The following is a 121,896-nucleotide window of genomic DNA, read 5'->3' on the forward strand; positions in this document are numbered from 1 at the left end:
TCCACGCATGCGTCAAATCATTACAACGCGTGCGGGGAATCCCTTTGGACGGATGGATCCGGTGAGTCTGTACAGACGAGCGGATCCATCCGTTGGAATGGATTCCAGCAGATGGATTTGTTGTGCATGTCAGCAAATATCCGATCTGCTGGAATCCATCCCAGAGGAGATTTCTCCGCGGAAACAGATCCGCTGGCGTGTACACACCATAGGATCTATCCGCAGAAACCCATTTGCTGGGATTTATCTGCGGATGGATTCTATCGTGTGTATGGGGCCTTACTCTTTTCTGAGTGGTAGTGCTGGCGGGGAGTTTTGTTCAGCCAACTTAGGTGCTTTTGATCAAGGTCATCTGCTGATCTGAGAACTGTAGTGGGGACTTTTAATGGCAACTATAATCACAGGTAGTGTTACTCAATGTGTCTCCGACTTTGTGGTGTCTCGTAGCAGTGACACATATGCCGAAATCAGTATATGGGGTCTTCCTCCAGCCCCTCCCACTTCACACTCCTTCAGGAACAGCCCAGGATTTGGTGACCCCTGAAAAATCATAATTTGACCCCCAGGTTGAGAACCACTGCTATAGAGAGTCACAAATGACAGCCCACTCCCTCCCCCCTCTTCCATGCCCACTAACTAGCTAAACACAATGGGGGTGGGCTATAACATTTAGATTGATGGAGGCTTCACCTCCCTCTTATTCTAAGACACAGGTTGTGACTGGCAGAAATTTGCCCACATCATGTTATTGCCAAAAATAATAAAGATTTAATTTTAAATATATATTTGTACGACACTGTAAACGTTTATTGTTCTTATTTATTTTTTACTCTTTATTCCAAAGGCTGTTTTTTTTATTTTATTTGGAACAGGTGACCAGCAGCAGAGCACTAAAAGCTCCTGCTGCTTGTTTCCCTGAGGACAGGCTGTGAAAGATCTGGGTCATGTGACAGCTGTATATATATATATATATATCGATTAATTAAAATATTTACAGTGCCATCATCCACATACAGGAAGAGAAGGAGACAATGTAGATTAAAACAGTGTGGGGCAGATCCACAAATAGAGTACGCCGGCGTATCTACCGATACGCCGGCGTACTTTCAAATTTCCCGCGTCGTATCTTTGTTTTGAATCCTCAAAACAAGATACGACGGCATCTGGGTTAGATCCGACAGGCGTACGTCTTCGTACGCCTTCGGATCTTAGATGCAATTCTTCGGCGTCCGCTGGGTGGCGTTCCCGTCGTTTTCCGCGTTGAGTATGCAAATTAGCTATTTCCGACGATCCACGTACGTACGAGCGGCCGTCAAATTCTTTTACGTCGTCTCTAGTCGGCTTTTTTCGGCGTATAGTTAAAGTTGCTATCTGGTGGCGTACGCAATGTTAAGTATGGCCGTCGTTCCCGCGTATCATTTTAAAAATTTTATTTCGTTTGCGTAAGTCGTCCGTGAATCGGGCTGGACGTAATTTACGTCCACGTCAAAACAATGACGTCCTTGTGACGTCATTTAGCGCAATGCACGGTGGGAATTTTAGGGACGGCGCATGCGCCGTTCGTTCGGCGCGGGGACACGCTAAATTTAAATGAAACGCCCCCTACTCGCCGCATTTGAATTGCACGCCATTACGCCGCGAGAGATACACTACGCCGCCGTAACTTACGGCGCAAATTCTTTTGTGGATTCGAAGCTGGGAAAAGTAAGTTACAGCGGCGTAGCGTATCTCACATACGCTGTGCCCATGCAATTGTTTGTGAATCTGCCCCAGTGTGTTTAGTATCACTTTAATGGGGTCAAATAAATGTTCGCTTTTGACTGTAGTGATCAAACCAGAGCTCCTCTTTCTAGAGATGGAAAACATCTTTTGGAATTGCCTGGTAAAGCTTATTTGGAGTTTACACATTTAAAAGCAAAACAGTTAAAGCTAGTTTAAGGGCAAATATTGCCCCCCACCCTCAAACCCATGTTGCACATTCGTTTTTCTTTCCTACCTTGTGAAGGAAGATATAATCGCCTACACCACTGTTTGGGTCTTTTGTTGGAACCATTTTCAGGCGCAGGGCCACTAATCCATTGCTCCATGTAAGCCGGTCCCCTCGCAATGTCGTCACTGCTGTAGACATCTCTTCTGGATCCTGAGTACCCCACCATTGGACAGCCAATAGGCAGTTTCTATATCAAGCAGACAAAGACATGGGACACCAGAAAAGGAGACTGGCTTGTCGCTTGATCGTAGCTTTGGGAGTGTAAAATTGGCTTTTCTTAAATGTATCTGTAATGCCAGCATACAGTTAGAAAGGGGTAGGGGGATGGAGATCATCTTTACAATGGACCTTTCTCATGTACCGAAATGGAAAGCATGTCTCAGCACAGCAAGGATCTATTCCAAAGCTATATTCAGCGATTACATCAGTTACAAGAGCAATGTTTTGGAGGCCTGCAGGATCCCTTCATCAGGCATGTGACATCACAAGCCTCATGAAGGGCTCTGAAACGTCGCTCTTGTAACTATGATGCGATCGCTGAATAAAGCTTTGGACCAGTTCTTGAGATCCTTCGTATTCTGGGGACATACTTTCCGATATGAATGTTTTCCGTTTCCAGCCAGTGGTTGCTGCAGCCCCCACTTACATTTACAGCCATTTTCCGGGAATGTGCGTGTTGCGGATATTGCGTTTGTTTCTCATGTACCAGTTGCCCCAAAGATGCCCCATTCTCAAAATAAAGACAAAAACACAGTTTGTAATGTATCGATTGACTTTTTACTCAAGTACAAAATGTGAACTTAAAAGCAGAATAAAATTATGTGAGGTGACAGAGAGGGAGAGGAATTCATAAAAAGATCATCAAAAACATCAGCGGATACAGAAATGTCCAAAATACAACATGGAAATTACAACAATTGAGTGCAAAACCTCAAGGCTGACTGCATGACCGCCGAAAACAGCATTACGAGGTGTCATAGCTTACAGACGTTTCAATTTCAGGTCATGTCAAGCAGCAAGTCACACTGCCGACTCATTTCCTGTCAGCTGACTGGATTAACAGGAAGTGATGCTTCTTGTATGTCAGCCACAAAAAAAATGACAACAGCCCTTCAAATGTTGAAGAACAAATTCTGCAGTGCCTGACAGGAGTTGGCATGGCATTATGAGCCTTGTAGTTCCTCAAAAGTTAGAAGGTCATGGGTTGCCCAAAAAACACCATTTGTAATTATACATACAGTAAAAGCATAACATAAGGCATGGATAAACATTCTCACAAAAAAACAGAGCAAACAACTGCAAAAAGGAAACAAAAAGCAAATATACAAGCACACATCTCAGTCTCGCTGCTGAAATGTATTTCCCTGTGCACAATTTCATCTCAAATATATTCTAATAAAAGCGCAGCACCTTGTTGAGAAGCCACAGATGGTAGCCATGATTTCCTACTACCAGGCTGCATGCCATCATTCCTAGTGAAGCCAAAGCTAAGACCCCTTGGCACACGATACTCCTGTTTGAGCATCTATTTTTTCAGCTGTTTTATGCATGTATTTGCGTGTATTTTCGTGCATATGCATTCGCGCAATCCCACGCACATGCGCGCAAACTTATTCTTCTCAAGGCCACAATATGTCAATGAATATTTGCTCGGTTGCACACAAATGTGCAAATCTGTGAGCATGAGGCGTAAATTACTGACCAAAAAAGCTTTTTCTATATTTTTTCCTTAAAGCGGGGGTTCACCCTAAAAAAAATTTCTAACATTACATTGAGCTGACTTGAGCTGACACCGACAGTACGCTGATCTTTTTTTTTTTTTTTCTCGTACATACCGTTTTATCGCTATTTTACCCCCCGGCTTCCGGGTAGTGAATCCCGCGGGAGTAGGCGTTCCTATTCACAGGCTAAGTGATTGACGTATGACAAAAGCTTCCCACCGGCGCATCAGGAGTTGCGGAAAGAAGCCGAACGTCGGTGCGCAGGCGCCGTATAGCGCCGACTCGCAGTCCGGCTTCTATCGGCAACTCATGACGCGCCGGTGGGAAGCTTTTGTCATACGTCAATCACTTAGCCTGTGAATAGGAACGCCCACTCCCGCGGGATTCACTACCCGGAAGGGGGTAAAATAGCGATAAAACGGTATGTACGAAAAAAAAAAAAAGATCAGCGTACTGTCAGTGTCAGCTCAATGTAATGTTAGAATTTTTTTTTTAGGGTGAACCCCCGCTTTAACTGAAGAATACACAGCGCTTGTTTATGTGCCTAGGCACATTACAATTAATGGGCTGTATTTTAGCTCAGTAAAAAAATAAGCTGTACTGAGCTTTTTCAAGCTGCAGTGTGCAAGAGGCCTTACTGTTGCACAACAAATTTGCTTCCTGGAAGACAGCGAATGGCAGCAACTATCTGACTCTTCTCACACAGGTGCTCTGCTTGGTGACCTATTTTAGTGTCCCTTCTGACTACGGTAGGTAGATTTGTAAATGGCTGCGGAGATTGGCACAAGTGTGGTAATAGGCCTAACCTATCAGAACGGAAGGAAGTAATAAAAGTGTTGCTCTCATAACCATCTAACAGTCAATCAATCGGTCGTTTTTTTTTTCCAAGCAGAAAGCAAAATCTTAAAGAGAACCTGTTACTTAGCCCACTTACAAGAAGAAACCCCTCCCTCTCTGTTGGTTGCTTACCCTCACTGAAGTCCCTGCTGCTCCGTTAGAGCCCTTGGTAGGTACCTGGTCCTACCAGAGACAATATACAGTGCTTGGTTTTTCTCTTCATATGATCGAACAGAAGAGTTGCTTCCGATTAAAAAAAATAAAAAAGTTTAAATTATTTTCTGAGGGAGATAATAAACCAACAGGGAAACAGATCCCCAGTTTAAAACCAGTAAAGCTAGGTTAAACCTTATAAAGCTCAGCACAGCATACGACAATTCTACTCTCAACTTCGAAAATGGTGGAGTGTGCGTTTGCCAATATACACATTGGCGGATCGTCAACTATGAAATCTGGCAATAATGAATGAAGAAATCATTCACTCACCTTTCAAAAACACATACATTCTGTGAAATTCTAGTTAAAAACAAAAACTTTGGCAGTCACAATATCTCTGTTGAAATAATAAAATTAACAAACATGAAAAACCTTTTCAGGGCCTGGAAAGTGCAATAAGACTGGATTCAGAAGCCTCAAAATAGTTCTGGAAATAATGTTCTACTTTAAAGTACCAAAGCAGAGCACATAGTTCACATTCATTACATGTTACTTGCACCATACTCTATACTGGCATGTATGGCACGCAGGAAGCACCTTGTGTTTCCATAAAGATTACACAGAGGTGGCACCAACGAGGTGGCTGCTCGTTGGGAATTGTAACGGGTTCTACAAGCTTACCTTGCTGCCAGGTAAGTGCCTCCTTGACAATGGGCAAAGTGAGGGGTCTCCATACTGTGGCCCGAGGGCCAGATGTGGCCATTTGTTAGCCTTTATCCGGCCCTTCGGTACACTATTGCTCCCACTGAGACCAACAATGGTGGACTATTTCTTCCACTGATACCAATCATGGGATACCATTCCTCCTCCTAATAGGGGCACTACTACTCCTCCTATTGACCACCAACCCTGGGGCCAAAATTTATTGTCCGTGATGCCCGGCCCAGGACATTTTCTGTCCACGCTGGCCACAATCCGGCCCTCCTAAAGTCTGAAGGACAATAAACTGGACCTTCGTTTTAAAAGTTTGGAGACCCTTGGTCTAAGTCATGCTTTGTTTCTATTGTGCAGCTGCTACTTGCTAACTGCACCACAAGAAGAGTTACAAAGAGACAACATACGCCTGTTTCCAGGAACAATACCAATTAAAAGCAGTGGTGTACAACAAAATAAAGCCACGAAGGGAGCATTTCAACTGTATATAAACTAGAGAAACCTGGTTTTAAATATGCAGCCACTCCAGTCATTAACATAGCCAATATGAGCACAGTTCACATAAAAGGGAAAGCTCTCAATGAGCCGTTGGAGCCAAGACTGCTCTTGTACCGCTTCAGACCTGCTCAGCTATGGCACGCTGAGGAGAAAGAGTGGCTACATACAGAGGCTATTTTCCAATGCCTTCACATGTGCCTGTTAGGCTGGCCACAGAAGAGGGATTTTTCCTGCAACCATGGATTGCAGGAAAGAAAAATCGCTCGATTCCCCCAGCAACACAGTCTGTGTTGCCGGGCAATCCCTCCCGTTGAGCTACTGTGTTCTCCAGGTGGGGTGGGGGGGCTGTCACGGCAGAGAGAACGCACATTGAATATTGCCAGCGGCTATAAATCGCATGTAAAAATCTGACATGCTGGTTGTTGCCTATACATGGTTCAGATCTCGGCCAGTCCCTGCCTACGGCTGGCTTAAGAAATATAGGCAAAATTCATTTTAGCTGCAAACAAGGTTACAAATTCCACAGCCCAACCATATGAACTGTTTCACAGAGTTTCATACAAATTCATGGTTGCATGGTTATTGCATGCTACCATGCGTAGGGGCATGCGTAGGGGCCCCTCTACTAAACTCACAGAAGCAGCTCTCACACTTGAACCAATATTAGAAAAACCCTTTAAAACATATACAATGTAGTCTGCGCCAAAGAGACCCCATTGCTAATATTAATTAAAATGAAAAACTTCTAAATTATAGTTTTGCTTTTGTACCATATACAAGGAGGTTTGAAACAAAGTGTATTTTGAGGTCCTAAAAAAGGCAGGTTTCATCTGAATTTGTTTTGGCCTAAACCTTTAAAAACGTCACACACACTCACACTTAAGGTGGGAGATGGTGATGGAAGGCAGATGTGTGAATGTACGTGACCTCCATGTTCATAGTTATACAGTACGGTGATCTACATGTTGGGGGCATGTATTTACCCCCCTCTGTAGTCTCAGGACCGATGTTGTAAGTTGATTACCCTTAAGTGAAAATCCATGCAAAAACTAAAACCCCTGCATCTATAGACACCATCGATCTAACACTAACCTGGCAAGCCTTGTAAAGAAAATAAATAAATAAGTATACATACCTTTTTTTAACCCAATCCGACCTGATCTCCAGCGGCGTAAGCTCTGCAAAGGACACAGGTGGGGTCACCCATGGACTTACTATGGGGCTTCCGTTGTCGTTCGTGTCCTCTGCACCCGCTGTCAGCTCAGCATGGCATCTGGTCAGAGCGGTTTAAAAAAAAAAGGTATGCATACTAGTTTTTTCATTATGGGGCTAGAGAAGTAAGCGTTAAGGCCCATACACACGGTCAGACTTTTTGACAACAAACTTCAAAATGAGCAGGTTTTCAAAAAAATCTGACTGTGTGTACACACCATCGGTCAAATTTTTTTGGTTTTCATCGGACAAATGTTCACTCTGCAAACGGACAAAATCATATCGCGTGTACAGACCACGTGTCCATCAGAGTTTAGTTCACAGTACAAACAGGCATGCAAAGACCAATGTTAAAATCAAACAAATAATAGCAGAAATTGACCAAAGGGTGGCGGTAAAGAGCAGAAAAACATGAGATTTTGGGAAGGTTTGTTGAAAAAGTCCTGCCGTGTGTATGCATACCAAGTTCACGGCCAACGCCCTTCGAACGAAAAACCACGGAAAAGTTTGCTTGAAGTCCAATCGTGTGTCTGAGGCTTTAGAATGCTGGTGGCTATAGGGACAGGGATATTAGTTTTTGCATGGACTTCCACTTTAACTATCTCCAGACAAAAAGCATTAAGGAGGTGTCTGTACAAGAACTAGAAGAGTAAGGGCTCAGAGGCAGAAAGTAGAAAACCTTTCCACAAATCGTCACCTCCACCACTGCTGGCTGGTAGGGGTTCCACTTTCAGAACACTCAACCACCAACTGGAAAAAAATGTGCTTCTTATCAAATCTGAAGCAATCAAAGACTGAATATGCTTGGGTTCTTATGTACAAAGTAGCCCATCCTTTAAACCCACTCCTTTTCCATAGCTAAGTGCCACCAGTCCTACGAATGCAAAGCTGCATTGGTGGAGGTAATATTCCCAAATATCTGCAACAGCAGGCATTAAACATCTGATTGGTGGAGGTTCCAAGTGCGAATGACTCCTCACCTCAGTCACTCAGAAGCAAGTGGGAAAAGTAGATATGCTCTTCACAGCGAACAACTCCTCTTGTAGCTCAAAAGTAAAAGTGAATTTTAAAACCCAAAAGCTGGCCCATACATGGGTCGAATTCCGAAATAAATTTGTAACTAAGAATGTGTTTGAATTTCGCACCATTAGTGGGCCGCAGCAATGTACGATTTTTGTGCGGCCATCGAATTTAAGTGATCGGGCAAGTTGGAATTTTTTTTGAAAAACAAATTTCTAAGCAATGATGTGGGAATCGTTGTGAGAAATAAAATAAATGATCATGAGCTGTGAACGGGAAAGAAAAGAAGATTCTCGGTGACAATATTTATTTTCTGTAGCAACATGAGGTTAAATTGAAGGCTTGGTCAAATTTCTAAATCCATGGTGGCACCAACGGATTACAAAACACACAAACTTTTTGATTTTCAAAAGGAAAATTTGTTTGGAATTCGAATCATGTATGGCCTCCATTACTTTTAGTTGAAATCAACCAAATACATTCCCAGGTGCATCAAAACAATAGAGCTTTTTTAAGTCTTACAATTTATTTTCTTTAGAAAGTAGCCAGCATGTTGCCGATAAGGACTTCTGCTCTGTGTGGAAGCTATGATCTCTCTGCAAAGGTCCAACATGCCCCCTGCTGAAACAGAGGGCCAGAGTCCTCCAATCAACAGAGACCATGAGCTTTTGACGAATGCAGAGCTTTAGGCCTGGCTCAACAGGCTCTGAACAATCCAAAAAGACCAAGCATATTAGATGGTACCCTTGCTCAATGTGGGTAATCCGTAGTTTCTCTGCAGAGGTCCCACACATTCCTGCGGAATCAAAACTAGAGCTCTCAAATCAGCAGGATACACAAGCTTTGATTATTGCAGCGCTATACTTTTAAACTTAGTAGGAGGTATAGACAAAAATAAAACCAATCCCCTCAATAGAAGTGCACTAGCAAAAATCAGACATCTTCAGCTTATCCAATATTTGCACCGGCTTTGCTGCCTCCCTCCAGGCTGGAGAATCCCAGAAGAAATACTGAAAAAAACGACAAGGAACAGAGGAGAAATGTGTAGGGGGTGTGTCAGACCTTTGCAAAGAGACCACTGATTCCACACAAAGGGCAAAAGTTCCTATCTGCAGCACGTTGAGAGACGATAGGCTTTTCTATTCAGACTGCATCCAAAAGAAAGCAAACTGACTGCACACCTTTCACTCTGATGCACCTGGAATGTATTTAGCCAATTTAGCCTGCTTTAAAGACTTACACCAGATTACTTTTTCCCAACTTTCCGGGGGAAAAAACCCACATAAAATGCACATGCATTATTGTGTTTTTACAATGTACACGTTGGGCGTTATACATACAAATCGCTGCAACAGCAGTGCAGAGACGGGTCATAACTTAACCCTGACTTTCAGCATTGTGATCCAAACTAAGCAGTTGGGAGGTGTTCTCTAGACAGTCCAGCAACCACAGTTTAGCATTAATCTCCTAATGTGAATTCAAAAGTGGACACTAGAATGGAATTGGCTGCTATGACAAATCTGGAGTTCCTGAAAAGAAAAAAAAAGGAAGAAGAAAAACACAAGATAAACTGTCAAAATACATGTATTCCAACTAAGGGCAGAGGAGTATTATGGGATAGAAGGTTTCCCTTCAACAATCATATGAGGTCTTTACACCACAACACACCAACTCACACCCAACATGCCATTGAACATCACAACAATCACAAACACAAAAGTGCTTAGCCTGCCAGAGGCATCAGCTGTCACCAAACGCCATACACCGACTAGACACATGGGCGGCTTCAATTAGAAGGGTCTTTGTGCTGCAATTGAAGTTGGAGATGCCAGCTCCAACACGTCACACATAGGTGTTTACATACAAAACACACATGAGAATGGAAAGGAGAAGTGCTGTGGGACAGGTGGCTGTATGGTGTCAGATTGGCAGTGGCGGAGTGTTGCAGTGACAACATACTGGTTTACAAAGAAGGTTCTTCAAACAGCTCCTTCTGGTTCTCCAGCATGAACTTGGTGAAGGTGTTGATGGGATTAATGGCTTTTAAGGTCATGGCCACGTCTTTGGCCCACATGAAGTTTGGCCCGAATACCACGGCCAGATTAGTGTTGGTCATCTTATTCTCAGAGTTCCGAGCAGATACCTGCAATAAAGAGATAAGGTTAGATGGACACTTCCCAATCTTCTTTCTTTAAAGGTAATTCATCTGTCCCTGCAGAATGGAAAATATCCAATTAACGCAGCTTCATAATAATTCCGTTAATACACCATTACATTTATTTTTTTCATTTACTGAAATTATATTGAAATTTTCAGTAGGACAAAGAGGTAGGAACGGTACAGAAACAAGATATAAACATTAATAACATCAATACACTTTGCACGTATACTGCTCCCCAAATACAAAATGAGAGCGGCAACCATCGTATACCACAATAGGTCATGGATAAGACAGGTATAAAACAGGGAGGAGATAAGGGCGCTCTGGTGGAGGTGGATAGCTGGTCAGAGGGGTGATAGTGATGAGATAGCACTTCTGGCAGCACTTTGGTTAGAGGAGAAGCAACTCTGAAGATATAAAAAAGGGAAAAGAAAGGCGCCTCCAAGTGCAGTATGCAAAATTTTATAAAGTTCACAAAGGACTAAAAGAACTTACAAGATTGTTCAGTATTAAAAGACATAATAATTTCCGGAGTCCTCATCTGTGGCATGTGTCCATCCTCGGCACGGTGGTAGAGAACAGTGTAGAGCCGTCCAGCAGCTTTAAAGCGTCTCGTACATGTTGGAGAAATGAGGCAGCAGGGAAGCCTTCCGGGTTCCTTGTGGGACACACAAGGCTGATGGTGTCAGTGGGGAGAAGGGGGTGGTAACGTGTTTCAGAGCATGTGTGGCCCCTTTGTCAGACCCCACCGACGAAGGGGCCACACATGCTCTGAAACGTGTTACCGCCCCCTTCTCCCCACTGACACCATCAGCCTTGTGTGTCCCGCAGTGAACCTGGAACACAGGCTCCCCTGCTGCCTCCTTTCTCCAACATGTACGAGACGCTTTACAGCTGCTGGACGGCTCTACACTGCTCTCTACCACCGTGCAGAGGATGGACACATGCCACAGATGAGGACTGTTTTTATCAGGTCTTTTAACACTTAACGATCTTGTAAGCGCTTTTAACCCTTTGCACACTTTATTAAATTCTGCATACTGTACACACACACAGATAAAACTTAAGTTTGAAATGTAGAAATTAAAAACAAGGAGACAAAATGAAAGCATGTCCAAACCCTGACAATCCTGCCAGTAACACATTTCCATTTTTTCTTCACTCATTACTCCACTGTATCTGTGGAGGCAGCCATGCTTGTCAAACAAAACTGGACCTCAGATAAGTCTGCCTTTGTTCAACTCCATTACACGGTGGATTGATGGGACTAGTATTTTACACAGGATAGAAAAGGATGCTTTCTCTTCAGCTCACTGGAAAGGACACTGCATTTCTGGTAGGATAAACGGGTGTTTTCTGTAATTACTGAAAAAGATCTAAAAAATGTAAACTATTGCAGCCACCCCCATCTATGGACTGCAATATAAAAAAAAGAAATGTTTTAGGTTCAGTACACTATTAAACAAAATTGAATTAAACCATTACCGTATACTTTTCCTTTAAATCAGCCTGTCCGTATTGAAGGTGACCAAGAGAACCCAACACACAGGCCCTTATGGTTCACATCAGCAGGTGTTCTAGTCAAATAATGCCAATGACAATAATGCAGCATATGACAAGACGCTGCTTTTGTCCCACTTTACTCCCTAATACAATATCCAACAAACTGCAGCACAATGAAATGCATGTCAAATGCAGCCTTACTTGTGACAAGCACAGAACACAAACGGGCTCAGTGACAGCATCTTTTCAAGCCTTTATACTGATGAAATATAAGTCTTACCTCCACAAGAAATGCTGTGAGGAACCGCAGGACCTCATAATTTTCCTCAGGCAAAGACTTCAGAACTTCCCGAGTGGATTCCACTTGCTTCTCTGGCTCTATACCTGCACACAGAGGTTGGGTTAACAATTCAGGTAATCAAAAAAAGCAGTAAGTGAAACAAAACTGTTTTTATAAATCAAGGTAGGTCATAACTGGTGGCCAAAGCAAGCTAATCCACTTGTCATTAGAACATTGTATGTATGGCGTCATTAGAAATGCATTTGTTATAGCTAGGACTATGCATGGTGTCATTAAGGAAATTATGATTTTTTTTTTTTATAAACTCTCCAATCAGATATCTGGAATAGTTTAACATCAGCAACAAAAGTGGGCTTAATTTAAAAAGTACACTGTCTCATCTCTGAATGTTGTGTAAAACAAGATCAATAAAGCTCCACCCAGTATTGTCTTCCAAAGCTGGCATGGAGAGGTTGTAAAAGTGGGGAAAACGTTACCGACGGGCAGGGCCCTCTTTAAGGTGGGAAAAGGGGGAAGATGTTCTGGGCCCCATCACTGTTGTGGGGCCCAAAGCAGCTGCCTCATACTTGCCAACTATCAGAGTTTAAATTTCCTTGTCCCTTGAAGTTGTAGTCCCGTGCGGTGTCCCGATATCTCAGTGTTATATCTCTGTTAACTAACTGCCCTATTGCCATGTTCAGATAACTCACCAGCAGACCCTGTTTTTACATGTAAATAACCTGCATTGATATGCAAATAGCAGCAGCATTAATATGTAAATTGCAGTGGAACGGCCACATTGATATGTAAATAGAGGCAACATTAATATGTATATCATGCCCCCCGAGGTCATATCTACCATCACTTCTGCTAAATGCTGCCCACTGGGGAGGTAAAGGTACATGCTTGAAAGCCCTGCCAACAACTGTGGTCACTAAACCTAAGAGTCGAATGTTCTGCAAATGATCAAATAATCAGTGAGCCATAATGTGTGCTGTAACCTCTAGCAGCCAGTCAGTGAGCGGTAATGATACACTGCAACCTCTGGTAACCAATCGCAATCACTGCCTGATCGTACTTGCTATTTATTGTAAGCTTCAGAGCAGATGAACGAAATGACATAGAATGGGGGGCCCAAGAAAATGTTTGCCCAGGGTCCAATCAATATTAAAGACAGCCCTGCTGACAGGGCCAAAAGAAAGTGCTGAACTCCAAAATTAAAAATCAAACCTTTCTCTTCTGCACCCCAAACAGTAAATACAATTACTGGGGTAACTTAAACAAGCCCTCAATCATATCCTTCAGGATCCTACAACTAGGAGAGCATGAGGGGAGACTATAGACCAGGGGTCTCAAAACTGGTGGACCTCAGGCTGTTGCAAAACTACAAGTACCATGGTGCATCGCAAGGCTGACAGTTACAAGCATGACTCCCACAGGCAGAGGCATGATGGGATTAGTAGTTTTGCAACAGCTGGAGGTCCGCCAGTTGAGACCCCTGCTATAGACTAATCAATAAAAGGCAAGGCAGCAATATACTCGATATACTGAACAGGCCTGGTCAAGTAAGGCATCTAAACTGTAGTTACAGAGGTCACTGCCTCGGGGGCCCACACAGGATAAAGGCTACAGTTTTCATCACCCTGCCCATATTCTTAGTACTGGAAACTAAAAAAAAAAAACTTACTGGAGAAGCTCACAACATAGTTGTAAAGGTGAAAGGTCAGCAGTGGCTCTGGAAGCTCTCGGAGGAATGTCTTGAGAATCACTGCCGTCAGGTGAACATCATTGTACTCCAGAAAACTAATGGGAGTTCCTGAGTCACAAAACAAAGAAAGTAATTTTAGAAGTTAAGACATATTTTAAAATGTGATTTTTGTAACATGATAAAATAACTTTTTGCAAGCTGTTTATTTTTATTAGACACCACCCAAAACCAAAAAACACCAATCTGAGTGACATGTCCTCTACAGATCTTGGAGAATTGTGGACTAAAGCTGGCTACAGATGGATCAAAATTTGGCAAGTACAGCAGGAATCGGCTGAATTTTGATCCATGTGTGGCGGCTTCTGGGTAATGTTGGAGGACTTCCGCTGTCCGAATACAATATCACAGTGGGGAGGATTCCTCTATCCAACTTGATTGTGTAGAAGGTAGAATCCGTTTTTTTTTTGTTCAGCTTACTGGCTGAACAAAAACACACACACACACACACACACACACACACACCTATCTACAGCTAAAGCCCTTTTATATTTCTGTGCGGATTCAAGCCAAACACAGGTATCATTACCCAATCTCTGAATCCTTCTCAAGGCTTGTTCACACCAGATGCTTTCCTGAACATATACACAGTAAAATAAATGTTTTCCAATCTCCCTAGCACTGTGTTTAGTTCCAGTGCTTTCAAAAAGTACAGCAGTTAGTATTTTTTTTTTTGTACTGAAACGCATGTAACCGTACCCATAAGTTAATACCATAGAAATAGCTCCCATGCCCCCTTCCATTTCACAATAGCGGGACGCAGTTAATTTGAACCCAAGAAGGGAAGAAATGAACTATACACATAGGGGTTGCCCCAAGAGATATCACAAGATGTGGTCTCTATGGCTGTCCTCTACTGAGTCGACCTATGCCTCCTCACTTGTAGCTGTTGATCTATTCTAGAGGGATAGATAGTCACTCTGCCTGTACTGTAAAATACGCAGACCTTACAAATTGTATTTCTATCTGTATTTTGATAATTAATAACCTGTATGTGCAATGTTTTCTTAGTGGAGGGTCTTGGAATTGTTCTTGCTTTGATGGGATTCTATACTGTAATATTTTTTCAATCTGTCCAATGATGAGAAAGACAGGGGCTGGACCCACTGGGCTCGTGCCCATTGCTGGAACGGATCCGGCGCAGGTTAGGAAAGGGGGGCTCTGGGGGGTGTGGCAGCAAAAAATGTTTTTCACCTGAATGCATAAAATGTATTGAAGTGAAAAACCTTGAGACTTTACAACCAAAAAGTTCTACCCAGACAGTCTGTAGAATGTTCCACTGCACTGTCCTTTGCTGAAGGAACATTTTTTTTATGTCACAATGTAGAGTATAAGATTTCCTATCATCTGTGCCCAGTCTTGCCACAAAGAGTTAATCCAGCTCTGAGCAATCCTCTTTTATTGTTCAGTGAAATACAACAGACTTCCAGATAAAAACCAAAGACCTTGCTTCTGAAAAAAGTGCACAATTCACATCCCCTCCCCTGTGTTTTGATTAAATGTTTTCGAAATATGGGGTGAGTTACAGTTCAGTGCCATGAGAAAATGCAACAGCCATCAGAATATACATAGAGCTGGAGGGAAGAGGGGAGGGGGGATGTGAATTGAGCACTTTTTACAGAAGCTGTGTATGTCTGCAAGCAGTGCACGAAATATGTAAATAACCTGTCACTCAAGCAATGACTTTGTTTTTTATCTGGAAGTCGGTTTTATTTCCCTGAACGATAAAAAGAGGATTGCTCAGAGCTGGATTAACTCTGTGTGGCAAGACTGGGCACAGATGATGGGAAATCTTATTCTCTACATTGTGACATAAAAAAAAAATTTGGGTTTACATCCACTTTAAACCTGGCATTTACTGACCACTTTTGCTCACACAACAATTATGAACCAATGAAAAGGGTCCTCGAATAGGGGATTTCTATATCAGCTTGGCATTGTGATCACATGCAGGCTGGAAGCTACATTTTAAAAAAGGTTTTTAGCTGCAAATGGTACAGCAGCCTAAAGATGACAGTGTGCATTTGCTCAATACGATAATTGCCAGATACATTTACAGTATTAAAAAAATTTAACATAATATATTAGGCTTATCGAGTTTCCTTCTCTGAAACTCCTGGCATCTACGGTCACAGCTCTAGGAAACTTGCCTGCATCTTTGATCTCTTAGAATACAGAAACATACAATAATTTGTTTCAATAAAACAAATCATATATTTGGACCTACCTTTTGCCCTTTCACTGTATTTTTTACTGCTGTACATGCATTGCTATTCAGTGTTTTTTTTTTTTAACTGTCTTTATAGCATCTAAGGAGCAGGATTTGTTTTTGTTATCCTTTTGCATACAATCTATCAACTCTCTTCTGTATAGCATGGGCCCTTTTTAAAGTATTCTACTAAACTCGGGAAACAAAAAACAAACCTTATATTATTCTCACCTGTGTTATATTTTTGCTGAATTTCTCGCACCACTTGAGTGCTGGCCGACCTCCGAAATATCCCCTCAGTTTCAAGGGCTGCAAGATTACAGGGAGAAAGGTTAAAACATGCAAACAAGCTGGTTCCTCTATTTTCTGACATTGTATGTGGTAGAGGCAGATGTCAGCAAAAAAGGATAATTGCAACATCTACCGATGGGAATAATGTTTATCAATGGATTTATCATACCAAACACAATATAATTATATTACTTTCAGTGTCACAACAAAATCAACATGTTAGAACAAAAAGAAGATCAGAAAAAAAGTACAAGATGTTTTCACCTGGTAGAAATTGGGTCCCTTTTCGCACTTGTGCGACTTGGGACTGCAAAGTCACATGACAACTCGTACCCCATGATTTCCAATGAGAACCGTTCATATCTGTGCGGCAACTTCAGAGTAGTCCCTGCACCACTTTGGTCTGACTTTGATGCAATATAAAAGCCATAGACCTCAAGATTACACAGGCATTGCTTGAAGTTGTGTCAAAGTCGCGCAACTTTCAGGTCGTACAAGTGTGAAAGGGGCATTAGAGAACATTTGAACACAAGATAAGGTGGCAGCCTTACAAATCTGGGAGACAGTTGCCCGATGCTGAAAAGCCCAAGAGGTGCTGGCAGATCTGGTAGCGTGAGTTTTAACATGAGGGGGGAAACCCAATGCCAAAAAAAAAGGGGGAAATCAATCTTTCTGAAAACAGTGGCATCCTTGATGATATTTAAAATCCTTAGAAAACAAGGAATAATGGTGCCCAGCAACTAACAAAAATAAGGAGCTTCTGGTGCTCGGCCCAACTAGGCGATTCTTCAGAGACAAGGCAAGCAGAGGCAAAGCCAATGGCTCTGGGCAGTGCTTCACAGCTAACCAGAACTGGGCGACTTCTATGCTAGCCTTACAATGCTCAGTCCAGAGGGATCTGGATGCTGCCAATCGGAGGGAAGGCCTCCAGCAGAATTTCAGAAAGGAGTCTTGATTAAAGAGAAGTGGGAGAAGAGCATCAATGTCGTTTTTACAAGAGCAAAAAGATTTTTAGCTTCCTAGAACAGTAGAATACAACTATGACATACTGATAGGGGTAGTAGGAGGGGGTTCTGGCCTAAAAAGAGGTAGGTAGGTGTGTGTTTAATATATATTATACACACACACACACACACACACACACACACACACACACACACACACACTAGCCATTTTCCTTCCCCGGTGTCATGTGACTTGTTAGTGTTACAAGGTCTCAGGTGTGAATGGGGAGCAGGTGTGTTAAATTTGGTGTTATCGCTCTCACTCTCACACTAGTCACTGGAAGTTCAACATGGCACCTCGTGGCAAAGAACTCTGAGGATCTAAAAAATAAAAAGAATTGTTGCTCTACATCAGTGTTTCTCAATTCCAGTCCTCAGGCCCCCCAACAGGTCAGGTTTTCCGTTATTTTGCACAGGTGATTTGATCAGTTTCACTGCCTTAGTAATCGTCACAGCCTTTTCATCTGAGGGAAATCCTGAAAACCTGACCTGTTGGGGGGGCCTGAGGATTGGAATTGAGAAACACTGCTCTACATAAAGATGGCCTAGGCTATAAGAAGATTGCCAAGACCCTGAAACTGAGCTGCAGCATGGTGGCCAAGACCATACAGCGGTTTAACAGGACAGGTTCCACTCAGAACTGTAGAAAAGTGTAATTTCTTCAGTGTCGTCACATGAAAAGATATAATAAAATATTTTAAAACATTTGAGGGGTGTACTCACTTTTGTGAGATACTGTATATACACACACTATATATATATATACACACCATTTGTGAATATAATATATATATATATGCCTCCTTGTACATCCTGTGCTCAGAAGCATACACGTCACAAGTTGGATATTGTGGCCCTTGGAAAATACTCTGGTGCACCTCTTACGGAGTCCCCCACCTGGTTGTGGGAATTCTGGTTTGTGTATTGCTTCTGATGGCAGTCTATTGGAGAAAACATGGTTTATGCATGCCCAGCATAGTGCACTACTGTGATGCTCCTGTAGGGTCCCTGAGGAAGCGTTTTTTTCTGCATTGGACTAGATCTACAGGAACACACTAGCAGTGTTGCATATTGTTGCGAAACCCTCTTCTTTAAGCTGTGTACCTTAAATGTGGTCAAATCGGTTGTAACCCTGGCAATGTTTCAGTGCATAAAGTGTCTGCACTAACACAAAATGTAAGATATTGGAATTTACCGGATACTGAAGACAATGCTATGAGTTTGAATGGCATGTTTTCAAGATTTGAAAGGAAATTGCAACTTAACCCTGAAGAGTGATAAGGACCTATTTCCTGCCATTTGGCTGGACAGACACAGAACAATGTTTGCAACACGCTCACAGAAATAGAGCAACAACTTATTCTACCCATCCTGAAGAAAAAGTAGTTAACCCCTTCCCGCAATCAGGTTTATTAATGTTCCCCAGGAAAATACAAATACTGGGATATGTTAAATAAAGATCCTTCCCTTTTATAGCCAGCAGCCAACCGTTTGCAGAGTTGAGTTGCTGGCTCTCAATTCACAGACAGCTCAGGCCCTACTGACAATCGGAACCAATCTGAGCCATTACTGATCATGCAATCACTATGTCATCTATGACAAATGCAGGCTGGAGGCTTCATTGACAAAACAAGTCCTCAGCCTGAAGATACACAGCCACGTTCAGGCTGTAGTGAGATCCACAGTTCCATTTATATAACAGTGCAACTGTAAGATACCAATACAATTTTATAAATACAATAGTCAAAAATATCTAATAAAAAAAAAAGTTACACATTTTTGTGTGTTTGCTAGTCTATAAAAAAAGAAAAATGCAGAGCAGGATTTTTTTATTAAACAAACAGCAAACAAAAGCCATATATTCCCTTAAAGCAGTGATGGGGAACCTTGACACCCCAGATGTTTTGGAACTACATTTCCCATGATGCTCGACTACACTGCAGAGGGCATGAGCATCATGGGAAATGTAGTTCCAAAACATCTGGGGTGCCAAGGTTCCCCACCACTGCCTTAAAGAACAAATAGGTAAAATAAAAAATATTTGGGTATGCAAAGTAGACCGAATTACTGTCAAGTCAGCCGACAATGCAAAATTTGGCAATGACCCCCGATTGGGGCTGATGGGCTTTTACCATTAGTCAAGAACTCTTTGGTGTTAGAGGTGTCAATGTATCACATGTGAAAGCAAGAAGGAATGTTGTGCACGACATACACAATGCAAATTTCTTTCCTGCAACCACAAGTTGCAGGAAAGAAATATGCTTGATTCCCCCATCAGCAAAGATGGTGTTGACATGGCAATCCCTTCCCGTAGAGTCATTGTATTCTCCAGGCACCGGGACAGGGAAAATGATTTATACTGGGAGGAAACAAGTGATTATTCCTAGCAGCCAAACCAGCCACTAGTGAAAAATCGCATGCAAGACCTGGCAGGCTGTTTGTACCCAAGTTGATCAATCGAATAACTTGGTACATTCAGTCTGCCCATACATAGTTCAAAATTCCTGCTAAACCGTCGGAGATTTGAACCGTCTATGGCCAGCCTTGGATTTGTACAAGAGCATCAGCAATACAGACTGAGCCTGAGAAGAGCATCTTATATCAGAATGAAGTATAAGGATTTTAGGACTCACTTAGGAATTCAGTGATAATATAAATGAACAAGGCCAGAGGCCTAATGCATTTATAGGAGTCATACATCCGTCAGTAAAATGTATTATGGGTAGCATATGTACCTGAATTTGTCCTCCTGTTCTCACTTGCACAAAGGACAGCAGACTGCTAGAGGAAGGGGCTGCACTGTAAGCCATACAGGAGTCTTTGCACAGTGCGGTCAAGCAAACAAGCTTACCAGGAAGGAGAGCACAGGCAGGACATACTTCAACATCCATGGTCAACTGAAAAGTGCTTATTATTCTGGCTGATCATGGTCTTGCGTATTCGTGATGGCTGTAAGCAGGCATCACCTGGGACACTACCACTGCATAGAAAAGAAGGGCATCTAGCCAATGGAAGGTAAGAAATCACTTAAGGTGATTGAAAAATAAGCATGGGACAATGAAACAACTACAGTATTTAAAGCGGGAGTTCACCCGAAATTTTTTTTTTAACATTAGATTGAGGCTCGTTTTGTCAAGGGGAATCGGATGTTTTTTTTTAAATCGAAGCAGTACTTACCGTTTTAGAGATAGATCTTCTCCGCCGCTTCCGGGTATGGTCTTCGGGACTGGGCGTTCCTATTTGATTGACAGGCTTCAGACGGTCGCATACAGCGCGTCACGAGTAGCCGAAAGTCGGTGCGGCTCTATACGGCGCCTGCGCACCGACGTTCGGCTACTTTCGGAAAATCGTGACGCGATGTATGCGACCGTCGGAAGCCTGTCAATCAAGTAGGAACGCCCAGTCCCGCAGCCCATACTCGGAAGCGGCGGAGAAGATGCATCTCTAAAACGGTAAGTACTGCTTCGATTGTAAAAAAAAACACCCGATTCCCCTTGACAAAACCTTTTTTTCCCCCTATAAAAATAACAAACATGTTACACTTACCTGCTCTATTGCAGTGAATTTGGGTCTTTTTGGGTCCCTCTTGTGGGACCATGGCCCCTCCCTCCTGTTCAGTGCCCCCACAGCAAGCTGCTTGCTATGGGGGCACCCGATCCAAGTCACAGTTCCCTGTGTCCATTCAGACACAGAGCCCCTCACTTGATTGGCTAGCTGACTTTGACTGCAGCGGCAGCCAATGGTGCCGCTGCTGTGTCTCAGCCAATCAGGAGGGAGAATCTCAGATGGCTGAGACACTCTTGGACATTGCTGGACAGAGAGAGACCTCAGGCAAGTTTTAGGGGGGCTGCTGCACCTAGAATGCATCAAGATAAAAAACCTTCTGCCTTTACAACCACTTTAAAAAGGAACCAGGTCTGATGAACACAGCAAACAATCAGATGACAGATTTTATACAAAATCCAATAGGGGTTTAAACATCACTTTTGTATAATGTGAAGGAATAAGTTGTAAAAAGGCTAAAGCCATGAGAGATACAGGATTTCAGACTGCTTACCATTCTGCCGAAGATACCTCACAGTTTCCTGTACAACCTGGGGAATCATCTCATTGTCTGGGCGCTTCTCCCTCAGCCTGCATGGAAAAATGGGGGTGGGTAAGAGTGGGGATTCGAGGACAGCAGAGGCAGAGCAATTGCAAAATACTTACTGCTGCAGAGAGATACCAAACTGCTGGTTAGGCAGGGGCGGCCGAGGGGGAGCAGCCTTCTGGTTGGCCGATGGGGGTTTCATTGTAGAGCGGATAACCTTGTCATACCTTGAGTAAAAAGAAAAAAGTTCCATTAAAATACATTCTCTTGAAAACCAAGCTTAGGGACCAATGGCCCAAAAATATTTGCCATCCAATAGGTCAGTTGACTTAAAACTGATATTTAAATTTTCGGAAGATGCTGAAAAGTTAGAGAATCTTTTTGCCCATTTGGGGCTATGTTCTCTTGACAGGCCACACATCTCACCCACTGACACTACATGGTTTATCACCTTCTCCCCGCCACCTTGTGGAACTGTTCTAGCTTGGTGATTGGCCCAAGCTCTGCATATTAGGAGTAAGGGGAGAAAGTCATTATGTTTCTCCCTTCCTGAAGTACCAAGTATCTCTGAGGGCTTTGACAAAGAGAAAGGCAGGGAAGCGCAGCGAAAATTATCAATGGGTAGGGGGGTAAAATGATCTGTCAGCAGAACCTGCCACTTTGCACTGAATAGGCAAAGTAATAATAGAAATGTTCCTTGAAGCCACATGTTCATTTTTCTTTATCTCTCAGGGACAAGTTCCGGTGTCTACACACCTGCCATGGCCCTTGTAAGAAGTTCCCTCTCTCACTGTTAGATTTTTCCCAATTACTCCATATTAGAAAGCAACAGGAGGTTCTGAAACACACAGGGCTGGCTAACCACCCTAACACCACCTTAATGGACAGCATCAGGAATATGGCAGGAATCACACCACTGGATTATCCAAGACATATAAAAACCAGGGGCTTATTTAGACCACCGGGTTCAACTATTTTTGACTAGACAGACCCTATAAAGCAAAGCTACAGGAAAACCAAAAAAAAAAAGTTTTAACTCATTCCTACGATTTACATCCTACTGCCACCCTGACCTCACCATTACCTGCTCAGCTCTACAGTGTCCTATGTTACTGTCTACATGTGAGAAAATGGACTGGCTCACATGTGGCCTCTAAAAGCTACAGCCTAATACCATCTGTAAAGCCTGGTACACACCACTAGTTTTTTTTTTCTTTCAACTAGCTGACAGTTCCAGTCGGAGCCGCTGTACCAACGATCCGACGTTAGTACAGTGACCTCTCCCCTGCTGTTCTTTTGTGTTCCGATAGGGGGACGCCCCCCCCCCCCCCCCCCGCCAGAACACTCCGGTCAGCGCTTTCAGACACTGGCTGAGAGCGCTGATCAGGAGTCGGTCAGTTGCTGGTTTTCCAGCATGCTCATCCGACAGAAGCCAGACAAACGGCTGGCTGCCTTACGCACGGGCAAAAAGTTATTGAATCGCCCGTTATTTGATTGAACCTACTGATATCGCCCAACATTAGGCTCATGTGTACTAGGCTTAAGGCTCCCTCAGTTAGGCATCCTTAACTAGGGAAAGTGTGGAATACCAACACTGGGATTTTTTAACAGTAGCTAGCTGCAATTGTGAAAAAAAAAAAATATTAGTTCTCAACTTATAAGGTATAGGAAATAGACAGAGACTGTTCTACAGGAGTGGCCGAAGACAAACGTCTTGGTGTAGCAGACAGATACTAGGGACATGTTGCATTAAAACTGATATAGGTTACGGTTTTTAAAGGCATTCTTTACTCAAGGGCCGAACTTCAAACACCAAAGGGTCACACATGGCCCTCGGGACATAGGTTGGGCACCAGGAATCTATTTTGTTGTTGAACCTACATCCAAAAGAAGCCTACACAAAGGAGGTAGCAGAAAACAAGCATATAAAAAAAAACAAAAAAAACTGCTCAATCCAGTTATGCATTCTTAAAAAAAATAACTATATGTATTTTTTTCATTCAACTGGCAATAGCACCTGCTGAATCTCACTTTCTAGCATTTACCTAAAATCCCATTCACAGCAGCACTCAGGCTGGGAAAGAGAAGGGTAGCATTTTAAGCTAGTCTCGACTATTTCATTGCACAGCCTTCCCCACCTAACACTACAGGGTACCTGATCAGAGGTATATTGTGTACTGCTAACTTCTTCCTTGTTCATTCACAGACTGGGGAGAGTCCTGAATCAGGTTGCACTACTCAGCTACACTACAGTCTGCAGCGACCTCTCAAGGTTAGGACCCGTGTATGCTGCAGAAGTAATGTCTGAATCACAGATCTAGCTGAACAGGATTCAAAATCCTTTGGTATGCAACATAGTTCTAATTCATATACCTCAGTTTTCATTTCAGCCATTTGCCTGGAGTTCAAGTCCTTAAAATTGGCAATGCTTTTAAAAATTTTTTTTTAAATAACTATGCAACCTACAGCCAGTCATGATCTATTACTGCCAAAAAAAATGTACACAAGAAGTATGGGAATTTTTTTTTTGGGGGGGAACCATACTTACGTAGGTGGATGCAGCATCGGTCCGATGCTGCATCTGTCCCCCGCAGTCTCAAACACTGAGAACCGAGCTGATGACTGTCAGTCACCGGCTCTCTGCTCTGCCCCCCCTGCTCACTGGAGCACTGGGCTGTGGAGGGGGTGGGAGTGGCCAACTCCAGCTCTCAGCAGCTCAGTGAGAGGCTGAGCCAGGTGCCGGTCCAGGCATGTGGACAGATCCCGACCATGTGGTTTGCGATCTTTCCAGAGCCTGGACCGGCTCTGTGGCGTCAGCCGACAGCGGGCTTCAGCCCCATTTGCCAAAAATGGGTTACAGGAGTGCAGATTGAACAAGCTTTGGCTGTACTACTACTTTACATTCTATTCCTGGAAACCATAGCAAAACGCCATCTATAGTTTATATTTTTCATTTTCCCCTGCTCCTGTAACAGCCGGTCTTTCCCAATAACCTGCACAGAGATTGGTACTCAGCCTGTTGTATTGAACTGGAATAAAAATACTTTGCAAATTTATATGCACCCTTATAGGGATGCTGTGGGAGCAATATTTCCTACTGTAACCATAGGCCTGATCATGCAGTTATAAGAAAGCAGTCTTCAACAAGAACAATGTTGACAAGTGTGACAAAAATGCCTTATATCAAAATATACAGGACAGAAGTTGGCAAAGTCTGCATGAAAACATTTCCTAAATCTTCTCAATGTATTTAGCTCACTGTTTTCAGATATGTCCAAAATTCTTACTCTAGTACGGATTTTGGAATCCCCAACTGCTCCAACTTGACAATCTCATCCAATTCACTCAGATAATTTGCATAAAATATCTTTCGACCAAACTTGAAGCTGGAAGACAAAATGAAAAATCTCATATCAACATTATTGTTTACCATTTCCTATTTTGTTAATGAAGCTTTGTGGCCTAGAGTATATGGAGGAAGTTCCGTATTCTACTCTAGTTTGAATAGTCTATATTATGATTTCACACACCAGGAAACTCACTAAAATGTCCATCTCTGTAAGAACCAAGTACATACATAGCCCATCTCTCCTACTTTCCTTTAACAGCATTACTCATGCAATACAATGGTGTGTAGCCCTTACTTCCTACAAGCATTAAAGTTCTGAACAACACGGGGGACATTTACCATTCAAATTAGCTATACAATGAGGTGCATCAGGTGGTCCCTCATTTTGCTAAGCCTATGCAGAATTTGGGATCCCTTCTTTTAATCCTTGGAAGCCAACTGCAACAGTATTTGCCAAATTATCAGACAAATTTATCACCAATGGTGACACAAATATTCACTCTAAACAGAAGCACAATTAGAAGTGGTCAGGGTCAGGTTTAATTTGGTCACAAAGCTACTTTACAGCAGCTGAGGTAAGAGTTTAAAAATTCAGTGCAAACCTTGTAGTAAAACTATTGTACAATCTGTCTCACTGTTTAGTATTGCCTTTCTGTGTGGCAAAACTAATGTTCCTCTTTATGTCCATATTTATTTACAGTTACTAATGTATCATGGTTCACCATACTGAGACGCTGTCACTTTGCTCATCTAACAGGTCAACTGCTTACACTTACATTACAAGTCATCCCTCACTTTTTTTTTCATTCTGCAGACGGAAAAGGTAGCAAGATGGGAAAAATGACAGTGTCTGTTTAAAACTCTTGTTTCTTGTTATTAGGCCCGGTTCCCTAATAAGAGGATTACTCTCACTTCCTGTCCTGGGGACTACAGTCATTGGGGAGGGAAGCCAATAAAAACCTGTTCTAATCCTGTAACCACTCTGTTCGAAATAAAAAATAAATAAGAATAAAAAGTTGCTAAAATGTTGTACCTTCATTAAATGTAGCTATATTGCTACACTTAGAGGTGCCTCTTCTGTTTTATACATACACACATACATTTTTTTGGCTGATGTTTCAATTGCCCGTCAAATACTGTAAACAGCTGCCTCTTTACTGGTGAAATTTGGGTAAATGGAGTATATAGTATAGAATAAACTATAAGAGTTAATGTGAGTCACGTAGCATTATTCCCATAAAATCATGACATTTCCTTGTAAGTTTTTAACCAACTTTTACATTATTTACAACTTTAACCACTACCTAAACTGCCATCATAAAAGTGCTATGTGCTTGGTATATATAAAATTGGCTGGTCAGTGCAGAATATCAAAAATCTTTCCTTTGCTATATCAATGTGTTAGGACCTAATGTGCTGGTGGGGAATAGCCAGCAAATTATTCTGGTTACTGGTTTAGGGGATCAGCCACTTTCTATATTCAAGGTGTTCAGTGTACTCCGTCTTGTTGATTAAAGAATGAATGGAAGACTAGTACTTTTTTTTCCCCCCACAGCAACCAACAAGAGGGTGCCTCTTTCATTCATCTGGACAAACTAGATAAAATGAGAAAAGCTGGTGGTATGGCAAAGTGGACCAGATATGATAGATAAGGGCCACCATAATCTGTATAAAAATGTCAGCTGTTCATGGAGATGGCCTCAGTGTATTTTTGGTCTTTATAAGACACAACATTTAGAAGCCTCACCTGATTAGTGGTTTAAACAGAACCAGTAAGGTCTTGATGAACATGGTGGGGTGGACAATGTACAAAGCCTTGATGTTCTTCTTGTACCTGCGAAGACAAGAATAAACAAAGTTAACATTTTAGTTACCATCAGTTAGATCATCTTGCACAGTCCCCTTCAACTTCAGGTGTTCCTTCCATGTCTTGTGGTTTTGCCTCAATAGGATTACATTTTTTAATCATGCAGCAAAAAACTGTCTGATGCATTTTGCTAAGTCTATGCAGCATTTTTCCGGGTGTACAGTAAAACCTTGGTTTGCAAGCATAATTCGTTCCAGAAACATGCTTGTAATCCAAAGCACTTGTATATCAAAGCATTTTTTTTACAGGGTATAAAAGAGAAGAGAGGCACCTCTAAGTGTAGCAATAAGTTGCTAAATGTTGTACCTTCATTAAATGTAATCATATTGTTACACTTAGAGGCTCCTCTCTCCTTTTTTATACTCAGTTGTGACATGACGCTACTCTTATATTAAGACATCGCTTGTATATCAAGGCAAAATGTATTAAAACATTTTGCTCATCTTGCAAAACGCTCTCAAATCAAGGTTTTACTGTACACTGAAAAGAAACCAGGTGCTTTGAAGACCATCAATAGATTAAAGAGTTAGAAAGAGAAACAATGTAAAATGTTCACCCTTGCAAGTGGTCAGGAAAACACAATACTGTATCACAGCAAATCATATTTTATTCATTGTCTGTAGCTCCTGAGGTACTCTCTAAACTTGGACTCCTATTCTATGAAGCCTGGTAGCAATGACATCCTCTGGTTTGCGCCTCGTGGAAACACACCAATAATTTGGGCTTGATCCGAGTGATATTATTCTCAGCTTTAAAACCTGGTGAGCACTTTCCTGTAGGTACATCGTTGCTGCCAAATGAAGCTACCTCTAGACATTATATTATTTTATCTATTAGGGATTGAAGAGCATTGTAAATACATTTTGGAATACATACAAGGTGAATTAATATCCAGGTCTGTTTGTATTTTCCCAACCACCTGCAAAAGGTAAGAATTTTACATTGATTCATTTTCTAAATCTGGAATTGTAGTCAGAGTCCTCACAGAAGAATGCGACAGGCCTGAGGTGTGCCATTGGCCTTGCTGGTCAGTATGCTTAAAAGTTGGCATACCTGAAGTGATAGTGAAGAAATAAATGATGAAAAAAGACAAAATTGAAAAAAGGGGTAACGGGTGGGTACCCAGAAACCCCACTGACGCCGGAGATTAGAGGGGAGGAGGGATAAATAGCCCTCTGACTCCTCCTACAAATACAGGCTAGCCTGCGGCTAGCCTTCCCACCTATTAATATTCCTAAAGGGGTTGTAAAGGTAAAAAAAAAAATTCCCTAAATAGCTTCCTTTACCTTAGTGCAGTCCTCCTTCACTTACCTCATCCTTCCATTTTGCTTTTAAATGTCCTTATTTCTTCTGAGAAATCCTCACTTCCTGTTCTTCTGTCTGTAACTACACACAGTAATGCGAGTCTTTCTCCCTGGTGTGGAAAAAGCCTCTTGAGGGGGCGAGCAGGAGGGTCAGGACGCTCTCTACTTTGCAGATAGAGAAAAGTGCTGTGTGTTAGTGGGCGTCTTGACACTCCTGCTCGCCCCCTCCCCCTCAAGAGGCTTTCTCCACACCAGGGAGAAAGCCTTGCATTACTGTGTGGAGTTACAGACAGAAGAAGAACAGGAAGTGAGGATTTCTCAGAAGAAATAAGGACATTTAAAAGCAAAATGGAAGGATGAGGTAAGTGAAGGAGGACTGCAGTAAGGTAAAGGAAGCTATTTAGGTAATTTTTTTTTTACCTTTACAACCCCTTTAAGCCTCATACACACGATCAGACTTTTATCTGACTTTTCCATGGATTTTGCTCCGAATGGGCTTTGGCCGTGAACTTGTTCTGCATACACACGGCAGAAAATTTTCAGCCAACATTCACCAAATCACGTGTTTCTTCAGCTCTTTACCGCCACCCTTTGGGCAACTTCTGCTATTGTTGTCTGATGTTTAGCATTGGATTATCCTCCATCTGACATTTGTTGGTCGGAAAGTTTGAGAGCATGCATGGCGAACATTTGTCCATTGTAAAACCAATAACAATTGTCCGATGGAGCATACAGACGGTCGGATTGTCCTATAAAATACATCCATCGGACTGTTGTCAAAAAGTCAGATCATGTGTATAGGCTTTTAGAAGCACTCTTTTTCTTTTCAGTGTACAATCCACTGCAAGTGTCACAGCTGCTCAAGGAGTCTTACTTATAAAACAAGATATTTTGTGTTTAATTTCCAGGCCTCCCAATTTGTAAGCTGTTTTTGCAAAAACAAAGGAACAGCCTAGCAATGATTTAGCCGAGGTTAAAATGTGTATGAATACATTACTTGTTAATGAAAACCTGGTCTAACATTCCTACTGATTCTCAACCAAATTCCCTTAAAGTTTGGGCACCCTGGCTCTGTTCTATTTTAACTACCCTGGATCCAGCTACCCTTACTACCTTATAGACACACTCGTATAGTGTTCAGATCTGAGTCCCAGATGGAAACCCCATCCCCACTTTACCCTTTTTGCTTGTCATCTTCTACTTCTCGCTTTGCCCCCTTCTTTTTAACCTTGTTTCTAGCTTTAAGTGGTTGTTAGGGCTGAACTATTTTTTTTTTTTTTTTTTTAACCTTAATGCATTCAGTTCTCTGCAGCTCCCCCAGTATGAGGAGGGGCCTCATACTTACCTGAGCCCGATCTCAATCCAGCGATGTACACAAAAGCAGCGGCTCGCTCACTCCTGATTAGCCCCGACACAGCAGCGGGCGCCAGTTAAATAACAGCAAGTGAGGAGACAGCGGGGGGAGCCATGCTCTGTGTGTGTCTATGCACACAGAGCGGGCTCAGGAGCGAGCCTACATGAGTGCCCCTATAGCAAGCAGATTGTTATAGTAGGCATTCAGCAGGGGAGCCAGGAGCCTTGGTGGGGGACCCTAGATCAGGGCTGATCCGTGCAAAAACCATTACACCAAGCTAGTAAACCTGGCTACACTTTTTCATCTTCAACTCTGTAGTGCAAGGGCTTGCCTGATTGCATACAAATTGAATGGGTTCTGGTTTGACCCCATATTATATGGTTTTGGTAAATCTAAAAAGGAAAGAAAAAAAATATAATGTGTAGCCAACTTTAGTATGACATTTTTTTCGTTTTTTTTTTTTTTAAAACATGTGTGTTTACAACCACTTTAATTTTGGAAGCTTGAGACTTGGCAAGTCACAGTTTAGGGCACTCTAACTGGGAGGTTCGACTAGCTGCTCACTTAGACCTGGAATATGTCAGAGCTTCCCCTCCTTGCCTGGTACTATGACGAAAAATGATGCATGTTTATGTTGCGGTGTAGCCCCTGCATGGGCAACATTCCTGTTGTCCCCTCTCTAAAAAGGAAAATAAATATTGCAATAGAACTAGCATTAAAGTGGATGTAAACACACTGTCATCATTCTAATTTAATAATAACATAGGGCATGTCTATAAGGATAACTACAGTCCCCTGGCCGGCCAGCGTTGTGAGGACGAGCCTCACGCCAGGGGACACTAAAGTGCATGCACAGGAGTGGCAGAGTGCATTATGTGAAGCAGAGCGGGTTCATAGCCCCCATGTCACTCCTGAGCATGTGCACATACTCTGCAGTCTTCATAGAACGATTCTACAGAGCTCTGTGTGGGAGCTGTGAGAGGCAGAGCCTCTCTAATGCTTGAGTTGCATGACATATGTAAAATCACCTGTCACTCACAGCAGGGGGAAGAACTGACTGCTATTTCTCTGTCTGTCCATTTTTATCTCACTGAAAAAATAAAAAAAAGAGGATTGCTCAGAGCTGGATTAACTCTTTGTTGCAAGACTGGGCACAGATGACATGAAATCCTATACTGTACAATTTATAAGCCTTAATTTAAAAATAAAAATAAAATTGGGTTTACATCCACTTTAAATATCTGCCAACATCCTATAATCACCTACACATCAGCAGTCAGACTGGGAGAGGAAGGGTCAGCACTCTGAACCAGTCAAGGCCCTACAGCTTTGTTGTGTGGTTTTAAAGGATGGAGAGCACAATGATGAGACATCAGCAGCTGCTGCTTCATCATCTAGTCACAGGCTGTGCCAGGTCAAGAACCAGGCTCTACCATTTGTAACAACAAAAGAGGGTGGGGCAAGAGGGAAAAACGGAAAGGTGGCTGAGGTTGACCCAATAGTATTCCCTCCTCCTAAAATCTATGGACTGTCTTGGTACGATAAAATTAACATGTAGTGTAAAAGGGAAATTTATTACATATAAAAAAATTATACAATCAATACATAATTAAAATTGAAAAAAAAAAAAAAAAAAAAAAAAAAGACAGAAGCCTGGGATGACTCCAGGCAATTTCTGTAATTACAAACATATGGAATGATCTGAGTCTCGACTAGTTTCGTGGTATAACCACTTCTTCAGGAGAACCATTCCCATTTATGGTGGTCATGCGCGGCAACAACCCGCCAGAACCATAGACCCCATGCGGTGGACAGGGGGGAATATACGAGGATCTCAGTGGGTAAGTCTGGAATTACCAAATCATGTGATGGTACTGCGCGGGCAGAGGTATAATGGAGGTAGGGTACGTCCGCTTGTACTGCTAGACAAACATACAGTGGGTAGACAGTATGTATAGGTATAGATATGACAGACCAACTAACTGTATGAAACAGATTGGTAAGAATCTATAAGTAAAAGGGAGGGTTAAGTGGTAGTTGCAGTGAGAGCATAAGGGACAAGGTAATGTCCCCTAAGGACCAGGAACCGTACCTATGGGGATCTGCTAACAGGTAATTGATAGAGAACACATCCATGGAGAGATCCTGACGTGACAGTCCTTAATTTTTAGGGGGAGGGAATACTATTGGCTCAACCTCAGCCACTGTCCCTTTTTCCCTCTTGCCCCACCCTCTTTTGTTGTTACATACTTCCCCGGAAGATGGTACACCTTTATTGTTTATTAATCTGTTTACAGGAGGCTATACTCAAAATTCTTGCTCTCTACCATTTGTAGGCAATGTAGTCTGCAGTGGAGATTGAGGATCCCACTGTGCTGTCTGCATCACAAAACTGGCTGAACACTACTATAAATCCTTTGGCAGGTAAAACAGCTCCTATACATGTATTCAGCCAATTGTTCTCAGTACAGCTTCAAAGCAGCTCGGCTACTGCTTTTAAAACATAACAAGTAAAAAGGGTCACCCAGCAAGGAAACGCATTACCATTTATCCCTGCTGTACCATTAAACGCTGTTGTTCTCCAGCTTGCTGAAAAATCTTCTGCATCCAACACTTTCAGGAGTTCCAGGTGCTTGTGGTTCTTCCAGGCAGCCCCTATGTAGGAACCACAGAGTGCAGAACCTGAAACATCCAGAAGTGCGCTTGATGCTAAAGATTCTCCAGAAAGCGAATGTCTTGAACACAGAGCGTACTTCTAACTACTAATGCGTTTCTTTGCAGGGAGGACTTTTTTTTTTGTATACAACAGAGTTGCATTAACATTCCAGCATTCACCAAAAGCAAATATTTTTTTTTAGCTGAATTGATTCTAGTAGGACTATGCTGGCAGCCATTTCCAGTGCAGCCCATAGTCAAGGCAAAATGCCTTGCCTTCTATGGAGTCAGTACACACCACAACATGCAGTCCACTCATTTTGTCTGGTCAATGGGTTCCTAAGTGAAATCACCACAACTTAGCGCCTCTGCAATGAATAGAACGACACTGAAAGAAGAAAGGAAAATTGTATACTGTATGATTAAAGTGGTTCTAAAGTCTTGGTGTTTTTTACCTTAAAGTAATTGTAAAATCTCTCTCTTTTTTTTTTTAAATCACAAACATGTTACACTTAACTACTCCGTGTAATGGTTTTGAACAGAGCAGCCCTGATCCTCCTCTAAATCGGGTTCCTCTTTGCTGCTCCTGGCCCCTCCCTCCTCTTTAGTGCCCCCACAGCTAGCAGCTTGCTATGGGGGGCACCCGAGCCAAGCTGCAGCTCTGTGTATCCATTTAGACATGGAGCTGTGGTTCGGCCTGCCCCTCTCTCTCCTGATTGGCTAACTGACTGATTGACAGCAGCTGGAGCCAATGGTGCCGCTGTGTCTCAGTTAAATCAGCAGGGAGAGTCCCAGACGGCCGAGGGACTGGTGGACATTGCTGGATAACAATGGGGCACAGTCAAGTATTAGGGGGGCTGCTGCACACAGAAGGCTTTTAATCTTAATACAACCTTTACAACCAACAAAAATGTAATTGTCTGTAACTCACTATCATGCGAAAGCTGCAACTCAGATTACAGAGATAGACACAGCGATCCCCTAATTGCGGACTCACCAATTAGGGTGTAAAGGGCAAAACCACTTTAAGGCTGGGCCAAAGATGCTGCAACACCCCGGTGCTCAGGAGCGCACTTGCATGAGTGCCCTACAGCAGCCAGCTTGCTATGGGGGTACTCGGAAGAGAGGAGAAGAAAAAAACGCAGGTGGGGGGCCCCAGAAGAAGAGGCAAGAGACCTTTCTGTGCAATACCATTGCACAGAGCAGCTACAGCAGGTATAGAAAATAATGACCCCCTTTAAAATTATCTAATTTTGTTGCTTTGCAGCCAAAATGAAGACAGACATAAAATATTGTTTTATCCAACTGTATTTACTTCCCAGTGAAAGATATGAAAGTGAAACAGCAACATGTCAGAAATAAAGAGATTTTTAATACAGCTTACCTGTAAAATCTTTTTCTTGGAGTACATCACGGGACACAGAGCGGCATTCATTACTATATGGGTTATATGGAGTACCTTCAGGTGTAGACACTGGCAATCTCAAACAGGAAATGCCCCTCCCTATATAACCCCCTCCCATAGGAGGAGTACCTCAGTTTTGTAGCAAGCAGTATGCCTCCCAAAATGGTCCTCAAAAAAGAGGGGTGGGAGCTCTGTGTCCCGTGATGTACTCCAAGAAAAAGATTTTACAGGTAAGCTGTATTAAAAATCTCTTTTTCTTTATCGTACATCACGGGACACAGAGCGGCATTCATTACTATATGGGATGTCCCAAAGCAATGCTTACAATGAGGGGAGGGAGAACATCTCCAAGACAAAAGGATTTAATTTAGAGATATACTCAAATCATAATAAATCCAACTTAGTTGAGAAAAATAATCTTAAATTTTTAAATTTAACTCAAACAAGAGGAGCCCCCGGAATCCGAGGGTCTCAAACTGCAGCCTGCAGCACTGCCTGCCCGAAGGCAGTATCAGTATTCCTTCTTACGTCCAACTTGTAGAATTTTGTAAACGTGTGGACAGAAGACCAGGTTGCCGCCTTGCAAACTTGAGCCATAGAGATCTGGTGGTGTGCTGCCCAGGATGCGCCCATGGCTCTAGTAGAATGAGCCTTTAATGATACTGGAGGAGGCAACCCTTTCAAGCCGTAGGCCTGAGTGATTAATTGCTTAATCCACCTAGAAATGGTGGACTTTGCAGCTGCCTGCCCCTTCTTGGGCCCATCCGGTAGAATGAACAGCACATCTGTTTTCCGGATCTTCTTTGTAGCTTTAAGATAGGCCTTCATGGCCCTGACAATATCCAAGGTATGCAGCAACCCTTCCTTTCTGGAAGTAGGTTTAGGGAAGAAGGATGGTAATACCAAATCCTGGTTCAAATGAAAACTGGATATGACCTTCGGTAGGAAGGAAGGATGAAGGCGGAGAACGACCCTGTCCTTATGAAAAACAAGATATGGTTCCTTACAGGATAAGGCTGCCAGCTCCGAAACTCTTCTTGCGGAAACTATGGCAACCAAAAATACTAACTTCCTTGTCAGTAGAACCAAAGGAATATCAGCCAACGGCTCAAACGGTTGTTTCTGTAAACTTGACAGAACAACATTTAAATCCCACGGACCAAGCGGGGATTTAACTGGAGGTCTAATACGTAAGACCCCTTGAAGGAAGGTCTTAACCAGCGAGTGGGTGGCCAGCGGCCGCTGAAACCACACTGACAGAGCAGAAATCTGTCCTTTGATTGTGCTTAATGCCAATCCTTTATCCACTCCTAGCTGGAGAAAACTTAATACTCTATCGATGGTAAATTTGCGAGAAAGCCATCGCTTGGACTCACACCAGCCTACATAGGCCTTCCAGACCCTGTAATAAATCACCCTAGAGACCGGTTTCCTGGCTCTGATTAGGGTAGAGATTACTTTCTGAGACAGACCTCTACCCCTGAGAATCAGGGATTCAGCTTCCGGCCGTCAAATTTAGATGCCGTAAGGCAGGGTGGAGGATCGGACCTTGCGCTAGCAGGTCTGGCCGTAGAGGAAGAGTCCACGGGTCTCCCACTACCATCCTTAAGATTAGTGAGTACCATGCCCTTCTGGGCCATGCTGGAGCTACCAGGATGACTGGTATGTGCTCCACCCGGATCCTGCGCAGCAGGCGGGGTAGTAACTGGAGCGGGGAAAACGCATAAAGAAGTTTGAACTGATGCCAAGGGCAAACCAACGCATCGGTTCCGCAGGCCATCGGATCCCTTGAGCGGGATATGAACCTGTCTAGTTTCTTGTTGAGTCTCGATGCCATGATATCCACGTCCGGCACTCCCCATCTTTGGCAGAGTGCTTGAAAGACTTGTGGATGCAGAGACCATTCCCCCGGCCATAGAGTCTGGCGGCTTAAGAAGTCCGCCTGAAAGTTGTCCACTCCTGGAATGAATATTGCCGATATGCAGGGCACATGAGCCTCTGCCCATAGGAGAATCAAGCTCACCTCTCTCTGAGCGGCTTGACTGCTGGTTCCCCCTTGGTGATTTATGTATGCCACGGCCGTGGCATTGTCTGATTGAATTCTCACCGGGAACCCCTGCAATTTTGACGTCCAAGCCCTGAGGGCTAGTCGAGCAGCTCTGAGCTCCAAGATGTTGATGGGCAACTGCTTCTCTGGCTTTGCCCAAGTACCTTGGCGAGTGCAACCATCCAAAATTGCTCCCCAGCCCGTCAGGCTGGCGTCTGTGGTCACTATCTTCCAAGCCACTGGGCTGAAAGACTTCCCCTTCAGTAGATTCTGAGGGTCTAACCACCAACACAGACTTTGTCGGACTCTTGATGAGAGCGGCAACGGGATATCCAAGGCCTGTGGCCTTCTGCTCCATGCTGACAGGATGGCTGCCTGTAGGATGCGAGTGTGGCTCTGGGCGTATGGTACCGCCTCGAATGTGGCCACCATCTTGCCTAGTAACCTCATACATAGGCGAATAGTCGGTTCTTTCTTGCTTAGAACCAGTAGGATTAATTCCTTGATGGCTTTTACCTTCCTCAGAGGTAGGAACACTCCTTGTTGTTCTGTGTCTAATCTCATGCCGAGATATTCCAACTGCCTTGTGGGCTGGAAAGCTGACTTTTCTCGATTTAGGACCCAGCCGAACCTCTCGAGGTATTGGACCGTGAGGGCCACTGCTCGCTCCAAGCCGGGAGACGAGTGGTCTATGACTAGGAGGTCGTCCAGGTATGCTAGGATCGTGACCCCTTGGATCCTTAGCTTGGCTAGGATCGGAGCTAGGACCTTCGTGAACACCCGGGGGGCCGTAGCCAACCCGAAGGGAAGCGCCACGAATTGGAAGTGACGCGAAGCCACCATGAAGCGTAGATATCTTTGATGTGGCTGATAAATTGGAACATGAAGGTAGGCATCCTTTATGTCTATGGACGCCATGAAGTCGTCCTTCTGGAGTGTGGCAGCTGCTGACCGCACGGATTCCATCCGAAATGAGCGGATCTTTAGATATGCATTTACCATCTTTAGGTCCAAAATTGGCCTGACATCTCCCTTGGATTTTGGGATGATGAATAGGTTGGAGTAGAAACCCAGCCCCTGTTTTTCCAGGACTGGTACCTCTACTATTACTTCCTGGGAAAGTAGATGATCTAATGCCGATCTTAATGCGGCTCCCTTTTCCGGATCGTTTGGAATCCTCGACTTCTGGAAATGAGGAGGAGGAAACCTTAGGAAATCTAATTTGTAGCCTGTGGCCACGGAAGACCGTACCCACTCGTCGGGAATGCTGGCTTCCCAAATCTCTGAAAAGAGTCGCAGCCTTCCCCCCACCTTCGTGGGTGGGGGCGCCCCTTCATAAGGTTGGCTTGGGGGCTGGTTTTGCTGGTTTGCGAAACCACTGCCTTTTGCCTCTAACAGCCTGTCCTTGTGATTTGCTGTTGAAGCCGAAGTTTGCTTTTGCAGGAGGCCGTCGATACTGCTTGGCATTAGAGGGCCCCTGCCCAGGGGAATACTGTCGTTTAAACGCAGGTCCCTGAACCTTCTTCTTAGTTGGCAAGAGAGTACTCTTGCCGTTTGAAATGGTCTGAATGTATTTATCTAGGTCTTCTCTGAAGAGTCGTCCTCCATGGAAGGGGAACCCTACCAGGAGCTTCTTGCATGGGGGCTCAGCCTCCCAGCTTTTTAACCATAAGAGTCTTCTCATATGGATAAGGGATAACGATAAACGTGACGCTTGCTGGATAGAATCCTTGATTGCGTCTACCGTAAAACATATGGCCTTAGGGACATCCGAAAATTTTTCTGCCTGCTGGGCCGGAATAAGTTTAAGCATCTGCTTAAATTGATCCGATAATGCTTGAGCGACCCCAATCGCAGCCACAGCTGGCTGTACTACTGCCCCTGCAGTAGTGAAGGAGTTCTTAAGTAGTGCTTCCAAGCGCTTATCAACTGGATCCTTGAACACCTGTATGTTTTCTACAGGGCATGTTAACGATCTGTTAACACATGAGATGGCTGCGTCCACTGCAGGAGTAGCCCATCTTTTGGAAAAATTTTCTTCCATAGGATATAGGACAGAGAACCCTTTAGGTGGTAAGAAGATCTTATCTGGCTTGTTCCAATCTTGGAACAAAATTCCCTCTAATAGAGGATGGATCGGAAACACAGCATTGCTTTGAGGCGCCCTCAGTGAGCCCAAAGCTGAAACCGTCGATACCTGGAGATCTGGTACTGGCAAGTTGAACTGCCCCAGACTCCTCTGTATCCGGATCTTCGATCCCTGAACCTACTTGGTCCTTGTCCAAGAGGTCGTCCAATTCCCCTGAGGAAAGGACCTCCTCTTCTGAGGGTCCGCGCTCGGGCGACGGAGATCTATTCCGCTTACTGCCCCGCATAGCTGCGGCTACCCATGCCTTTCTGCATCTCTTTTAAAGAGGTGAGTAATACCTCCTCCGTGACCATCTTAGGGTTGGACTGCAGCGTCAGCTCCAGCCCCAGATCCCGATGGCCCCAAGGCTCCCTGTGGGGAAAGCAGCGGCATAGCTTTGTCCGAGACCTCAGACTCTCTGGGGGAATCCCCACCTCTTGTACCCTCTGACCCGGATGCCATGGTACAATACCGAGGTACACCTGCTACCTATTGGTATTTGGAACTATAAAAGTTAATTGCCCAAACACCTGTTTGGGGGATAAAAAATGCTTCCTCTCCCCTAGATGACTTTTTTTTTTTTTTTTTTTTCAAATCCAGGAAAGAAAAAACATTCTGTCCCCCTGAGTAGTATTGCAAAGAAAAACTATGAGATGGAAAGAAACAGCCTATTTCTAGGCTTGAAAAACAGTCCTCTGAAGACTGCAATATCCTTTCTGGCCACTGTGTGTCCTCGGCGCCCCCGTGCTGCCGCTCTGGTCTTTCTCCTCAGTTCCAAAGTATTGAATGGAACAAACAAGGAAGGGCCGCCCCTTCCTTTAAGCCACTGACCCGCCCTTCCCCCCCAGCAATCTCAAACAGGAAATGCCCCTCCCGACAGGGGGGGGGGGGGTTTGGGAGGAAGGGACCTCTCTGTTCCAGCAAACTGCAGCCTGCAGCCTGGAACCATGAGGAGGTCAGCGTTTTGCCTGCTTTGCAGGCCTTGAGGAGGAAGACTGAATGGAGCATCGCCTGGAGGCTTGCAGGTAAGCACAGCTCTCTGACACACACATATATTTTTATATAACACAGGCCCCACTCAATGCTTTTCCAACACTACAAGGGAGGTCACATCTTATGGGGAATAATACATAGAGAGCCATCCTATCTTTATGATATGTGACTAGTTTGCCAGATGCAGTGCATAACTTTAGGCATGTCCCCTGTGACCCCCCAGAAAAAACCTGCTAAGAACCAAGTTCCGCAAGTTTTCCCCTCACTTACCTGCTCCATGCCGCAGGACTTTGCCAAGCAAGAGGCCCAATCTTCCCCCATCTCCGTGGGGATGTCTAGACCTTCAGGCCCTGGGTTCCTATGAAGGATCCACTGTCCTGGGCCCATATAGCACCCTGGCAACAGAAAACATTAGGCACCCAAAGGTTTCTAAGTTCTGGGCCCAGGGTCCAGCTCTCTAAAAAGAAAAGCATTATGGGCTATACCCCAAGGGTTTGGGGTCCGGTTACTGACCACTTTAGCGCTGAGGCTTTTTTGGACAGAACCGGTAGCTCACCTAATCCCAAGGATGCGGAGGCAAGCTAAACCATGACTAACACCTAAGACACTGGCGTAAAAACTGAGGTACTCCTCCTATGGGAGGGGGTTATATAGGGAGGGGCATTTCCTGTTTGAGATTGCCAGTGTCTACACCTGAAGGTACTCCATATAACCCATATAGTAATGAATGCCGCTCTGTGTCCCGTGATGTACGATAAAGAAAAATAAATACATTCAAAAACACAATCACTGAGTTGGAAAAAGGATCACCCCCTCCTAAAAATGGCTTGTGAATTCAATCAGGTGTAGCTATTCACCTTCTCAATGTGCAATTTGACATTCAACTGATTAGCTGTGATTATTTTGATTAGCTCAGCATGAAAATAGCTTTCCTGGAGCATTTCAGTCCCTGCTAGTGCAACTGAAGCAAACAATCAACTATGGGTGGCATGGCTCTGTCAAAAGATCTCCAGGATAAAGTTGTGAACAGGCACAAGTCAGGAGATGGATACAAAAAAAAAAAAGTCAAAAGGCTTCATCAATGCCTAGAAGCACAGTGAAGTACATTATTAGGAAGTGGAGGGTATTTGGTACAACACAGACCCTCCCTGCATCAGGACGTCGCTCAAAACTGTATGAAAGAGCCAGGAGGAAACTGATCAATAAGGCTACCAAGAGGCCTACAGCAACTCTGATACAATTGCAGGAATTGATGACAGAGTTGTCATTGTGTGCATGTGACAACAGTATCACAAATTCTCCAATGTGGCTTGTATGGGAGGGTTGGAATAAAAAAGCCACATGCAGTCATGACTGAGCTTTGCCAAAACGCACTTGAAGATTCACATGGGAAAAGGTGTTCTGGTCAGATGAGACTAAAATTGTATTATTTGGCTTCAACACCAAACGATATGTCTGACGGAAATTCAATACAGCTCACCATCCAAATAACACCATTCCTACAGTAAAGTATGGAGGTGGTAATATCCTGTTATGGGGGTGGTTTTCTGCAGCAGGGACTGGAACACTTGTCAGGATAGAAGGAACACTATATGGGGCAAAATACTGTACCATCAAATTCTTGAGGAAAATCTGCTACCCTCTGCCAGAAAGTTGTCAATGGGAAAAAGGTTTACCTTCCAACATGACAATGACACAAAGCATACAGCAAAAATGATCACACAGTAGTTGAAGGAGAAAAGGGTGAACGTCCTTGCATTGCCTAGTCAGAGCCCAGACTTAAGCCCCATTGAAAATCTGTGGAATGACTTGAAGACTGAAGTCCACAAACGGTCACCATCAAATTTAACTGACCTTGAGCAGTTCTGCAAAGAGTGGCAAATATTGCAAAGTCTAGAAGTGCAAAGTTAGTAGAGACATCCCAACAGACTAAAGGCTGCAAAAGATGGTTCAACAAAATACTGACATTAGGGGGTGGGCCTTTTTCCAACTCCTTGATTTTGTTCTTTTTTTTTATTTATTTTTTTCTAACATGTTGGTGTTATATCTTTCACTTAGATGTTAGAAGTTGCTGGATAAAACAAAAACTGCGTGACTTGATTTCAGGCAGCAACGCAACAAAATTTGATAATTTTAATACCCACCAAGTATAAACCTCTTTCATTTTAAAAAGGGACAACATTAAGCCTTTAGAACCATTTTAAACCCAGGCCTACGAGGTAAAACTGAAGAACCAAAAACAATCAGCCTGGATGTATTTTTCCCCATCTGAGCCCTACCAGTTTCCCCGGCCTCCTGCCTGGAAAGATGTGCATGTTTATGAAAAAATCATTTATCAAAAAATGTTTATATATATATATATATATAAATAAATAAATAAAATAATAATAAACAAAAAATAATACAATTGTAGGTCAGATCTTCCTATAGTAATCCCAGATCTATAACCAGCTGTGCGGTTCAGCCTGCAAGAAACAATACTGCTAAACAAGAAAATAGAGAAAACACACTTCACAGCACCGTTCCTTCCACATAGTTTCCTCTCTCCTGATGTCACAGGATAGAAACAAATGGCTTCTTAATAGCTGTTATGGAGCACTTGTGTTTCCTGTACAAGACCTTCTCCATGGACACAGCACAGATGAAAGGCAGAGCTGGCAGCTGTATTCATTTCATTTGTATACTGCTCTGTGCCAGCTCTGCTGGATTCTTCACTTACCACAGCACAGCAGGGTAACAAAGGTGAATAAACACTGAAAATTAGTTTCCTGTTAATATCAGGAATTTTCCTAAAAGCAGGCCAATTAGTAAAATTCACACTTCATATCAGAACAGCTGAGCATTCTCAAATACCACTATTATCTTGCGAAAAAATTAAAAACTCTACAAAAAAAAGAAAAAATGATCACGTATGATATCTCAGCTGAATGATCACACTCCAAAGACACGCTGGTAGGTTCATTAGCTCCTGTCTAAATTGGCCCTAGTATATGTATATATGTATGAATGTGTGAATGTGTTTAGAGACATTAGATTAGAAGCCTCTTGAGGGCAGGGACTGATGTGAATAATTGAGATAAATAAATAAATAAATAAAAATATATATATATATATATATATATATATATTTTTTTATTTATTACACACACACACACACACACACATATATATATGTATACATACATACATACATACACACACACACACAGGGTACGGAAAGTATTCAGACGCCCTTAAATTTTTCACTCCGTTATATTGCAGCCATTTTCTAAAATCATTTACGTTCATTTTTTCCCCTCATTAATGTACACACAGAACCCCAATATTGACAGAATTGACATTTTTGCAGATTTATTAACCACTTCCCATCCGGCCAACGACAATTGACGGCCACAAGGTGGCTCTACAATGCCGGGAGGCCGTCAATATACGGTCTCTGGCCTCCCGCCACTAGGGGGCCCACGCGCGCCACTCAGGTGCCGATGTGCGTGCCTGGCGGCCGCAATTTTTCCCGGGCTGCCGCGATCGGTAGTCACAGAGCCAGGGACGTGGATTTTGTATCCAGTTATATTCTATGCATCTAGGAAAGAATTCAGGCCTTTTTGAAAATAATCGACTCAGCGAGCAGAACCAGTTTTTGAGGGGAGTTTACTCCACATTTTCACAGCTCTTACTGGGAAGAAGCCTTTCTGTATTTGGAGATTAATTCTCTTTTCCGCTAGGCTAGATGTAGAGTGCCCACTTGTCTTCTTTGATGACCTTAAAGAGAATATCTCACCATCAAGATTACTATATGGACCACTTCTGTATCCCATCCCCTTTATCTCCTCTTCAAAAGAGAATAAAATTCAGTTCCGCTGATCTTTCCTCATAGCCGAGCTCCTCCATGCCTCTCATCAGTTTGGTTGCCCGATATCCTATTTAAATATTGGTGCCCAAAACTGAACTGCATATTCCAGATGAAGTCTTACTAATGATTTGTAGAGGGGTAAAATGATCCCACTTTCTCTCTCTGCAGTCCATACTGATCTTAATACAAGAAAGAATCTTGCTTCCTAAAAACTGCCACTTGGCATTGCATACCAGTATTAAGCTTATGATCTACCAGAACACCCAGATCCTTCACCATCGCTTCCCCCAGCTGTTCTCCTCTTAGTATGTATGATGCATTTGGCCATTTCTCTCCATTGAGCACCACTGCAGCAGTGCACTTTTCCCATCAGTGGACAGATACTAAATTCTGCAAGGAGCAGGGCCACATAATGACTTAAAAGGGCAAAACTCTGACACTTCTATTAACTTGTCCAGCTACTGACATTTACATTTTTTCATCACAACGATAGGCTGCTTCATTGGCCAATAGGAATGTTAGAAAGGAGAGGGCAAGCAAGGTTTTTCACTACCTGGAACCTTTTTATTCCCTTATACCTGGGGAATAAAATGGAGAATTTGATGATTTGCTAAAGACGGCTCTTTATTTTGATACAAAGAACAATGGTATGTTCTTACTTGCGGTCAAACTCTCGGTACGCATCTCTAAGCCAACCCAGAGAGGGCTTGTTCTCACTAGTCAGGCCATGGTGCAGATAGATCAAAGTGTAATCACTTTCCACATACTGGTCCAATGTGTGCTTCAGATACCTGCAGGGAAACAGAAAAACAAATCAGTCAGTAAGGACTTGAGGGGCATTGGGATAGGAGGATCATAAAGAGCAACGATACTAAAAAGGAAATTTGATATTTGACACGCCCTACTGCCTGCACACCTTGCAAAAGTGTACCAGTAGCCTGCATATACTGCAAGATTTTCCAGAATTAATTTACAGGAAGAGCAGATGGATTCCAGAAATGAAATGCTGCATGAATCATCTTCCCTTACCCAAGATGATCATTTCAAAGTGATGACACAAAATTACATTACAACATGGATGAATGGATGGTTGGTTGAGTTTGTTTTGAATTTAAAAAGATGAATTTATTCACCTTAATGCATCCTATGTGTCTATGGATGCCGAGTGTATGACATGGGAGTGCGCCCGCAAGGTAACCCCCCCCTCGGGTGAGAACTTCCTAGAGGGTGTTGGCTATTGCTGGGAGGAGCCGAGAGAGCCATCGTGGGACCCCAGAACAGGAGGATCAGGGCCACTCTGTGCAAGACTAACTGCACAGTAGAGGCAGGTATGACATGTTTGATATTTAAAAAAAAAATGTACCTTTACAACCACTTTAAGTTCCACTTAATGTTCCCATGAATGTATTACCAGCCACAACTTGGTGTTTTCACTTCCCTTTGTGTATTTTACATTGATATTCTGGAGAACTCAGTAGTTTAATCACCATCATTATCTTGTTTGCAATGCGTCCCTAAGTTCATTACGTTGTTGCTTGTAATATGGTCTACCGTACATTGATGTAAGGTTATCTTCATATATGAACAATGGTTGCATATAAAAAGGTGTGGAACCTGAGAATGCAAGATTACTGTAAAACGCGTCGATCCACTATGCACTTTTGGACATTTTTTCATGCAGCTATCTAATAGGACCATATATGGCAACCATGTTTCTGTGACGTTTTTATGAGCTATGTAAAAGAATATGATGGTGGTGTTCTATTGATATTAGTTTACTTTATGGCAAATGCAAGTCTGACTTTCTCTTCCTTCATTGGATGGAGACAGGAGGAAATATATTGGAATATTAAAACTCAATAAGAGTAGCAGGAAGGTGGGCTAACTATAGCTCAAAACTATAGCAGGGAGCTCTTACTACTACAGCATCTAACAGATAGTGGAAATCACTAGGAGAACTGACCCTTTCATGCTTCCTACATGCACGTGCCAACAAACTATTCTAAAATTTAAAACAGAACCCCAAATAAAATTCTTAATCTCAGGACTTCACTTGTATGCTCCAATTTACAGTCGGAGCTGCAAGCATCCTTATGTGCATGGATACCACCACCCACACCCAGAAGAGGCAGCACATTGATGACGTCATCAATGTTCTCTCCCCCGTAAGCATCTTCACAGTTTAAAGCTTGGTTCACACCGCCGCAACTTGGGGTCTGACGTGAGAACCCAAGTTGCGTGACACGTGAAATCCTATGTCAGTCAATGAGAGCCATCTTAATTAGCACTACTGAAGTCGCTCCGACTTTAGAAAAGGTTCATGTACTACTTCAAGGTGACTTCTATCCAACTTGTGCCGATAGACTAAAGAAAGTTGCCTCCAAGTCGGATTCTCATCTTTATTGATGTATTTTGGGCCTGACATTACAGGAAGATTACCCAAGCATTCCATGAACGTTGCTTTGAAGTCGCATCAAGCAGTACTCAAATTGCCAGGAAGTCACCTGGCAAAGTCGCACAGCAGGTCGCAGCAGTGTAAACCAAACCTTAGGCCAACACAAGTGTGCAAACCAATACATACTGACAGGGCCACAGTGCTGGCCTTTCCTCTCCTAGTTTTGGAGATTGCAGAAAGCAAACCAAGTAAAAATGTAGGCATTTATATTAGCTGTATTTAAACAAAGATAAAGTTTCAATGAATATAGTCCTAGATAAATGATTATATAACTACAAAGAGTTTAGCATGAAGTGCAAATTGTCTATACTTCCTCCAACTTTTGCTTTGTCAGTGCCTGAAAGGCTATGTTGTGCGTTTTGTTGTGCAATTTCCTTCCACATTCTTCCTCTTTCCATTTTTCTTTATGTTGATCAAAGGGCAAGGCAACCCACTAACATCTCTGTCAATTGAGTGGAACATATTACCAGGAAACAGAGAAAAAAAGATGGGGGTGCTGGGTAGGAAGGCCAGATAGCAGTGTGGTGTACATTTTGTGTAAATAAATTGCAAATTCATCTGTTAGAAATAGCATTAAGGGCAGGGCTTGAAAAATTTACTTTGAACCTAGGAGCCAGATATACAAGTTAGGAGACCGTTTTTGTCTTTTTTACCAAGCTTTATTTTCAAGGACAAAACCCTCTCTCTTATGTAGGCCTATAACACCATAGAGCCGCCTTTTTCAACCAGGGTGCCTAGGCATGTATACAAGCCAGCGGGTGGATCAAGCCTGCCTTTTAGTTACATAAAGCCACAGGTTTTCATTGTGCACCACTTCAACCTTGTTGGCGCTAGTGTCCCAACAACCAATGACATCTGTTGATAAGGAGGACATTGGGCACCTCCAACAGCATCCTTGTTTGCCCCTCCCCTCTTCATCAGCACTGGGGTCACATTAGCCGAGTGAGGGAGAAGAGAAAAATTGGCATACTAGTCGGTACCAGCGTGCAAAGGTGTTTGCTTTGGAAGAATAAAATCACTACTAATGTTGGGTGTTCTACGCATATGGATGTTGCTGCATTAACAAGAGGCGCCCCTCTTCTCTTTTATACGCAGTTGTAACAACGATACTCTTATATAAAGTCAACATTTATTAAAAAAATGTTGCTTGTCTTGCAAATTGCTCTCAAACCAAGGTTTTACTGTATCAGTATTTGCTGTAATATGTTGCAGGGTGTATACTTCTATGGGTATCCTTTAAAGCTTTTTTTTTTTTTTTTTTCCACTAAAGCTTTTTTGTAAGCAAAGTTTTGGAGAAAAAAAAAAAAAAAGTTAAAAACTGCACTATACACAAAAGTCCATGAGCAATCCTACAAAGCCACAGTTTGGATTAGTCTGGCATTTAAGCCAACACAGAAGGGTTTCTTTTTACAGCTGGAAATAGTAATAAAACCATATGGAATGCAGAGGGCCAAGCACCAAATATGGTGTGAGCTCTTACCACTAGGCGGAAAACAGATTATAAGTGGGCCAGCTGCCTGTCTGCTGTCAGGCTCTACAGCTGACCTTTATGTTTGCACTGCGAAGGCTGATTAATGGGCCTAGCTGGAAACATGGCAGGGCCAGCTGGCAACATAGCATCTAGAGACTACTATAGCCACTTACTGTAGAAGTTTGACATGATCGAGCTGATGACACGGAGGCAGGCGGCAGGCACTGAACATGACGATCTTGCGCCCGAATTTGTCATCGCCTGTAAAAAGGAAACAGAAGATAAATGTTACAAAAACAGAGGAGTATTCCGCACAAGCTAACAAATATCCAGTGCTATCAGACACTTATTCTGTGGGCTGATCAAACATTTATCAATATCAGGGGGCTACAGATATGACATAATGATTAGTACTGAGCAAATGATAGTTATTTTTTCCCTGAAAATTTCTGAAAAAAATAAAAATAAAAAAAAATAAGAGAAACTGAGGAAATACATTGAAGTTAACAGGGAGACAACATTGAGGTGGTCTCTAGGGGTGCAATAGGCTTTAAATTAGGGCTGTGGAAATTAAAGATTAAATTCCTCGAATAATCGTTAATTTTTTTGATCGATCAAAATTTTTTTGATCAGTACTAGTGGTGCAACGGATCGTAAATGATCCGTGATCCGAACGGGTCACCACGTGATCCGCGGAGCTCTGCTGCTGCCTCTGCCATAGGAAAAGCCGCCGCTTCGGCCTAGCTCCCGGGGCAGCAGCCATCTTGGTCCACCCAGCCGCAGCCTAGGGGAGCCTAGAGCGGCGCGCTGACGTCACCCGGTCTCTGGTAAGACTAAGCAAGCACTAATCTTCCTATACAGTGGGGGAGATGTGGACCATATTACAGTGGGGGAGACGTCTGTGGACCATATTACAGTGGGCGAGACGTCTGTGGACCATATTACAGTGGGCGAGACGTCTGTGGACCACATTACAGTGGGCGAGACGCCTGTGGATATTACAGTGGGGACTATATATGGTGGGGATTCGAAAAATGTATGTGCGTTATAATTAATCTAAATAAAAAAAAAAAAAAACACGATTACATCAAACACGAAAATTTTAATCAGTAACAGCTCTACTTTAAATGCACCCTGAAAGTTAGAGAAGGTTTTATTTAAAATTTCCTGGACCTGTTCTTGTGGCAAAAAAAAAAAAAAAATTAGCCTCATTATTTCAGAAAAACTGGCATAGTAAACGGAAAAAAAAAAGCAACAGTACAGATTAAGGAAAAAATAAATAACAAATTTTGCCTAATTAATCCACCCATCTCCAATAACGGTCAGTCTTTAAACCTGCAATCATTTTACTAGAAAATATTTAGACAGATTTAGGATTTAAATTGGCAAAAGAATTGGACAGTTTTACTTACTTGGCAACAGCCAAACATGTCAACTTGAATGTTCATCATTGCATGAATCTACATAAATATCTCAGTGAGTCTTAAAATTTCATGCATATAAGAGCAATTTCTCCTAGGACGTTCACAGGGCACCCACACACATTAGGGATGGTTCACCTGATTCAGCCACTTATGGTCATACTGTGGAATAAGAGAATCGTAGAATGTTGGCATTTCTGAAGGCCTTCCCTTAAAGTGGTAGATTACAAAAGAGAACTATATCATAAAAATAAAATCTGCCCCCCCCCCCCCCCCCCCTCAAATCTGTTCTATACTGTGTTTCAGGCCTCTGTTCAAAATATGCACCTAAAGGCCCGTACACACGATCAGGCCATTTGAGATTAATTGTCCGACAGACCTGTTTTAGCAGACAATCCGACCGTGTGTACGCTCCATCGGACAAACTTTTTCGGACAAATGTTCGCTGTGTGAACAGACAAACTTTCCGGCAACAAATGTCTTACGACGGCTAATCCGATCATGTGTACACAAGTCCATCGGACTAAAGTCCCAAGTACAAACACGCATGCTCAGAACCAATGCTAAAGATCAGACAACAATAGCAGAAGTAGCCCAAAGGGTGGTGGTAAAGTGAAGAAAAACCACGTAGTACGTCCATTACGTCACTGCGTTCGTGTTTGTTAGCTGCCATGTGTATGAATACCAAGTTCACGGACAACGCCCTTTGGACAGAAATCCACAGAAAAGTTCGATGGAAGTCCGACCGTGTGTACGAGGCTTAAGAGTAGCACTTCTGGGTTTGTATACACTTCCCGTTGTGGGACACATGGTTCAACCACCAGCTCTATAGTTGAGTGCCCACTGCCCAGTGACTGTCCTACATGTCCCACAGTTCAATGCGATTGGCCCAACAATACAATACGATGGGCTGGATAGGTGAACAGGCTACAGCATTTGTTTTAAACCCTCAAAATTTCATCCTAGTTGAATTTTAAGTACACAGGCTTAAACTTTTATAACAGGGTATTGAGGTAGGTGTGACTGGCCTACAGGTAGAAGTTTTGAATGCCAAGAAAATTATGTCATGGCACAAAGATTTACAATCTATTTGGGGCCAAAAAAGGCATCACAAGTTTTATGGTAAAGATCAACTAACCATTTAAAGTGTCTGTAAACCACAGACATGAATTATGAACAAAGCATATCCCTCTATAGTGTGTACTGCTCTCACTTAAGAGCATAAAGTGTCATTTTTGTCTGTGGCTTCCTTCCTCTGCCATCAGCATGAATCACGTCCAACAAGTTTTCCTGACACCAAGAGAAAAAAGGTGACAGGGTAGGGATCTCCAGCCGATTGACAGCCTCAGCTCTGTTCCTGTTTGCAGGGGGGGGGGGGGGGGTCCATTCCCGCCAATCACCTCACTAAGCTCTGCAGAGTGTAACTTCAGCTCTCTGGCACCTTATCTCTGAACTTGTGGGCAAGTTTTAAAAATTCTGAATTTGAATGGATGTAAAGAAGAGAAGACAGAAGATAAACAGGAACAACATATGTAGGGGGATTTGTTTCATCTTTTTGTATCACCTGAGGCCAATCACTTCACTGTGTATATATAAGGGTTTACAAGTACTTTAACCCCCACTGACGGAGCTATCCAAAGCAGGAAGTCACTAGGATTTTGTGCATTTCTCCTGGCCCAATGCAACTGCTGCCCCCTTACCAACAGACCACCATCAGGGGTGTCAACATGGCATTACCCTTCCCCTCTCCATTGGAACAGTCAGATTAGGTCATTTATATCAGAAGACAGATAGGTCATGTCTATTCTTTAATTTTAGCATTAATTGCGCAATACAAAAAAATATAAGTGGTTGTTAACCCACTGCAACTAAACCCCTCTGTACCATATCAACAAATGTCTCTGTGTCTGCGTTATGTAAATAATCTTCCAATCTGTACCTATATAAGCTCTGCTCCTAGCGTTCAGCCGATTCCTCGGCTCTCTCCACTCTCTGGCTCACAGCTCCAGTGGGCGGGGCCGAGCACTCCCGCTGACATCAGCCGGGGAGAAGGGGTAGAGAAGAGAGAGAGAGAGCCGACAGTCAGCTGAGCGCTGGGAGCAGATGTCATATAGGTACAGCGTGGAAGATTTTTTACATAACACAGACACAGGGACACTTATGGTACAGATAGCATGGCTGTGCAGATGACAGAGGGATGTACCCCGACCACGTATCCTGACCCGGACCAGGGCTCAGCAGCCACGATACACCTTTGTCAGTTTGCAGAGGGGAGGGCACAGCCAGGCAGGATCAACCAGTTTTTTTTTTTCAGGTGTTACAGGGGGCCAAATGAAATAGCACAAGCACTGTACTGTAACATGCTTTAACCACTTAAGACCCGGACCATTATGCAGGTTAAGGACCTTGCCCCTTTTTGCGATTCCGCACTGCGTCGCTTTAACGGACAATTGCGCGGTCGTGCGACGTGGCTCCCAAACAAAATTGACATCCTTTTTTCCCCCACAAATAGAGCTCTGCAGGGTTTTTTTTCCCGCTATAAACAAAAATAGAGACAATTTTGAAAAAAATGCAATATTTTTTTTTACTTTTTGCTATAATAAATATCCCCAAACAAATGCATAAAAAAAAAAAAATCCCCCTCTGTTTAGACAGATAGGCATTTTAATTAATATTTTTTTTTACTAGTAATGGCGGCGATCAGCGTTTTTTTTTCACGACATTATGGCGAACACTTTTGACACATTTTTGGGACCATTGTAATTTTCACAGCAAAAAGTGCTATAAAAATGCACTGACTACTGTGAAAATGCCAATGGCAGTGAAGGGGTTAACCACTAGGTGGCGCTAAGGGGTTAAGTGTGCCCTAAGGGAGTGATTCTTACTGTAGGGGGGTGTGGCCGTAGGCGTGACATCACTGATCGTCGTTCCCTATATCAGGGAACAGACGATCAGTGTCACTGCAACAGAGAAGAACGGGGAAGCTGTGTTTACACTCAACCTCTCCCCGTTCTTCAGCTCCTGTGACCGATCGCGGGAAACCAGCGGCGATCGGGCGCGGTCACAGAGCTGCAGAAACAGAGTCGCACAAACACTTTAGTTAACAGACTGGAAACAATAAAACAATGTACCTATTGACACCTTCTTTGGCAGAAACCACAAACGTTTCTTGAACAGTCTATATTTTAGAACTTGTTTCACCACTTTTCTTGCATAATACTTTTAATTTTCGAAAAATTGCTTGGAATCGCAGCTTGCACTACAGGTCTGACATCTCTGCCTACAGATTTCTTTCATCGCATTAATATTTTCTCACACATAGAAGACTGGCAACAGAAAAAAAAAAAAAGTGCGGCATGCCTTCAGTAATTTTAGGCCACATTTACATCTATGCTAACTGTAGGCTACCTCAATGCACAAACTGGGGTGCAATGCCATTCATTTTGAATAGCCCCCATCTTACATTACCGAGGGACCCCAAGTTTTGGTGCACCATAAGGCACAGATGTAAACCAATTGTGCATTGTGGTGTGTTGGAAAAAAATAGGGGGTCGTTTTATGGAGATGCATTAATTTTTAGATTGTAGGGTGTTGGAAGAATTTACAGGATGTCTCCAACTTTCAAGCCGACTTCAATGCGCCGTTTAATTGCGCGACTATGTGGCAGATGAGGTTTAGGAGTGATAAATGTAAAGTTATGCACTTGGGGGCTAAGAATATTCATACATACTAAGGGGAGTACAACTGGGTGGATCCATAGTGGCGTAGGATCTGGGGTTTTTGGTAGATCATTCAAAGCACAATAATAGCATGCAAGCTGTGGTTTCCAAAGCGAACAAAGTCCTTTCTTGTATTAAGAGCGGAGTTCCGGCCACAATTTCACTTTTTAAATATAAATACCCCAGTAATACGCAAGCTTAATGTATTCTAGTAAAGTTAGTCTGTAAACTAAGGTCCGTGTTGTTAGGTTGTTACAGCATTTAGACACTTTATAAAATAGAAATTGACTGGGGCCATCTTAAGTGTGGGCATCATGAAGCCAGACTGTATGACTTCCTGGATTTCAGCCTTGCAGATCTCACACATGCTCAGTGCTGCACAAGCAGTGTAATGGACAGTACAGGTGCTGAAACCTGATCTGAAACTGAAAAGTCACATGATTCTTTGAGACTGGGGAGTGCACAGACTCCTGGAAAGTTACACCCACTACATTCCCAGGAGTCTGTGCGGTGTAGGTTAGGAAGCTTTAGCACCTAGGTGCAGGAAGAGGGAAGATTAACTATTCTGCCTAGCAACAACACTTTGAAGGCATCTAAAAAAAAAAAAAAATTTCTTAAAGGACTAATGACATTTTTTTAAAACTACTGATGTAATGTTATATTTATGGGTGGAACTCCACTTTAAGAGCGATATGGAGAAAGATATAATTTTGCCCCTGTACAAATCATTAGTAAGACCTCATCTGGAATATGCAGTTCAGTTTTGGGATCCAGTTCTCAAAAAGGATATTGGGGAACTGGAGAAAGTGCAGAGAAGGGCAACCAAACTGATAGTCATGGAGGAGCTCAGCTATGAGGGAAGATTAGAGGAACTGAATTTATTCACTCTTGAGAAGGAGAATAAGGGGGGATATGATCAACATGTACAAATATATAAGAGGTCCATATAGGGAACTTGGTGTTGAGCCCTTGCGGGAAAGAGCCGAGACAGCCTTAGAGGGACCCCAGAAGACAAGGATCAGGCCCACTCTGTGCAAAAACAAACTGCAAAGTGGAGGCAAGTATGGTATGTTTGTTATTTAAAAAAAAAAAAAAAAAAAAAAATTAAACCTTTACAACCTCTTTAAAGCGGAGGTTCACCCATAGAGAACACATTTTCCCCTTAGCTTCATGCTCGTTTTGTCTAGGGGAATCGGCTATTTGTTTTAAAATATGATCCGTACTTACCGTTTACGAGATGCATCCTCTCCGTCGCTTCCGGGTATGGGCTGCGGGACTGGGCGTTCCTTCTTAATTGACAGTCTTCCGAGAGGCTTCCGACGGTCGCATCCATCGCGTCACGATTTTCCGAAAGAAGCCGAACGTCGGTGCGCAGGCGCAGTATAGAGCCGCACCGACGTTCGGCTTCTTTCGGCTACTAGTGACGCGATGGATGCGACCGTCGGAAGCCTCTCGGAAGACAATCTCAATCAAGAAGGAACGCCCGCTCCCGCAGCCCATACCCGGAAGCGACGGAGAGGATGCATCTCGAAAACGGGTAAGTACTGCTCATATTTTAAAACAAATAGCCGATTCCCCTAGACAAAACGAGCATCCATCTAAGGGGAAAAGAGGAAAAAAAACAGAAATGGGTGAACTCCCGCTTTAATTGAGACAAGAACACAATAGAGATATGCTTTGTTCATATTTTATGTCCGAGGTTTACAACCACTTTAATCTTTCACAAATAAGCCTACAACTACACTGTTCTAATGAATAACAGAAGACTGAAAATGTGGATTCTTGCACAAGCTCTGATAAGACCGTGGTCGTTACTACAATATAATCCAGTAAGCCACCAAATGCCAACCCTGCCAGTCCCCAGCCACAGCCGAGGTCCCTTATGTTGTTGTTCTCCATTTCAGACAGCCAAGTAGAAGTAGCTTTGAGTGAAACTCATTCTGTCAGTGAAGCTCATGCTTTATAATTGAGCAATGGATTTTATAAGAACTAGGATTCTCCTTATAGGGAAGGCTGAAGTCCTATCTGCAGACTCATTGCAGCCACAGGCTGTGAGAAAGCAACTCTTATCAGCCATCCCCTGAGAATAGGAACCAGGCATCTATTAAAGGGAACACAGAGGCATAAAACCCTGACTGCTTAGCATAAAAACACATTGCACCCGACTCTTCTTGGTGCCAAGCTACACAAATCGGAGTCAGTTTTAATAGACAATTTATATTGGGGTGGAGGAATGTTATGGCAGCCTAGATGGTTTGTCTTTCGCAATATGAAACCAAATGTTTTTCATTAGTAATTTCCAGCGCTTTTAAAAAGGTGATGACATGCCATGCAGCACTAGACATAAGAATTTAGTGATTTAATGCAACGTGGGTTCAAATCACTATACCAGCCTTGAAATTATTATGGAAACATCTGACATCTCACCTCACTCCTCCAATCAGTTATCTTCCTTAGAACGTCAGTCACATGAGTAATGCCCAGGCATTGGGCAGGAGGTCTTTGCCAAAGGACCTTTGACAGATCACATGGACAATAATGACGGCGTAAAAAAAACTCGGAGGGGGATTTAGATAACAAAGTCCTATGAGGACAGAACAGACCATACTTAAAGCAAATCTATCCAGAACACCACTTGGCTACAGGGAACAGCAGTTCACGCAAACTATTCCTATTCAATAACACAACAGCAATCAAAAGTATTTATAGAGTATGGCAGCCAGGTAGGTACCAAGAGCAGGTAACAGAGCCACCAAGCAGATAGGGAAAGTCAAGTAGATGTAAACCATAAGGCCTCTTGCACACTAATGCCAAAAAATTTCAATTTTTAGGCAAATGGCTGTCTTTTTAAAGGATGTAAATGCCGACCATTGTTTTCAATATGCATCCGAACCGCGACACTACCTGCTGAGCATTCTCAAATACCACTATTATTTTGAGTAAAAAAATAAACTCTACAAAAAAAATAAATGATCACTTATGATATCCCAGCTGAATTATCAATTCCATTCTTCATAAACATTGGCATGGGGTATATGAAGAGGCTGGGGAACGACCACACTGTCATTTTTGGAGGACAGCACAGTGGCTTAGCGATGAGCACTTCCGCTAGGAAGCACTATGGTTGTTGGTTTGAATCCCAACCATTGCACTGCCTGCATGGAGTTTGCATGTTCTCCCTGTGCCTGTGTGGGATTTCCTCTGGGTACTCTGGTTTCCTCCCACACTCCAAAGAAATGCTGGTAGGTTAATTAGATCCTGTTTGTCCCTAGTATGTATATGTATGAATGCGAGTTAGGGATCTTTAAAAGCAAGCTCCTTGTGGGCAGGACGTGAATGTACAATATATATGTAAAGCACTGCGTAAATTGATGGCGCTATACAAGTACCTGTAATAAATAATGAACAAAATGTACACACTTATTACTGTTACTCGCTCATTCATATCTTCATGGACCTTGCTTTGTGCACTGGTCCAAATCATGGTTGGGGGGGCGGGGGGATTATGGTGTGGGGTTATTTTTCAGGGGTTGGGCTTGGCCCCTTAGTTCCAGTGAAAGGAACTCTTAAGGCTCCAGCATACCAATACATTTTGGACAATTTCATGTTCCCAAGTTTGTGGGAACAGTTTGGGGACGGTCCCTTTCTGTTCCAACATGACTGCACACCAGTTCACAAAGCAAGGTCCATAAAGACATGGATGAACGAGCTTGGGGTGGAGGAACTTGACTGGCCTGATCTCAACCCAATAGAACACTTTTGGGATGAATTAGAGCGGAGACTGCGAGCCAGGCCTTCCCCACCCAACATCAACGCCTGACCTCACAAATGCGCTTCAGGAAGAAAGGTCAAACATTCCCATAGACACACTCCTAAACCTTGTGGACTGCCTTCCCAGAAGAGTTGAAGCTGTTATAGCTGCAAAGGGTGGGCCAACTCAATATTGAACTTCGAGGACCAAGACTAGGATGCCATTAAAGTTCACGTGCGTGTAAAGGCAGGTGTCCCAATACTTTGGTAATGTATGTATGCTGGAATGTCTGATGAGCATATGTGTAAGCGCCCTAAACAAATGACATATAACTTACCACAAAAATGTGTATCCTAACCAATTGCCTTTTTTATAACCAAAATATCAGTTTTAACTCTTTGTGGTGTTGATCTCCTGCAGTCTTGTTGCAGCCAGTTCCCAATCACCATGCACTCGCTTCTGCAATGGCTGCACTTAATATCTCAAGGCGGGTTTTATAATAGTGATTACACTGGACCATGCATGTGTAATTTGTACTGAAACAGTCACATGTTGTCTCTAATGGAAGCTCATGTGACAACACACAACTGGGTGACAGGGACAGAGTGCTATAAGAGGAAAGGCCTGAACAAGCACCTTATTTAAAGGGGTTGTAAAGGTACAATTATTTTTCCCCTAAATAGCTTCCTTTACCTTAGTGCAGTCCTCCTTCACTTACCTCCTCCTTCCATTTTGCTTTTAAATGTCTATTTCTTTTGCGAAATCCTCACTTCCTGTTCTTCTGTCTGTAACTCCACACAGTAATGCGAGCCTTTCTCCCTGGTGTGGAGTGTCGTGCTCGCCCCCTCCCCAAGTTTACACAAGATGTTTGGCCCCACCACCCCGTTGAGACACCTGGCTGTTTTTAGACATTTACCACTCTGATGACATCACCCAGTGTAAAGCGAGCCATAGATGGATCGACAATCATCCAGTTCAGCAAGGAATGGCCAATTTTTAATCCATCTATGACCATTTCAGCTCAAGAGAAGTTGATCTAATGATCAGCTTTTCTCGAATGGGAATGTTGGAAAATTTTCTTTTGATCAGCTGCAGCCCTGATCAATGTATTATGACAGAGGATGAGTCCCCATCGTCCGAATACAATAGCAAAGCATGGAGGAATACTCCATCCACTTCGTTTAAGTGGGTGGGGGAACCCATTTGACCTTTTTTTTTAAATCGGCCTGCTGGCTGATCATAAAAAACAATCCATCTATGGCCAGCCTAAGACCCCTTTCAGACGGAGCAGAATCGGTCAAGCGGATCACCTGCTAAACGGGGGATCTCTCCACTGATCGCCACTGAACATACAGATAACAGTTCCGTGACCGCTCCGCAATGCCGATCCAATCCACTGGACAGATGGGGAACGGATCTTCATCTGTCTGTTTTTAGCGGACTGGATCAGATGCCTGCGGGCCTCAGTGGACACATGGCCATAGAGAACGGGTGGGGTGGTCTGATCGGTCCTGCCTGAAAAAAATAAAAAATAAAAACGGACAGAAGGACCCGATCAGTCCGTTGGTGTGAAAGGGGCCTAACACTGGTCAGAGCCAAAGACAGAAATTCCAGAGGCCCTATGCAGAAGGCAATGGTCTGTTATATTTACAAAAGAGAAATATTTTTTATATTTCAAACATATTTTTGCAGTGCTCTGACTAAAGCTGTAGAATTTCATTAGAAAAATCAAATCAAAGTTCTGAAATGAAATGTTTCAAATAGTCAATAGGGTTAAATAGTCATAAATTGAAGAGACAGGATGGAATTATTTCTTAAACAAAACACATTTCTAACAACCAATGTTGTTTTTGTTTGGGAAATTCCATCCAATCTGAAATCCAAACAAAATTTTGAAGTCACTTTTTGGATCCCCACCCCATATGCTGAAGCACTTAAGATGACCACCTCTTTTTCCTACCCCTTGGCCTGGCCATGATTTCAGATAGTAGCTGTATTCTACACCAACCTATTTCAACCAGGGTGCCTTCTGGATTCTTTAGGGGTGCTAAGACAAAAATGTCTAAAAAAGTCCCCCAAATTGCCCATCTTTTTGTTACACAAAGCCACAGGTGCATCATTACAACCCTTGGCACCATAGGCCATGCTAAGAACCAGTGATGTCATTGGTTAACAAGGAGGACTTCAGCCTGCACAGCTTCATCGTTTGCCCCTTCACTGCCCGGGAGGATGGAGAGCATCAGCACTGGGGTTACATTAGCAGAGTAAGGAAGAAGAGAAACATTGGATTACTACTCAGTACCAGTGTGCAAAGGTGTAATGCTTTGTAAGAATAAATTGCCTCTAGTGTTGGGCAGGGGCGTATCTACGGCGAGGCAAGCAAGGCATTATTGAGGGGGGTGGCATCTGTATCGGAATTATGCCTGCAGGCATCACCCCGGTATTGTTTAGAGCCGGCGATCGGCTCTCTTGTATTAGCATTCAGAGTGGCTTACAAGCTGCTCAATTTATATTACAAGCAGCAGGGGGAGGACACACCCCCCACTGGCTGCAGCCATCTCGGGATCCCATTTTGCCGGAAGACCCGAGCGACCAGCCAATGCGTCGACCAGCTGGCCGGACAGCCATGCAGAGCCAGTGTTTTATCGATTTGTGCCCTCCGTCGAAAAGTGCTCACGCATGCGCAGAACGGAAGTGCACTCCAGCTGATTTGCTGATCAGCTGGAGTGACGTCACAATAGCACAAGCGCACATCATAGGAGTTTTTTTTTTATGGGATATACCATTTCACAGGCACAATTGAAATTTATGCAAAGAGCGGAGGGCCATCGTACATGTCAGATTGCGCCTCACTGTAAACCCGCGGCACAACAGCGAGGTAAAATATGACAAATATGGTGTCCCTCTGCTGTTTGCATAGTATTAAATTGTGCCAGAAATGATATCTCCCGTTGAAAGAAGGCTCTTATGATGTGCGCATGCACTATGGTGACGTCACTCCAGCTGGAGTGCCCTTGGCGTTCCGTTCAGTGAATGCACTTTGACAGCAGGCACATATCGTCAGAACACCGGAATCAGATTTGATCAGAAAGCATTCAGAAACACAGAGCTTGGCGTTTTCAATGCTTTTAAAAAAAGGGCGGAGGGAGGAGGGATTTCTCCATAAAGCGTACGTGTCACATGCCTATTGCTGTCAAAAGAATGTTTGCATTCGTTGTGACAGCAATACAAATAAATAAAAAAAAGTGCCCCCATCCTCCCAGGCAAGGGCGAACGCATACGTCACCCTGGCACGCATGCAAACAGCGATCGTCCCACACGTGTGAGGTATCGTCCTGAACGTTAGCTCATGGGCAGTAATTCTAGCACCAGACCTCCTGTGTAAATCTAAAGTGGTAACCTGTAAAGGCTTTTAAAGCATCACATATGGATAGTAAACTTGTTTCCCGTTGCACGGGCATGGACAATTTTAGATTCAATAGGGTTTTTTTGTCTTAGCAACACAAAATAAACAAAAATGTGACCAAGTGTGAGCCAGTGGGCACTCTGGTGTAACAAGCTCGGATTGTATAGTTGTTAATGTATTCTAAATATTATAAATGAATACTTGGAGAACAATTCAATGCCATGTGATTCAGTGTATGGTTCTTGTAGCGTTCCATGCGCAGTTCCCGTCAGCCCAGACACCACAGTGGGAGCATACTGCGTCTTATGGGCTGGTGGAACCTACTTAAGCATTGTTTACCTTTTAATATAAGCTTTGTCATCAACACATTTATAGGGAAGTATGTGAAAGCTAGTATCCCGTACATTAATAATAATTGGAATAGCATTGAGTAGCACCTGTGTTCACAGGTAGAGAACTAGAATACTTTCAAAAATGAGATTACGTTGGTGAAAGTGTAGATAAGAGAGAGGAAGATGGTAAAAAAAGAAGGAAGAAGAAAAAAAAATAAAAGTATATAGGTAAGGGAAGGGGAGAGAGGGGCGGTGGGGATAGAGAGGGGAGGGGTGGGGAGAGAGCGAGCTCCGATCAAGGGGGGTTTCAAATGGGGGGGCACGAACAGGGTTACTAAGTTATTGTGGTTAGGCTCTCAGGGGGTTCTTATCAACGCAATTCTATGCTTTCATTTATCAGATATGGCGTAATGCCTCCAGATGCTCCAGGTGGCGGAGAATTTGTCACACTTATCCAAGGCTTTGGCTTGCATCTCTGAAGCAGATGTTTAACCTCAGCTTCTTCTATGCGTTGGCAATGGACTGTTTAGCTTAGCTGCAACAAAGAGGAGAGTAGCCATTTTTGTTGCACAACAGCGAATCCTCAAATTGATTAACCCCAGCCCCCACCCTCTCCCTAGTTCCCTCAATGCATTCAGCTGTAGCATCAACTCCATTACACCCCCCCCCCACCCCCTCCAAACGGTATAGACTTGAACTAGGGGTACATCCTATTTAAGTCTATGGGACATTTGTGTGCAGTAAACCTGAACTAGAAGCACAAAAATAAATTATTAAACAGCTCTGATCTTTACCAGGGAGAACAGCTGTAGATCTCAGGGAGGATGACGACGAGTCCTCAGTCCCATCCAGAGACAATGCTGTTTCCTGGAGTAGCATTTTAAATTAAAACTAAAAACAACAACAACATCTTTCCACTGTCTCTGCGGGAGACTACAACTTTCCAAAGACATGTTTATGTGCCCAGGGGAGCATTCAGCAGAAGATCACATAAATATAGAAAAAAAAAAACACACAAGATGAAGCAACTGCATAATTAAGTCACTGAGCATTGAATGTTCCATGAAGGAATTCTCAATCAAATTACTTCATGAAAAGCATGTCAGGGCAGGCTCTCAATCAGTGGTATACTGGGGGTCCTTCAGAGATATTCAAGCAGTTCCTCTTTTAATAGTAAGCTTGCAGGTATTCTACGGTTCCCCATATATCTTTCATTGGCTCCGCCTTTTTATTTGATATAAAAGTAAGTCGGGAAGCCAATTTTCCGGCAGCCCACACAGTCAATGCCTCCAGGAGGGGGGGGGGGGGTGTTGCTGACCCTGTCATACTATCTAAATTTGGCCATGCATCGAGCAAATTTTGACTGGTTCTTGAATGACCCAGAGGGGAGATCTTTGGCCAAACAGAGCCTGCATCAATGAAAAAAGTGTAATTCAGCGCCAAACAAATAAATACAAAATTTTAAAATAAAAACTACAAAAAGCAGCTCCTCATATACAATACTGATTGCAATAGTTGAAAAGGATAGGTAGAGGGCGCTAGACCACACAGTGATAACTCAATAAATCGCTTATAATCGTGATCATACATATAATAACAATAAAATAAAAAAAATACAAAATGATTATATTAATATTGAATAGTGTCTCTGTGTCATAGATGGCCTCTATGGCATCAAGTCCCAATATCAAATAAATAATAAGAAATTGAATCTTCTTATTTGCTGTGATCTTGCTTAAGTGAAAATAAAAGTGCCACCACCACACTTGAATCTTCTTACACCCAAAATGTGCTGATAAAAATGGATGCGCTTACCAGAACAAGTTGACTACTTTAGTGAAAAAGATAGTCAAAAGAGCTTAGACAGGATTGTGCCTGCACACATGTTGACATGTTGAAGACGTTCAATTAACGAAACGTACGTCAGAGGCGGTACCTGATCACGTGACGTGCTCCCCGACATGTGGAGCTAGCAGCTGGGAACGCGTGGTTGTGCTACAGTGGTGGCGGCGATCCCCGTTACCCAAAATTCGTACCGCACATTGGTGGTGAAACGTCTGCAGCCCCAGGGTAGGCACTTATACAGCAAGAGGCCATTTGGCTTTTCCTATGTTATAATTTTTTTTTATTAAAGCAATATTACGCTATTGGCTTTTCTATTGTTTTTTTTCACATATCCTTGTTTGGAACACCTGGGAATGAGGTTATACATCCATGTTCCTGTCAACATGTGTGCAGGCACAATCCTGTCTAAGCTCTTTTGACTATCTTTTTCACTAAAGTAGTCAACTTGTTCTGGTAAGCGCATCCATTTTTATCAGCACATTTTGGGTGTAAGAAGATTCAAGTGTGGTGGTGGCACTTTATTTTCACTTAAGCAAGATCACAGCAACTAAGAAGATTCAATTACTTATTATTTATTTGACATTGGGACTTGATGCCATAGAGGCCATCTATGACACAGAGACACTATTCCATATTAATATAATCATTTTGTATTATTTTATTGTTATTATATGTATGATCACGATTATAAGCGATTTATTGATTTATCACTGTGTGGTCTAGCGCCCTCTACCTATCCTTTTCAACTATTGCAATCAGAGCCTGCATCAAATCAGATGGTTGGCTATTGAGGAAAATATTTAAAATAAAAGTTTCTGTAAATGGAGTCTAGCACTGGTCGTGTTCCTTGCCAGCGTGGTTTCTGAAAGTGAGGAATGGAAGGCCAGCGATACATATCTGGCTTCTTCGGCCTGTCCCATCACAGTGATGTCATCATCTTACTTCGATTTCTGGATCCTGAGAGAACCCTGCTGCTAATAAGCCAATAGAAAGTGTCCACGTCACAACCCGCATAAAAATGTGGACACCTGAAGGACCCAGCTTCCTGTGTATGAAAGAAAAGAGAAAGCTCCGGACTGGAATAACCTCAAATTTAGGCAAGTAAAAGAGGCACCGGCACAGAGTGTATCGGGATTTCTAGGAAGTCTTCCAGGGCGGCACACCCAAGTAGGCCTGCCGTCCTGGAAGACGACTGGAGAAAAGTACCAGTCACACTTAACGGTAATGGGTTTTCTAGGAAGTCTTCCAGGACGACAGGCCTACTTAGGTGTGCTGTCCTGGAAGATGACTGGAGAAACTTTATTTTAAATATTTTCCTCAATAGCCATCCATCTGATTTGATGCAGGCTCTAAACCGTGGACCTTCATTAAATGTAACCATATTGCTATACTTGGAGGTGCCCCTCTTCTCTTTTATACTCTGTAGCTCCTGCTGGATTTTGCTTCTAATCCCCTTGTGGAGGCTTCAATTTATTTAATCACATTGCCATAATATTTGTATATGGACTATAAACTAAAGGACTTATGAATAAATGGTTGTGGAACGAATCATTTGAGTTTCGAATATTTCTTATGGGAAAATTTGCTTCGATATAAGAGGGTTTTGGATTGGAAGCCTTAACGAATTATGCTGGCAATCCAAGGTTTTACTGTATATGTATGTATATATAATAATTTTTTTGCTTAGAGATGGAGGATTCGTATTGCCGCCCAGCTCATAAATAAACACAAGAAGCAGCCTTTGGAAAACTCAAGCTTGTCTGAAGCAGAACTGAATAAACATAACATGCTATGCAAAGTATGTGTAAAATGTCTTATCTTGTTCACCAGGCAAAATCTACAACCCGGGTAATAAGTGAGCTCAGCGATGGTCTATCTGATGGTCTGCTGGAAGCAAGAAATTCCAATGGTATATTCAACCAACATGTTAGTTCCTGCTGTATAATACTTGTTTACTGAACACCTAGATTCATCATTTGTTTAAGTTCCATGCAAAAAGTGAGCAAGCAGAGTCATGACTGTTCTCCATGCAAAATTGCAAGTGGAAGCGCATGCATAACCTTAAACACAGAATATAAATGCAGACTCTTAAGGAGGTCTGCAGCTGCGATCAGACACTTCTCATACGGGAATTTGTGCACAAAGGCATGAAAACAAATTGGCATATGCTGGACATTTTTAGCAAGTGCTTCAGATGCTTAAATAAGGCTGCATTCACACACCTGAACGCTGCGTATTTTACCGTGATTTGCCGCGACAAATTGCAGCGTTTTGCCGCGACAAAACGCAGCGTTTTTTACCGCGGTTTTCGCTGGAGGGGCGATTTACACATAGTCGGCTATGGCCGAACGCCGAAGCCGCCTGAAAAAAAAAGGGTCAAGGACTTGTTTTGAGCTTCAGGCGTTTCGGCGTTCGGCATGGAGATGTGAACCATCTCCATAGCCGACAATGTTAAATCACCCCTCCAGCGTATTTCAGGCTGCAATAGCGTCTTGCTACAGGCGACAAAACGCCTAGGTGTGAATGGAGCCTAAGTGGGCAGAGTATAGTGAGCCAAACTGCTCAACGTAAACAAGCACCAAGTGATGTAACAATTTTAAAACTGCAACTTTCTGGAATTCAGCACTGGTTCACACTGGTGCGATTTTGACAATTGCCAGCAATGGCACTGTCCTAATCGGTGCAATGCCACACCAGTTTTTTCTGCACTACTTTTTGCGATTTCAGAAACTGCACAGATGTCTCTCTAATCGTGGCCGAAATCGCGACTGACAGGCGTGAGTGAAATAGTGCAAGTTCAGCTCCCGCAGCCCAGTGTGAACCTGGGCTCAAAAGGGCTTTATTTATTTATAGTAGAAAGAAAAGTAGCACATTAAGTGAAAACAGCTGAACAACATTACTTAAAAGTAGGACTGAAGTTATCCAATAAAAATTGGTAGCAGGTAGAGTTATACAGCAGAGAGAAGACTCTGTGGGGGTTATTTAGTAAAACTGGAGAGCGCAAAATCTGGTGCCGCTCTGTATAGAAACCAATCAGTTTCCAGGTTTTATTGCCAAAGCCTAATTGAACAAGTTGAATTTAGAAGCCGATTGGCTTCCATAGTTGCACCAGATTCTGAGTGCTATAGTTTTAGTAAATCTCCCCCTGTGAATATTCTACACTAAAACCTAATTTTCTTCCCGCTATCAATTGTTTTTAAATCAAATTGTATGCAGAGTGCTGTGCATGTGTAGTTCAGTATACAATCTCAGCATCTTACAGATTCTGAAAGTTAGAGGCAGTTGCAGAGTCAATGCAAGTCTGATATGCATGGGTGAGAGTTATGTCTACAGTGGTCACCCAATGGTTGAAGACAGAAGACTTCAGATGTGACAAGTCAGGGGGAAGATGGCAGTGGAGGAACATGGGACTGCAGGAAAGCATGTTAAACAGGTAAGTTTGCTTTAATGTACAAGTATGCAGTAAAGGCTGAGTTCATAAAAGATCCCAAACAATTAGGCTTCCATCATTACAATTCGGCAGACTAAAGCCTCATACACATGCACGGTTTTCTCGGCAAGAACCAGAAAGAAAACTGCTGGCAGAGCTTTCTTGCTGAGTAAACCGTGTCAAGAAAACTGCCCAGAATCTAGACGGGAAAAATAGAGAACGGTTCTCTATTTTCTCGTCGTGAGATTCCCGGCAGTGTTTTCCTGCCGAGAAACCCAAGCGTGTGTATACTTGCCTCTCCATGGAAACCTGTGCATGCTGGAAATGACTGACACATGCGCGGTAGCTTCCAAGGCATAGGTAGGGTGAAGCAAGATGGCGGCGATGGCTTTGAATGCGACGTCGTAGTCGATTACGTCACCGCGTTCGTGCCATTCAAAAGAACGGCGGTTCTTTTGAATGGCCTGTGTGTACACTCGGCCTGGCAAGAGAATCTTGCCAAGAATCTCGTCAGGAAAAACAATATTTTTTTCCCTGACGAAATTCTGGGCCGTGTGTACAGGGATTTAGAGTGGACCAAAAAGTGAAAATCTGCCATGTTAAAAGGGAACGCTTAGGAATGTTGATTTGTGCCCAAGCTATACCCTAAACATTTTACGGATGCTCTTAAATTCCTCCAGAGGACTTCTTAGTATGCGAGGATAGCTACTCATACCTACAGTATACATCTGCAGTGTGAGATGTGCAGAACAAGACATGGTAAGTCAGTAATGGGGGAGGAATCAGCTGCAGAGACACCACAGGCAAAATACGTGACTTGTCCTTTGCCCTCTGACTATCTTTTTGGGCACTGCTTCCATAGTTCAGCTCCTCAGTACAAGATAATATTTGATCCTCTTCTTAAAATGTTAAAATTACTTTGCCATAAGGCACCAAAAGCCTGAGAGTTGCAGCTACTTTATCTGCCTCAATACAATTACAGGTTGTCGGTGTCAAGTTTAGAAAGGCTATAAAAGGGAAACCGCCATAAAAATTCCTATATCCCAGTGTAGCCTGTGTGGTCACCAAGGCACGCACACCCTTCTCCAATGACAGGAATACAGAACTGTACAACTATGCAAAAATAACTTTTTAGAAAATAGATGAACTCTGTAAAAATGCCACCTGCATTTCTTTACCGTATATTAGATATAATGGCTACCGTAGGCAACCTGACCATTTTGTCAAGTGCAGCAGTTGTCATAATGGAGATCTATAAAGATGAATGAATGTTGAGAGCAATTCACCAAAGCAAGACTTTATATTCACAGTTAATACAAACCACATCCAACGACGTGACTAGAGAAGGTCATGGTAAAAACTGTAAAGAGAGGCTTACCTGCCACTTCCACAATTTGATGTCTGGCAATGTCATAATAAGGATCATCCCAGCGAAGGTGGATGATGGGATCAGGGGATGTCTTTGAGTCTGCATAAGAGAAAAATTTAAAAATGATTAGATGATTCAACTATTCATACATTGTGAAAAATCAAATGAATTGAAAATGTAAAATATTTTGTATATTTTTTTAAACCCCTCCTGCAAGGGGAATACCGTATATACTCGAGTACAAGCCGACCCGAATATAAGCCGAGGCACCTAATTTTGCCACAAAAAAATGGAAAAACATATTCACTCGAGTATAAGCCTAGGGTGTCCATCACTGTGTCCATGCCCCACTGTGTCCATGACTAGAATGACGTTTAACATGGGAGTCTATGGAAGGGGTGCTCGGCTTTGAAAAATTGGTGCTCCCAGACAACAAACTTTGCACAATTGTAGAGGAGAAATGGGGCTACATGTGTGCCAAGTTCTGGGTCCAGGGGACCTACCACCGTCACCGGAGAAATTACTGTTTAACATGAAAGTCTATGGAAGGGGTGCCCGACTTTAAAAAAAAATCGGTGCTCCCTGGCCAACAAACTTTGCACACTTGTAGAGGAAGAGTGGGGCAACATGTGTGGTAAGTTTGGGGTCCAGGGGACCTACAGCCGGTGGGTACCAGGACCCCAAAGTCCAGGAGAATAGGTGCAAAAAGGTGACTCGAGTATAAGCAAAGGGGGGCATTTTCAGCACAAAAAAATTGCTGAAAAACACGTCTTATACTCGAGTATATACGGTAATTACATCACTTTCCTCAGACATTAGCGCCACCTTCATCACCTCCCACTAATGCTGAAGATGTAAATGGAACAAAATTCTTCCAAATGGCATATGAATAACATAAAATATTGATAATGACCACAATTAACCACATCTTCCAAGTACACTACTGAGTGCAGAAGTATAGCATTTTGTTGCTGCTTTTTTTGTACCAATCCACCGGACTGCCAGAACAACGTAATGTATAAATCTAGAATATGCTTGAGAAAGTGAATCTCTTTCGGCACAGAAGATCTCTGTAGTCAAACATCACATTCTTCATATGCAGCCACTATGACCAGGATTACGCCAAGAACCACTTCATTATAGGATGCAAAACATGTGACTACATGTGTATCTCAGAAAAACTGGAAGACCAAGAACGTGCAAGTATTACAGAAGACGCAACCGAAAACGTGACACAGTGTTCAGAGCTATGAATTCCTGCAGTTAGTACATTACACAGAACCTGTGGAGGACAAGAGCTGCCATGGCTTCATTGTTCTATTATAATTGCACAGGCTATTTGCTCTGCTACTTAACAAGATATTGCATTGTTCAAAGCAAGCAGCCAGCGCAAAAGACAAACTCCCCTCCTGCACGAGGCCTGCGAGTCACTTAGTAGTAAAGCCAGGATCAGGAGAACAGCCCGGGAACACACCTTATGAAGTTCATCGCCGTCTTCTTGTTCTTCAGATTCTAGTTGCCTGGCTGTCATGCTAACTAGAGCTGCACGATTCTGGTGAAAATGAGAATTACGATTCTTTTGCTTAGACTAAAGATCACGATTCTCAAAAACTGAATGCCAGAAACCCCCCCCCCCCCCAAATAAATAAATAAATAAATAAACCTGCGATTCATCTGAAAAAAAGAATATATATATATATAAAAAAAAAAGAGACCAGTGATATGTCTATAATGTTAAAGACCATATAACTCCTATGAAAAAAGCAGAATCAAACTTTGATTCTGCTTTTTTCATAGGAGTTATATGGTCTTTAACATTATAGACATATCACTGGTCTCTTTTTTATACCTCTTTTTTATACATCAGAAGCAGTACCGCCAGCAACCATTGGGTGGCGCATGGATACACACAGTTGTACAGAACTGTGATAAAGATTAATACATCAGAAGCAGTACTGCCGGCAACCACTGGGTGGTGCATGGATACACACTACAGTTGTACAGAACTGTGAGAGAAGCCCAGGCATCCATCCAGTGGCGCAGGCTGCTGACGTTGGTTCCGATATCGGCACCATTTGCGTTCCACGCTGGTTATGTGGACCCGGCGGTAACACAAAAGAATCGCGGGTCATCCCGCGGTGAGAATCGAGATCGCGATTCTCTCCGCGATTAATCGTGCAGCTCTAATGCTGACCGTCTTCAACATTTTCAGACACTGACCGGGAACTGTATGTAGATACTGTATGTAGATACTATTAGTCGTGCTCTCCACAAATCTGCCCTTTATGGAAGCGTGGCAGGAAGAAAGCCATTGTTGAAAGAAAGCCATAAGAAGTCCTGTTTGCACTTTTTGAGACAAGACATATGGGGGACACAGCAAACATGTGGAAGAAGGTGCTCTGGTCAGAGGAGACCAAAATTTTTACTTTTTGGCCTAAAAGCAAAAAAGCTATGTGTGGTGAAAAGCGAATACACTGCACATCACCCTGAACACACCATTCCCACCGTGATACATGGTGGTGGCAGCATCATGTTGTTGGGATGTTTTTTCTCAGCAGGGACAGGGAAGCTGGTCAGATTTGATGGGAAGATGGATGGAGCCAAATACAGAAAAATCTTAAAAGAAAACCTGTTCGAGTCTTCGAAAGAGCCGAGACTGGGGCGGAGGCTCACCTTCCAACAGGACAATGAACCTAAACACACAGTCAGAGCTACAATGGAATGGTTTAGATCAAAGCATATTCATGCATTAGAATGGCCCAGTCACAGTCCAGACCTAAATCACATTGAGAATCTGTTTTTAGACTTGAAAATTGCTGTTCACAGACGCTCTCCATCCAATCTGACAGAGCTTGAGATATTTTGCAAAGAAGAACGGGCAGAAATGTCCCTCTCTAGATGTGCAAAGCTGGTAGAGACATCCCCAAAAAGACTTGCAGCTGCAATTGCAGTGAAAGGGGGTTCTATAAAAAGTATTGACTCAGGGGGGCTGAATACAAATACACACCACACTTTTCACATATTTGTGCAAAAAATTGAAAACAATTTACGGTATCATTTCTCCTTCCACCTCACAATTATGTGCCACTTTGTGTTGGCCTATCACATAATTTCTCAACAAAATACATTGGCATTTTTGATTGTAACATGACAAAATGTGGAAAATTTCAAGGGGTATGAATACTTTAAGGCACTGTAGATTATGTGTACATGAGCCCTTATTCCCTTAGTCCATTGTCACCATGACCTATAATAGAAACACTTCCTTTTTGAAAATTCTACTTGCCTGATCATTTCTGTTTTCTCAATCACAGACCTGGAACAAGCACACTGCATGCATACCTGACTTGGGGAAGTCCTGAACATCATCGGAGGGCCAGTTCTGATCATCTACAGATGCCAGTTTCAACTGCTCCAGGGAATGGGTGGTTTCATCTTTTTCCAAATCATCACTTAGGTCCACAAGGGCATCGGAGTTCATCATGTCTACTGTAACAAAAAAAAAAAAAAGAAAGAAAGATTTAAAAAAATTGCTTGGGAAGCTGCACCACAACTGAATAAGCTAGAGCAGCCAAAACAAATATAAAATAAGGTAGCGTCTGCTCAAGAAATTCTGACCGGGAAATGTAAAATTACCAATTATTAGGCCGATTTGGTGCAGTATGACCGCACCATGCAGTGCAGTGTACCTGCAGGTTTGGAGCGGGTTAGCTGCGCTTTCTCATAGAGTTCTATTACGTCCTGTGGTGTACCTTCTGAAAGCGCACCAAAGATTCAGCATGCAGGAGTTTTGGTGCGCTTTCAGAAAAGTGCATCAAAACCACCGGACATAATAGAACTCTCTGGGAAAGGGTAACCAAGCTGCACCAAACCCGCGGGTACACTGCGAGGCTTCCACGGTGCGGTGCACCGCACCATTATGAAAGCAGCTTGAGCCCAAGTTCACACTGGGCTGTGGGAATGAAGCCATGCAAGTTCAGCTGAACTCGCACGATTTCACTCCCGCCTTTCAGTCCCGATTTCGGCCGCGATTACAGAGACATCTGTGCAGTTTCTGTAAATTGCGTGCAGAAATCGCAAAAAGCAGTTCAGCAACTACTTTTTTAAATCAGTTTAGCGCCGCAGATGCCGCGTCGCACCAATTAGGACCGCGCCATTGCCAGAAAATGCCGGCGATTTGACATGTCAAATCGCATGTCAAAACGCACCAGCGTGAACCAGAGCTTATTTGTTAGGCTCCATTCACACCTAGGCGTTTTGTCGCCTGTAGCGCGACGCTAATGCAGCCTGAAATACGCTGGAGGGGTGATGTAACATTGTCAGCTATGGAGATGGTTCACATCTCCACGCCGTACGCCTAAAGCTCAAAACAAGTCCCAGACCCTTTTTTCAGGCGGCTTTCGGCATAGCCGACAATGTTAATTACCCCTCCGGCGTATGTTAGGCTTTAAAACGCCACGTTTTGTCGTGGCAAAACGCCGCAATTTGTCGTGGCAAATCGCGGTAAAATACGCCGCGTTCAGGTGTGAATGCAGCCAATTTTAGCCTAAACCCCCCTTGCCCCATGAGACACATTCCTCCCTTACCACACACACACACATAATACACACACACACAATGTAAATCCTGACCATTTATTTTGCACAGTTTTCTTTCTCAAATATCTTCCTGCAGGTCACATAACACGCAGGGGTCATCTTCTTTCCTCCTACCGTCTTGTCCAGAAGTAGGAGGTTCGCAATACTGCAGAAAGCATCAATTACCCCTTATTAAAGAAGAATTTCTGGATAAAGCCAACTAATCTTAAAAATGCTCCCTCCCTTCTCCTAATACCTATTCGGACTAACCTGTTTAAGAAAGCAAAAAAAAAAAAAACAACACACACACACACACACCAAAATCCACCAGGAAGTATAGTGTATAAAAGAGAAGAGAGGCGCCTCTAAGTGTAGCAATTACATTTAATGAAGTTACAACATTTAGCACCGCCCACTGCTGTCAGTCTGCAATCGTGACCAGGAAGACTACTCTGCAGTAGAGCGATTGAAGCGCAGCATGGAAGGGATGATGGCGGTGAGAAGGTTGATCTATGTGGACAGCTTTACTCTGGATCCCTGCATACTTGGATGTGCCTCTTAATCATCAACCATTTGAGTTGCCAATTATTGTACATTCATTAAATTTAAACATATTGCTACACTAAGGCCCCTTTCACACCGGGGCGGGAGGTGCGGTGGCAGTATAGTGCCGCTATTTTTAGCTGCGTTATATGGTTGGAATTACCGTGGTATTCGGCTGCTAGCAGTGCGATTATAACACCCGCTAGCGGCCAAAGGGATAATACTGCCCCTTTGCGGAGGTGCATTGCCGGCGGAATAGCCACGGTGTCCCATCATTTTCAATGGGGAAAAAAGAGGTAAACACACCGCTCCAAAAGGATGCTGCTGGCAGGACTTTTAGAGCGGTCCCGCCAGCGCATCGCCTCAGTGTGAAAGCACTTGGGCTTTCACACCGAGACTGCAGGGCAGGAGTTTTTCAGGCGATATACCGCCTGAAAAACTCCTTAGTGTGAAAGAGGTCTAAGAGATGCCTCTCTTCTCTTTTATACTCAGTTGTGACGTGATGCTACTTGTATAATCAAGACACCGCTTGTATATCAGTCTTGTACAAGTCAAAATGTATCTTGCAAAATGCTCTCAAACCAAGGTTTTACTGGATATACCAATCACACAACATATACAAAACGAGATAAAACGTACAACAATTTATAAACAATGGCCCAGATTCAAGTAGCAATTGTGCCTGTGTAACCATAGGTTACACAGCGCAATTGCTTACTTGCCCCGGCGTTACGAATGCTCCCGATTCAGGAACATCGTAACGCCGACTGCAGCCTAAAATCTGTGTGGCATAAGGCTCTTATGCCACGCATATCTAGGCTGCATTCTTGCGATGACCGCTAGGGGGCGTTCCCATTGTGGTCAGCGTATAGTATGCAAATTGCATACTAAAACCGATTCACAATGTTGCGCGAGCCCTGCGTACGCAATTTACGTCGTTTCCGTACGGCGCGTTTAGCGTAATGCTGCCCCTTCTAATAGCAGGGGCAGCCAATGCTAAAGTATACCCGTCGTTCCCGCGTTGCGACGTTCGAATTTTACGTAATTTGCGTAAGTGATTCGTGAATGGTGCTGGACGCCATTCACGTTCACTTTGAAGCAAATGACGTCCTTGCAATGTCATTTGCCGCAATGCACGTTGGGAAAGTTTCCCGACGGAGCATGCGCTCTACGCTCGGCAGTGCGCCTAATTTAAATGATTCCCGCCCCCTACGGGATCATTTACATTAGGCGCCCTTACGCAGGGCAAGTTTACATCGTGAATCGCGGGTAGCGCAGTAAATTTGCGGGGGCGCAGGGCAAAAACGCTGCCCTGCGCCTCCGTAAATAAGGGGCAAATCTACCTGAATCCGGGCCAATGTGCACAAATCTGTGCTTATAAAGACAATTCAAAATAATGCAAAAAAATAAAAAAAAAGTGTCCATAAAGCAATATGCGACTCAATTATAGCCCATATAAAAAAACTCCTCTGAGCAAACCATTCACTGGTGAAAAAAAAAACACAATAATCCACCTCTTGTGCTTTTTTTATCAGTGCCACTAAACATTCTACCCTTGTGAAAAGAACTCACCAGAATATTAGACCCCTTAAAATAAGAAAAAGGTCTTAGCCTAGGTTCACACTGCTGCGAATTCAAAATCGCGGTAAAATGCGCGATTTTACCGCGATTTCGCCGCGATTTTGGCCGCAATTTAATGTAAATCGCGGCCCGAAATCGCAAAAAGTAGTACAGGAACTACTTTTTGAAATCGCAGATGCGGCGTTGCACTGATTAGGACAGTGCCATTGCCGACAATTGCCGCCGATTTGAGATGCGATTTGACATGTCAAATCGCATCTCAAATCGTTCCAAATCGTACCCAGTGTGAACCAGGGCTAAACCTGCTTTTTTTTCACCCTTTACCGCCAAATGACTTTTTCTCCTTTCCTACCCACCTTCCCAGGCTATGCAGGAGCCAGATCACATCACCGGACCAGGAGTAACCTAAAACCAGGGAAGTATCTTTCCTGCACAGGTTATGCCTAGTACACATGGACGAAATGTCAGGAGACACGGTCCGGTTCAATAAAAACCGGGCAACATTCGGCCCGTGTGCAAGTCAGCCAGTTGGACAGAAGCCGGCCATTTGTCTGGCTTCTGTCAGATGAGCATGCTGGAAAACCAGCAGCCTACGATCAGCACTCTCAGCCAATGGCTGGTAGCGCTGCCTGGAGTGTTTTGGCTAAGGGGCCATCCTCCTGTTTGGCTATGGGGCCATCCTCCTGTCGGAACACAACAGCTCAGTGGGGGAGATCACTGTACTAACATTGGACCGTTGGTACAGCGGCTCCGACAGACGCTGGCAGTCCCCCCCCCCTCCCGTCAACCTGCTGGGTTGAACACAAAAGAAACCATTAGTGTGTGCCAGGCTTTAGTCAGCATAGGTGTTAGAAAGGTGGAGGAAGCAGTTTATTTTAACAAGGATGGTTTGGTTTTGCCTGGAAGTCCTGTTTTCTGCATCATCACATTGTAAACTTAGGGCAGCATGCTGATGCACCCCCAGGGGCACCATGGGCCCACTGGAAACAGGTTAAAGGACAGCAACATTCAATCCAAGAGAGAAACAGCAGCTCTGAATGGAGGACGACACAGAGCTCAACGATGGAAAGTGGAGAGTTGGGCTTTAACCACTTAAGGACCGGACCAATATGCTGCTAAATGACCCAAGGGTTTTTTTACAATTCGGCACTGCGTCGCTTTAACAGACAATTGCGCAGTCGTGCGACGTGGCTCTCAAACAAAATTGGCGTCCTTTTTTCCCCATAAATAGGGCTTTCTTTTGGTGGTATTTGATCACCTTTGCGGTTTTTATTTTTTGCGCTATAAACAAAAATAGAGCGACAATTTTGAAAAAAATGCAATATTTTTTACTTTTTGCTATAATAAATATCCCCCAAAAACATATATAAAAACAAAATTTTTCCTCAGTTTAGGCCGATACGTATTCTTCTACCTATTCTTGGTAAAAAAAAAAAAAAAAAAAAAAAAAAAAAAATCGCAATAAGTGTTTATCAATTGGTTTGCGCAAAATTTATAGCGTTTACAAAATAGGGGATAGTTTTATTGCATTTTTATTAATTTTATTTTTTTTACTACCAATGGCGGCGATCAGCGTTTTTTTTTCGTGACTGCGACATTATGGCGGACACTTCGGACAATTTTGACACATTTTTGGGACTATTGTTATTTTCACATTAAAAAATGCATTTAAATTGCATTGTTTTTTGTGAAAATGACAGTTGCAGTTTGGGAGTTAACCACAGGGGGCGCTGTAGGAGTTAGAGTTCACCTAGTGTGTGTTTACAACTGTAGGGGGGTGTGGCTGTAGGACTGACGTCATCGATCGAGTCTCCCTATAAAAGGGATCACTCGATCGATGCGCCGCCACAGTGAAGCACGGGGAAGCCGTGTTTACATACGGCTCTCCCCGTTCTTCAGCTCCGGGGAGCGATCGCGACAGAGCGGCTATAAACGAAAAGCCGCGCCGTCGTCCCGGATCGCTCCCCGCGGGAATCCGACCGCCGCATGTAGCGGGGGGGGTCCCGATCGGACCCCCGACCCACGTCTAGGCAGGGACGTACAGGTACGCCAATGTGCCTGTACGTGCCATTCTGCCGACGTATATGTACATGCGGCGGTCTGGAAGCGGTTAAGCTCCCATTTATTTTTACGATAAATACAAATTTTGGAGGAGATCAGTTGGAGGGTTTGCCCACATCATAAACAAACATATGCAGTAATGCATGCTGCCATGCCTCTTGAAAGAAAATAATTCCATTGTGTTGAATGGAACTGACAAACCAATGCACTCAAAGATAAAGCATTTTGGATTGTTTCACGATGTGTCACTTAGCAGAGCACATGTGAGAACACACTCCATTTGAATGTACAACTCCAAACACCAATTTCAGAACCCTTTGATCAGGGGTGTCAAACTCAATTTCATCGTGGGCCGCATCAGCATTATGATTGTCCTCAAAAGGGCCGGTTGTATCTGTAAGATTAGATGTCCAGCGCATCCTCTCCCCATATATTAGAGGTCAAGAGCCACCCCACCATCAGAAGTTGAGTCCCCCACTCTCCCTTACATCACAGTGCACCCCCCTTTCCTTATGCTGCTGCTGGGAAGAAGCTGGATGCATTGCTTGAAAGCAGAACGTAAGGGTCAGGAGGAGGACCAAAGGAGGGCTGGAGCTCTCCTGCAGCTGCAGGAAAGGTGCGCAGGACACATGAAGTGGCCTGGAGGGCCGGATTCGGCCCTGCAGGCCTTGTATTTGACAGCTGTGTCTTTAATGGAGGCAGACATGCCACCAATTCACATGCTGCATATCTTACTAGTTCTGGAGAAATAACTTCATATGCTGAAAAGCTACACAGAAGTTACTTCTATTGCTCCTAGGCCATTATAAAGCCTGTCAAAGAAATACTGCTTTCTTCAGAAGTTTCTGGGACAAGCATCGCCTTTGAAGAATATAGAAGCCCAACCAAACAAATAAATGCAGTTTCAAAAGCGGTTTTTAAATCGCCACCTTTAATTAAAATGATACCTGGTGGTAACCTTGTCATGAAGGTCCTTGCTCAGATACTCCCTATTATGGGGAGACAACGCTCTGTCATTGTCTCCCAGTTGTTATCCTACATTGTCAGCCTGTCACATGCTCCCTGATGAAGACTACAATAAGCCATGCTGACCTACATAGCGCTGTCATAGTCCAATATTGTCACTAGGAGGAGGCTGGGCAATGATGTGTAGCCCATGCTGGGATGAGTGCATATAGACAGAAAGTGGTAGATCCACGTACAACGGCGCATTATTACGCCAGGCGTATCCAAGATACACTACGCCGCCGTAACTTACCTTTTTTTTTTCGAATCCTCAAAGAATTTGCGCTGTAAGTTACGGCCGCGTAGTGTATCTTTGGCGGCGTAATGGCGCGGCATTCAAATCTCTGTGATGGGGGCGTGTTTTATGTAAATACGTCGTGACCCCGACGTAAACGACATCTTTTTTTAACTGCGCATGCGCCGTCCGTGGGGGTATCCCAGTGCGCATGCTCGAAATTAACCCGGAACAAGCCAATGCTTCCGACGGTGACGTCATTCTACGCAAATCCCTATTCACGAACGACTTACGCAAACGACGTAAAAATTTCAAATTTATACGCGGGAACGACGGCCATACTTAACATGGAGTACGCCACCATATAGCAGCTTTAACTAACTATACGCCGGAAAAAGCCGAACGTAAACGACGTAAAAAAAATGCGCCGGCCGGACATACGTTTGTGGATCGCCGTAACTAGCTAATTTGCATACTCGACACGGAATTCGACGGAAACGCCACCTAGCGGCCGCCGAAAAATTGCATTTTAGATCCGACGGCGTACTAAGGCGTACGCCTGTCGGATCGACCCGAGATGCCGTCGTATCTTGTTTTGTGGATACAAAACAAAGATACGACGCAGGAAATTTTAAATTATGCCGGCGTATCAATAGATACGCCGGCGTAATTCTTTTGTGGATCTGCCCCAAAGTGTTTAAAAAAGCTGGAGTTAAAAAAAAAAAAAGGAAAATGGCATTAGTTTATGATTCATAGTGTTTCTGCAATTTAAAGCACTTGAAAAAATTACTAATGAAAGCAAAAAACAAAATTCTCTAAAGTCACAAAAAAAATAAAAAAACACGCTAAGGCATCTCAGGGGAAATAAAAACTATTTTGCAAGATCCAGGAATACTTTATGACATCATGGGTTCAGGCAATAAATAAAAAGATCACTTTCTCTCATTATGACAGAGGATAGAATCCAGGACCTGCAATCTGACATACACTCTATAGTACAAGTACAGAGACACCTTTGAAAGCGCTGGCACATGGCCCGGGGCTTGCGTGTGTACAGAGGAGGCAAATTAGTCAAACCTCAGCTGATAATGCAAGCCTTGAAGCACCTTCATTTATGATTGTCCAAGGACTTTTACCTTTCACAGTTACCAGCTATCTGAGGCTGTTTTATACATTTTACAGAAGAGCTGGAAACCGCACAGTTTCCATAGAGACTGGAACTAGATATGAGAAAAAAAAAAAAAATAGAAACTTCCTGCTGTTTTCTCATAGACAAGAGCTATAAAAACACATACGAGATGGATGATTCAAGTCTTAGGAGATTGATATAATCTTATGGGGATCATTCTAATTGTAGGAGACGGGTCCTAGTGGAGGGAGACGGGTCCTAGTGGAGGGAGACGGGTCCTAGTGGAGGGAGACGGGTCCTAGTGGAGGGAGACGGGTCCTAGTGGAGGGAGACGGGTCCTAGTGGAAGGAGACGGGTCCTAGTGGTAGGAGACGGATCCTAGTGGAAGGAGACGGGTTCTAGTGGAAGGAGACGGGTTCTAGTGGAAGGAGACGGGTCCTAGTGGAAGGAGACGGGTCCTAGTGGAAGGAGACGGATCCTAGTGGTAGGAGACGGGTCCTAGTGGAAGGAGACGGGTCCTAGTGGAAGGAGACGGGTCCTAGTGGAAGGAGACGGGTCCTAGTGGAAGGAGACGGGTCCTAGTGGAAGGAGACGGGTTCTAGTGGAAGGAGACGGGTCCTAGTGGAAGGAGACGGGTCCTAGTGGAAGGAGACGGGTCCTAGTGGAAGGAGACGGGTTCTAGTGGAAGGAGACGGGTCCTAGTGGAAGGAGACGGATCCTAGTGGTAGGAGACGGGTCCTAGTGGAAGGAGACGGGTCCTAGTGGAAGGAGACGGGTCCTAGTGGAAGGAGACGGGTCCTAGTGGAAGGAGACGGGTTCTAGTGGAAGGAGACGGGTCCTAGTGGAAGGAGACGGGTCCTAGTGGAAGGAGACGGGTCCTAGTGGAAGGAGACGGGTCCTAGTGGAAGGAGACGGGTCCTAGTGGAAGGAGACGGGCCCTAGTGGAAGGAGACGGGTCCTAGTGGAAGGAGACGGGTCCTAGTGGAAGGAGACGGGCCCTAGTGGAAGGAGACGGGTCCTAGTGGAAGGAGACGGGTCCTAGTGGAAGGAGACGGGTCCTAGTGGAAGGAGACGGGTCCTAGTGGAAGGAGACGGGTCCTAGTGGAAGGAGACGGGTCCTAGTGGAAGGAGACGGGTCCTAGTGGAAGGAGACGGGTCCTAGTGGAAGGAGACGGGTCCTAGTGGAAGGAGACGGGTCCTAGTGGAAGGAGACGGGAACTAGGGGGAAGGAGACGGGTCCTAGTGGTAGGAGACGGATCCTAGTGGTAGGAGACGGGTCCTAGTGGAAGGAGACGGGTCCTAGTGGAAGGAGACGGGTTCTAGTGGAAGGAGACGGGTCCTAGTGGAAGGAGACGGGTCCTAGTGGAAGGAGACGGGTCCTAGTGGAAGGAGACGGGTCCTAGTGGAAGGAGACGGGTCCTAGTGGAAGGAGACGGGCCCTAGTGGAAGGAGACGGGTCCTAGTGGAAGGAGACGGGTCCTAGTGGAAGGAGACGGGTCCTAGTGGAAGGAGACGGGTCCTAGTGGAAGGAGACGGGTCCTAGTGGAAGGAGACGGGAACTAGGGGGAAGGAGACGGGTCCTAGTGGTAGGAGACGGATCCTAGTGGTAGGAGACGGGTCCTAGTGGAAGGAGACGGGTCCTAGTGGAAGGAGACGGGTTCTAGTGGAAGGAGACGGGTCCTAGTGGAAGGAGACGGGTCCTAGTGGAAGGAGACGGGTTCTAGTGGTAGGAGACAGGTTCTAGTGGTAGGAGACGGGTCCTAGTGGTAGGAGACGGGTCCTAGTGGTAGGAGATGGATAGTAGTGGTAGGAGACCACCTTAAATGGGACCGGTCAATGCCCCAGTGCAGTATTTAAAAATAAAACACAAGTCTCCACCTGCAAAATTCTCATACTACACCATCCATAAACAGGAAACTCATCTAGAATCATGAGACATAGTCCCTGATCCAGTGGAAGAAATGATGAGGCACTTCCGCAGAGACCCTCTTCCAGTCAGTCATTCAAGTATAGATAAGAAACTGCCAGTTACTTGATGACGTCACTGGTATTATTATACCCGATTTCTCATGAGAACTGCTGTTAAATTAAAATATTATTATGTGATGGATGTGGGTCTAGGCAGAAAAAAAAAAGTGGAGATAAGAAAGCAGTAATCCCAGGGCTTAAAGCAGAACCCCAGTCATAGTTTTGGAAACAATGGGTTAGAACAGTGATGGTGAACCATGGCCCCCCAGATGTTTTGGAACTACATTTCCCATGATGCTCAACTACACTGCAGAGTGCATGAGCATCATGGGAAATGTAGTGCCAAAACATCTGGGGTGCCAAGGTTCGCCACCACTGGGTTAGAACTTGAAACCCGCGTCATGTCTTTAATAAGGTGTCCCCACTGGGAAGATTTCCCTTTGTGTCCCAATGACAAAACAGAAAGTGAGGGAGAATGTAACAAACAGTATATAACAATAGCCAACTCTCCCTATTGTACCAAAAACGATGAAGTTCAGCAAATAGAAACTAAAAAAATTGGGTTGGAACCATAGACTGAATTCTAGTTCCTTCTTCCCACTAACACAATTTATAAAGCAATGTCCAAATGTCATTTGGATCCCTGAACCAAGCCAAGTAAAAGAGAAGGATTTTAGAACGGATATTTGGGATTCAGTAACCCAGACACACAGATACCTTGTGTCTCAGAACAAAGAAAGGTTGACACCTAAGATACCAAAGTAAATGATATTGTTATGCAGCCTTCATGACACATACCTGCAGACTTTCAGTTCAGGAATATATTCAGTACACCCTTCACAGAGATGACACAGATACCAGTGTGGATCTTCGCTACTGCAGCATGCCTCTTAGGTTCTGCACACTGCACTGGCGGATGGCAGGAAAACAGCTTTATAATACTGGCTTAGTTCACACAAATGACAAGCTAAGCTGCTTCTAGTACATCACTCCAAACAGCAGCCCTACAATTGCTGGGCACATAACTGGATTGTGCTAGGCCTGCAACATGTAGACCCATTATGGGAATGTAGAAATAGGAGATTATACTGGACATTTGTGGGTTCTGGGATCTGCAGCCGTCTCTAGACACTGAACCCCACAACTTGACAAGGACAGTGTTGGAATAACAGTCTACCTGTAAAGGTGTACTTCTATCTACCTGACAGTATCCAGCTGTGCCCATCATTCAAACGTGTGTTTGCCATTTTCACTGAATGGATAAAGTAACAGGTTCTCCTGTAGAACACGGCCCCATTTATTATACTAGAGTTTGCCTCCAAAGTCACATGACAATTCTCACTGGTGTGAAGGTAGCCTCATGATAATAAGTCTCAGGGCCCTTTCACACAGGGCTGTCCGTGTGCGGGTTCCCGCTTTGCTCAGCGGGGATCGCTCCGTCGATCCCCGCTGAGCAGGCAGATGACAGGTCTGTCTCTGCACACTGTGCAGGGACCGACCTGTCAGAGCGCCGCTCTTCCCTATGGAGGAATCGGATGACGATGGACCTCGGAGTCAGTTGTCATCCGATCGATGGATGGAAAAGTAGTGTTTTCCTATGTCACACTTTGGCGGATCAGAACGGGTCGGATGTCAGCGGGCATGTCACCACGGACATCTGTTGCTCCATAGAGGTGCACATAGCGCCCATTCAGGTGCGCCTAAAAAACTGTCAGGCGGACCTGTACGGTCTGCCCGTGTGAAAAGGGGCCTTAGGGCCCTTTCACACGTACGGACCGTATGTCCGCATTTTCATCTATCCGTTTGCGGATGAAAACGGGACATACATGGGTCCCTATGTGATTACGGGTGTCAGTGGATGAACATCCACTGACACCCGTAATTTGTCCGCCTCCGCAAAGATCCACATTTGCAGACGGAAGAAATCCTATTTTTCTTCCATCTGCCGGATCGGATGAACACGGACCTACGGTCCGTGTTCGTCCGATCCCCCATAGGGGAGAGCGGAGGAAACACAGAGCGGTCCCTGCACAGTGTGCGGGGACCGCCCTGTCAGCTGCCAGCTCAGCGGGGATTTTACGGAGGATCCCTGCTGAGCTTTGCGGACACACGGAGCGGATCATTACTGATACGCTCCGTGTGAAAGGGCCCTTAAAGAGAGAGCGTAGTAAGGAAAAAGGTTTTCCTGGTGCCGTCATGGTAGCATATGTCACACACTGCCACAAAGAGGCACAAAGGAAAGAAAATTATGGCAAGTACTGAATAGAGCTGCACAATTCTGGCTAAAATGAGAATCACATTTTTTTTTTGCTTAGAATAAAGATCACAATTATCGCGGTGTAACATCTTCTTTCCATTATACAAAAAAATTGGGCTAACTTTGCTGTTTAGTTTGTTTTTAATTCATTAAAGTGTATTTTTTTTTTAAATTGCGTTTGAACAACCGTTGTGCAAATACGGTGTGACAGAAAATATTGCAACAACCATTTTATTCTCTAGGGTCTCTGCAAAAAAAAAAAAAAATCTCTCTTATATATCTCCCCATCATGTTTTGGGTGTTCCAACTAATTTTTTAGCAGAAAATAATATTTTTTTTTTACTTGCAAGCAACAAATGTCAGAAAAAGGTTTGGTCTTTAAAAGCAGAGGTCCACCTAAAATATAATATTAAAAGCCAGCAGCTACAAAAATACTGCAGCTGCCGACTGTTAATAAATGGTCAATTACCTGTCCAGGGTGCCCGCGATGTCGGCAGCTGAAGCCGATCAATCGTTCAGCTCTCGGCTGCCCCCGCCGCCATCCACGGTGAGGGATTCAGGAAGTGGTGCGTTGCGGCTTCACTTCCCGATTCCCTACTGCGCGAGTTGTGCTGCACGTTCTCATTGGTCCCTGCTGTCTTCTGGGACCTGTGTGTTTCCCAGAAGCCCAGGGGGGGGTGCTGTGGCGTAACCCCCACGGGGGTCTATGCCTGGAAGTGGATGCAAATACCTGTATTATACAGGTATCTGCACCCCCCTGAAAGGTGCCAAATGTGAAACCGGAGGAGGGGAAGGTTCGGAAAAGTGGAGGTTCCACAAATGGTTAAACTTCCTTCATCTACACGCCAGAGTTCTTTCCTTTGATAAAAGAACAAAAAAATACTTTGTTTCCACTTATTCGTGTGTTGTATTAAAACTTTGCAGGCTGCCTGGATTTTGTTTATCCAGCTGTGAGAACTCTCTGCACTTGTTAGAAAGATTGTCATGCTGTTTTGAAGATCGGGAAGGGAAAAAGATTGCAAATTCGATTCTTCACGATTAATCGTGCAGCTCTTCCATTACGTTTGCAGACCCAATATATTTGCCTGGACACATTCTGGGTGCGAAAAATGCTGTAAAATGTCACAAGTTGCTCCCCTCTACTAAGGACTTACAAATGCAGAATAGGCATTGGTGGGCAGAACATTCAAAAGAAGGCTTCTTGCATGGCAGTTCCTATGATCACTCACATAGAGATGAATGGAGTCTGCGTTCAAGCTAGAAAGCCAGTCTAGTTGCTGAAGGGTGGAGAGCTCCGTCAGCAAGCCCTTCATTATCTGCATGACTAATGCTCTTCATAGAACCTGTCTTCCCCACAAACAATGTGAACTTTTCCAGCAAAAAATGGTTTGCATCTGTAGGGAAAAAAACCCTAAAGGCCCTTTCACAACAGAAACTGCACGTTTACATGCATTTGAAGCGCACTTGATGTGCGTTTAACACACTACTGAATGCGCTTTGCTCTGCGATTAGCAATGCATTTTTCTATACATTTATGGGCTTGGCTTTCTTGGCTTATCTCTGATATCTAGCACCAACTTGGCCAGTGTTTCAAATTTTTTACACCAGTTTTGCATACCAAAAATACTTTGTGGAATATTTATGGCGGTCATCCATAACGAGCAGTTAAAAAAAAAAAAAAAAAGCGTGAAGTCAGCTACAACAGTAACACAGAGCTTTAGCTTATAAATAGGGCCTGTAATGTAAGATATTGTAAAAGATTTGAATCCCCTAGGCCTGGAAGTTTAGGATTTCTAACAACTCACAAGAGATAAATAGCCTCCGGCTATGTAGAGCTACTCACAGGAGAAAACACGCAGCTCCAATATTGTATAGCATTAAATAAAAAAAGGACAGTATAAAAAGCCAACATCACTGTGGGGTTGATTTACTAAACCCAAATTCACTCTGCACTATAAGTGTACTGCAAGTGCAGTCGCTGTAGATCTGAGGGGAAGCTCTGAAATGAGGGGAAGCTCTGCTGATTTTATCATCCAATCGTATGCAAGCAAAAATGCTGTTTTTTTCCCCCTTGCATGTCCCCCTCAGATCTACAGCGACTGCACTTGAAAGGGCACTTGCTTGTTCAAAGTGGATTTGCCTTTTGTAAATAACCCCCTATGTATTCAGGAAACAATGATATTTAAGGTTTCCAAGTAACCAGGCTACACTGTGGGATGCGATGTGAGTGAGCCCCAGCATTTACTGCACCTTTCTGAAAGTCAAAATCTGCACAATGCATGACAGTTTGGTGCGTTTTAGGAATCTCTTAAGGTTGGTACTGTATTTGTATACAACATTGGGCTGTCGATCTCAGGGTGAACTGGAGCCACATTTTAAAAAGCTGGTACTACTCACAGCAGGGTATATAAATACATTTCACCATGCTAGAAAGTGCAACTTCCGACGGATGTTGGCTCAAACTTGTGTTGCATACACACGGTCACACAAATGTTGCGGAAATTGCGAACGTCAAGAACGCAGTGACGTACAACACTACGACGAGCCTAGAAGTTTAATGATTCCGTGAATGCGTCAAATTGATTCCGAGCATGTGTAGAATTTTTGTGCGTTGAATTGTGTACACACGGTCGTAATCTCCGACAACAACAACTTTTGTTGTTGGAAAATTTGAGAACCGGCTCTCAAATTTTTGTTGTCGGAAATTCTGACTGTGTGTATGTGGCATTACACCACATGTGTATCACACCCACCACAAGATACAAAAAAAAAAAAAAAAAAAAAAAAACAAGCAGAAAAGAAAAAGTTGCATAGCCCTCCCTTCAAAACATACACACACATTGTGTAATATATATATATATAAATAATGTGTGTGTGTGTGTGTGTGTATATATATATATATATATATATATATATATATATATACACACACACATACATATAGTGTGTGTGTGTGTGTGTGTGTGTGTGTGTGTGTGTATGTATGTATGTATGTATGTATGTATGTATGTATGTATATATATATATATATACATACATATATACACACATACACACACACACACACACATATTTGATATGCTCTAAAATACAAAAGGTAACCGACACTAGGAAAAAAAAAAAAAATCAATGCAATAGCAGATATAAATGCAATAACAAATATTTTAAGAAATGTATATCTAAATTAATTGTGACTGTATACAAGTGACCCACGTCAATTGTTTCCAAAAATAGTGTTGCGCTGTCACATCAAAAATGTACAGTGTGCAGAAATCATAATATCAAATTATAGTCCAGTGAGAAATTCCAACTACAGTGAATACAAACTCTTCGCACCAAATGCGCACCAACCCCCTTATCCACTTGCCAACCATATAACCACATTATACCGTGACAAAGTTGCGTACCTAGTACATGATTCGGCACTTAAGAGTAGGGGGCGTGCAACAATGTATGTCTGCCGAAATCCACTGGACGAAACGTACGTAGAACTCGGCTGTGACATCTGCTCTTTGATATTGCTTTGCTTGCGAGTGTCAATTTATTATTAAATCACTGTGCCTGCTTTATCTTTGCCTATTGGTCCTAAACTCCTGTATGATTTCTTGTGCCCAAGGAAGCCCATTGAAACAACTAAGCTGCATGAAATGCGCAAGCACTGTCGCACCCCTATATATAGTGCTTTATAGTGCACACACCAAAGCATGGAGCGGCTCACAGCAGGAGTGCGGTGCGTCCAAATTTAAGGTCCGTATTTAGGGCTGAATTCAGACCTCAAAAATGGACCGGACACCGCACAAGACTTCTGTGCAATTCACAGTGGAGCCGCTGCAGAGCTGTGTGAACCGGCTCCATATGCGAATGGAAACCCACACCCAATTCGCAATCATGTGAACCCAGCCTTAAGGAGGGTTTGCTGAAATGTGCTTTCAGACCAGAAACAATTCCTGCTATTCCAGACCTCAGATCGGCCTCATTTCCTGCATCGTCACCCCTTAGATTAGCCACAATGCATGCACTTCAGACCTTAGATAACACCTAAAGCCTGTACCTTCAAAAAACACAGGGTACAGTTTTCCGCACAGAAATTGGACATCATCAGCCACCAGTGGGTTACAGATGCCAGATGTAAAGATTAGGTTCTCTTTAAAGCGGTTGTAAAGGAAAAATTATTTTTCCCTAAATAGCTTCCTTTACCTTAGTGTAGTCCTCCTTCACATACCTCATCCTTCCATTTTTCTTATAAATGTCCTTATTTCTTCTGAGAAATCCTCACTTCCTGTTCTTCTGTCTGTAACTCCACACAGTAATGCAACACTTTCTCCCTGATGTGGAGAAAGCCTCTTGAGGGGGCGAGCAGGAGTGTCAGGAAGCCCACTAACACACAGCTCCTTTCTCTATCTGCAAAGTAGAGAGTGTCCTGACTTGCCTGCTCGCCCCCTCCCCCCTCAAGAGGCTTTCTCCTGTATGCACAGCTCCTCCTCTTCTTCCACCGACTCCAGAACAGGTCCCGATAAGACAGAGTTACTGAGTCAGGCTGCACATGCTCAGTTTGGTGTGTATTGCTAGAGAGGTTTTGTTTTTTTCCTGGGAGGGTGCATGTGATCAGCACTGTCCAGACAGAGGGTCGGGGGGTCCTGAATCTCAATAGGATAGCTCAGTGCAGTATGAAAACTAATTCTACAAGCTTTACCAGACACTGATAGAAGTCACAAGACTGCTATATACTGCTGATGAGAAAAAGGTAATAATTGCATTTCCATGTTCTGTGTACTGTGGGAGACCAGATATAGTGAATGCAGGGTCCTGGGTTTAGTAACACTTTTAAAAAGGACATGAGCGTTCCAGTGCATTTTACAGCGTTCCAGTACAGTCCTGTGCAGAAAAAGTTCTACTTCTTTTTCTGGAACTGGAACGCGCTGGAACTGAAAGTACTGGTGTGAACTATGATATTAAAAACCATACAACCTATTTTCCATGCGTTTTTGATGCAGAAAAAAAACGCACTGGACTGCATGTGGTGTAAATTGGCCCTAAGTGAAGTAACAAATTATTTAGTCTGGTAAAAGTTAAATATCAACTGAAACTAGGAAAGAAAAAAATGCAGCTATAGGAGTCAGTGAGGCTTTGTGCATTGGCAGAGAACAAGTTGAGAAAGCAAAATTGTTGATTTATAATTGTTTTTCTGTAACTTTGTTGTCCAATCAGCAGATGAGGAGGTGAAACCACTACATACCCCAACTTTTATACAGGAAGTGGTGTCACCCTCCTGCCTGTCCTGTGACAGAGGTGTATGACTCACAAAATTGGCTAGACAGGATTACAAATCTTTTGGCAGATAAGACAAGTCTTACACGTGTAATTCAAAGGTGTACTTAGTTGTCTGCCTGGGTCCAGCTTAACCACTTAAAGCGTTACTAAAGGAAAAAAAAATGTTTTTTTTAAAACAACAAACATGTTATACTTACCTCCACTGTGCAGTTCATTTTGCACAGAGTGGCCCCGATCCATGTCTTCTGGGGTCCCTCGGCGGCTGTCTCTGGTCCTCCCCACAATTACTCACCACAGTCATGCGAGCGCTCGCTTGGTGGTCAGTAATTGCGGGCGCGCCGAGTCACTGAATGTGATTGACAGCAGCGCCAGCCAATGGCTGCACTGCTCTCAATCCATCCGCTCTAGCCAATCAGCGGCCAGGCTAAGCGGCGAAGAGGCGCGCGGGACTTTCGAGGGGTCAGGTAAGTATAAGGGGGGCCGGCAGTATCAGATGTTTTTTCACCTTAATGCATAGATTGCATTAAAGTGGAGGTTCACCCTATAAAAAAATTCTAACACTACATCCAGCCCAGTTCTGCAAATAAAATGACACTGACCTTTTTTTTTTCCCGTAGATAGCGTTTAGCCTTAGAATTCACCGCGGCTTTCGGGTAGGGAACCCCGTGGGTGTGGGCGTTCCTATTGACATGCCAATTGATTGACATGCTAAACGACGGCGCACACAGCGCGTCACGACTTCCCGAAAGAAGCTCGGGTCGGCTCGGCTCTATTCAGCGCCGGTGCGCAGGCGCTGAATAGAGCCGAGCCGACCCGAGCTTCCTTCGGGAAGTCGTGACGCGCTGTTTGCGCCGTCGTTTAGCATGTCAATAGGAACGCCCACTCCCGCGGGATTCCCTACCCGGAAGCCGCGGTGAATTCTAAGGCTTAACGCTATCTACGGCAAACAAAAAAAAGGTCAGTGTCATTTTATATGCAGAACTGGGCTGGATGTAGTGTTAGAATTTTTTTTATAGGGTGAACCTCCCCTTTAAGGTGAAAAAAATTTTTTCTAGGGTGAACACTCCTTTAAGGACAATTTTTTGTGATATGTCACTGCGTCGCTTTAACTGACAATTGCACGTCCTGCGATATTGTACACAAAGTTTATGTCCCTTTTCCCCACAAATGGAACTTTCTTTTGTTAATATTTGATCACCTCTGCAGTTTTTACTTTTTGCGTAATAAACAAAAAAAAAAAAATGGTGTAAATTTAAAATAAAAGCAATATTTTTTTACTATAATAAAATATCCCCCCCCCCCCCAAAAAAAAAAAATATTTTTATATATATATATATATATATATATATATATATATATATATATATATATATATATATATATATATATATATATATATATATATATATATATATATATATATATATATATATATATATATATATATATATATATATATATATATATACATACACACATACACACATATATATATATATGCATACATACATACACACACACTTATGTGTGTATTCTTCTACATATTTTTGGTAAAGAATAAAAAAATAAAATTTCAACAACATATATTTATTGGTTTATACAAAAATGATAGCGTCTACAAAATAGGGGATAGATTTATGGCATTTGTAATATTATTATTATTATTATTTTTACTAGTAATGGCGGCGACCAGTGATTTTTATCGGACAGATCGGACACTTTCTTGGGACCATTGAGATTTATACAGCGATCACTGCAATATTATTGTTGTTTGTCAAAAGATGAACTTATCCCCGGGTCGCGAAGGCTGCTCTGTTAGCAGTGCGGCGGGCAAGCAGAGAGATGATATCATCTCTCACTGCTGTTCCTCCCAGGGCCACGAAGGCTGCTCTTGCCAGGAGGTACAGTCACGGGCGAGCAGAGGGATAACTGCATCATCTCTCACCGCCCGCCCGCCCTCCCTCTGGCATAGGACCCATTAAAAGGTGCATGTGGAAGTTTACCTGCTCAGACTCCATAGCGCTGAGGAGAGGCTGCCAGAAGTGTTATAACTTAGTCTTTCCCTGTGGCACTTGCAGGCGACAGTGGCAAGTGGCATGCTGCATCCGGTGGCAGGTGGCACGCTGCATCCAGTGGCAGGCGCAGGTGGTATGCTGCATCCAGTGGCAGGTGGTATGCTGCATCCAGTGGCAGGCGACAGTGGCAGGTGGTATGCTGCATCCAGTGGCAGGCGACAGTGGCAGGTGGCACGCTCAGGGCTCCCACTGATTCTGCATTATGGGAGGAGTTGAACTATTTCATTTAATATTACAATGTAAGAATAGAAATAATGCGCTTCAATCATCCTGACACCATATCAACCATAATGTGGTGATGATTGAAACACTAACACCAGCCATTGCCCCGACAAATAGCCAGTGAAAAAAAAATTGCAAATCCCCCAGGCCTTGGCACCATTTTCTTCCACACAGATTTAAAGGGACAATGCTTGTCCTCCATACATACAGGGTGGGGACAGAAGTGAGTGGCAAGTCCTGTATTGGTGCGACAAATTCTGTACTGAAATGCTGTACTGGTTGTTTATACCGGCGAAAGTCAGTATGAACAAAGCCTGAAAAGTATATGAAGAGTATGACACAGGTAGAGTCAGTTGTCTAAGCCTTTCATGCATGACACAAACAGGACTGCTGAGCATGGGATAAGTGCAAGACCTTCCACTAATAACAGGTTTGCTGATCAATGAACTGTACTATGTACAATGACCCAGGAAAGCAGCATTATAATTAGCGGCTGATGAAGGAACCATAAAATAATACAGCAAAGAACGATCTCTGCACAGAACATGACAGGGAAGGAAACCACTGAATTGTGTCACATAGACAGATAACCAAATGATTTTATACCATGCAAAAGAAGTATGACATCAGACTGGGTGAGGTTTGGCCTTTCCTTTGCGTGCCACAAATCAAGATGGCACCATGCGGCAAAGATGGCAGCAGGGGCACCTTGGGGATATGCATTAATTAATTTACGTAAAAATAAAAAATAAAGTTTAAAACTGATTAAAGAGTTGTTTTGTTTTTTTAGTCAAGACCATCTAAATTTGCTAATGAATATAACACTGCCCTCTCCACAGGATGACAATGTTGCTGTCCAAGAGTGGCTCTATTGTTTCGTCTTACTGTGCAAAGCGACACCTGTTGCTTTTTTTTGCGGCGCATTTTTAAAAAGAGGCACCATGCATTTGAATGGGCCTCCCTCCGCTCCTAAAAATGCACCAAAGAAGCTCATGTACCAAATTTTGGTACAGAGCCAGGGGCGTATGGCATTGCGATTTGCGCACGTTTTGTCGTTCAACAAACATGGCAAAAAAAAATATATATATATACATATATATATATATATATATATACATATATATATATATATATATATATATATATATATATATATATATATATAACACCTTTTTCCTTATTTCTGTTATAAAGAATTTCAAATACCGTATATACTCGAGTATATAAAAAAAAAAAAAAAAAAAAAAAAAAAAAAAAAATCGCAGAGGTGATCAAATACCACCAAAAGAAAGCTCTACTTGTGGGGGAAAAAGGACGCCAATTTTGTTTGGGTACAGTGTAGCATGGCCGCGCAATTGCCATTCAAAGTGCGACAGCGCTGAAAGCTGAAAATTGGCTTGGGCGGGAAGGTGCGTAAGTTCCTGGTATGGAAGTGGTTAAAAAAAAAGTGAACCTTTAGTGTCACTTTAAGGGAAATGACGGGGAAGGAGATTTTATAAGATCCATAGACATGTTTTTTTTTTTTTTTTAAAAACACAATATTTTGAAGGATGAAAAAAATGTTTAGTGTAATACAAATAAATGAATACATTTATTTCTTTAGATCTCTACATGGAACCTAAAAAGGGAGGACATTTGAGCAGCGATGAAGAAATTAGAAATTTGTTCCCAAAATAGGGTCAGTCCCTCCAAAGGAGGAGGGTGGAGAGCTCTGACAGGGGGGCGGGGTAGACACGCCAGGTAAACAAGGAATGAATGGGACTCTTGAAAGACAGAGTCAGCTATGACAGCATGACATGGAGCCTCAGAGAAAAGGCAGCAGATTGAAGGGCACAGGGGAATCACAATTTACATCACCAGCATCTCTTCCATACACCAGTAGATTTGCGAACGAACGTTAATACAAACATTTGTCCAAAAAGTCTTATCAGTACATTTGATGAAATGCCACTTCAAAGTAGTTAAAAAAATTACTTTTAACCACTTTAGCCCCGAACCATTATGCAGGTAAAAGACCTGGCCCCTTTTTACGATTCGGCACCGAGTCGCTTTAACGGACAATTGTGCGGTCGTGCGACGTGGCTCCCAAACAAAATTGCCATTTTTTTTCCCCCACAAATAGAGCTTTCTTTTGGTGGTATTTTTTACTTTTTGCTATAATAAATATCCCAAAAAATTATATATATATCGTATTTATCGCGGTATAACGCGCTCCCGCGTATACCGCGCACCCCTAATGTTGCCCCCGAAATTCCTGTAAAAAAAAAGTTATATGATTTTATTACTTACAGTTTTGGTGTCTTCCCAGCGTCCGTCTGCGGCCTCGATGGTGTCCTCCCGGCTTCTCCAGCGCGCGCCTCACGTCGAGTCCCCGATTCCCGCGCTCAGTTCCAATGCCTCCGCCGACATATACCGAGTGCAGTACACTCGGGTACATTCGGCAAGGCTCGGCGTCGCTCGCACTCACGCTCTGTGACGTTTAGGCGTGAGCACGAGCGAAGCCGAGCCTGGCCAAATGTACCCGAGTGTACTGCACTCGGTATATGTCGGCGCAGGATTTCAAACTGCGCGCGGGAAGCGGCTATCGGTGTATATCGCGCACCCACGATTTTCCCCTTATTTTAAGGGGAAAATAGTGCGCGATATACGCCAATAAATACGGTATATATATATATATATATATATATATATATATATATATATATATATATATATATATATATATATATATATATATATATATACATACACACACACACATATATATAAAAATTTCCCCGCAGTTTTCTTCTACATATTTTTGTTAAAAAAAAAAACGCAATAAGCGCTTATTAATTGGTTTGCGCAAAATTTATAGCGTCAACCAAATAGGGGATCGTTTTATTACATTTTTATTAATAATTTTTTTTCTAGTAATGGCGGCGATCAGCGATTTTTATCGTGACTGCGACATTGTGGCGGGCACATCGGACAATTTTGACACCATTTTGGGACCATTGTCATTTTTACAGCAAACAGTGCTATAAAAATGCACTGGTTACTGTAAAAAGGACACTGGCTGTGAAGGGGTTAACCAGGAGGGGGCGCTGAAGCGGTTAAGTGTGCCCTAAGGGGGGCGTGGCTGTGCGTGTGACGTCACTGATCGTGGTTCCCTAACACAGGGAACAGACTATCAGTGACAGCCACACTAGGAAGTACGGGAGAGGTTTGTTTACACTTACCTCTCCCCGTTCTTCCTCTGTCACCCGATCACGGGACACCGGCGGCGATCAGGTCCGCTGTTCCCGCGGGGACGGTCATGGAGAAGAGGACCGGGTTGCCAGAGCGCCGCCGGCGGGGATCTTAAAGGGGACGTACATGTATTTTGTCGACGTATATCGTCGTGCGGCGGTCCTCAAGCGGTTAAGATTCAATTTTATAGTGAATGGACTTTCCCCAAAGAAAACCACATTCACTGGTAGAAATTTATGTGCATAAGAAAAAAATAAAAATAAAATTTCCTCCTTTGAATTTTCTGCTCACTGTAGTTGAAAATTAGATAACGAGTAGAAAATCTAACGTTCTCCAAACAAACATTTTCAAATGCAATTCTTCTAATGCACGGCCAGCTTTAGGGCTCCAGATGAGCATCCACTGATCTCTCATCTCTAGCTGAACATTGAGGTCACATGACTTTCTAGTCCAATCAGCTGACGACCCGGTAATTTCCTGGCCTGCATTAGGCTGGGTTCACACTACTACACTACTTTCATCCTACTTTGCTCTGTGTTCAATGTTTCCCTATGAGAGCGTCTTGTAGCGTCCTACACAAGTCGGTCCGACTTTGAAAATGCTCCCTGTACTACTTTTGGTCCTACATTGATCCTACTTCAGGCCCATTGAATATCATTGAAGTCGGACCAAAGTAGTATCCTGTTCATGAAAGTAGGATGGATGTAGGACCAATGTAGGATAAATGTAGGACCAATGTAGCAGAGCAAAGTAGGATGAAAGTAGTGTAGTAGTGTGAACCCAGCCTCACACATAAACAAAGTGTGGGGGGGGGGTGCTGGTGACATTAGCGCCCTTTTATAGGCACACGTCCATATTCAGTAAATATTGGCTTCCCTATGTGCGTTTGTCCCTCGAAAATAAACTCCTGCTCTTTTCAGGTGACAAGCTTCCGGTGATTTGTAAAAGCTCGGTTTGCCCCAACTGTATGCGATCGTGTTGTGTGACAACCGCAGCAGAATCATGTTGAATGTGAACAGCGTGTTGTGCTGAAATTGGATAGTAGGCAGAATCACGGAATGTCTACGGGGCCTTATTTCCCTACTGCGCATGCGCGAGTCGCGCTGCGCGATCGCACTGGTCTTCTGGTACCTGTGTGTCTCCCAGAAGACAGCTGGGGAGGGGGCAAGTAAGCGTCGGACGTGGCAAAGGTCGTCGTGGCGATCTATGCCCAGAAGTGGGAGCAAATACCTGGATTATACAGGTATCTGCTCCCTCCTCCCCCCTGAAAGGTGCCAAATGTGACACCGGAGGGGAGGAGGATTCCGAAAAGCGGAAGTTCCATTCTTGGGAGGAACTCTGCTTTAAAGCGTTACTAAACCCAGTCACTATATCTGATCTCCTACAGTACACGGAAATGCAATTATTTTAGTAAATATGAACTGCTAAATACCTTTTCTCATCAGCAGTCTTGTGACTTCTATCAGTGCCCGGCCGAGCACTGGTTAAAGCTTGTAGGAAGAGTTATCTGACTGTTCTAGAGACTCCAAGACCCCTGACCCTTTGTCTGGACAGTGCCGATTGGCTCTGTGCTGATCACATGCATTCTCCCAAGAAAAGAAAAAGGAAAAAAAAAAAACACCTCTCTAGCAATACACGCCAAACAGAGCATGTGCAACCTGACTCCATAGACTTGTGTTATCAGGAAATTATCTGGGGACAGCGAAAAGCAGGGGAGGATCAAACAGCCTTTTTACACAATGCGGAGGATTAACCCCTTAGGTTCCACGGTGAATATAAAACAAAGCATGTTATGCTGCACATACAGACTGATATTACTGTTGTGTTTATTAAGGCCCCTTTCACACCTGCGGATCGTATGTCCGCTTTTTCATCCATTCGTTTGCGGATGAAAAAGGGACATACATTGGTCCCTATGTGATTGCGGATGTCAGCGGATAAACATCTGCTGACACCTGTAATCACCCGCCTCCGCAAAGATCCGATTTTGCGGACGAAAGAAAATCCGATCCGCAGACAGAAGAAAAAAATACGATTTTCTTCCGTCTGCGGATCGGATCAACACGGACACACGTTCCGTGTTCATCCGATCCCTCATAGGGGAGAGCGGAGAAAAGACAGGGCGGTCCCTGCACAGTGTGTGGAGACGGCCCTGTCAGCCGCCGGCTCAGCGGGGATATACGGAGCGATCCCCGCTGAGCTTACGGACACACGGAGGCGGATCATTACTGATCCGCCCTGTGTGAAAGGGCCCCAACACTAAGAATGAGCTCTGGCGTGTTCGCATTGAACACGTGCGGAGCCCGCCAGGAAGTCGGCACCCCCGCTCCGCTGATCACAGCCAGGCAGACATTTCCCGATCCTCTGCTGCAGAGATGGGGAAATGTCTGCTTGGCTGTGATTAGCGCAGCGCGGGTGCCGACTTCCTGGCGGGCTCCGCACGTGTTCAGTGCGAACACGCCGGAGCTCATCCTTACCCAACACTGAGCGATGGTTCCTGCATTTTGTTTTTACCTTTGCTTTTTCCTGCGTTGTTTTAGTGCATTCTCGGAGCGGTACTATTCATTCCAATGGGCCTCCCTTTGCCCCAAAAATACACTAGAAAAACTCACGCACACCAAATTTTGCACTGTGCCAACGCATTTTGCGGCAGACGTTTCTGCACATTTTATCATGCGAAGGCTACCCGCGATCAGGGGGGGGGGGGGGGGGTGCATAAATAACGGCACCACAAGCACGTCACGTGTTTGCAGAAATAGGGCCCAAGTAACACCTGCAGCTCTGCAAGTACAGAAAAATTATGCGGTTTATACGCCAAAACACATTTTGCATCCCAGACAAACCCACACAAATATAAATATACAAATATTCTTCACAAATGCAGGAAAAAAAAAAAAGAGAGAGAGAGAGAGAGAACGATTCAAAATTGCATCAATACGTTCAAAATAAATGGGGGGTCTGAGGAGACATGGCCAGGCTCACTGGTGACAGGTTCTCTTCACTGTGAGGTAAAACAGGCAGGAGCCTTTCTGAACCCAGTCTCCCATAACAGGTTGCTATGGGAAACAGCACCCTTGTTGCTAATTAGTTGCTATAGGCAACAACACGCAGCAGAGGATGCGTCAGTCAATTGCTTTTAGCCCCCCATTGCCGCAGGTCATGTGACAGGTGACGTCACCCCGCTTCTCACCTCAGCCCGCGGCGGCGGCTCTCGTCTATCTGCTGTACGTGTATGAGCCCCAGCCGCTCCTCTCTCCTCAGCTCCTCCAGTCCTCCCCTAGTCACTGTCAGATATCCGGCTTCTGGGCGGAAAGGAAAAAAAAAAAAACATGTCACCATAACAACCAGCCCCGCCTCCCCGTCAATGTTCTTCCCAGCGAAGAGGGGCGGGATCACCTCAGGTCACGAGGCACGGCGGCACCCTCTGATTGGAAGATGTGGAGAGCCCCCGCGTCTGACTTGTTTCTATTTTATTTCTTCATAGTCATACAAAGCGGGTGATCTAAAGCTGATAGTACAATCTTATAATAATAATAATAAAGAGCCAATAAATGTATTTCTGTTTTAATTTGTTTTATTGTGTGTGCGGAACCTTATTTGTAGACAGTTGTTTCCGTGGAGGCTGCATTCTTGGAAGAACCATTTCCGGTTCGATTTAAAAAAGCCGAATGTTTACTTCCGGTGGCGGGGCTGGTGACAGGTATGTTGGTGTGAAGTGACTAGGGACAGAACAGGGGAGCTGTCAGTGCACAGGGGGTAATGGAGGAAGACTGGCACCAGGAGGACTGACAGTTTTTCAGCTACATTTCAGAATTTAAAGTGTGTCTCCACTATTACATTCATATCTGGAACATTGTATTGATTTGTTATGGGTTCACCTTCACACTACATGTCCAGTAATAATATTCACAGATTTCTTTGCCTTTCTTTGGAGAAGGTTTATAGAGAGGACACTACATGCAGATTCTATTCTGAATATCTTCAATGTAGCAGGCGAGGGACAGTCTTTTCTTTTTGCATTAAAGTGGCTAAAATTGAAAAAAACAAAACAAGAAAAAACAAAAAACAGACTCTTTATGCGCAGTACAGAGCACAACGGAGCTGCCGAAAATCGATGAAGATGATCAGCTCTACACGGCGCCTGCGCAATGAGCACGACATTGTGCCACACGCTCCCGATGCTCGTGCAACTCTGCAAGGGGTTGGTGTATTACTGTTAACACGTGTACGTGGTGGTTGCCATTAAGGATGAGCTCCGGCGTGTTCGCATAGAATACGTGCAGAGCCCGCCAGGAAGTGTGCACGGCGCTGCGCTAATAACAGCCAGGGAGACATTTCACGATCCCTGCAGCCAAGCATCGGACAATGTCTCCATGGCTGTGATTAGCACAGCGCCGTGCTGACTTCCTGGCGGGCTCTGCACGTGTTCTATGCGAACATGCCGGAGCTCATCCTTAGTTGCCATCTCTGTCCATCAATTTAAAATACAGCCTCTTCTCTAGCCATCCACCCCACATGCTTCTCAATAGTACATCCACCTCATTGTGTTAATTAATTAGGTCCTGCAAACCCGCTCATCCACATTGCAAAACCCGCCCTTCAGTTGTTTAAACCCCCCGCCATCCGCCCCTCACACAATATAACAGTAATACACCCGCCCCTTGTAGAGTTGCATGCGCCTTGGAAGTGTGTGGCACAATGTTGTGCTCATTGGGCCGTGTACAGCTCATTCACCGCTGTACACAGTGCCTGCGCAATGAGAACGACATTGTGCCGCATGCTCCCGATGCTCGTGCAACTCTGCAAGGGGTGGGTGTATTACTGTTATATCGTGTAAGGCAGTGTTTCCCAACTCCAGTCCTCAAGGCACACCAACAGGTCATGTTTTCAGGCTTTCCATTATTTTGCACAGGTGATTTGATCAGTTTCACTGCCTTAGTAATTACCACAGCCGTTTCATCTGAGGGAAATCCTGAAAACATGACCTGTTGGTGTGCCTTGAGGACTGGAGTTGGGAAACACTGGTGTAAGGCATGGGTCTTCAAACTATGGCCCTCCAGTTGTTCAGGAACTACAATTCCCATCATGCCTAGTCATGTCTGTGAATGTCAGTGTGTTACAATGCCTCATGGGATGTGTAGTTCTATAACAGCTGGAGGGCCGTAGTTTGACGATCCCTGGTGTAAGGGGAGGTTGCCATCTCTGTCTATCAATTTAAAATACAGCCTCTTTTCTAGCCATCCGCCCCTTATTACACGCTTCTCAATAACACATCCGCCTCATTGTGTTAATTAATTAATTGCAAAACCCGCCCTTCAGTTGTTTAAACACGCCTCGCCATCGGTCCCTTACACGATATAACAGTAATACACCCGCCCCGTGCAGAGTTGCACAAGCTTTGGCAGTGTGCGGCAGCATGACATGCTCATTGCGCAGGCGCCATGTACAGCTCTTCATCTTCGATCATTTTCGGAGGGTGCGTTGTACTCCGTACTGCGCACACGCTACACTTGCGCAGTACAGGGTGGGCATTATCCGCCGGGGGGGGGGGGGACCTTTCTCCGCAGAACACCGACACCTGGAGGATGCTGGTGAGTGACCTTATAGGAGTCAGAGTAAAACCTTTGCAGGCGCTTAGGCAGATCTGCCCATTAAGTTCAATGGCAGGGGCGGTTTAGGAGTGGTGTATACACTACTCCCGCACCACCCCAAAGATGCTGCTTGCAGGACTTTTTTTCGATCCTGCAAGTGCACCGCCCCAGTGTGAAAGCACTCAGGCTTTCACACTGGGGAGGCTTTACAGGTGCTATTTAACACCTGAAAAGTGCCTTCAGTGTTAAAGGGGTCTTTGTCCTCTGTACAGCTAGGGTTGCCACCTCATCCCTTTAAACCCGAACACATACTAATTACACAGGTTCTGTGGCTGATTAAGGTGGTAATTAAACTCACTTGGTGCCTTACCTGCAATAAATTAGCCTCAGAACCTGTGGAATTCATCTGTGTTCGGGTTTAAAGGGATGAGGTGGCAACCCTATGTACAGCAGAGCTCAAACTGGGAAAAGAAAGGTCAGCACTAGGAACCATTCAGCTCTGTTGGCAGGGAATATGCTGAGTGGAAGAGAGGTGAGGTTATTACTCTGCTTCTGCAGTCGCACAATTAAAAAAGAATACCAAAGAAACATACATAGTGTATAATTTCCATGCAGGGGATATAAACAGAAAGCCAATAGAAGAATCGCAATGTTGAGACATAAAGTGAATAGTATGTGAGACAACTACAGTTGGCCAACAGAGCCGGGGGCAACAGGTGTCCTGGGAACCCAGGGGCCACCGGGTAAGGGGAGGAGGGTGCAGACTGACCCCACCCACTTGAGGTGGGAGCATCACAGCCTAAAAGAAGATGGGGGAGAGAAGAAAGGGGGAAAATGGGGGGGGGGGGTCAATAGAATGAAGAAGAAGTTAAAGTGTCTGTAAAGTCTAAAATGTTAATTACTGCCAGCCCCTCCATTAGAGCCTGCCATACCACACTATGTCAGTCATTTCTAAAAATGTGTGTTGTAAATACCTATTTAGAGCTGTTTTCAGGCTTGTCACAACTTAAAGGAGTTGTAAAGGAAAAAAATGTTTTGCCTAAAATTAATGTCTGCAAGGTAGACAGACAGAATAGTGTAATGATTCTGTTAAAAAACTAGTAAATACCTATTAAATTCCTTCATCTATATCACCTCCAGCGTTCTAGTTTCTGTTCTCTCATTCACTTCCTGGTTTGCATCGCTCATTCATGTAAGAACTACATTTCCCAGTATGAATTGCGGCACGCCCAGTAATTCACACCTCCTTGAAGAATCTAACGCGTAGAGAGCGTCCTGCCACACAGATGTAGTTCCCAGGAGGGGGCGCGCATGTCACTGACCACCGCAGTAAAGCCTCCCTTCACGGTGGTCAGTAAAATCAGACAAGCAGGAAGTGAACAGAACAGAGAAGAAATAGAGCAACTTCTGAGCAAAAACGAACAATGAGGAAGTGAAAAGAGGAATGTCTGCAGGTAAAGGATGCTTATTATGAAAAAAATGTTTTTCCTTTACAACCCCTTTAAGTCATACCTCTAAATGGGTATTTACAACGCTCGTTTTAGAAATGACTTGCATGTGGTATGACAGGCTTTAACAGAGGGGCTGGCAGTGACCATTGTAGTTTTTTTTTTTTCCTAATAATAGCGGGGGCAGAGGACAGAGACACACAGACACAGAGAGGGAGATAACAGGCAAGGAGGAGGGGGGGAGAGCAGTCTGCGTATGATGGAGGGACGCACTCTGACCATGGTGGTCAGGGCTCAGCAGCCCTGATTTTTGTGGTCAGTACAGAGAAGGGATGCAGGAAGTGGCAGGTTCGGGGAGTTTTTTTTTGTTTTTTTTTACAGTTTAGAAGGGGCAGAGGATCTGAGGGACCAGGATCTGAATTTTTTTTTTTTGGTTTAACAGGTCTAGAAAGAAAGTTCCCGCAGGGTCAGAAGAGCGTATGATCACCACGGGCCCTACACTTTGAGGAATTTAGGGTGGGAATTATGGAGGATATTGGTCATCTTTTCATTGATCATTAGGGTAGTCCAGAGTTTTTGTATACTGTATATATACCAACCGTGAGAATTTATTTGTTTGCCTGAAGACAGTCCAGGTTTAAAATTTGACTAACGCCACAGAGGGGATAGTTAAAGAGTAATAGAAGGGCTTAAAGTTATATCCTGGAGAAAATGCTGCTCCAGGCTGCCAGGTTCTGCTCTCTTAACCATAATCCTCAGCCAGTTTAAACTTGATCCTTTCCTGGAAATCCCGACCGTCAAGAACGCGGTGATGTACAAGACGTACGACGAGCCGAGATCAATGAAGTTCAATAGGCAGTTCGGCTCTACTGCTTGATTCTGAGCATGTGTGGTTTTTGGCGCATCGACAAGCAGATTTTCCGATAGGAACTTTTTCCGTCGGAAAAATAGAGAACCTGCTCTCAATCTTTTGTTGGCGGAAATTCCGACAGCAAAAGTCCGATGGAGCATACACACGGTCGGAATTTCAGACCAAAAGCTCACATCAGTTTTCTTGTCGGAATTTCCGATCATGTGTAAGCGGCATTTATCTTGATTGAGGACTTGTTCACACCAGATGCATTGAAGTGTACTGGGCAGCCTTGCCCTATGTCAGGGATATGCAATTGGCAGACCTCCAGCTATTGCAAAACTACAAGTCCCATCATGCCTCTACTTCTTGGATTCTTGCTTGCGACTATTAGTCTTGCTATGCCTCATGGGACATGTAGTTCTGCAACAGCTGGAGGGCCGCTAATTGCATATCACTGCCCTAGGTAATCCCAACACATAGACAAGGTAAAAAAAATGTACATCATACAAACATTGCAATAAACTTGCAACTAAAAAAGGTTGCAGTGCAACTCACTGTTTACAGCGCATCAGCACTGCTGCCTTCACATCACACAACAGCAGCCTTGCCGTAGTGCACAGTGTTGATGTGAACAAGTCCTAAAGAAGCAGTCTGGCCACATATGAAATTTTGATAGGGGAATCTGGTGGGTTGACTTAAGCCTCGTACACACGACACGTCCGGCGGACCAGTTTCCGCGGACATGTTCGGTCATGTGTACGGCCGACCGGACAATTTTCCGGCGGATCGGACAGGTTTCCAGCGGACAAATGTTTCTTAGCATGCTAAGAAACATGTCCGCTGGAAGCCTGTCCGTCGGACATGTTCGGTCGTCTGTACGACTCACCGGACATGTCCGCGGAAACTGGTCCGCCGGACGTGTCGTGTGTACGAGGCTTAAGTCAACCCACCAGATTCCCCTATGTCCGCATGCGTGGAAGCATTTACCTTCCAGGGTCGCGCTGCGTCATCGTCGCGGCGACGGCCTCGGCCACATCACCGCGTATCCTGTCCGCGCGGATTTCTGTTTGATGGTGTGTACAACCATCAGACAGAAATCTTCGAGCGGACATGTCCGATGAAAACGGTCCGCGGACTGTTTTCATCGGACATGTCGCCTCGTGTGTACGAGGCCTCATCTGCTGTCTCTCAACAGGAGCTCCAACGGTGATCTCTCTGCTATAGTTTCAGGCACTCTTCTACCTACTCTTCTGCGTCCTCGGCTTTAAATGTTCTCACGGCTCTTGTTATAGTCTCCATAATATCACAAAAAAACATAAATACCAAAATGGATTCTCTTGGAAGATTCCCTCTCTACTTCTGTTCTAGTGACAATATAAGTACTGAAATCACTTCATTGCCACATCCGTACACTCTAATTTGAAAACAAGAAAAAACCCGTTGGAACGGATTTTAGAGGAAAATTGGACCACAACAAATTATAAAAAATCTGTTATCTGTTACTACATAATAACTATTTGAAAATATGGTGGGCCAAACTTTGTACAGATGTGAATACATGTTTTTAATTGTGTCCATTTATGTGGAATAAAATCTTCTTTCATGTTTCTAGTCTTATAATTTGTTGTGGTTCAATTTGCCTATAAACTTCAATTCAAGGGGTTTGTTCTTGTTTTCATGTTCTAGTGACAACTCAGAGTTTTGGATTTTCTTTCCCTTTCAAGCCCAGTGATTACCAGATTACCAATGCTTTACAGACTTAAAAAAATGTGCGGTATTTTTACCTGCTAAATACTTTTATCCTTTAAGGTATAATGTGAGTTTTGCACAAGGCTATTGTTTCTGAGCAGAGAAAGCTGTGTTTTTGTCTTTCTTTGGATTCTGTAAACCTAGATTGGGACCTGGAGCTTGAGTGATACGCTTAAATCCTGTGTCTGGATTTTCCTGGATGCCCACAGCCTGTGTGAGTACACAGGTGTGCAGGGTTGGTAAATACCCAAGCCTAAGGATAGCCCAGGGCTCCCAGTTTGGAGACAGGAGTTCTCACTCAGGAGTCACAGCTGCCCTAGCCAGGAGTCAAGAGACAGAGTCTCACCCAGGGGTCAGAGGTGCCCCAGCCAGGAGATGGGGGAAGTATTTTCCCAGAAGTCAGGTGGGTTCCTATCAGACTTCAAGAGGACCCCTACCCAGAGGCCAGGTGTGAGCAGCACAGCAGGGTGCTACGACTAAAGGCTGAGTGAGGCGAGAGATTTAAGAGGACTGAGCAATAAAGTTAGGCTAGGTTCACACCTGTGCGGGTGGTGCCACTGCAAGACCCACACAAATTCCCGCAGCTGCTACCACCTGCACAGCGAAACGTTGGACCCACGGGCCGGTGCCATTAGTCCTAATGACACGTTGCCCGCACTGGGAAGTGTGCTGTACCCGCAGTTCCCATGTGGGCTGTTATTTCCAAAGGAGTGCAGGGACGTCTTTCCTGTAATTCACGGGGCACAGCAGGCCATTCAAACGCATGGGCTATCATGCCCGTGCAAAAAAAACGCGGCACTCATGGCCACGTAAATGGAAGCCTGGAGGGACTGGTTAGAAGAGCAGCAGTGCTGCTGACAAGGGAGCCAGGGACAGGGTATTTTCAGTTGACTATTCGTGTTAATGTGGAAGAACCCCTGCACGGGCAACTGATGTTTATGTGAACTTTCCCTTTAATTCAATAAAAGTGGACTGCCATGCCCTGAAATACAGTTTGAACTGGCACAACTCATTGAAAAATCATCTACAACATGAACATAATCACTCCAACACCACACAGGGCAAACAGAGAAGCTAATCTGCCCAGCAGGGACAATGATGGCAATAAAAGCATGATAGAGGCCCTAATCCTAGAAAAAATCATTTGTGTATGAGAATTTTTGTATTTTTTGAAAAAATCATTTGACTTTATATACACTTTCATTTTTGGCCTTGGCTGAAGAGTACCTTTAATGACTAGGCCTGTTTAGGTATGATTGCTGGAAAAGAACAAACCGATCAGCACCCAAGGGTTGCATGTATTAGTGCCATGGTTGTAATTATTGTTTACACCATCTTCCTTTTTCTGTCCATGCAGATTGTATGAATTCATCAGTCTCCGTTCAGCCTGTGCAGTGCACAGAGGATGCTGTCTGGCAGGCTTTATGCACCTTACCCCGTGGACTGGCCCTTGGCCCCTCTTTGTCACAGAGGGAGGGCCTGGGCTTGTGGTGTGTTGGGGATCATTTGCCCGCTGGCACATTCCTTCCTCCGCCCATTCATGGAACTGGAGATGGCTTATTGGATAATCAGGTGAGTTGTGTGTGTGTGTTATATCTGTCAGTTTATGTTCGATGTTTTATTCTCTAAATTATTATAATTTTTTATCTTTGCAGGAAACCCAAACTTCATTGCTACCAGAAACTGTACTTAAGTGGGCGAGGTATGTATGCGTAAAAGGCCAGTAAACATGCATCAAAGTTTGTAAATTTAAAATATATTTTAATTTTATTCAGTGATCTACTGCATTTGTAAAGGACTTGTGAATGAAAAAGAAGTAAAAAAAAACTTGGGGAATGATATTCTTCGACGCAGATCGTACCAATGGAGAGTAGAAAAATGGGTGGCAGAGAACGACTGACTTGAGGGAAAAAAAAAGTCTGTATTTTAGTAAGGTTATTGTAACCAGCTTCATATTAGACCCCATTTACACTGGGGCTGTTCCTGCGTTAGAGGTAAAGCGATGCCGCTGTTATAGCGGCTAGGGTTAAAAGTGTCCGCGTTGCGGCGCTGCCAAAGTGCTTTGCAGCCGCTTCGACAGCGCTGCCCATTCATTTCAATAAACAGGACAGGGCATTTTGGGAGCGGTGTATACACCGCTCCAGTACTGCCCCATAGATGCTGCTTGCAGGACTTTTTTTTTCATCCTGCACATGCACCGCCCCATTGTGAAAGCATGAGAGGCTTTACAGGCACTATTTTTAGTGCTAAAACACCTGAAAAGCGCCCCGTGTGAAAGGGGTCTTAGGTATCCAAAGGTATGGGGACCATTCATGTTTTGATGAGTAAAAGTACAAGATTATAAACACTCCACTCTAGTAAAAGGGTCAGTGCCTATATAAAAAAGGGTAAGAAAACGCTGATCCTTCTGACAATTTAAAGTGGAGTTCCACCCATAAATATAACATTACATCAGTAGTTTTAAAAAAATGTCATTAGTGCTTTACAAAAAAATTTTTTTTTTTTAGATGCCTTCAAAGTGTTGTTGCTAGGCAGAATAGTTAATCTTCCCACTTCCTGCACCTAGGTGCTTAATGCTTCCTAACCTACACCGCACAGACTCCTGGGAATGTACTGGGTGTATCTTTCCAGGAGTCTGTGCACTCCCCAGTCTCAAAGAATCATGTGACTTGGACAGCACAGGTGCTGAAACCTGATCTGACACTGCCTGTGCAGCACTGAGCATGTTCGAGATCTGCAAGGCTGAAATCCAGGAAGTCATACAGTCTGGCTTCATGATGCCCACACTTAAGATGGCCCCAGTCAATTTCTATTTTATAAAGTGTCTAAATGCTGTAACAACCTAACAAAACGGACCTTAGTTTACAGGCCAACTTTACTAGAATACATTAAGCTTGTGTATTACAGGGGTATTTATATTTAAAAAGTGAAATTGTGGCCGGAACTCCGCTTTAAAGTGTTTATTGAAGGTTCAAAAGGAGGCAATGTGATTTGGAGGACTGCTTTCTCTTCCTCCGGGCTTTAATTTGTAGTTTATTAAAACTAAAGTACCAACTACGCTAACATCACCAAAGATTATACATTTAAAAAAAACATATCAATTTGACCTATAATTTTGTATTGTATCAATAAGTAGTAGGAGATAATTCATATACTAAAATGTCTAATTGAAAACATATAATTTGTGACATGATTTCATTAAAGTGTATTTAACCCAAACCGTTTTAGGATTTTTAGAGGTTAGAATGCCTCTCGGGTATACTGTGGTCTGGGGGTCTGTAATGCTTCATTTAGATGGGTGCTGGCCCCTGTCCTGAATGCAGGCTTTCCTTATTTTTGCACCTGCATCCGTCCCAAGCTGTGTGCTGGCAGCCTGTAAAAGTGGATGCAGAAGCAGGCAGCCCCAGGGACACAGCCGCATGTCAAACTATGACAGCAGTTCAGAAGCAACTGCAGGGACCCGAACATAGATGGTGTGTGTGTTTGGCTCTTTGCAGCTGTCACATTTTGACATGCGACCGTGTTTGTGCAGGTGCTGCGTCTGCATATAACTCCTGTAGCCTGCCTGCATGCAGGCACAAAGACAGCCTGCATGCAGGATCGGTGGCAGCGCCCATTTGAAAGGAGCCATGGAGAGATTTCCTTTCAGTTTTTGGCTTACAGAGGTTCTTGCTTTCCACTTCTTAATAGCGGGAGGGGGGAGACCAGGCATCAGACAAGCCTAGATCTGAGTCTCTGGCTGCCATATGTTTCAGCAAAGGAAATGCGGGTGTCGTCAGTTTTCTTTTTTTATATATAAAAATTATTCATATTACAAGGGTAAATGGTAAAAAAAAAGTAGAAATTAACAATTGTAGCTAAAAGCGTGTTTTAGATTCCAAAGCATCAAGAAAAACATTAAAGTAAAAGCTAAACAGAAAAGCTAAACATCCCAGATGTGTGTGGGTAGAGCTTTCCTGTTTAGTTCTTTATTACTTTGATTTGTTTTCCTTGCTTGCTATATTTGAATGTCCAGCTATGGTAAAATAATCAGATGGCAGAATGTTTTATTGAGAAATGTAAACCATTTTTTTTCCTCATCACACTCTCGTGTTCTTTTTTTTTTTTTTTTTTTTCCCATAACATGAATTTATTACCTATGGATCCTGCCAGTAGTTTCGTTATTTTTCAGTCCTAGATCGACATGTAGCATATATACTCGAATATAAGCCGAGGCACATAATTTTACCACCAAAAAATGGGAAAACGTATTGACTCGAGTATAAGCCTAGGGTGTTCCCATGCCTCGCTGTGTCCATGCGCATGCCTTACTGTGCCCATGCCTCACTGTACCGGGTCCCCAAATTACAGGAGATCAGGCGCAAAGAGGTGACTCGAGTATAAGCTGAGGGGGGCATTTTCAGCACAAAAAAAGTGCTGAAAAACTTGACTTATACTTGAGTATATACAGTATTTTCAAATGCACTTTAAATGAGAGACAAACAATTTAAAGCCCAACTCCAACTAACACATCATAAAGCAGAACTTCACCCAAAAGGGAAAGTTACGCTTTTTTTACATCCCCCTCTTCCGTTGTCATATTTAGCATATTTTTTTGGGAGGGAGCGAGTACCTGGTTTTCACAGATGCTCGCTTCCACTTCCAGTCAGATTGCAGTGGCGGCCCCCTCCTTCCCCTGCACCCTTCTGGGACACATCACAGGTCCCTGAAGACTGCAGGACCAATCACACGGCACAGCGTGGCTCACGCATGCATAGTGGGAAACCAACAGTAAAGCCACAAGGATTCACTGCTGGTTTCCCTTAGTCAAGATGCTGGTGCCTGGACCCCAAAGCCGATTGAAGAATCAGCTTGGGTGAGGACAACCCTGGATCCTTGGATAGGTAAGTGCCCTTATATTAAAAGTCAGCAGCTACAGTATTTTGTAGCTGCTGACTTTTATATTTTTGGGGGGAGGCTGGAGCTCCTCTTTAAGTAGTTACAGCAACAGTATGTTTTATCTTTTGTTAAGCCCCATACACACTATCAGTTTTCCTAACGGTTTTCTCATCAGGTTTACCAAAACCATGTAGTGCAAGGGCCTGCCTGATTGCATACAAATTGAAACTCTTGAGGTTTGACCTCATATTAGATGGTTTTGGTAAACCTAAAGAGAAAACCGTCAGGAAAACTGATAGCGTGTATGGGGCGTTACAGGGGAGACTCAAAAAAAGAAAATGCCAGGTTGCTGCTGTTGATGTGCCTTTTTTTTTTCTTATAGTTCCACTTTTAATGAGGTGATGCCACTACACTAACCCATAAAAGTAGTAATCATAGTATACACTATATTACCAAAAGTATTGGGAGGCCTGCCTTTACACGCACATGAAGTTTAATGGCATCCCAGTCTTAGTCTGTTGGGTTCAATATTGAGTTGGCCCACCTTTTGCAGCTATAACAGCTTCAACTCTTCTGGGAAGGCCGTCTACAAGGTTTAGGAGTGTGTCTATGGGAATGTTTGACCATTCTTCCAGAAGCACATTTGTGAGGTCAGGCACGGATGTGGACGAGAAGGCCTGGATCACAGTCTCCGTTCTAATTCATCCCAAAGGTGTTCTATCGGGTTGAGGTCAGGACTGTGCAAGCCAGTCAAGTTCCTCCACCCCAAACTCCCTCATCCATGTCTTTATAGACCTTGCTTTGTGCACTGGTCCAAATCATTTGGTGGAGGGGGGATTATGGTGTGGGGTTGTTTTTCAGGGATTGGGCTTGGCCCCTTAGTTCCAGTGAAGGGAACTCTTAAAGCGTTGGCATACCAAGACATTTTGGACAATTTCATGCTCCCAACTTTGTGGGAACAGTTTGGGGATGGCCCCTTCCTGTTCCAACATGACTGCGCACCAGTGCACAAAGCAAGGTCCATAAAGAAATGAATGAGAGAGTTTGGGATTGAAGAACTTAACTGGTCTGCACAGAGTCCCGACATCAACACACAAGAAGACCTTTAGTGGAAACTGCGAGCCTGGCGTTCTCATCAACTTCCGTGCCGAACCTCACTAATGCACTTCTGGAAGAATGGTATAACATTCCCATAGAAACACTCCTAAACCTTGTGGACAGCCTTCCCAGAAGAGTTGAAGCTGCAAAGGGTGGACCAACTCAATATTGAACCCTACGGACTAATACTGGGATGCCATTAAAGTTCAGGCCTCCCAATTTTTGTTGGTACTATAGTGTAGCTCTCTAGTTTAACTCCAGATAAATGCATATAACATCTTCCTTTGTGAATGTGTTATTTTCTGTAAACTTGCTGAATTAGTAGACCTAAGAACAACATGTGTACATTTTATTAAAAAGAGCAGATGGTTTCCAGGTGTATTTGACCGCAGGCTATAATGTTTTTTCAGGTTTGCAAGAAGTAGCCCAAAACATGTGAATGTGAGATTCTGCGATCTCAATGGAAGTCTGCATCTCCAGGTCATCTCGCCAATTCAGCCAGGTTCCGAATTGTTAATGCCACAAGAGGATAATGGCGATTGCACTGAAGAAACTGAACATATTAATGAAACGAAAAGTGAACCTGTTCCATCCACCAAAACTGAGTCTAGTGATTCCATTCCCAAAGACTCTGTCATGTCACTGATGGAGACTGGAGGTGATGAACGAACAAAGCCTATCAAAGAAATATCAGTCAGTACAAAATCTCCATTATCCCTGCAGCCTGAAGAACTGGTTGTAACGCCACATCCAAAGGGATCTTCTTCTTTAGGGACCCCAGAGATTGAGAGGACAGAGCCAGCAGTGACACTAGAAGCTGAAGCAATTTCACCACTTGTGCCAGAGCCAGAAGGAGCCAAACTGTCACTAAATACAGACTCAATGACTGCCATTGAGGGGACCGCACTCGAGCAGAGTAGTGCAGTAAAGACCAAGGATACAGGTGTGTATTCAAGTCCCTAGAGTATATATTGTCTCACCTTATCACTTGGTTACAGGTACAATCATCACTGTCACTTTATAAAAAAAATTAAATACGCACACAGTGGAACCTTGGATTACGAGCATAATCCGTTCCAGGAGAATGCTTGTAATCCAAAGCACTCACATATCAACGTGAGTTTCCCCTATTGAAGTCAATGGAAATGAAGATAATTCGTTCCGCATTGACTTCTATTGCATGCAATACTTCGTGTGGTCAGAGGTGGGGCGGGCGCCAGAGAGACTGAGACAGCTTGGCTGAACTCAAAAACCATCGGAAAGGCTCCGGAACTGAGTATTTCACCAGCGCCCCCGCACCTCTGGCCAAATATGGTACTTAACACGCAGAGGCTTGAATCCTGCTCATTTTGTGAGACAACACTCTCAGACCGAGTCAGGATTTAAAAAAAAAAAAAAGAAGTTGCTAGTCTTTCAAAACGCTTGTAAACCAAGGTTCCACTGTATATCATTTTGTTTTATAATATATTATTCAATGAGGAGTTTAACTTGGCATTACAAGTAGGGTTGTCCCGATACCACTTTTTTAGGACTGAGTACAAGTACCGATACTTTTTTTCAAGTACTCGCCGATACCGATACTTTTTTTTAAATGTGAACCCAAATGCAGCCATGTCCCCCCACAGAGGCCCATATGCAGCCATGTCCCCCCCATATGCAGCCATGTCCCCCCCCATATGCAGCCATGTCCCCCCCCATATATGCAGCCATGTCCCCCTTACCTACATGCTGCCGCGCCGCACCGCCGCTTGGTTAATACGGGCGGGGAACATTACAGCTTTCATTTGAATAGCTGTAGTGTTTCGCGCCGCGCTGCGTATAGACACTCCCCCTTGCTCTGGATTGGACAGTTCACCCGAGCAAGGGGGAGTGTCTATACACGGCGCGGCGGGAAACACTACAGCTATTCAAATGAAAGCTGTAATGTTCCCCGCCCGTATTAACCAGGCAGCGGGGATGCAGCGTAGCGGCGGCGGGGGGGTCGAGTATTCGGCCAGGCATCGGGGGCATTTGCGGGAGTACAAGTACTCCCGCAAATACTCGGAATCGGTCCCGATACTAGTATCGGTATCGGGACAACCCTAATTACAACTAACTATTCATGCAAACGTTGATTGCTCAACTGTACACACAACTTCAGATCAGCCTCAATTTCTGCACTTTAAACTTCAAATCTGTTCCAGTTTCTGTGCCTTCAGATCTCAGATTAGGCCCAATGCATGCACCTTTATGATTCAGATGGGCGTTTAGTCCCATTCTCTGTGCAGAGCCGCTTGCAGATGCATATGTATCCACCTTGGAGCTGCGTGCAGGTAGCCCATAGAGGTGGATGCACACACAGCTGCTGCACAGATACAATCACAGGTAAAAGTTTGATATGTGGGCAGGAGCGGGTGCATGGATCCGAACTCAGACACTGTGCATTTGGATTCATGCACCCACTCCTGAATGCATGTTAGATTTTGATTTGCGATTGTCTCCATGTAGCCGCTGCTATGCACATGTATCTGCCAGCGACTCAGCACAGAGGACAGAACTAATTGCCTGTCTGAATTAACCTTTAGACCTTAGATCAGGGGTCTCAAACCGGCGGCCCTCCAGCTATTGCCAAACTACAACTCCCATCATGCCTCTGCCTGTGGAAGTCATGCTTGTAACTGTTAGCCTTGCAATGCCTTAGATCAGTGGTCTCAAAGTACCGGCCCGCGGGCCATTTGCGGCCCGCGGACCAGTTATAAATGGCCCTCAGGCAGGGTGGAAGTGAGGGGAGCAAAAAAAAAAAAAAAAAATTTTTTTTTTTTTTTTTTTTTGAGCTGGTGCCATCTGGTGGTGAGCCGTTGGTATTACAAGTTATTACCACCAGATGTGAGCTGGCGCCATCTGGTGGTGGCCGTTGGTATTACAAGTTAAGCATTACAAGTTAAACAGCAATTCTAATGTCATTTTACACTATTTTCACTGCCATATTCTTCCCTCTAATTAGAACCCCCAAACATTATATATATTTTTTATCCTAACACCCTAGAGAATAAAATAGCGATCGTTGCAATACTTTCTGTTACGCCGTATTTGCGCAGCGGTCTTACAAGCGCACTTTTTTGGGAAAAAATTACACTTTTTTTAATTAAAAAATAAGACAACAGTAAAGTTATCCCCATTTTTTTTAATATTATGAAAGATAATGTTACGCCGAGTAAATTCATACCCAACATGTCACGCTTCAAAATTGTGTCCGCTCGTGGAATGCCGACAAACTTTTTTACCCTTTAAAATCTTCATAGGCGACGTTTAAAAAAATCTACAGGTTGCATGTTTTAAGTTACAGAGGAGCTAGAATTATTGCTCTCACTCTACCAATCGCGGCGATACCTCACATGTGTGGTTTGAACAACGTTTACATATGCGGGCGCTGCTCACGTATGTGTTCGCTTCTGCACGCAAGCTCGTCGGGACGGGGTGCGTTTTCTGGCTCCTAACTTTTTTAGCTGGCTCCAAGATTCCAAGCAAATTTGTCAAACCCTGACTTACACCAGTGCTGGTGGTAATAATGCGCTCGCTGACACCAGTGCTGGGGGTTAATAATGTGTTCGCTGACACCAGTACTGTTGTTTTTGAAGTTTGAAAGTTTGCATGCGGCCCCCCATGGCATATGAAAACTTGTCTTGTGGCCCTCAGGTAATTTGAGTTTGAGACCCCTGCCTTAGATGAACCCCAAACCCTGTACCTTCAGAAATACAGGATACTAATGTATGAGTGCTAGCATTTAGCAGACATCCTCAGCCAACGGTGGGCTTTAAGTGGCGTCTGGGAAGTGGACCGGGCTTTGTAATCTGCATTAGGGAGATTTCACTTGGGGGCAGCACTAAAGGTATCGTGTGCCCACCCAATTACATATGCCAGGGATTGAGGATGCCTACTTTTAAATGATTCATATTTTGAGTTCCTCCTTGATTGAAGTTTCTTTACCAGAAAGCTTTGCTTGTTAAGAAAGTGAAAAAATATATTCAGAAACCACTTTGAACTATGTATGTAAGCGCATTAACATTGGTGTAATTGATAAGTATCCTTTCCTTGTAGAACCGACTGATGCGGCTCACTCAGATGATATGAAGGAGGCAGCATATGATAACAAACATGTGAACGGCAGTCAGGATGGGACAAATTGTCAGGCTTCTAGTATCCTTTTATCCAGGTCCATCAAAGGTTCTGGAAGGGAGAGCAAGACCAGGAATACAGACAGTAAAAAGAAGACAACTGAGAAAGGGAAGAGCAAACTAAGAGAAAGCAAAGCAAATGTAGATGTTGACAAACCAAAGATGACAACTCTGAGTAAGGCAGTGAAGCGGCAGTGCTCCCCTACTCCAGTAAAAAGCAGTGATAACCCAGCTAAGATCTCCAGATTAGAAGGAAATGAAGAAGATGACAATTCTAAAGATATAAAAAATGAGCGTGTTGGTAAGAGCGCAAAACTAAAGGCACCATCGGAACGCAAGTTCCATTGTCCAGACTGCAATAAAAGCTTCAGCCAGATAGGCCATCTACGGCGACACAGTTTTATTCACAGTGGCCACAAGCCATTCCTCTGCACAGAGTGTGGCAAAGCCTACTGCTCAGAGGAGAGCTTTAAAGCCCACCTTTTAGGCCACCAGGGTCTCCGTCCTTTTAAATGCACACTCTGTGATAAAGCATATGGCACACAACGTGACTTGAAAGAGCATGCTGTGCTCCATACAGGGCAAAGGCCTTACCGTTGTGAGGACTGCGGTAAAAGCTTTGCCCGCCGTCCTACTTTACGTATCCATCGTAAGAATTATTGCACTCCAAGGACTGACGACACAAAAACTCCTCTCCTTTGCACAGTGTGCAACAAGCAGCTTGCCAACAGTTGCTCATTGCGCAACCACATGCTCGTACACACAGGGGAAAAACCTTATACGTGTCCAGACTGTGGCAGTACCTTCCGCCACAAGGGGAACTTGCGGATTCACCAGCGCCTTCATACTGGTGAAAAGCCCTACAAGTGCCAGTTCTGTGGAGATTCGTTTCCCCAGCAGCCTGAGCTAAAGCGGCACTTGATCCTGCACACAGGAGAAATGCACTTGTGTACTGTCTGCGGCAAGGCATTAAAAGACCCCCATACTTTGCGTGCCCACGAGCGCCTTCATGCAGGCGACCGCCCATTCATATGCCAGTATTGTGGCAAATCCTACCCCATTGCTACCAAGCTCCGGCGCCACCTAAAATCCCACCTGGAAGACAAACCATTTCGCTGCCACCTATGTGGCATGGGCTATAATCTGCAGCACAGTTTTAAGCGCCATTTGCACAGCCACAGAGATCAGGAACTGAAAGAGGATTCTGCTACAGAGTCGGTGGCGGAGCACACGCTAGTTTTGCTGCAGTTAGTTGAGCCAGAGGGATCTGCTGAGAACTCAAACAGGATACTGATTACAGACTTTGCAGAGAGCTCTGAAGCAGATCATTCACACAATACCTCGGCACTACTTCTTCCACTGAACTCTGAAATGTTAGAAGTCTCTGCAGGAGCCAATTACCATGGAGGGATTCTGCAGAGGGAGCATGGCCCTGGAATAATACTGGTTCCTCAGGCACTGGAATTCAGCACTGTGATAGAGGAGGTGGAGGTTGAATGCCATGTATAAAACTTGTCTCTATAAAAAAAAAAAAAAAATCCTGTCTGTGTCCTGGTGTGAAAGTTTGTTTAGCTAAAAAAAAAAAAAATATTAAAGTTTAACCACTTAAGGACCGGACCAATATGCTGCTAAATGACCCAAGGGGTTTTTACAATTCGGCACTGCGTCGCTTTAACAGACAATTGCGCGGTCGTGCGACATGGCTCCCAAACAAAATTGGCGTCCTTTTTTTCCCACAAATAGAGCTTTCTTTTGGTGGTATTTGATCACCTCTGCGGTTTTTATTTTTTGCGCTATAAACAAAAATAGAGCGACAATTTTGAAAAAAATGCAATATTTTTTACTTTTTGCTATAATAAATATCCCCCAAAAATATATAAAAAAACTTTTTTTTTTCCTCAGTTTAGGCCGATACGTATTCTTCTACCTATTTTTGGTAAAAAAAAAATCGCAATAAGCGTTTATCGGTTGGTTTGCGCAAAATTTATAGCGTTTACAAAATAGGGGATAGTTTTATTGCATTTTTATAATTTTTTTTTTTTTTACTACTTATGGCGGTGATCAGCGATTTTTTTGACTGCGACATTATGGCGGACAATTTTGACACATTTTTGGGACCACTGTCATTTTCACAGCAAAAAATGCATTTAAATTGCATTGTTAATTGTGAAAATGACAGTTGCAGTTTGGGAGTTAACCACAGGGGGCGCTGAAGGAGTTTCGTTTCACCTAGTGTGTGTTTACAACTGTAGGGGGGTGTGGCTGTAGGTCTGACGTCATCGATCGTGTCTCCCTATGAAAGGGATCACACGATCGATGCAGCCGCCACAGTGAAGAACGGGGAATCCGTGTTTACACACAGCTCTCCCCGTTCTTCAGCTCCGGGGACCGATCGCCGCACTCCAACGGCTATCGGGTCCGCGGGACCCGCGGTCCAGTGCGCCGCGACCCACGGCTGGGTACTAGTACAGGACGTACCTGTACGTGGATGTGCCCAGCCGTGCCATTCTGCCGACGTATATGTGCAGGAGGCGGTCCTTAAGTGGTTAAAGCAAACCTGTCAGACAATGCTGCTAGGTTTAAAACTCAGAAACCCCTAACTGTAGGCACTCCAAAGTGCCTGTCTGTACTTTTAAACAAACTCCTTATCCTCTGTTGTGATTGGAGAGCACACCCTCAACTTTCTGAAAGATGAGGCAATCTGATTGGGTGGTGATCAAAAGGTGAACACAGTACAGATTTTTAAACCTTTTCTGTAAGCCCAATATTTCATGGATGGGTACACACCTGTACTAATGCAATGTTAGACAATTTGACGGGTATGCTATAAACCAGGGGTGTCAAACTCATTTTCATTGCAGGCCACATCACTATGGTTGCCCTCAAAGGGCCTGTTGCATCTGTAAGACTAGATAAACTTATCCAGGGCTTTTTTTCCTCTTCAAACTGCATCAAACAGTGGCTGTTGCCAAATTGCACAGTGGGAAAATTTTAAATGGGCAAAAAATACCAGAATACCAGTGTGTTATGTACGGAGTTCAGGGGTGCTCAACTTGCCTAGTAGAGCAGGGGTGCCCAACCTTTTGAAGTGCGTGGGCCACTTAAGCGACTTAGTAACTGGTCGCGGGCCACAATCAGTAGAGCGGGCGGATGGCAGGTCCATGTCCGCTCTGCATATGCAAAGCAGACACGGACACAGCCGGATCAGATTGGAGGTAGGACACAAGTCGGTTTACATCTCCCACTCTTTAGAGGTGAATGGAGGGTCCAATTGGGTCGGGCTGCTTTCACACTGATGCGCTGCGGTTTACCCACACAGCGGGTGCAACGCAGTGTACCTTTTGGCCTTTCTGCACTTTGCAATAGACTTCTATTGTATTCTGCAGGTTTGGTGCACTTTCAGAAAGCTCACCAAACTTGCAGGTAATAACAGAAGTCTATGGCTCAGTGCAGGTAACCCGCTGCTCTGCATCTGCGGAGTATTTTGAAAGCAGCCCAGTAACCATTGCAGAACAGATATGCCCATATATACAATGTGATTTTAGTAATAAACTGACATTTAATAACAGTATTCTATTCCATCCCAGAGCAGGAGGTCGCAGGCCACATCAGAGGGCTTCGCGGGCCACATCAGACTGGTTGGGCACCCCTGTCGTAGAGGGTTCAGTGATGCGATATGCACAAAGTAGAGGGTTCCGGGGTGCGCCATGTACAAAGTAGTGCTTCAAAGGTGCGATACGTGCAGAGTTTCTGGGGTGCGATGTGTACAGCATACAGAGTGTATGGTTCAGGAGTGCGCTACATGCAGAGTGCAGGTTTTGGGGGGTGTGCTATGCACATTGTGCAGGGTTCAGCTGTCTTTTACAGGCTGACCACCTCTCACTTAGGCCTGCGGGCTTTGGCCCAGATTCAAGAAGCACTTGCGCCCGCGCAACCATAGTTGCGCGGCACAAGTGCTTACTTGCTCCGGTGTAACGAGTGCTCCTGATTCAGGAACCTCGTTACACCGAATGCAGCCTAGGATGTGATAAACATAAGCCTCCTTATGCCTTCACATCCCAGGCTGCATTCTTGCGTTGGCCGCTAGGGGGCGCGGCCTTTGTGATCGGCGTGTAGTATGCAAATTGCATACTACCACCGATTCACAAAAGTTGCGCGGGCCCTGCCTACGCAAGGTACGGAGTTTCCGTACGGCGCCTTTAGCAAAAGGTTGCTCCTGCTAATAGCAGGCGCAGCCAATGCTAAAGTATAGCTGCGCCTCCCGCTCGCGACGTTCAAATTTAACGTCGTTTACGTAAGTGAACCGTGAATGGCGCTGGACGCCATTCACGTTCACTTACAAGCAAATGACGTCCTTGCGACGTCATTTGCCGCAATGCACGTCGGGAAAGTTTCCCGACGGAGCATGCGCTGTTCGCTCGGCGCGGGAGCGCGCCTAATTTAAATGATTCCCGCCCCCGGCGGGATCATTTACATTAGGCAGCCTTGCGCCCGGCTGCTTAGCATATTGCCCGCGCAATTTACGGAGCAACTGCTCCGTGAATCGCGGGCAAAGCGCAATATTTGCGTGGGCGCAGAGAAAAAAATTTGCTCTTTGCCCACGCAAATATTGCGCGATTCTACTTGAATCTGGGCCATTGTGTTTGCCACATGTGCTTTAAACCATTAACTATTCTCAACATAATACACTTAAAGCAACAATTAAAGCAGACCTGTCATGTAAAACAAGCTTTTCAGAAAACATCATGTGAGAATGATTAGTAGATGCAGAGCTTTGAGCAGCTTAAAGTTGAAGCAAAGATTGGTGGGGGCAGATAGCATTTGTCCTAGTATGCATATTATAATGCTCTTACCTCCGGATTAAGATTGTTTTAGGCAAAAGAGACTTTTAATATATCTCTTCTACCAAAATACCTTACCTGCTAGCAAATTCTTGTTTTCAAAATGTATTTTTCCTGTAAACATTAAGCTTAGCACAATGCTCTTGTTAGGTCCCATGCACATTGGGTGTTTTGCCCCAATGCATGAGGCTCTGGTGATTAGCTGCAAGAGGGAGGGCATAGGTGAGTCGTCCAGCCCCACTGCAGACAGCCGTCAAATTCTATGGGAGGATGACGGTGGCTATGGCTGGACGTTGCAACTAGCAGTATGTACGTTTAGGGCAGTACGTATCTAGGGACAAATGCCTGTAACGCAAACATTTTGCATTCCAGGCATTCATCCATAGGTGCACCATCCAGCCACAGCAGCTGTCAGCTTCTCATAGAGTTTGACAGCCTGCCTGCAGCGAAACTGGATGATGCTCTTGTGCCCTCCACCCACAGCTAAACTCTATAGCCCCATGCACCGGGGCAAAACATCCAGTATACATGAGGCCTTGGGAACCCAATGGGTGTCACAAATATCTAAGTTCAGTCATGCCATGCAGTGTTGCAAACCTACCAGACTGAAATTTACTGACAAACCACCCCAAATTTACTGGCACAGCCAAGTTTTTACTGACATTTCCAAAAGTTAAAGAAAAATGTTTTAAGTGCAAATTTCAGTATTTAAGATATAAACAAGTACAATATGCAATTAGCAAAGTGATTTAAGATACCGTATTTATCGGCGTATATCGCGCACTATTTTCCCCTTAAAATAAGGGGAAAATCGTGGGTGCGCGATATACGCCGATAGCCGCTTCCCGCGCTCAGTTTGAAATCCTGCGCCGACATATACCGAGTGCAGTACACTCGGGTACATTCGGCTAGTCTCGGCTTCGCTCGTGCTCACGCATTAACGTCACAGAGCGCGAGCGACGCCGAGCCTTGCCGAATGTACCCGAGTGTACTGCACTCGGTATATGTCGGCGGAGGCGTTCGAACTGAGCGCGGGAAGCGGGGACTCGACTTGAGACGCGCGCTGGAGAAGCCGGGAGGACACCATCGAGGCCGGAGACGGACGCCGGACCGGACGATGGACGCTGGGAAGACACCAAAACTGTAAGTAATAAAATCATATAACTTTTTTTTTACAGGAATTTCGGGGGCAACTTTAGGGGTGCGCGTTATACCGCGATAAATACGGTACATAATAATGCAAAAAAACATATTTCTAATTTTATTTTCGCTATAGTAAGTAGCTCAGGAACAGGACTCAGGAGGGTAATAAATTAGATTGGGTCAGGCACACACACATATGAAACCGACTCTCAGTGACCATGACAGCAGTGTGCAGCAGTACAGATCACCGACACGAGATGTCCTCTCCTGAGTCACAGCAACAGTCACTCTCCACGCCAGGTGATCCCTCCAGTCTAAACAGCACTGACAGTCCTGCTCCTGGCCTACCTTGCTCCCAACCCACACATGAGGCTCTGGCCGCTCTGCTTGGCTCCCTTGCACCATGACATTACAGGACATGCTCAGGCACCGCCTCCGCCAGAACCGCCCAAACACACTGTAGCAGGCATTCGGATGGTTTCGGCCGGCTCCAGACTTAGCCAAGCGTCACAGCCATATTTTTTACTGCCAACCTTTTCCTGGCAGGAGAAATTTGCTTGTTTTTTACTGGCTGTCAGTAAAAATATTGACAGTTGGCAACACTGATGCCATGCATTCAGCTCCAATTAACTCTGCTGCCATTGCCCCCAAGATCAGCAAGATATTCTGACTATTGCTTTATTATCGGGTTTGGGATGAAATATGTGGCTGAAAATGGCTTGATCACCTTGGCCCGGATTCACGTAGAGCCGTATCCGCTTTACGTTACGCCTCCGCAACTTACTTACTTACTGTATTCTCAAAGCACTTGCTCCATAAGTTGCGGCGGCGTAGCGTAAATCGGCCGGCGTAAGCCCGCCTAATTCAAATTTGGATCAGGGGGCGTGTTTTATGCAAAACTACTGTGACCCGACGTGATTGACGTTTTTGCGGAATGGCGCATGCGCCGTCCGTGGAATTTCCCAGTGTGCATTGCTCCAAAGTACGCCGCAAGGACGTCAATGACGTCCAGCCCCATTCACGGACGACTTACGCAAACAACGTAACATTTTTTAAAATTTCGACGCGGGAACAACGGCCATACTTAACATTGGCTGCGCCTCATATAGCAGGGGCAACTTTACGCTGGGAAAAGCCTACCGTAAACGTCGTAACTTTACTGCGTCGGCCGCGCGTACGTTCGGGAATTCGCGTATCTAGCTAATTTGCATACTCGACGCGGAATTCGACGGAAGCGCCACCTAGCCGTCCAAAAAAAAAAAGTGTAGTTAAGATCGGACGGCGTAAGAGACTTACGCCTGTCGGATCTAATGGATATCTATGCGTAACTGATTCTAAGAATCAGACGCATAGATACGACGGGTCAGATTAGGACTTACGACGGCGTACATGGCGCTGCGCCGTCGTAAGTCCTTTGAGAAACTGGGCCCTTGTGTTTGTGTCTTGCCTTGAACTAAGAATAAAATAATCTCACTTTGCATGTTCAGGGAGAAGTGAGCGTTCTCAGAGGCAAGGAAAAGCTACTCCATACCACAGACTCTTTCCTGCTATTTTGAGGTATCCTTTGTTTCCGTGTATGGAGGAGCATGTGACCACCTCCTCTTTATTCCAGGCTGCAGTGCTCTTGTCTGAGTAGCCAATCACCAGCCCTGAAAACTGCCACATGGGGTAGGCGAGTAGGCCATCAATCCTGTATAAGCTCTGGCATGGAGTGGACTTTGCAGACAAACCAAGAGGCAGGGAGGTGCAGTGAAAGTGAATATGATGTGTATTTGGTAGGGGTATTCAGCTTTCAAGAGAACTTGTCACTTTTCCCTGAATAGGTAAATTGACAGACTACCTTTTAAGACCTTAAAACAAATAAAAAAAAACAATTACCGTATTTATCGTCGTATACGCGCACTTTTTTGCCCTGAAAATCAGGGCAAAATCGCGGGTGCGCAATAAATGGCGATACCCGCACCGAGTTTGAACACTGCGCCAGCATATACCGAGCACAATACACTCGTGTATAGCTGGGCAGGCTCGGCTCCTCTCTCGCTCACGTCCTGGATGTGAGCGCGAGAGTAGCCGAGCCTGCCCGACTATACACGAGTGTACTGCGCTCGGTATATGCCGGCACAGTGTTCAAACTCGGCGCGGGAAAGCGGGGAGGACACCGCAGAAGGACGCCGGACCCGACGAAGAGGACACCCGAAGCTGCAGACGGACGCCGCGCAAGACACCAAAACTGTAAGTACTAAAATGTTTTTTTTTTACAGGAATGCTGGTCCACTTTAGGGGTGCGCGCTATACGCCGGAGCGCGCAATACCCGATAAATACGGTAGATAAATTAGGAATTACTATACGGTTATGTTGCACAACCGTTTTTAAATTCATGTAGTGCTTGAGTGTAGAACAGAGCGGGCACCTCCACTTAACGGAATCCCTTTGTCCAGCGGGGGTTGGTTCCACTGATCCCCGCTGAGTAGGCGGATGACAGGTACAGACAGCAGGTGCACAGCGGAGTAGACACGGACACAGTGCCGCTATATTCAAAGCTTTGGCTATCTTTTTCTATCCCTTTCCATCTTTATAAAGTTCCATTATCTTGTTACACAGGTTAAACATGGCAGGGTATGAAAACTTTTGATCAGGGCCATTTGGGTGATTTCTGTAATTATTATGATTTAAAATTAACTATGTAATACTAGCTTCATATGATCGCTATCATTAAATAAAATACAATTTTTTTTGGGCACGATCAGTCATATTTTCAATATCCATGCCAAAATTTCAAACTTGTATATATAGCCAGGCCAAAATCGCATTAGGACAAATGAATCACCCAGCAATGGTCATTAAAAAGTATTTATCTTTATTATTTCCTAAAATAAAACAATTACACTCCTTTTAGAAATGGTAAAAAAGAAAAAAAAAACACTGTACAGTACCATCTTACCATACACTCTCTTATCTATATGGGTTTTTTCTGTTCTTTTTTTTCTTTTATCAGATCTATTCTAAATGTATCTGTCCTAACTTTAGCTAATAAAAATAAAGATCTGGCCTCCTCCACCTCTTATAGCTGGCCAATCACACTCATTTTTTTCAGGGGTTAAAAAGAAAACGAGATAAAAAAGGCTGTAATATAATAAAGGTGTTTTTTTTTTTTTTATTTCCTTCTCTGATCTTTTTTAACTTAAAACAAATAAATGAATAATACGGCCCCCATCATCTCTAAGGCTGCATTCACACCTGAGCGTCGGTCATGCTTATTTGCACGTTTGCATACAGCGTCGTCCGACGTTTTTGTACTTCAATGTTTTTTTATTTTAGCCAATAGGAAAAATTATCATCTTTTCATCACTTGTTGCTATGTTGGTAGATTTTTTTAATCTTCTGCCTGGGTGAAATGTTCTATTGATTAAAGCAACGAAACGCCCGTAGCAAACGCTCGTTGTCGTGCAAGTCGCTTGAATCGAGCGTTTCCATTACTTTCTATGGGAAATGAAAACGCTCAAAAACGACCAAACCGCCCGATACGCGCGACAAAAAAGGGTCCGGAACTTGTTTGAGCTTCAGGCGTTCGGCGTCAGGCGTATTGGCGTGCAGATGTGAAGCATCTCCATAGGGAATAATGTATTTTTTCCCCCTCTAGTGTATTTGAGCGTCGCGCTTCAGGCGACAAAACGCTCGGGTGTAAATGCAGCCTTATAGCCACCAGCCAATCGTGCTCCAATTGGCTCGGAAAACAATATATTTCTTTCAATATAATATCCTATATCTCGGCTTATCGATCCTCCTTTTTTTTTTTTTTTTCTCCTATCAGCTGCTGGCTTTTAATAAATGGACACTTACTTGTCCTGGAGTTCAGCAATGTTGGCAGTAAGGTTCCCGGAGTGAAGCCGAAAGGCCTTTCGGCTTCACACTGGGAACCCTACTGCGCATGCGCGAGGCCCGCTCCTCTCTCCTATTAGCCCAGCGGCCAGGGGAGGAGGAGGAAGCCCCGCGGTGACGTCACAGCCGTGGCCGGACTCCCGGAAGTGGGAAAGGATACCTGTCTTTGACAGGTATCCTGTCCCCTCTCCCCCCCCCCGAAAGGTGCCAATTGTGGCACCGGAGGGGACTAGGAATCCAATGTACTGAAGTTCCACTTTAGGGTGGAGCTCCGCTTTAATATAGGAAAGAAGGGTCCACCTCAGACACCAATTCCTTGTATATAGCTCTTTTACTTGCTTGGGAAGAGCGCCTCAAGTTGCTGGTGGAAGGTTTCTCTGTAGTGGAGCTGTAAATGTCCCTGCTCTTCTGTCTGGCAGCCTGTCAATCTTCAGCCTTCTTCCTAGATGGTTTTAGGAACCCCATGGGATAGTGGTAGACGTGCACCATGGAGAAAGTTTGTAG

The 121,896-nt window shown here is 44.0% G+C and overlaps 2 protein-coding genes across 2 annotated transcripts; one reads left to right on the forward strand and one right to left on the reverse strand.

Annotated features, from left to right (window-relative positions):
- Positions 1 to 9,716: 9,716 nt before the first annotated feature.
- Positions 9,717 to 95,111, reverse strand: ARHGAP1 (Rho GTPase activating protein 1). Its single transcript, XM_040328206.1, has 13 exons — positions 94,948 to 95,111; positions 68,945 to 69,091; positions 65,612 to 65,701; positions 46,503 to 46,590; positions 43,063 to 43,194; positions 26,548 to 26,634; positions 24,739 to 24,837; positions 21,571 to 21,678; positions 21,419 to 21,495; positions 16,298 to 16,375; positions 13,780 to 13,908; positions 12,093 to 12,196; positions 9,717 to 10,291 (listed from the first exon to the last, which is right to left on the reverse strand). Exons 2-13 carry the CDS (start codon positions 69,084 to 69,086, stop codon positions 10,112 to 10,114), a joined length of 1,314 nt encoding a protein of 437 aa, XP_040184140.1. The 5' UTR covers positions 69,087 to 69,091; positions 94,948 to 95,111; the 3' UTR covers positions 9,717 to 10,111.
- A 246-nt stretch (positions 95,112 to 95,357) lies between these two features.
- On the forward strand, positions 95,358 to 113,066 carry ZNF408 (zinc finger protein 408). Its single transcript, XM_040328207.1, has 5 exons — positions 95,358 to 95,457; positions 102,756 to 102,970; positions 103,054 to 103,100; positions 107,785 to 108,317; positions 111,452 to 113,066. Exons 2-5 carry the CDS (start codon positions 102,761 to 102,763, stop codon positions 113,035 to 113,037), a joined length of 2,376 nt encoding a protein of 791 aa, XP_040184141.1. The 5' UTR covers positions 95,358 to 95,457; positions 102,756 to 102,760; the 3' UTR covers positions 113,038 to 113,066.
- Positions 113,067 to 121,896: the final 8,830 nt, after the last annotated feature.

Source organism: Rana temporaria, chromosome 11 (assembly GCF_905171775.1).
Source record: "Rana temporaria chromosome 11, aRanTem1.1, whole genome shotgun sequence".
Classification (NCBI taxonomy): domain Eukaryota; kingdom Metazoa; phylum Chordata; class Amphibia; order Anura; family Ranidae; genus Rana; species Rana temporaria.

Bases quoted from the DNA above. Each gene is read 5' to 3' on its own strand.
- ARHGAP1 (XM_040328206.1), bottom strand. From the start codon at position 69,086: ATGATGAACTCCGATGCCCTTGTGGACCTAAGTGATGATTTGGAAAAA. The intron at 43,195-46,502 runs GTAAGTGGCTAT...GTTTCCCTGCAG, and splicing joins GATCATGTCAAACTTCTACA to GTATCTGAAGCACACATTGG. The intron at 26,635-43,062 runs GTAAGAACATAC...TTGTCTTCGCAG, and splicing joins TACCGAGAGTTTGACCGCAA to GTACAAGAAGAACATCAAGG.
- ZNF408 (XM_040328207.1), top strand. From the start codon at position 102,761: ATGAATTCATCAGTCTCCGTTCAGCCTGTGCAGTGCACAGAGGATGCT. The intron at 102,971-103,053 runs GTGAGTTGTGTG...TTATCTTTGCAG, and splicing joins ATGGCTTATTGGATAATCAG to GAAACCCAAACTTCATTGCT. The intron at 108,318-111,451 runs GTGTGTATTCAA...CTTTCCTTGTAG, and splicing joins AGTAAAGACCAAGGATACAG to AACCGACTGATGCGGCTCAC.